General features: G+C 48.0%; 2 protein-coding genes and 3 non-coding genes across 5 annotated transcripts; all 5 read right to left on the bottom strand.

The window, feature by feature from the left end:
- Positions 1-32902: 32902 nt before the first annotated feature.
- TRNAG-UCC (transfer RNA glycine (anticodon UCC)) lies at positions 32903-32974 on the bottom strand. The gene has a single exon. It is a non-coding gene; the product is annotated as a tRNA-Gly (tRNA).
- A 21360-nt stretch (positions 32975-54334) lies between these two features.
- LOC143973703 (TOG array regulator of axonemal microtubules protein 2-like) lies at positions 54335-78110 on the bottom strand. The gene is made up of 9 exons (XM_077474553.1): positions 78048-78110; positions 76588-76697; positions 66450-66608; positions 65595-65712; positions 65142-65248; positions 62774-62984; positions 59999-60215; positions 57353-57439; positions 54335-54621 (listed from the first exon to the last, which is right to left on the bottom strand). The coding sequence occupies exons 1-9, from the start codon at positions 78108-78110 to the stop codon at positions 54335-54337; spliced, it is 1359 nt and encodes a 452-aa protein (XP_077330679.1).
- On the bottom strand, positions 73090-73161 carry TRNAG-UCC (transfer RNA glycine (anticodon UCC)). Its single transcript has one exon. It is a non-coding gene; the product is annotated as a tRNA-Gly (tRNA).
- A 17020-nt stretch (positions 78111-95130) lies between the features above and the next one.
- Positions 95131-120525, bottom strand: LOC143973704 (TOG array regulator of axonemal microtubules protein 2-like). Its single transcript, XM_077474555.1, has 9 exons — positions 120463-120525; positions 119003-119112; positions 108951-109109; positions 108093-108210; positions 107640-107746; positions 105370-105580; positions 102595-102811; positions 99948-100034; positions 95131-95384 (listed from the first exon to the last, which is right to left on the bottom strand). The coding sequence occupies exons 1-9, from the start codon at positions 120523-120525 to the stop codon at positions 95131-95133; spliced, it is 1326 nt and encodes a 441-aa protein (XP_077330681.1).
- TRNAG-UCC (transfer RNA glycine (anticodon UCC)) lies at positions 115505-115576 on the bottom strand. Its single transcript has one exon. It is a non-coding gene; the product is annotated as a tRNA-Gly (tRNA).
- Positions 120526-121896: the final 1371 nt, after the last annotated feature.

The raw sequence follows: 121896 nt of genomic DNA on the forward strand, positions 1-121896 counted from the left end.
TGGGGGGGTGGCAGAGAGCACGGGGGGGGTGGCAGAGAGCACAGGGAGTGGCAAAGAGCATGGGGGGTGGCAAAGAGCACGTGGGGGGGCAAAGAGCATGGGGGGTGGCGGAGAGTAGGGGGGTGGCGGAGAGCACAGGGAGGGCGGCAGAGAGCAGGGGGAGGTGGAAAGCACTGGGGGTGGCAGAGAGCATGAGGAGGCAAAGAGCATGGGTGGTGTGGGGAGCCCGGGGGGGCAGCAGAAATAACCAGGATAGGAGGAGCGGTGGGGGGCGGCTGCATATAGAACAATCATTCTCTCCATCTTCCTCCTGCAGTCTCCTGCTTCTCCTCTCCCTCTCGCAGGCATTCCGATACTGCAGGAGGAAGATGGAGAGAATGATTGTTCTATATGCAGCCACCCCCCACCGCTCCTCCTATCCTGGTTACAGGGGGGTGAGCGCAGAGCACGGGCGGAACTCACATTTACTGTTATCTGGCTTCAAGTTTTCAGGACTCAGCGGCAGGCGTCTGCTCTGGCTCCTCCCCCTTTGCAGTCACGCCCCCTGGTACGGATGGCTGACCTATGCGAGCAGCCGCGGAGAGGCCGAAGGCTTCTCATCTAGCTCCACCCCCCCTTTGTGTACGTCCCCCGCCACCGATGGGCTGAGCCGAGCTACCACGGAGAGACTGCATGAGGGGCGCGGGCTCAAAGAGCCTTGTGCCCTCCATGGACTTGCAGCCCGGCGGCCCCGGCCCACCGGGCAATTGTCCGGTGTGCCCTATGGCCAATCCGGGCCTGGCTGGCTGCCATTTTCAAATATCATTGGGATCAGCTAAAAATAAACTGCCACTGACAGACCCCATTCAGGGGGGTTTGTAACTGAAATCACATGACTGATAACAAAGATCACCCCACCCCCCCATTGTGTGGGAGCTTTGTGACCTGTGACTGTATATAATATATACATAATCAATCTATTACATCTATGTATGAAATATTAGATAGAACATTTTTTAATAAATATACATATGTATATATATATAATATCTATCATGTTATGGAGACTTATCAATCTCTGTAATATCAATGAGCTCCAATAAAAATGATCAATAATCATAAGTCTGGAGGGATTTTATTTCCCATCAGTTATTTTTTTTAATTATTTTGATATATTTTTGTAAATGGATGAATAAATGAGAAGCAGGGAATTGTGGGAAATATATATATATATATATATATATATATATATATATATATATATTTTATATATATATATATATATATATATATATATATATATATATATATATATAATTTTTATAAATATCAATCATGTTATGGAAACTCTGATCAATCTGATATTTAACATATAAAATCCTCTCTGTAATATCAATGAGCTCCAAAAACCATGATCAATAATGAAAGATCTGGAAGGATTTTTTTTCTTATCAAATTTATAAAAAAATATATATATATTATTTTGATATATTTTTGTAAATGTATGAATACATGAGAATCAGGGAATTGTGGGAAATATATATATATATATATATATATATATATATATTTTAATATATATATAATTTTTATAAATATCAATCATGTTATGGAGACTCTGATCAATCTGATATTTAACATATAAAATCCTCTCTGTAATATCAACAAGCTCCAATAACGATGATCAATAATGAGATCTGGAGGGATTTTTTTTCTTATCAAATTTATTAAAAAAAAAAAAAAAAAATATTTTGATATATTTTTGTAAATGGATGAATAAATGAGAAGCAGGGATATATATATATATATATATATATATATATATATATATATATATATATAAATATAACTTTTATAAATATCAATCATGTTATGGTGACTCTGATCAATCTGATATTTAACATATAAAATCCTGTCTGTAATATCAATGAGCTCCAATACTCCAATAACGATGATCAATAATGAGATCTGGAGGGATTTTTTTTCTTATCAAATTTATAAAAAAAAAAAATTATTTTGATATATTTTTGTAAATGGATGAATAAATGAGAAGCAGGGATATATATATATATATATATATATATATATATATATATATTTTTTTTATTATTTATATATATATATATATATATATATATATTTTTTTTTTTTATTTTATATATATATATATATATATATATATATAATATATAATTTTTATAAATATCAATCATGTTATGGAAACTCTGATCAATCTGATATTTAACATATAAAATCCTCTCTGTAATATCAATGAGCTCCAATAACGATGATCAATAATGAGATCTGGAGGGATTTTTTTTCTTATCAAATTTATTTAAAAAAAAAAAAATATTTTGATATATTTTGTAAATGGATGAATACATTGAATACATGAGAAGCGGGGGATTGTGGGAAATTTGTGATGTGGGGTCATTCTGGGTATGTTGGGTGGAAATCTGTCCCGGGTCTCAGGAGAGGAGAAAAGGTGAACTTACCTTCAGGATTGCTCCGGTACAAATGATGCCCAGCCCTCTGCTGCAGCCCTTTTATATGACCGTCAGCCGTTAGCCGTTAGTTGTATTCACCCTAATAGGCGGGACATGTTTACCAAGACAAGTGGTTTATATCTTGTGACATCACTTTGGGAGGTAAAACAAGGTCGGTATATTATGGTAAATACGGTAAAACTGTTAGCGGGGGGCTGTTATTATGCTAATAAGGTCAGTCTAAACTGTTAGCTCTCAGGATTTATTATAAAAAAAACTGTAATCTGCAGCAGCCAATGAGAGCTCTGCAGACACAGGGGGTGGGCGGGGACTGTTGCTATGGTCACCATCTGTGTACTGGGACTTTATTGATCATCTATTAGCTGTCATTAGGTGGAGGAGGGGAGAGGACGGCTGCTGATTATAACTCCTCCCAGTTATGGCGCCTACATCCAATCCGGATGGACTCTCCATAATGAGATGTGCAGAACTCCAGTCCGTGGGGGCCAAGCTCCGCCCACTCCCATAGGATTCCTCTAGGTGGAGGACGGCAGCCATGGAGGTATGATGGGATCATTCTGCCCCCTCCAACACCTTGTCCATAGGCGGCCCTCGAGGGCCGGAGCTGTAGAGGGCTTTTAATGCAGAAATCTCGCCGGCTCCGCCCAGAATAGAAATTCCAGTTCTAGATCAGAGATTTCTAGATTCAGTTTTAGAGAAAAGTGTTTACAGAATGCAGCCATAGGAAATCCCAGTTTTTCACCACAGCTTACATTTGGTTTCCATGGTTACAGTGACCGCTCCAGCCTTATTATGGGCTAAGTCATGGGCGTCCGCAGAACTTTTTCCAAGGGGGGGCATCATTTAATGGCCGCTCATGCTCCGCCCCTTTTCAACAATCTCATGAAAATCTTTCCACTGGTAATACATTTGTGTTATATAAGAGATAATTCATCTTCACTTTGTATTGGGAGTGACTCTGGCGGCCGTGTTCCAGGCCCATATAGCCTAGAGAATCTACATCTCTTTACATTGCAATACATCTGTTGTGGTCATATATTCATCTCATACTGTCACTCTATTGGCTGTTTTCATCAAGGGGGAGGGGGCTGTGAGACTATATCCTTCCCTTTTACTCGGCTGCCAATGGCGCCAGTTTTAAAAATATATACGGTATTCAGAATCGCCGTTTTTGGCGATCTGAATACTTTGAAGTGTAAAGGAGGGGTCCCTCCATAAAGAGTACCTGTCACCACCTATTACTGTCACAAGGGATGTTTTTTGTATTAGATCCGCAGTCTCTGGTCATCTCCTGTATTAGATCCGCAGTCTCTGGTCATCTCCTGTATTAGATCCGCAGTCTCTGGTCATCTCCTGTATTAGATCTGCAGTCTCTGGTCATCTCCTGTATTAGATCCGCAGTCTCTGGTCATCTCCTGTATTAGATCTGCAGTCTCTGATCATCTCCTGTATTAGATCCGCAGTCTCTGGTCATCTCCTGTATTAGATCCGCAGTCTCTGGTCATCTCCTGTATTAGATCTGCAGTCTCTGGTCATCTCCTGTATTAGATCCGTAGTCTCTGATCATCTCCTCTATTAGATCCGCAGTCTCTGGTCATCTCCTGTATTAGATCCGCAGTCTCTGGTCATCTCCTATATTAGATCCGCAGTCTCTGATCATCTCCTCTATTAGATCCGCAGTCTCTGGTCATCTCCTGTATTAGATCCGCAGTCTCTGGTCATCTCCTGTATTAGATCAGCAGTCTCTGGTCATCTCCTGTATTAGATCCGCAGTCTCTGGTCATCTCCTGTATTAGATCAGCAGTCTCTGGTCATCTCCTGTATTAGATCCGCAGTCTCTGGTCATCTCTTGCATTAGATCCGCAGTCTCTGGTCATCTCCTATATTAGATCCGCAGTCTCTGATCATCTCCTCTATTAGATCCGCAGTCTCTGGTCATCTCCTCTATTAGATCGGCAGTCTCTGGTCATCTCCTGTATTAGATCGGCAGTCTCTGGTCATCTCCTGTATTAGATCGGCAGTCTCTGGTCATCTCCTGTATTAGATCTGCAGTCTCTGGTCATCTCCTGTATTAGATCCGCAGTCTCTGGTCATCTCCTGTATTAGATCCGCAGTCTCTGGTCATCTCCTGTATTAGATCCGCAGTCTCTGGTCATCTCCTGTATTAGATCGGCAGTCTCTGGTCATCTCCTGTATTAGATCAGCAGTCTCTGGTCATCTCCTGTATTAGATCCGCAGTCTCTGGTCATCTCCTGTATTAGATCAGCAGTCTCTGGTCATCTCCTGTATTAGATCCGCAGTCTCTGGTCATCTCTTGCATTAGATCCGCAGTCTCTGGTCATCTCCTATATTAGATCCGCAGTCTCTGATCATCTCCTCTATTAGATCCGCAGTCTCTGGTCATCTCCTCTATTAGATCGGCAGTCTCTGGTCATCTCCTGTATTAGATCGGCAGTCTCTGGTCATCTCCTGTATTAGATCGGCAGTCTCTGGTCATCTCCTGTATTAGATCGGCAGTCTCTGGTCATCTCCTGTATTAGATCTGCAGTCTCTGGTCATCTCCTGTATTAGATCCGCAGTCTCTGGTCATCTCCTGTATTAGATCCGCAGTCTCTGATCATCTCCTGTATTCGATTTTCAGTCTCTGGTCATCTCTTGTATTAGATCCGCAGTCTCTGGTCATCTCCTGTATTAGATCCGCAGTCTCTGGTCATCTCCTGTATTAGATCCGCAGTCTCTGGTCATCTCCTGTATTAGATCCGCAGTCTCTGGTCATCTCCTGAATTAGATCCGCAGTCTCTGGTCATCTCCTGTATTAGATCCGCAGTCTCTGATCATTTCCTGTATTAGATCCGCAGTCTCTGGTCATCTCCTGTATTAGATCCGCAGTCTCTGGTCATCTCCTGAATTAGATCCGCAGTCTCTGGTCATCTCCTGTATTAGATCCGCAGTCTCTGGTCATCTCCTGTATTAGATCCGCAGTCTCTGGTCATCTCCTGTATTAGATCTGCAGTGTCTGGTCATCTCCTGTATTAGATTTTCACTCTCTGGTCATCTCTTGTATTAGATCCGCAGTCTCTGGTCATCTCCTGTATTAGATCCGCAGTCTCTGGTCATCTCCTGTATTAGATCCGCAGTCTCTGGTCATCTCCTGTATTAGATCCGCAGTGTCTGGTCATCTCCTGTATTAGATCCGCAGTCTCTGGTCATCTCCTGTATTAGATCCGCAGTCTCTGGTCATCTCCTGTATTAGATCCGCAGTCTCTGGTCATCTCCTGTATTAGATCTGTAGTCTCTGGTCATCTCCTGTATTAGATCCGCGGTCTCTGGTCATCTCCTGTATTAGATCCGCAGTCTCTGGTCATCTCCTGTCTTACGTTTCTCAGTGAGCAGTAATGATGTGCAGTAACCTCTAGCAATGAATGTGGAAGCAGAAATTATGTGTTGTAACCTCTAGCAACCAGTCAGTGATCGGTATTAATATGCTGTATCCTCTGGCAACCAATTGCAATTGCTGCCTGATCTGCTGCAGTAAACTGATTTGGGTCTTGCTGCTATTTGTTATATGTCTAATAGCAGTTGGGGGCCCCAAGAAAATGTTTGCCCAGGGCCCAATCAACATTAAAGACGGCCCTGGGTAGGTTTGTTGTTCTGCATGCTACCATCGCAAATGTGGACTATGTCCTGGTGGGTATATACCTGCCTCCCCCTGCGGATACTGACCTTTTGTTTGTCATTATGAACTTAGTTATAAGGTATGGCGTAGAGAATGTTCTGTTGATAGGGGATTATAACATGGCCCCGTGCTCAGAGCTGGATAGGCTCCACCGGTCCTCCCGTGAGGCGCCGGGTCTGACACGTTGGGCCGATACTTTTGGGTTGATGGATGTCTGGTGCCACTTTCACCCCTCGGGCAGAGAGTTTACTTGCCATTCCTCCACGTTTTACACCTTCTCCTGTATAGACCTGGGGGATGTTTCGCAGGGTATGCTGCAGCGAGTGGCGAACGTGCGGATTCTGCCTAGGGGGGTGTCTAATCACGCTCCCCTCCTCCTTGGGGTGTCCCTTGGGCTCCCCTTGTGGAGGGGACTGTGGAGGCTGTCGGGGTATTGGATAGCGGACATTGGGGTTCAGGAGGATATGCCGGAGGCCCTGTGTCACTACTGGTTGGATAATGCGGACTCTACCAAACCCCTGGTGGTCTGGGATGCGTTCAAGGGCTGGCTGAGGGGTGAATACATTTCCCGAATTGTCAGGTGTCGCAAACGGTCTGTGCAGTTGCTGGAGGAATTAGAGGGGTCGTTGAGAGAAAAGGAGAGTAGACACGTGGCGGACCCCACCCCCCCTAGCTATCAGGAATGGCAGATGGCACTTAGGGCGGTCGAGCTGCACAGGGTAGACATGACTAAGAATTCTATGCTGGGCACTGCTCAGAAAATCTTTGAGTATAGGGATAAAAATGGGAGGCTGCTCTCGTGGTTAGCCCGGGGACATTCTACCAGCGCCCATATTGGCAGGGTCAGAGACAAGGGGGGGACCCCTATCCCGGACCTGGAAGAGATCCTGTCTAGGTTTGTGTGCTATTATAGCGCCTTATATTCCACTAGGGTAGACTACAATGACTCGGCGCTGCTGGCCTTCCTGGATGGGGTGGAACTTCTTACCCTGTCCCGGGGGGCAGTGGACCACCTGGAGCGGGACATATCGTTGGAGGAGGTTCAGGTGGCAATGGCCCAAATGCATGCAAGGAAGTCCCCGGGGGGCGGATGGTATTACCGTGGAATTTTATTCCATTTATCAGGAGATGGTCGCCCCTAAGCTAGTATCTTTGCCCAGTCTCTGGAGAGGGGGTTGCTCCCCTATTCCATGTCAGAGGCGATTATTGTGTTGGTGCCCAAGCCAGGTAAGGATCTCGAGGACTGTGCGTCCTACCGTCCAATAACCTTGATTAATGTCAACGCCAAATTGCTGGCAAAGGTGTTGGCGAATCGGCTGGCGCAGGTCCTGGAGGAGCTTGTCCATGTTGACCAGACGGGGTTTATGCCTGGTAAGGGCACCGACATTAATGTACGGCATCTGTTTCTTAATTTGTCTATCCCCCATGATAATGCTGGGACCAGGGTCATTGCCTCACTGGATGCCGAAAAGGCATTTGACTTAGTGGAATGGGGATACCTATGGCGGTATTGCACAGATATGGGTATGGTTCCCATTACCTGAGTTGGCTGCAGCTGCTTTATAGGCGACCCAGAGCTCGGTTGCGGATTAATGGTAGGCTATCGGAGGGGTTTCAGTTGGAGAGGGGTCCCCGTCAGGGCTGCCCCCTTTCTCCCTCGTTATTTGCGCTGGCGCTGGAGCCTCTGGCGGTAGCCCTGTGAGCGTCCTCGAGGGTGGAGGGGTTGAGAATTGGCTCCCTTGAGGAGAAGGTGTCGCTCTACGCCGATGATGCCCTGCTCTACTTGAAGGACGCGGACTCCTAATTACGAGCGGCTCTGGAAATTTTTAACGAGTTTGGTCGTTTTTCTGGGGTCAGAATAAACTGGACCAAATGTGTCCTGTTTCCTCTGGACCCGGGGTCGAGAGCGGCTACAGTGGATACCCAACTCCAGTGGGTCAATGAATTTAAGTATCTCGGAGTGGTGGTGGGCAGTGACCGGTCGACCAATTACGACCTTAACTTGAAGCCTGCCCTCCTTCAGGTGAAGGCTAGATGTGCCTCCTGGGGGAAGCTTCCCCTGAATTTGTTGGGTCGCATCAACCTGTTGAAAATGGTGTTCCTCCCCAAATTCATCTATCTATTCAGGAACTCCCCCGTTTTGATCCCGGGTGTATTTTTTGCTGATCTAGATAGTTGTGTTGGGTCATTTATTTGGGTGGGCTTCACCCCTAGACTTGCACGATCCACTCTGTGTCTACCCGTGCGTTGTGGAGGGCTGGCCCTACCCAACTTTAGGGTCTATTACTGGGCAGCGATCCTCGTGTCGGTCCGTTGGTGGTTTGCCCGTTCTAGGACAAACGCTGCGGTCTGCATTGAGGCAGCTGGAGTGGGTTCTTTGGACAACCTTGGCGATTTAGTGTACAGAGGGCCTGGCGCACGCCCTGGGCTTCCACTGCCGACTAGGACGACACTTAGGGTGTGGGGGTTGGCTAGGAGACGGTTTATTAGGCCAGGGGTCTGGTCTCCCCGGCAGCCGCTGTGGGAGAACCCTGTGTTCCCGTATTTTCGGACTGTACCTGACCCGATAGTGTGGGTGCGCTACGGGGTGAAGACGGTAGGAGACATTATCATAGATGGAAGATTGGGGTCGTATGGGGAACTCGCCACCAAATTTAAATTGCCCGGGTGGATGTACTTCCGCTACCACCAACTGTGACATGCAGCCAGGGCGCAGCTGCCAGAAGTCACGTGCCCCTCTATGGACCCCATGGAGGAGCTATTGACCCAGGACCAGCTCTCCAAGCCTCTCTCGTCCTTATACATCTCGCTAATTTGTGTGGACTCTCCTAAGATGGAGAAATTGTGGGAGGCCTGGAAGAGGGATATTCCTACCCTGGCGAGAGAGGATTGGAATGACTGCTTTGAGGATAGCCTAGGCCTGGTGATTTCATCTAGGGATAAAGTAATTCAGACCAAGTTTCTACATAGAGTTTATTATACCCCACAGCGGCTGCACAGACTGTACCAGCAAAGAGACCCTGCCTGTACCAGGTGCAAAACGGATATGGGAACGTTCTTCCATATGTTCTGGAGCTGCCCGGCTGTGGCCGGCTTCTGGACTGACGTGTTTGACATCATTCATGAGCGTCTTGGCTTGTCCTTCCCCCGGTCCCCGGAGCTGGCTCTTCTTGGCATTCAGGAGGAGGACCAGCCGTCTCACTACTTCAGACTCCTGGTAGCGTTTTTGCTTTATTATGCCAAGAAGGCCATTCTCCTTCGCTGGACTTCTGCTTCCCCCCCGTCGGTGGCTTTGTGGGATGACATCATTAATAAGGCCCTACAGTTATACATAATGACATATATAAGCAGGAAGTGTCCTAAGAAATTTGATATGTTTGCCCTGGAAGGGAGGAGATAGAGAGGGTATATAGAAATCAGAACTGCTACTGCTACTGCTGGGTCCATAGGGGATGGTCTCCCTCCCTTCCCCCCTTCCTTCCCCCTTCTCTTTCCCTTGTCATGCTCCTACTCTTGTTCCCCTTCTCCCTTTGCCTTCCCCTTTCCTACCTGCCCCCCCCCTTCCTTCTCCCCCCCATTCCCCCCTTGCAGGGTCTGATGGGGGTACCGTGGCTACCTTGTTACATTGACTGTTCTGCGGTATCTGGGTGTCCACTGGCCTCACCTGGTTAATGTCGGAGAAGTTTGTACAAAACATCTTGTTTTCCACGTGGAATATACTGTATTCCTATTCCTTTTCTTGCTGTATGTTTTAACGCTGTTTTTTCTGGATTGTAACCTGTGTGTCAAGTATCAATAAAGCGAACTTTATTCACCGTGAAAAAAATATATATATAAGGAGGAAACCCTTTATATCAGTGTCCCTTACATTATCGTATTCACTCCCCCCTTACATGCAGCCTCACTGTGCCCAACAATGCAGCCTCACTGTGCCCAACAATGCAGCCTCACTGTGCCCAACAATGCAGCCTCACTGTGCCCACCAATGCAGCCTCACTGTGCCCACCAATGCAGCCTCACTGTGCCCAACAATGCAGCCTCACTGTGCCCAAAAATGCAGCATCACTGTGTCCATCAAATGCAGCTTTACTGTGCCGTGAATGCAGTCTCACTGTGCCCATCATTGCAGCCCCTCCTGTGCCCCATGTCCCAGTCTGAAGTCCCTGTCTATGGGAAGGTGTGTTGATGCTCGGTACGGTACCTTGCATGCCAGCAGGATATCCATGATGGCCAGCAGCAGGCAGGGTCTGTTCTCGTCGTAGGGTTGGAGAGCACATGGGTGGGGGCAAAATGCAGGGGGACTGGAGAGTACAGGGGTGGGGAGTGGAGAGTGCTGGGGGGAGCCAAAAAGAACAGGGGTGGAGAGCACGGAGGGTAGAGAGCACTAGGGGGGTGGAGAGCACCAGGGGGGGGGCAGAAAGAACAGGGGTGGGGAGAATAGGGGGCTGGAGAGCACTGCGGTGGAGGCTGGAGAGTGATGGGGAGAGCTGAAGAGCACTGGTGGCGGGGAAGAACAGGAGGGAGAGCGGAGAGCACGGGGGGAGAAAGAAAAGGGGGGAGAAAGAAAAGGGGGGAGAAAGAAAAGGGGGGAGAAAGAAAAGGGGGGAGAAAGAACAGGGGGAGTGGAGGGCAACGGGGGGGCAGGGGGGAGAGCATTGGGGGGAGTGGAGAGCACTGGGGGGAGAGCACGGGGGGGAGAACGGGGGCAGAGCACGGAGGAGAGAGGACTGGGGGGAACACGGGGGAGAGCACTGGGGTGGAGCACTGGGATGGTGGCTAGAGAAGGATGGGGAGAGCTGGAGAGCAGGGGGGCAGCAATAACAGGGGAGGAGAGAACTGTCGGGGGGGAGGAGAGTGTGGTGGTGGAGGAGAGCAGGAGGGGGCAGGAGAGTGTGGTGGTGGAGAAGAGCACTGGGGGGGGAGAAGGAGAGTGTGGTGGTGGAGAAGAGCACTGGGGCGGGGGGGGGGCAGGGAGCACAAGGTGAACTGGAGACAGTAAAATAAGTTGGATAGGAGAATCAGCAGGGGGGGCCCTGCAGCCCCCCCCACCCCTTCGATCCTCCTATCCAGGCACTGTGGCACACAGGGCGGGCTGTACCTGCAGCATCTCCTCCTATGGATCACAGCACTGGCTGGCTCTGTGTTTGGCGGCCGCTCTGTAACATGGCCCCGCCCCCTCAGACCGGCTCATGTGATAGGTGGAACGTTGATTCTCTCTACTATCACACGAGCTGGTCTTGGGGGGGGGCATGTTACAGCGCGGCCGCCGAACACAGAGCCAGCCAGCGCTGTGATCCATAGGAGAGGGCGGAGGATGCAGCTGCCACCGGACTCAGTGAAAAAAAGGCAGCATGGCGGTGGCTACGGCAGACGCTGCTGCAACACCTTGGGGATTCCGGGGGGGGGCACTTGACCCCCCTTGCCCCCTGCTGCGGACGCCCATGGGCTAAGCTCACCGATTACATTAAAGTGGCCCCTGAAGTGTCACATTGAGGGCGCCATTTGTAGAAATATTCTTTATTACAAATGTCAGATCTGTCGGCCTTTCCTGTCCCCCTGAAGCCTGGCTGGATAACTCCCAAAGGGTGAGTACATGGATTGAAAGCTGGCTACAAGGGCGAGTTCAGAGGGTGGTGATAAATGGGGTGTACTAGGAATGGTCGGGGGTGGGTAGTGGGGTCCCCCAGGGTTCTGTGCTGGGACCAATCCTATTTAATTTGTACATAAATGACCTGGAGGATGGGTATGGGGGAAACAGTTCAATCTCTCTATTTGCGGACAATACTAAGCTAAGCAGGGCAATAACTTCTCTGCAGGAAGTGGAAACCTTGCAAGAAGATCTGAACAAATGAATGGGGGGAGGGGCAACTACATGGCAAATGAGGTTCAATGTAGAAAAATATAAAATAATGCATTTGGGCGGCAAAAATCTGAATGCAATCTATAGACTGGGGGGAGGGGAACCTCTGGGGGGATCTAGGATAGAGAAGGACCTGGGGGTCCTAGTAGACGATATGCTCAGCAATGCCAAGCTGCTGCTAACAAAGCAAACAGAATATTGGCATTAAAAAGGGATCAACTCCAGAGATAAAACGATAATTCTCCCCTCTACAAGACTCTTCCGGCTCCGCCAATCCCTACTGCTGCTCAGACCTTGAAAAGCCTCAATCCAGCCAAGAGCTGAGCAGTTCTGGATTCAAGCCATGGAACCCGTCATTGAGGTCATGGGGTGAATGGAGCCCCACGATTATCCAATGAAAATTCTTACTTTGATCTGAGGACACATCTCCAGCTGACTACCCCGACAAAGACCATTACATCAAGCCTCTGTAATAAAGGGTCCAGGCCCTCTGGTAAGAGGCTATGCTGCTTGTGGGGGAGGTATCTGCACGAGGTGGGGCTCTTCTGGATTCATCTGCAATTTCACGGATTTGTGTCTTTTGAGTTTTTTCACAATTGTACTTTTTCTAACACTTTATGAGCAAAATGTATGTTTAGCGCAACACTTGTTTTTTGTATATGCGATGTAATGTGATTATATCTCACTTTAGTACCTCACTGTAATGGTTTTATTTCATATGTATGATTTTTTTTTTCTTGCACACTGCTTTGTATTACTTCTGTATGAATTATACGTCTTTATACTGATTTGCTAATGGTAAAAAAAAAAAATATATATATCTTAATTTACTTACCATATTCTTCATTTTACAAGTAAGCAATTAATAGCCAACGCACACACAATAGTGGTGTCACAGAGCATTTATAAAGAACAACCAGAAGCTGTTTGCCTTCAGACTCTCTCTCTCTAATTGAAACTCCCTAAACCTCTATGAAGAGAGCGGGCAGGGAGGGAAGGAGAAGGGGGGAGATCAGTCATTCCTCTGACTCATCTGATTAACTCAACCTTTTTATAATTAGTTCAAATTGTTTGGAATTATAAAAAAAAAAAAAAAAAAAAGACAAGAACAACATATAAAAATACAATTTAATGCTAATTCCAATAATACAGTATATACATACATGAGCTCCATCAGGGTTTAATGGGGGTATTCCAGCATATTGTTCAGATATTGACTATAAATTAATATACAGAAAGCTCAGGAATAGGATTGTCTTCATTTCAGAACTTCACATGTTGTATTAATAACTACAGTATATAGTAAAATATAATATCCATATCAATATATACAGTATATATACCTACCATCAGGATGGGCTGCTATGTGGACAGACTCTACAATGGTGTCAGATCATTGAATAATATCTTAAATTGGCTCCTCCTCTTCTCGCTCCCTCCGGCTGCACTCCAGGGGGATTGGTTCTTGCACATGCCCCCCTTCCATTGGCAGTACGCCCCCCCCCTCTGTGCCCCTTACCCCTGCAGTGCTGCTGGCTCCTCCTCTTCTTGCTCCCTCCGGCTGCACTCCAGGGGGATTGGTTCTTGCACATGCCCCCCTTCCATTGGCAGTATGCCCCCCGTTTGTGCCCCTTACCCCCGCAGCGCTGCTGGCTCCTCCTTTTCTCGCTCCCTCCGGCTGCACTCCAGGGGGATTGGTTCTAGCACATGCACCCCTTCCATCTGCAGTCCGGCCCCCCCTTTTGTGCCCCTTACCGCTGCAGTGCTGCCAGCTTCTCCTCTTCTCCCTCTCTCTGGCTGCACTCCAGGGGGATTGGTTCTTGCACATGCACCCCTTCTATCTGCAGTTCGGCCCCCCCTTTGTGCCCCTTACCCCCGCAGCGCTGCTGCCTTCTCCTCTTCTCGCTCCCTCCAGTTGCACTCCAGAGGGATTGGTTCTTGCACATGAGCCCCTTCCATCTGCTGTCCGGCACCCCCTGTGTGCCGCTTTCCCCCGCAGTGCCTCCGGCTTCTCCTCCTCTCCCTCCCTCTGGCTGCACTCCATTCATCACTAAATTATAGTAAACTGTTTACTATGCTTCAGTTTGTGAATGAGCAGGAAGCCTCAGAGTGCTTCCTCTTCATTCACCTGTGCAGCTGAGGCTCCAGAGAAAGAGGCTGATAAATCACTGTCCTCAGTCGCTTCCGGCCGCGGGGAGGGGGCCCTGTCAGGTAGGCTGTATGGGGCCCCCGTGATTTCTAACAGCAGTCCTGTCACTAGGATAGTGAAACCGAACGGGATCTGGGAAAGGTAGGGGTTTTAGGGTGGGGGAGTCATAAAGTGGAGATACACTTAGAGTTAGGGTTAAAGTTCATATGTCAAAGGTTAGTTGGGGTTAGGGTTAGGACTTAGGGTTGGGGGGTTAGGGTTTCCCCTAGAAGAACAAGGTTAGGAGTCAGGGATTGGAATAGGGACCTCCCCCAAAGGTCAGCAGGTGTCCCCCAGAGGTCAAAGGTCAAGAGTTCTGGCTGACCCACCCCCACCAAAGTGTTCCGCCTACCCCAACTAAGTCGGGGCAAGCGTTTTGCTACCATTCAGTTATATATCGGAGATGCATCACATCCCATATTAATAAATTCCCAATCTATAGAAAGAATCAGTTCTTCTTCTTCTTCTATTATAATAGTTTTTAATCTTAAATACAGAATTTACACTAAATACAGAGAATGCAGGCTCCGCCCCCATGACATCACCGTGCTCCGCCTCCTCTGCTGTAAGTGCCGGGCCCGGCACCGTGGATCGGGGGTCGGTATTTATTTATTGGTCCCCAGAATGTCGGCCAGCATTTTGGTGGTGTGTTGGGACTGTCCAGAGGCGTACTCCTCCAGGCTCCGCCCCATCACTCGGTGTAAGTTATTGGTAAGTTTGGTGATGACGTCCTTGAAGTTGCCGTTTCGGCCGGGCAGCACTCCGTTTCCGGTTATATTACTCAGGAAGAACCACAAAACGGGCAAAACGTGACGCTCCACGGCCTGCGGCTTCCGGGGGTAGACAGAGGATACCAGACCTGGGGGGGGGCAATGGAGAAATGTTGAGGGGTTCATTATAGAAATAATAATAATAATGCGGTGAGAACCCGCCACATAATACAGTATTTACCTTCAGGGGCTTCTTGCAAATGCCATCAGACGTGGCCTAAAATTTTTGTTAGAGCAACAGCACTATGTGCCTCACCTTGTAGACCATGAAAGTACCAGTGTTAGTCTTCAAATCAGTCCCATCCCACGCTGAACCCCCTGAATTCTAGATGAAGAATTCTGCCCAGGAAGAGATTAAGCTCCACCCAGTGGCATAACCAACAGCCAGAGTGGCCCAAGTGGCACCTGGGGTAAAAGGGGGCCCGGTAATTTGTAGTTATGCCCCTAGTCACTCTCCTGCTGATGCTAAGCAGTGCCCTCAGAGCCCTGGACCAGGAGTAGAAGGGGCCTCATAATTCATAGTTACACACCGCAGGCCCCACCCCTGCTGATGTTAAGCAGTGTCTCAAAGATCCCTGAAGTAGAAGGGGCCTTCATAATTTCTAGTTAAACCCCTGCTGATGCTGAGCAGTCCTACCAGAGCCCGGGATTAGGCGAGGCCCCATACTTCATAGTTATATACCCTTGGCTCCACCCCCGCTGATGTTAAGCAGTGCCCCTAGATCCTTGGAGTAGGAGAGAGTCCCATTATTTGTAATTACATCCCCTGGCCCCACCCCTGCTGATGCTAAGCAGTGTCCCCCAGAGCCATGGAGAAGAAGGAGGCTCCCTAATTTGTGGTTATACCCCTGCTGATGCTAAGCAGTGCCCCCAAAGCCCTGGAGTAGAAGGAGGCTCCATAATTTGTGGTTACACCCCTGCTGATGCTAAGCAGTCCCCCCCAGAGCCATGGAGTAGAAGGAGGCTCCATAATTTGTGGTTACACCCCTGCTGATGCTAAGCAGTGCCTCCCAGAGCTATGGAGTAGAAGGGGGCTCCATTGTATTGTATGATGGTGTTGTGTGTTTGTATTGTATGATGGTGTTGTGTGTTTGTATTGTATGATGGTGTTGTGTGTTTGTATTGTATGATGGTGTTGTATGTTTGTTAGGCATTAAAATGAAAACATGCGATCCATAAATGACTGTGTGAGAATTCTTTGGAATACTGCGCGGTGCTGGAGAAGATCTGGATAGAGTGGAGAAAAGTTGGAACCTCTGGCAGGTTTTTATTGTTGGCTGTGTCTCCATTGCAGAGGTTTCTCTTCACTTCCTGTCCTGATTAGAGGCGTCACAGGAAGTGAGGAGAAATCAATAGACATGTGCAGAATGAAAAAAATTGTTTTGTTTTGTTTTGTTAAATAATTGAATCTAGTTAAATTTGATAAATTTGCTTCACTCATTTTTGGAATTTGTTTAGTTTATTCACTTTTCGATTTAAATTTTCCGAATTCTGTTGAATTGAATTCAGTTTGATCGAATTTGGAAAATTTGAATCGGCATTCGAATTTATTCTATTCTAAATTTGAAAGACTGTATTATCTTTCTTTCTATTTTATTCTATTATATTCTTTTCTATTCAAAATTCAAATTTCGGAAGGTGATTATAGTCTATCTATTTTTTTTTTTATTCTATTATTCTGATGCTATTCTATTGCTTTTTCTATTCTATTCTTTTCTAATCTGTTCTATTCTTTTTTTTCTCTATTTTATTCTTTCTTTTTTTCAAATAAAAATTTTAATTCATTTTCTATTTGAATTTCGGCTGAATTTTGTTTCATTATTTTGGATCAGTTTAAATTTGTTTCTCTTGTAATTTGGAAATTCGGGTTCATGAAATAATGAAAAACGTTTCCGATTCGGAACGCAGCGATCTTCACGTCTCTGGAAGTCGCCCTGACAGAGACGGACAACCAAAACTCTGACAAAGGTTCTTACTTTTCCCTTTCTTGCTATAAAATGATGGAACATGGAACTCTAAAGCCACGGCATCTCCCATGTCTCCATCCTCATTGGTTCCCCTTTAAGCCTTCCAGTCAATCTACTTCCTGCGTTGAGGTGAGTTACCTGACAATCGTTCGGTCACGTCACTCATGGCGCGGCCGCTGAGGAAGCGGATGCGGCTGGCGAATGGTTGCAGAAGCCACAGATTGTCTGTAATGTAAAAATGATGGTCAATAAAGATTTCCTGTTTGTAGGGAAAGCTGAGAGTTCACGCTTTTCTCTCCATTCTTTGCCGCTAATCTGCAGTCATGTGACCGACATTCCAAAAAATGCGTCTCTCCCCGCCCCCGACTACATCACGCTGTCTGACAGCAGAAGAAGAGTTCAAGTCAAACGCAACCTTCTCCATTCTAACGCAGAGCTGCACAAATGCATGCGTCCCAATGCAGGCCGCAGTGGTCAGCAAGGAAAGGCTTTGTTGGACTTGCTTTGCCTGCAATCCAAATTCCCCTCAATTGGACCCACTGCATGCAAAGAAATGCAACGCAAAATCCAAACGCAGCCTCTGAACTGTCATCTAAATGCAGCCCCCCGCCCTGAGCAGGAACATCGATTTAGAATTAGAGTTACTAGGCTGTAGTCAGCCAGAGCTAGATTGATAGTTCGTCGTTCTTGGAACTCTCTGGTATTCGTTTGCTTCTGCCTGCTGCTGGGTAGTGCCCCCGAGAATGGTGTGGGGGGCTGCACTAATCATGGAGGGTGGGAGGATGTAGATGGCTGACTGGACCTCTTAGGCCCGCTGCCTGGGTAGAGTGACCATTTGTTTGGATAGAGGCCAAGGATTGGGACTTGGTGAGGTAAGTGAGGGGTAAAAGCACCATGGAAGAACTCAACTTCAATCCGGGTATCTGAGAAACTGGACAGACGCTTTGCCCCTGACTGCAGTGTGGTGGTCTCTCCCCTAGGAGGCGGTCACTGAACTATTTAGTATCTAATTTCACAGAATGTTGGGTTGACTTAAAGGTTCTCAATCTGTGAAGGCTGTAAGTACTTTTTGCCACTCTCCTGGTGACAGTTAAGTCCATGGGTGTCCTATGCCCCAGCCCTCTCCTTCGGGAGTGTTGGGTGAAATCTAATAAACTCCTTATTTGGTCTAAAAACTGACCATCTGTTCACACCGCTTCACTCCTACTGAGGACTAGATCTTGGCGTGAATGCTAACCTGCCCCGCACCTGAGGTTCCTAATATAACTTTGGGGGTCATGGGGTAGCAACATACACTACTCCATTAAGGACTAGTCCTGGGGGTGAAAAGCTGGTCTGATGTTCTTCACTTATCTTTGGAGGTCATGGAATTGCTACATACACTACTCCATTGAGAACTAGGTCTGGGGGTGAAATACTGGCCTGACCTGCATTTGAGGTTCCTCATATGTCTTTGGGGTCATGGGGTGGCAACACACACACTACTCCATTGAGGACTAGACCTGGGGGTAAAAAGCTGGTCTGATGTTCTTCACTTATCTTTGGAGGTCATGGAATTGCTACATACACTACTTCATTGAGGACTAGGCCTGGGGGTGAAATACTGGCCTGACCTGCATTTGAGGTTCCTCGTATGTCTTTGGGGGTTATGGTGCTGCAACATACACTACTCCACTGAAGACTAAACCTAGGAGGTGAAATGCTAGCCTGAGGTTCCTTATATGTCTTTGGGGGTCATGGCGTTGCAACATATAATACTATATTGAGAACTAAATGTAGAGGTGAAATGCCAAGTCCATGGGTGTCCTATGCCCCAGCCCTCTCCTTCGGGAGTATTGGGTGAAACCTAATGAACTCTTTATTTGGTCTAAAAACTGACCGTCTGTTCACACCGCTTCACTCCTGCTGAGGACTAGACCTTGGCGTGAATGCTAACCTGCCCCGCACCTGAGGTTCGTAATATACCTTTGGGGGTCATGGGGTAGCAACATACACTACTCCATTAAGGACTAGTCCTGGGGGTGAAATGCTGGTCTGAGGTTCTTCATATGTCTTTGGAGTTCATGGGGTAGCAACATACACTACTCCATTGAGTACTAGACCTAGGGTTGAAATGCTGGCCTGACCTGCATTTGAGGTTCCTCATATGTATTTGGGGGTTATGGGGTGGCAACACACACACTACTCCATTGAGGACTAGACCTGGGGGTAAAAAGCTGGTCTGAGGTTCTTCACATATCTTTGGAGGTCATGGAATTGCTACATACACTACTCCATTGAAAACTAGATCTGGGGTTGAAATGCTGGCCTGACCAGCATTTGAGGTTCCTCATAAGTATTTGGGGGTCATGGGGTGGCAACACACACACACTACTCCATTGAGGACTAGACCTGGGGGTAAAAAGCTGGTCTGAGGTTCTTCACATATCTTTGGGGGTCATGGAATTGCTACATACACTACTCCATTGAGGACTAGGTCTGGGGGTGAAATACTGGCCTGCCCCGCATTTGAGGTTCATCGTATGTCCTTGGGGGTTATGGTGCTGCAACATACACTACTCCACTGAAGACTAAACCTAGGAGGTGAAATGCTAGCCTGAGGGTCCTTATATGTCTTTGGGGGTCATGGCGTTGCAACATATATTACTCCATTGAGAACTAAATGCAGAGGTGAAATGTTGGCCTGAGGTTCCTCATATGCCCTTGGAGGTCATGAGGTTGCTACATACTCTACTCCATTGAAGTCAATGAGAATTTATTCATCCCAAAAAATGTGAGAGGAGTGTTTGCAAGAAAAGGAAAAAAACCCCAATAAAGGTTACCGGCTATAACGCCAGGAATGATGAATATAGGATGGAGGTGGAAGGTCCTCCTAATGTGGAAGGAAGAGTACCGGATACAGTCAGCAATGATTTACCTATATTTTTCATGAGTGTGTCCAGGACGGTCACTGCGGCCGTGTAGATACCGGTGTGTTTGGAGTTCAGGTTGTCTGTGACGACAGTCACCATAGGGACTAACACATGGTGCAGACTGTCCTTCAGAATCGGGATCATGACCACCGCAGACTCCAGAGCGTACTGATTGACCTTCTTGTTGGCGTCCTGCATCCTCGGGTTAAAGGCATCAAATATCTGTGAATATAATAAAAATAAGATGTAATAAAATTCTGGTTGTTGACGAGGATCCTGTATAATATGAATCGGTTTCATGAAGTTATGAGAATTTGGAACAAAGTTCATTTACTAAACATTTCCACAGCCACCTATAATCTCCCAGCGATCAGCTTGTGACGTTCCACCTACACACCTTCTATAGGAGTCTTCCATTATAGCGTCCCCATTACCCTTGGAAATTCACCTTCCCCATACTAGGGGTCTATTTGTCAAGGTTGTCTCTTAAAATTCCCAAGACTTTCACGTAAGATTCACTCGTCTCTAATGGAATCCTATGTGGAAAATATTTGAACCTTGGGTGAAAGTTGTGAGAATCTTGGGTGAAAACATTAACCCTTTCAGCCTCCACACCCATATACCGCTTTTGGGTCAGAGCGGTTTTTAGCAGCTTCGTATAAATGGTAAAGGTACCTGTGTTGGTCTTCAAATCGGTCCCTGAAGAATCCCTTGGATCCTAGACCAGGACTTCTGCCCAAGAAGAGAATAAGCCCCACCCCCTGCTGAGGATAAGTACTTGCCCCAGAGGCTCTACTGCCCACTAAAGTGCTGGCATTTGACAAGGGGCAGGATTTGGCCTTCATGAGGGAAGGGCTTATGCCTCGTACACACGGTTGGATTTTCCGATGGGAAATGTTGGATGTGAGCTTGTTGGCTGAAAGTCGGACCGTGTGTACGCTCCATCGGACATTTGTTGTCTGACTTTTTCTGCCAACAAATGTTGGCTAGCAGGTTCTCAAATTTTCCACCAACAAAACTTTGTTGTGGGAATTTCCGATCGTGTGTGCACAAGTCTGACGCACAAAAGTTCACGCACGCCCGGAATCAAGTATGAGCCGGAAGCGCCAGGTCTTGTAAAACTAGCGTTCGTAATGGAGAGATCACATGACTATAGAACTTCTTTTTTTTATCAGCTCGTCGTACGTCTTGTACGCCACTACGTTCGGAATTGTTGGCCAACATTTGTGTGCCGTGTGCAGGGGCAGACTGACCATTCGGGGCACTCAGGCTCTGCCCGAGGGCCCCATGCCACTAAGGGGCCCCATCAGAGTTGCCAGCCTCAATAAAACCAGCGACAGTATGTAAAAATCTGTGTTTTTTTTTTAAAAATCCCAAAATTATAGCTGCCCCGCCTCTCCAGTACCTTTTCAGTGTGTGTGTGTATACTGTGTGTGTATATTGTGTGTCTGTGTGTATATACTGTATGTGTGTGTATACTGTGTGGCCCCATAATCTTCTCCTATTGCCCGGGGCCCCATAATCTTCTCCTATTGCCCGGGGGCCCCATAATCTTCTCCTATTGCCCGGGGGCCCCATGAGTTGTCAGTCCGCCCCTGGCCATGTGTATACAAGACAAGTTGGAGCCAAAAACCTTCGAACAAAAATCCACAGTTTTGTTGTCGGGAAGTCCGAACGTGTGGACGTTGCATTCCAGTATAACTCCAGCCAAATCTATTCTTTTTTATTTGGATAGATTAGGGAAAGGTTGGATTCCTCTGCCAAGTTTTCATTGCTGAGATTCTTAAATGGAGCGGTTCGGAGAAGATACGAAATGTCTTGAAGATTACAGAAGAAGAGCCGGATTGGAATGTGATTGGCCACTAGAGACAGGGACGTAACTATAGGGGGTGCAGCAGTTGCGACCGCAACTGGGCCATGTGATGCAGGGGGCCCATCCAGCCCCCTCTACATATGGCCAGCAGCAGCATAGGCAGCTAGGGGTACCAGTGCACCATGCACACGGGTGGCTGGAGGTGGAGGGTGACTAGCAGAGCTCCATGCTCGACTATCGCACTGGCTGCTCTTTAGTTGTGAATTCCCCGCATGACCTGTGTCCTCGGCCGGCTCCTCAGAGTACCCCTCTCCTGCTCCATGCATTGCCGCTCAGTCCGATGTCTGTTCTCCCCAGGCCAACATGGATGAGTGCGCGGCCTACAGCTTGGTCATGGTGAGTGAAAGGACCCCATCCCCCACACACCATTACTTACCCCCTCCATCTCCCCCTGGGGACAGAGGCCCCTTCTCACGTGGGGACATGTACCCCCATCTCCCCTGGGGACAGGGACCCCTTCTCACCTGTGGGCAGTAACTTCATCTGCCCTGGAGAAAAGGACCTCATCTCTTCTGGGGATGGGGACCCCATCCTGCCTAGGGACAGTCCCCCAATGGGGCACCTAAAAATAGAAAAATAAATAATAAAAAAAACTACTGATACTAGTGGTGGAACTACAGGGCTCACAAAGGTCATACCTGTGACCACACCCTGGAGTTCCACCGCCGGACTCGGAGGGAAGGGCCCTGACTGGGGTTCAGGGGGGCCCTTCATGGTTTCTTGCATCGGGGCCCTGAAGGTTCTAGTTATGCCACTGACTAGAGACCTCATTGGTGGTCATGCTACAACAGATTCTTCAGCAAAGTGAATATGAATGAGTAATTACACAACTATAGTCACAGGAAACAATGTTTCTTTTTTATAAAATAAAGGCTTATTGAGTAGGTAGGTTACAGAGCAGGGTGCTCCACAATAGCAGAGGTTACGGAGGTAAGTGTATACAGGATAACAAATGATCTACAATGTATAACAAGATGCCAATAATGTTTCTCCTGCAGAACTGAACTGATCAGAAGCCTCTTATCTCATTGATCGTTATTTCTAAATCGTTCTTTTTTTCTGCTTCTCCACTTACTGGAGTGATGTTGGAGGTGACAAACCTCACGTTGTTCTTGCAGCGCTCCAGGAGAAGCGTCACTCCCTCCATTTTGCTTTGATATTCCTTAGCGGAGAGAAGTTTGCTGAGCTCCTTCAGTTGCTCCGTCACTTCCGCTGCCCGGACCAGCGGCCTTCCAGGGACCGGGGATTCCTGCGCTTCTGCTTCCACATCTGCAGGTCTGGTAATGCTACAGAAAAAAAAAATATGTTTTATTTATTCCAAACTGATCCTCAGGATCCAGAGAGAGGACAAGTTCTCATATGTCATAGCTGTCCATAGCTGTCCATGGCTGTCCATGGCGTTCCCTCCGGGGACAATGCAGGCTGCACACCAAGGCCCCCATTGTAAAGATGGAGCAACTTTGTAGTGTCCAAGGGAATCTCCTCCCTGCTATAATTATATATATATATATATATATATATATACACAGTGCCTTGCGAAAGTATTCGGCCCCCTTGAACTTTTCAACCTTTTGCCACATTTCAGGCTTCAAACATAAAGATATAAAATGTTTATTTTTTGTGAAGAATCACCAACAAGTGGGACACAATTGTGAAGTGGAACGAAATCTATTGGATTTTTGAAACTTTTTTAACTAATAAAAAAATGAAAAGTGGGGCGTGCAAAACGATTCGGCCCCCTTGTGTTAATACTTTGTAGAGCCGCCTTTTGCTGCGATTACAGCTGCAAGTCGCTTGGGGTGTCTCTATCAGTTTTGCACATCGAGAGACTGAAATTCTTGCCCATTCTTCCTTGCAAAACAGCTGGAGCTCAGTGAGGTTGGATGGAGAACGTTTGTGAACAGCAGTTTTCAGCTCTTTCCACAGATTCTCCATTGGATTCAGGTCTGGACTTTGGACTTGGCCATTCTAACACCTGGATACGTTTATTTGTGAACCATTCCTTTGTAGATTTTGCTGTATGTTTGGGATCATTGTCTTGTTGGAAGATAAATCTCTGTCCCAGTTTCAGGTCTTTTGCAGACTCCAACAGGTTTTCATCCAGAATGGTCCTGTATTTGGCTGCATCCATCTTCCCCTCAATTTTAACCATCTTCCCTGTCCCTGCTGAAGAAAAGCAGGCCCAAACCATGATGCTGCCACCACCATGTGTGACAGTGGGGATGGTGTGTTGAGGGTGATGAGCTGTGTTGCTTTTACGCCAAACATATCGTTTTGCATTGTGGGCAAAAAGTTGGATTTTGGTTTCATGTGACCAGAGCACCTTCTTCCACATGTTTGGTGTGTCTCCCAGGTGGCTTGTGGCAAACTTTAGACGAGACTTTTTATGGAAATCTTTGAGAAATGGCTTTCTTCTTGCCACTCTTCCATAAAGGGCAGATTTGTGCAGTGTACGACTGATTGTTGTCCTATGGACAGACTCTCCCACCTCAGCTGTAGTTCTCTGCAGTTCATCCAGAGTGATCATGGGCCTCTTGGCTGCATCTCTGATCAGTCTTCTCCTTGTCTGAGCTGAAAGTTTAGAGGGACAGCCAGGTCTTGGTAGATTTGCAGTGGTCTGATACTCCTTCCATTTCAAAATGATCGCTTGCACAGTGCTCCTTGGGATGTTTAAAGCTTGGGAAATCTTTTTGTATCCAAATCCGGCTTTAAACTTCTCCACAACAGTATTACGGACCTGCCTGGTGTGTTCCTTGGTCTTCATGATGCTCTCTGCGCTTTCAACAGAACCCTGAGACTATCACAGAGCAGGTGCATTTATACAGAGACTTGATTACACACAGGTGGATTCTATTTATCACCATCAGTCATTTAGGACAACATTGGATCATTCAGAGATCCTCGCTGAACTTCTGGAGTGAGTTTGCTGCACTGAAAGTAAAGGGGCCGAATAATTTTGCACGCACCACTTTTCAGTTTTTTATTTGCTAAAAAAGTTTAAAATATCCAATAGATTTCGTTCCACTTCACAATTGTGTCCCACTTGTTGGTGATTCTTCACAAAAAATTTAAATTTTATATCTTTATGTTTGAAGCCTGAAATGTGGCAAAAGGTTGAAAAGTTCAAGGGGGGTGAATACTTTCGCAAGGCACTGTATATATATGTATATACACACAGACACACGCACACTTTACCTTTCCTCTGGTTGCTGGACATCCTGGGTCATCACGGCGGCGCTATTCTTCTGAGGAGGACGCTGGCTTCTAGCGGACGGGATCTCGGAGACGCTGTCACTCAGCTCCTGGAATAATCATCATATCATGTATTATAAAGTTTGTGTAAAACAAGGATGTCCAAACTGCGGCCCGTGGGCCGGATGTGGGCACTATCCCTCCCAATGATACCAGAGATGGGAAACAAATTCTCTCACTGACACCAATGATTATTTTACTCCCGCTGACCACCAAGCCTATGCCATTGATTACTCCCTCCGATGCCAGGGCATTTTCTATACCCATTGGCCACAGTCCGGCCCCCTTCACATTTGAAGGGCAGTAAGCTGGCACTTTGTTTTTAGAACATTTGGAGACCCCTGGTGTAAAACCTGAAATATGAGGCATATGAGGCACATCACACAGCTCACATACTTTCTGCTTCACAGTGGCGATGAGGTCACGGAGCTCATGTGACAGGATCAAACGTTCCATCTGCACCTCAAACTTGGGATGAGCCATGACCAGGCTGAACATCCGACGTCCGTAAAACCTGCAATACGGGTGATCATTATTACAATGTGTGGAATACACTCAGGACTGTAGGTGGGGGAGTTGGTCACTTAAATCCTCCCTCCGCCCCCCCCCCCCCCTTCAGTCTTGCACAGTTGTAGCGGCTCTTCTCATGGACTGGAATGTCTTACTCTGATGTCACTGCACACTGTGAGCTTCTCACAATGGGCATTAGAAGCTGCAGAAAGTCAGATAAACCCTGCCTCATTTCCTAAGAGGAGGACATCCAGTGTCCCTGGCCCCGCACCCTTTGAATTTTCTTTGGATTCGGGGGGGCGGTCTGCAGGGGGAGGAGGGGAGGTACATGGGGGAATCAGATGTGGTCAGCACAGGGAGGGGGGTCAGTACGGTGGGATGGTGGGAGGACAATTACAGAACGATGCACTGTGTCTGTGTCTCTCCCTCCAGCAGCTAAAAGCTGGCAGGAGGGAGAGGAGAGAAAACAGCTTTCCGCTACTGAAGGGAGAGACACAGACACAGTGCATCATTCTGTACTTGTCCTTCTAGCCCTCCGTGCCAATTCTCTGGGCCCTCCTGTGTTCCTGGGCCCCCTACAGGAGGCCTGGTGGTACCCCTTATCGGCGGCCCTGATGGCATGTGTGAGTTGCCCTGGGCAGAGGAAAAGGGGCCCCTCCAAGGAAGGGAGCTATAAAATAATCCCATAATAAGTCAAAGTCCATCAAATGGCATGGGTGGGAGGGTGACATCTGTATGAAAGTACCTGGTGTCCTGCTGTCCATCCTGAACCAGTCTGACGAGGGTGCGGAGGAAGGTGTCTGTACTTTCTCTGGTTCCACACAGAAGTTTCTGGGCCCCCAGGAGCTCCATCACCCTGAGCAGATGTTTGGCCGTACATTTCCTCACTGCGCTGTTTCGGTGACTGTGGAGGAGAACGGCACAAATTACAACCTCAGGAGACCACAATGGGCATCAACGTCTCCTTATACCTCTATGGTGCCCCAAGAGATGGCAACATTTAATGGGCACAGCTTTGCCAGTGTGCCCGGGCTCCTCATGTAAATGGCTCTTTTGGAACGCCAATCCCCCCCCCAGGCTCTCAGCATCCTTATACTGCAATGCTAGAGTTACACCTCCAAGTGGACCTATTTTGTTCACATTAAAAGATACCGACAGGGACAACATGTGCAAAAAAAAGGCTTGTTTTACCACTTATTGGCTTCTCAAGAAACAAGCTGCCAGAAAGGTAAGTATATGTAGGCAAGGCCACTTAGAAATCATGGGGCCCCATATATCCTTCCTGATGAGGCCCCCCAACCTCGCCTACAAAGGGGTGTAGCAGAACAGCAGCACTGACTTTATCCACCTACGCCCCAGAAATGAAAAAAAAAAAAGTCCCTCTTCTGCTTCCACCTCCTGGGCCCCTCTATTGATGGTAATTGAAGCCCTGGTAAGGGAGCAGAAGCGGGGATGTGATCTAGTAAAATCTATTTGTTCACTTAGGAACAATAAATGTGTCGATCAATATTCCTTCTTTGTTCTCCTTTCAGCAGCCTCTTATCATACGGATCAGCTTGTAATGCCGCATTTTCAGGGTCCAGTGTTTTGCGGGAGCTTGCGCTGGTCAGCGCCTCATAGAGCAGCTGGGGGGGTTAGCGGGTGAGCCAGGCTCCTCCCACCTGCCCCCGCCCCCCTCGCCATCTCCCGGGTGTGCCGCAGTGTGGATTTCTATCAGCAAAAAAATAAAAGAGAAAAATTCTATATATTGAAATGCAGTTTGTTTAATGGAAGTGATGTAGAATCTCTCAGTAGTCGTGTAATAAAATAATTATCTCTCGTGTCACCGTTTCTAGATGTGTGTTTTATTTTCATGTGCGGGGACACCGTGTCCTGTAAGTGGCCAGAAACAGATCCTCGTCCGATCGACACCAACAGGCTCTGATTCTGGACACTCCATAATTCCGAAAAATTAGGGGTGCTGAAACCGAAAATGCAGGATGCACTTAGTGGAAAACCGAAAACCTTTATTTTTATATACAATTGTATTATATTTGACTTATTAAATTGAGGATATTAATTAATATGAGATTATTGTTGCCCATTATTGGCACCTTTTTACTGCAAGAAAAGCTCTGGAAAAATGCAGTCTGCAGTCTCTGACCGTCTCTTGTATCGTGTCCTCTCTGACCGTCTCTTGTATCGTGTCCTCTCTGACCGTCTCTTGCATCGTGTCCTCAGTCTATTGACCGTCTCTTGCATCGTGTCCTCAGTCTATTGACCGTCTCTTGCATCGTGTCCTCAGTCTATTGGCCGTCTCTTGCATCGTGTCCTCAGTCTATTGACCGTCTCTTGCATCGTGTCCTCAGTCTCTGACCGTCTCATGCATCGTGTCCTCAGTCTCTGACCGTCTCTTGCATCGTGTCCTCAGTCTATTGGCCGTCTCTTGCATCGTGTCCTCAGTCTATTGACCGTCTCTTGCATTGTGTCCTCAGTCTATTGACCGTCTCTTGCATCGTGTCCTCAGTCTATTGATCGTCTCTTGCATCGTGTCCTCTCTGACCGTCTCTTGCATCGTGTCCTCAGTCTCTGTCTCTTGCATCGTGTCCTCAGTCTCTGACCATCTCTTGCATCGTGTCCTCAGTCTCTGTCTCTTGCATCGTGTCCTCAGTCTCTGACCGTCTCTTGCATCGTGTCCTCAGTCTCTGACCGTCTCATGCATCGTGTCCTCAGTCTCTGACCGTCTCTTGCATCGTGTCCTCAGTCTATTGACCGTCTCTTGCATCATGTCCTCAGTCTATTGACCGTCTCTTGCATTGTGTCCTCAGTCTATTGACCATCTCTTGCATCGTGTCCTCAGTCTATTGATCGTCTCTTGCATCGTGTCCTCTCTGACCGTCTCTTGCATCGTGTCCTCAGTCTCTGTCTCTTGCATCGTGTCCTCAGTCTCTGACCGTCTCTTGCATCGTGTCCTCAGTCTCTGTCTCTTGCATCGTGTCCTCAGTCTCTGTCTCTTGCATCGTGTCCTCAGTCTCTGACCGTCTCTTGCATCGTGTCCTCAGTCTCTGTCTCTTGCATCGTGTCCTCAGTCTCTGACCGCCTCTTGCATCGTGTCCTCAGTCTCTGACCGTCTCATGCATCGTGTCCTCAGTCTCTGACCGTCTCTTGCATCGTGTCCTCAGTCTATTGACCTTCTCTTGCATCGTGTCTGCAGCCTTACTTAAATATCAGCGCCCATCAGAGGCAGCCTACCAGTGTCTGGGTCGTTTAGAGTGGCGATTTCCTGCTGTGTCATGGAGCTGGATTTGAATTTCTCGGGCCGGGAGGCCGCAGTAACGAAGTCCCACCTCCTGTGATGGACGTCACACTGTTTACATTTCCCGCCACTGGATGTGTGTGCCGTCTATTGACACTTTGGGCCCAATCTGGAGTTTTTCACTTAGGGGTGTACTGACTTTTGTTGCCAGCGGTTTAGACATTAATGGCTGTGTGTTGAGTTATTTTGAGGGGACAGGAAATTTACACTGTTATACAAGCTGTACACTCACTACTTTACATTGTAGACAAGTGTCATTTCTTCAGTGTTGTCACATGAAAAGAGAGAAGAAATGTCACTGAGGGGTGTACTTACTTTTGTCACATACTGCATATACTGTACACTCACCGGCCACTTTATTATTTCCTCCTTGCTAGTAGCAGGTCGGACCCCCTTTATTAGATTCCCTATTGGTAGCAATTTTCACCCGTGACCTCAATGTTGGGGGTTATAAGTCCACAGATGGATGTCTGTATTGCTAGGACCCCCCACTCAGGTCACCAACCAATACCCCCCCCACAGAAATCCGGAGCACGGAACCCCACACATCATGGGGGGACTGACACCAATTATTCCCATCACCATGACGATGATAAACAATCACTGATCAAATTCTATGATGAAATATTGGAAATCAATCTACCTTGTTATTTACTTAACCACTTGCTTACTGGGCACTTAAACCCCTCCTCCTGCCCAGACCAATTTTCAGCGCTGATGCACTTTGAATGACAATTACGCGGTCATACAACACTGTACCCAAATGAAATTTTTATCATTTTTTTCCCACAAATAGATATTTCTTTTGGTGGTATTTAATTACAGCTGGCAGATTTATTTTTTGCTAAACAAACAAAAAAAGATGCAAAAAAAATAAAAAAATCATGTTTAATAGTTTGTTATAAAATTTTGCAAACAGGTAATTTTTCTCATTCATTGAAGTGCGCTGATGAGGCGGCACTAGTGGGCACTGATAGGCATAGTTAAGGCGGCACCGATGGGCACAGATAAGGCGGCACCGATGGGCACAGATAAGATGGCACGGATGGGTGGCACTAAGGGGCACTGATAGGTACCACTGATAGATGAGACTGATGGGCACTGATAGGTGGCACTGATGGGCAGCCCTGCTGAGCACTGATGGGCACTGGTAGATGACACTGATGGGCACGGATATGTGGCCCTGGGGTGCAGCACCTTTGTTGAGGCAGGTTGTGGGCACTGCTGGGTGGCACTGTGGGCACTGCTGGGTGGCACTGTGGGCACTGCAGGGTGGCACTGACGGGGGGCACTTATTTTTTTATTATGTTCAGTGATGAGGGGGCAGGTGGGCACTGGCAGGGCAGGCCGTGATCGGGACTAATGTCCCGATCACGGCCGCCGGTGATCGGCTCTTTTTTTTTCTCCTCGCGCTGACAGCGCGAGGAGGAATAATAGCCGATTAACGTCTCCGTTATATCACATGATGAGCTGTCATTGGCTGACAGCTGATCACGTGATAAGGGGTCGGGATCGACCCCTTGCTCGGATCAGTGATCAGGCGAGTCTCATAGACTCGCCGATCACAGAGCGTGCCGCGTGCGCCCCTCGTGCACGGGACGACGTCAATAGACGTAGACCCGGCAAAGGAGATCCGCGCTGTAGCCGTCATTCGGCTATAGCACGGGTCTCAAGTGGTTAAAAATACCCCCCCCCCGGTGATAATTACATTACTGAGGGGTGTACTTACTTTTTTCAGCTACTGTACACCCACCGGATTGGACCCCCCATGACAGTAATTATAACCCCCAATATTGGGGTCACTGACAGCAATTACAACCCCCAACATTGAGGTTACTGGTAGAAATTATAACCCCCAACATTGGGGTCACTGGCAGCAATTACAACCCTCAACATTGGGGTCACAAAGTAATTATAACCACCAATTTTGGGGTCACTGGTAGCAATTATAACCCCCAACATTCGGGTCACTGGCACCAATAATTACCAATAACATTGGGGTCACTGGTAGCAGTTATAACCCCCAACATTGGGGTCACTGGCAGCAATTATAACCCCCAAAATTGGGTTCACTGGCAGCAATTACAACCCCCAACATTGGGGTCACTGTCAGCAATAATAACCCCCAACATTGGGGTCACTGTCAGCAATAATAACCCCCAACATTGGGGTCACTGACAGCAATTGTAACCTCCAACATTGGGGTCACTGGCAGCAATTTTAACCCCCAACATTGGGGTCACTAGTGGCAATTATAACCCCCAACATTGGGATCACTGGCAGCAATTATAACCCCCAACCTTGGGGTCTCTGGAAGAAATTATAATCCCCAACAGTGGGGTCAGTGGTTGCAATTTTATCTCACAACATTGAGGCCACTGGCAGCAATTATAACCCCCAACATTTGGGTCCCTGGTAGTAATTATAACCCCCAACATTGGGGTCCCTGGTAGTAATTATAACCCCCAACATTCGGGTCACTGGCACCAATAATTACCAACAACATTGGGGTCACTGGCAGCAATTATAACCCCCAACATTTGGGTCCCTGGTAGTAATTATAACCCCCAACATTGGGGTCCCTGGTAGTAATTATAACCCCCAACATTCGGGTCACTGGCACCAATAATTACCAACAACATTGTGGTCACTGGCAGCAATTAAAACTCCAACATTGGGGGCACTGGTAACAATTATAACCCCCAACATTGGGGTCACTCTCAGCAATTATAACTCCAAAATTGGGGTCACTGGAACCAAAGGGTCTGGTATGGATATTTAGGGGGACCCCCACGTCAATTTTTTTTTTAAATTTGACACGGGGTTCCACTTAATATCCATGTCAGACCTGAAGGGCCTGGTAATTGAATTTAGGGGAACCCCCACGCTTTTTTTTTTTTTATCAATGAATGAATGAATTGTCGGCTAATACAGAGAACACTCATTGAATGTTCTCTGTATTACGGGAGCCGACAATATAGCCGCAAGTGATTTTAAAAGACTTTTTTTCCTGCACAAATGACACTTTGTGCAGGGACAGTTCTAAGCACGGGAAACATGCGCCCCTTCACAGGCATACTATAGACACCCCCCAGGCACGAAATTTAAAGGAATATTACACTTTTATTGTTTCACTTTAATCATTATTAAAATCACTGCTCCTGAAAAAACAGCCGTTTTTAAAACTTTTTTTTGCATTGATCCATGTCCCCTGGGGCAGGACCCGGGTCCCCAAACACTTTTTAGGACAGTAACTTGCATATAAGCTTTTAAAATTAGCACTTTAGATTGTGAACGTTGGAGTCCCATAGACTTTAATAGGGTTCTAAAGTTCACACGAAGTTTAGGTCTGTTCACAGGTTCTGGTGCGAACCGAACAGGGGGGTGTTCGGCTCATCCCTATTCACAAGCTCCCCCCTGTGTAGTTCTGGGCGGATCCCTCACTTTTCTCATGACCATCCTCACCCCATGAAGGTGAAATCTTCCATGGAGCTCCAGATTGAGGGCGATTGATGGTTATTTTGTATTTCTTCCATTCGTGAATAATCTCTCCAACAGTTGTCTTCTTCTCCTCACCAAGCTTCTTGCTGATGGTCTTGTAGCCCATTCCAGCCTTGTGCAGGTCTCCAATCTTCTCCCCGACATCCTCTGACAGATCTTTGGTCTTCCCCATGATGGTGAGGATTGGAGGGAAGGGATTCTGTGGACAGGCGTCTTCTATACACATAACGAGTTGTCGTTAGGAGAACCTTCTTACATTGACAGGACTAATCTGTGTACCACATGAGCACCTACTGGAGCCAGTCTGTGGGGGGAGGGTTATTGTTGGTTGGTAGGTGTTTTTTCCCCCACTGTATATAGTACATAGCCGGCCTTTCTTTAGCAAAGTTGTGAAGAAGAGCCTAGAAAATACCTGAAAGGTAGCCGAGTGCTCCACCTACTGGCTGACACTGAGAATACAGAACAATCACACCTACCTGCAAGAAATCTATTCTAAGGTGTGTAATAAAATCCATACAAACCCACGACATTCACTTCATTCCTTTACATTTTATCCCATCGCTAATCTGCACTCCACATATAATTCCAGTCTCTGGGGAGAATCTTGGCGATTATGTTGGCCGGGAATCGAACCCGGGTCGTCTGCTTGGAAAGCAGCTGTGCTCACCACTGCACCACCAACACAAAAAGTTGCATGTTTTTGTTGTGTGGGGGGAAACCGGAGTACCCGGGGAAAACCCACGCAAGCACAGGGAGAACATGCAAACTCCATGCAGATGGTGTCCTGGTCAGGTCTTGAACCGAGGACCCCAGTGCTGCAAGACTCACCTCTAAGCCTCTGTGCTGCCCCATCTTAATGTGGAACTTCACCTAAAAAGGGAAGTTCCCCTCCTCCTCCTCCTCCCTCGCTCCTCCTCCGCATCTTCAACCTGAACCCTGAAGGGGCGGGGACAGGACACCTCACCTGGGAATGGAAGGCTTGCTCCTAATAGATGGTGGAGACAGTCCACTGACAATACTGCTTTATATTTGTTGTGTCTTCCCCTTCACACAGCACAACTTCAACAACATTCGAAAAATTTCTACTCACCTGTAAAGGGGGAACTCCATGCAAACAAAATTACCTCCAAAATCTATACCAGACCCCCATCCGTGCACCCAGCCTGGCAGGCCAGGAAAGAGGGGGTGAGCATGCACCTCCCCCAACAGGGGCAGGCTGGGCCGGGGGGCAGGGGCAGCGGACTTATCTAACACCCTCCCCCCCACCAGCGAACTTATCTACCACCCTACCCCCCAGTGGACTTATCTAACACCCTCCCCCCCACCAGCGAACTTATCTAACACCCTCCCCCCACCAGCGGACTTATCTACCACCCTACCCCCCAGTGGACTTATCTAACACCCTCCCCCCCACCAGCGGACTTATCTAACTCCCTCCCCCCCACCAGCCTACTTATCTAACACCCCCCCACCAGCGAACTTATCTAACTCCCTCCCCCCCTCCAGCGGGCTTATCTAACACCCTCCCCCCACCAGCGGACTTATCTAACACCCTCCCCCCACCAGCCTACTTATCTAACACCCTCCCCCCCACCAGCGGACTGATCTAACACCCTCCACCCCACCAGCGGACTTATCTAACACCCTCCCCCCCACCAGCGGACTTATCTAACACCCTCCCCCCACCAGCGGACTGATCTAACACCCTCCCCCCCACCAGCGGACTTATCTAACACCCTCCCCCCACCAGCGGACTTATCTAACACCCTCCCCCCACCAGCCTACTTATCTAACACCCTCCCCCCCACCAGCGGACTTATCTAACACCCTCCCCCCACCAGCGGACTTATCTAACACCCTCCCCCCCACCAGCGGACTTATCTAACACCCTCCCCCCACCAGCGGACTTATCTAACACCCTCCCCCCCACCAGCCTACTTATCTAACACCCTCCCCCCCACCAGCGGACTTATCTAACACCCTCCCCCCTACCAGTGGACTTTCCCAACCAATCACCCCCTCCGGCATGCACGGCCAGCAGCACAGACACACAGCCACCTCCTAGACCCCCCGGTCAGTGGTGCGGACTGATCTGGGAGGACACCCGCCCGCTGCATGCCTGCCACTTACCCCATCTTAGTGGTGGGTCAGGCAGCAGGTGAATTGCAGCACGATACATATAGGGGGTGGAGAGGAGAGAGGGGGCGGCGCCCTGGTGCCCCTAATGGGCCTGCATTGCATTTTAGTTCTTCTGCTTTGAATGGAGCCCTCAGTGAGCTGATTTGGTGGTTCAATGGACCACTTGACTGGACTAGCTCTGTGGAAAGAGAAAAAGAAGAGATATTACAGAATGTTACACACGACTATGGCCTTCCATCTACATTAAAGACGTCCCTCAGTTTTCTAGTACTGATCAGTTTATGCCAATTCCCCAAATGTCCATTTATATAAGGTGGTCTTCTCCACAGAAGCAGCTGGCCAGATACTTGGCGGAGGTTTTGGTGTTGGGTAGAGGAACCCTCTCTATATGTTTAGCTAGTGCCATGAGCCAAGTCATCTTAGGTACTGGAGGAGAACAAATGCCATAGAGGAGAACATTACTTTACTGGGATCCCTGAGGGAAGTTAGAGGAACACTTAATGGGATGTCCCAACTGGGCTGACCAACCACTGCCAAGCAAGCCGGAAAACCTTTCCTAATCACTATTCTTCCCCCTGGACAAAGCACCCCCCTCCCCCACCTTCCTCATAACACTAGGAAAGGAACATTCATCAAAGATCTGCAACTTTGGAAAATTCCATATGAACTGAGATTTGGTCCCCTCTAAAATGTCCTCCAGATACCAAAAGGTTTTGTTCTCCCTCCTCTAATCCACAACTGCCCCCGTGTATGGGAGATCGTACTTCATAGACAGGGGACTTTATCCTAGATAACTATGTAACTACAGGAAAGGATACTTACTATTATGGTCCGGCCATATTCCCGATAATCGGGATGGATCTCAGAAAGTTTATGAATAGTCCAGCATTGTGAGTCTGTTGTGTGGTTGTGTCAGGCCGGGATGAAGTTGGGTATGCATCCTCAGTGACCATAGCTTCTTCTTCACTCCTGTAAGAGAAATTGGAAGGTAAATCATTTGTTATTTTTTACTAAAGTTATGAGATGTTGTAAAATGTCATTAGAAGGACTGGGAGAGATCATTTGTCAGCCTGGACTGATGTGCCGGGCCAAGAAGGAAGCAAGCATGGCCGCTGCCTTGGTGGTGTATTGGAGTCTTGCCTCCCCCTTTCCTCTGCCACCTTCTGGCCAGAAAATAAGGAACCCTCCATGGACATGGCTGAATATTGCCCATGCGGGGGTCTAGTCTGTGTTTCCAGGGAAAGAGATAGCTCCTCATACGGCTAGAAGGAACATGACAATGTAGCCATTTTATCCTTAAATGAGGCTTCTTGGCCGTATACAACTTAACTAAAAAACATGTACAATGAATCCCCAGGACATAATAACAGTGTACTCGGCACTCCTAACTCCACACCCAAATATACACCTAGGGGAATACATTAGTATCTGGATCTTCAGCATAATCTGCAATGCCATTAATGGCTGGATGGAAGGACATTATATGGTCCTACTGCATAGGTGGCAGACCTGGCTCTCTTGTTATTTCTTCATAAAGTGAGCTGCTGGTAGTTACATATTTCACCACTAATCATCATTATCTAACCGAGAGGCTCTTCTCACTTTTCCCCACCAGACGTTTTCTCTTCCAGTGACTGGAATTCGTATCATGGGCTCATGGGACTTGTCATCTCCAGTCATTAGTGATTGGCCTCGTCCAATAATCCAGAACATCAAATGATCATCTGGATCCCAAATCAGTTTAGAGAAATCGGGAAACCAACTGAATGATAATTGCAGTTTGGTTACCATGGACACCAACACTTTACATAATTCATTTACCATTAGGGGAATCTTAGATGAGCTTTGTGCAAAGAATACAATATAACCTTTCCATTAAGAGTAGCAAAAATCCCTCCCATGACCCTGTTTTTCCAATTTTACTATCACTACAGATTATCCTCCAGATCTAAAGATCAGTGCACCATCATTGGTGATGTCACATTGTACAAAGGAAATTCCAATGAAGAAACTTACGTGTTGATTGGAGATCTGCTGCTTGTATGGAATTCCCCATCATCGAGGTGTATCATTATGTCGATGGGTTCTGATGGTGGGACAGCGGGGATCTCACTCTCAATCCAAAACTAAAGAGAAAAAAAAGTCATATTCATTATCATAGAAGCTCCAGGATGACATAAAACAGATCTATCATATAACATCCTTCAGTTCAAAGCAGGTGAAGCAATAGATGATTTCTGATTGGTTGGTAGAAGTTTCTGCATTTCTCCCATTGCTTGACTGATTAAGCTGAAGAGGAAATAGTTTGATCCAGGGAATTGCGACAACTGCCTGTGTGAGGTCACCGAGGAATCCGTCTGTCTTTATGAGACAAAACTGCCCCCCGATCCCTGACCGCAGTTTTTTTTTTGCCTTGCTCTGGAACAAACTGTTACTGTTTTTGGTCCACTTGCCAACCAGCCGCCGTCATTATACTGCGGCAGGTCGGCACAATCCCGCGAGCCGTCGTCACTGTACGTCGGCTCCTTTAAACGGGATAGCAGGCATGCGCGTGCCCGCTGCATTGCAGGGGGGTGCCAATGCTCAAGACCGGCAGACGCGATGACCGCACGCGATCATGGGCACGAGAGGCAGAACAGGGATGTGTGTCTGTAAAGGGAAGATATTTGCCAGCACACCAGGGAACGACATAAATAGCATCCAAACGGGTAAAACACACAAATCCCTGTTCTGTGAGGAGAGGAGAGGAGAGGCAGATCGTGAGTCCTAATAGCTAGGAACCACGATCTGTCATCTACTATAGTCTGTCCCCTCCCCCCACAGTTAGAACACACACTAGGGAACACAGTTAACCCCTTGATTGCCCCCTAGTGTTAACCCCTTCCCTGCCAGTGACATTTACATAGTAATCAGTGCGTTTTTATAGCACTGATCGCTGTATAATTGTCAATGGTTTCAAAAATGTGTCAAAAGTGTCCGATGTGTCGTAATGTCGCAGTCCCGATAAAAATGGCAGATCGCCGCCATAACCGGTAAAAAAAAAAGAGCAATAATAAAAATGCTATAAATCTATCCCCTATTTTGCAGACGTGATAACTTTCCTATATTTCACTCGGATATATTGTCTTTAGGTACGGAGCCTCCCTGCCGCTCATTCCTCCACTATCCAACAATGAAGGAAGGATCACCTTCTATATAGTCCATTCATTGCCTTCCTGTATGGTTATATCTGGTCTAGATCTAATCTATCTGATCATTGGAGGAGCTCTGCCTACTGATCACTTCTATGGATTTCCATATGAGGGACATGAGAAGGTCCCCCAACAATCTCTGTTGCCTATATCTGGGCGTGTCTATAACATACGGATATTTTATACCCAACCAGCATAATATCCTCCTACTGATGTGTAATCCTCCATGAAGGCAATGTCCCCCCTTCACTTTATATATTCTATATGCAAGAACATGTACTTACCTGTCTGTCTCTGCCTTCATCAGGGCCGACTTCCCATTGATCCCCGTATCTTTGATTGTCCATCGCGGCTTTTCTTGCCCGCACTTTCTCTAGGAGTTCTCTTTTCCTTCCTGTTGTCAGCTGCTTTCCTTCTTTCTCCCAGTATGCCTTCAGTGCATGGGCTTTCTGGAAAAGTCTTCTCTCCTCTTTCTTCAGCTGCAGGTCTGTCTGCTCCTCCACCTTACCCTCCTCCATCTGGGCTTTTCTTGCCCGAACTTTCTGCAGAAGCTCTCGTTTTCTTTCTGTTGTCAGCTGCTTTCCTTCCTTCTCCCAGTATGCCTTCAGTGTATAGGCTTTCTGGAAAAGTCTTCTCTCCTCTTTCTTCAGCTGCAGGTCTGTCTGCTCCTCCACCTTACTCTCCTCCATCTGGGCTTTTCTTGCCCGAACTTTCTGCAGAAGCTCTCGTTTTCTTTCTGTTGTCAGCTGCTTTCCTTCTTTCTCCCAGTATGCCTTCAGTGTATAGGCTTTCTGGAAAAGTCTTCTCTCCTCTTTCTTCAGCTGCAGGTCTGTCTGCTCCTCCACCTTACTCTCCTCTATCTGGGCTTTTCTTGCCCGAACTTTCTGCAGAAGCTCTCCTTTTCTTTCTGCTGTAAGCATCTTTCTTTCCTTCTCCCAGTATGCCTTCAGTGTATAGGCTTTCTGGAAAAGTCTTCTCTCCTCTGCTTTCTTCAGCTCCCCGCCTGTCTGCTCCTCCACCTTACCCTCCTCATATTTCTTCTCCTCCATCTCGGCTTCTCCTCTGGAGAGTGCCTTCAGAGCGCGGAATTTCTTCCATTCATCCTCCGCCATTCTCTTAATTTCCGCCACCATGTCTTTAGCTCTGTTTAGAAACTCTCTCCTCTCGTTCACTTGTCTTTCGGTCATCCTTATAAAATCCCAATCCTCCTCCACTCTTCTCCATTCGTCTAATTCCGACATCATATTTTTAGTTTTGTAATACATCACTCAATCACTTTGAACCTATAAAAAGAAAAAAGAAAGGGTAAGTAGACGTTCAGATTGTAAAGCAAAACTTCACTCCAAAACATTTTCTTTTAGATTTGTATGGAGTTGGGGGCGGGGCTCAAACTTTTCTGAGGTTTTCCTTGTTTTCTGTGACCTGCCTGGGAAAGTTTCCCGCACTTCCTGTCCTCTCAGAAGGAAAAGAAGTGAGGGAAAGTCTACCAACCACATCACAGATGCCAGTAATTATCACCAACTGAGGTTCCATCCCCCCCCGAAATTATTATAAAGAGTTGCAGATTATTTCAATGAGGAACATTTTGAAGGTGCTAAATAACAGTGAGACTAATAGGGGGCGGGGCTACAATTTAAGCGCGGATGTGGGGTGCACATATTAGGGATGGGGCGCACACACCCCAATGACATTGATCGTTCTGGGGCCGCCATTCACAGATAACTCTAAACTGATGGAATGTAAAGGCTCTCAGAGTGCCCCCTATGGAGAATTGTGGGTGATGTCGTTGTCAAGGGAAACTGCCGGGTGAGAGTTCAGCTGGAAATGGGCTTATGTAACGGGGCGGACGTATAACCGGAAATAATGGGATCCTCTAAGTCAGTGCAGACGGGTACAAATCGGATGTACACATCCCCCGGGCAACTGAATCAGAGAGGCTTCATTCACAAAGCTCTAACACAAGGCTGAGGACCTTCATATTACACAGCTGGCTGCAGGCCCAGACTGGGACAAAAAATAGGCCCAGGCATTTTGGATTGAGCAGCCCATGACATGTTAACCGACCCCTTCCCCACTCTTCACCCTGACAGATCCCCTGTGAGAGGGGAACCCAGCAGAGGTGTGTGTGTGTGGGGGGGGGGGGTGAGGTGAGGTGAGACCAGGAAAGAGCATGGGGGGATGGAGAACACAGGGAAGAACCTTGAGAACATGGGGTGGGACGAGAGCATAGGGAGGAAGAGAAGAACACAAGAGGCAGCAGAGAGCATGGGGGGAGGTGGAGAGCACAGGGAGGGTGGTGGGGAGCATGGGGGGAGGTGGAGAGCACAGGGAGGGTGGTGGAGAGCATGGGGGGAGGTGGAGAGCACAGGGAGGGTGGTGGGGAGCATGGGGGGAGGTGGAGAGCACAGGGAGGGTGGTGGAGAGCATGGGGGAGGTGGAGAGCACAGGGAGGGTGGTGGAGAGCATGGGGGGAGGTGGAGAGCACAGGGAGGGTGGTGGGGAGCATGGGGGGGAGGTGGAGAGCACAGGGAGGGTGGTGGAGAGCATGGGGGAGGTGGAGAGCACAGGGGGGCTGGTGGAGAGCACAGGGAGGGCGGCGGAGAGCATGGGGGAAGTGGAGAGCACAGGGAGGGCGGCGGGGAGCATGGTGGATTTGAAGAACGTATGGGGGTAGCGAGCACAGGGAGGGCGTGGGAGAGCACAAAGGGAAGGTGGAGAGCATGGGGGGATGTGAAGAGCACCTGGGGAAGGTGGAGAGCACAGGGGAAAGCAAACAGCATGAGGGGGAAGCGGAGAGCATGGGGGGATATGAACAGCACAGGGGGGTGAGCGCAGAGCATGGAGGGTGGCGGAGAGCATGGGGGGGTGGCAGAGAGCATGCGGGGGTGGTGGAGAGCATGCTGGGGTGGCAGAGAGCACAGGGAGGGCAGCAGAGAGCATGGGGGGTTGTGGAGAGCATGGGGGGTGGCGGAGAGCATGGAGGGCAGCAGAGAGCACAGGGAGGGCGGCAGAGAGCACAGGGAGGGCGGCAGAGAGCACGGGGAGGGCGGCAGAGAGCACAGGGGGGGAGGAGAGAAGAAGGGGGTTGGCAGAGAGCACGGGAAGTGGCAAAGAGCACGGGGAGTGGCAAAGAGCACGGGGAGTGGAAAAGAGCATGGGGGGTGGAAAAGAGCATGGGGTGGGTGGCGGAGAGCATGGGGTGGGTGGCGGAAAGCACGGGGTGGGTGGCGGAGAGCACGGGGGTTGGCAAAGAGCACGTGGGGGGGCAAAGAGCATGGGGGGTGGCAGAGAGCAGGGGGGTGGCAGAGAGCAGGGGGGTGGCGGAGAGCACAGGGAGGGCGGCAGAGGGCAGGGGGGAGGTGGAAAGCACTGGGGGTGGCAGAGAGCATGAGGAGGCAAAGAGCATGGGTGGTGTGGGGAGCCGGGAGGGGCAGCAGAAATAACCAGGATAGGAGGAGCGGTGGGGGCGGCTGCATATAGAACAATCATTCTCTCCATCTTCCTCCTGCAGTCTCCTGCTTCTCCTCTCCCTCTCACAGGCATTCCAATACTGCAGGAGGAAGATGGAGAGAATGATTGTTCTATATGCAGCTGCCCCCCCACCGCTCCTCCTATCCTGGTTACAGGGGGGTGAGCGCAGAGAATGGGCGGAACTCACGTTTACTGTTATCTGGCTTCAAGTTTTCAGGACTCAACGACAGGCGTCTGCTCTGGCTCCTCCCCCTTTGCAGTCACGCCCCCTGGTACGGATGGCTGACCTATACAAGCAGCCGCGGAGAGGCTGAAGGCTTCTCATCTAGCTCCACCCCCCCTTTGTGTACGTCCCCCGCCACCGATGGGCTGAGCCGAGCTACCGCGGAGAGACTGCATGAGGGGCGCGGGCTCAAAGAGCCTTGTGCCCTCCATGGACTTGCAGCCCGGCGGCCCCGGCCCACCGGGCAATTGTCCGGTGTGCCCTATGGCCAATCCGGGCCTGGCTGGCTGCCATTTTCAAATATCATTGGGATCAGCTAAAAATAAACTGCCACTGACAGACCCCATTCAGGGGGGTTTGTAACTGAAATCACATGACTGATAACAAAGATCACCCCACCCCCCATTGTGTGGGAGCTTTGTGACCTGTGACTGTATATAATATATACATAATCAATCTATTACATCCATCTATGAAATATTAGATAGAACATTTTTTAATAAATATACATATGTATATATATAATATCTATCATGTTATGGAGACTTATCAATCTCTGTAATATCAATGAGCTCCAATAAAAATGATCAATAATCATAAGTCTGGAGGGATTTTATTTCCCATCAGTTATTTTTTTTAATTATTTTGATATATTTTTGTAAATGGATGAATAAATGAGAAGCAGGGAATTGTCGGAAATATATATATATATATATATATATTTTTTTTTTTTTATATATATATATATATATATATTTTTTTTTTATATATATATATATATATATATATATATATATAATTTTTATAAATATCAATCATGTTATGGAAACTCTGATCAATCTGATATTTAACATATAAAATCCTCTCTGTAATATCAATGAGCTCCAAAAACCATGATCAATAATGAGAGATCTGGAAGGATTTTTTTTCTTATCAAATTTATAAAAAAATATATATATATTATTTTGATATATTTTTGTAAATGTATGAATACATGAGAATCAGGGAATTGTGGGAAATATATATATATATATATATATATATATATATATATATATATATATATATATATATTAATATATATCAATCATGTTATGGAGACTCTGATCAATCTGATATTTAACATATAAAATCCTCTCTGTAATATCAACAAGCTCCAATAACGATGATCAATAATGAGATCTGGAGGGATTTTTTTTCTTATCAAATTTATAAAAAAAAAAAAAAAATATTTTGATATATTTTTGTAAATGGATGAATAAATGAGAAGCAGGGATATATATATATATATATATATATATATATATATATATATATATATATATATATAACTTTTATAAATATCAATCATGTTATGGTGACTCTGATCAATCTGATATTTAACATATAAAATCCTGTCTGTAATATCAATGAGCTCCAATACTCCAATAACGATGATCAATAATGAGATCTGGAGGGATTTTTTTTCTTATCAAATTTATAAAAAAAAAAAAAATTATTTTGATATATTTTTGTAAATGGATGAATAAATGAGAAGCAGGGATATATATATATATATTTTTTTTTTTATTATTTATATATATATATATATATATATATATATTTTTTTTTTTTTTTTATTATATATATATATATATATATATATATATAATATATAATTTTTATAAATATCAATCATGTTATGGAAACTCTGATCAATCTGATATTTAACATATAAAATCCTCTCTGTAATATCAATGAGCTCCAATAACGATGATCAATAATGAGATCGGGAGGGATTTTTTTTCTTATCAAATTTATAAAAAAAAAAAAAAATATTTTGATATATTTTGTAAATGGATGAATACATTGAATACATGAGAAGCGGGGGATTGTGGGAAATGTGTGATGTGGGGTCATTCTGGGTATGTTGGGTGGAAATCTGTCCCGGGTCTCAGGAGAGGAGAAAAGGTGAACTTACCTTCAGGATTGCTCCGGTACAAATGATGCCCAGCCCTCTGCTGCAGCCCTTTTATATGACCGTCAGCCGTTAGCCGTTAGTTGTATTCACCCTAATAGGCGGGACATGTTTACCAAGACAAGTGGTTTATATCTTGTGACATCACTTTGGGAGGTAAAACAAGGTCGGTATATTATGGTAAATACGGTAAAACTGTTAGCGGGGGGCTGTTATTATGCTAATAAGGTCAGTCTAAACTGTTAGCTCTCAGGATTTATTATAAAAAAAACTGTAATCTGCAGCAGCCAATGAGAGCTCTGCAGACACAGGGGGTGGGCGGGGACTGTTGCTATGGTCACCATCTGTGTACTGGGACTTTATTGATCATCTATTAGCTGTCATTAGGTGGAGGAGGGGAGAGGACGGCTGCGGATTATAACTCCTCCCAGTTATGGCGCCTACATCCAATCCGGATAGACTCTCCATAATGAGATGTGCAGAACTCCAGTCCGTGGGGGCCAGGCTCCGCCCACTCCCATAGGATTCCTCTAGGTGGAGGACGGCAGCCATGGAGGTACGGTGAGATCATTCTGCCCCCTCCAACACCTTGTCCATAGGCGGCCCTCGAGGGCCAGGCTCCGCCCACTCCCATAGGATTCCTCTAGGTGGAGGACGGCAGGCATGGAGGTACGGTGGGATCATTCTGTCCCCTCCAACACCTTGTCCATAGGCGGCCCTCGAGGGCCGGAGCTGTAGAGGGCTTTTAATGTAGAAATCTCGCCGGCTCCGCCCAGAATAGAAATTCCAGTTCTAGATCAGAGATTTCTAGATTCAGTTTTAGTGAAAAGTGTTTACAGAATGCAGCCATAGGAAATCCCAGTTTTTCACCACAGCTTACATTTGGTTTCCATGGTTACAGTGATCGCTCCAGCCTTATTATGGGCTAAGTCATGGGCGTCCGCACAACTTTTTCCAAGGGGGGGCATCATTTTAAGGCCGCTCATGCTCCGCCCCTTTTCAACAATCTCATGAAAATCTTTCCACTGGTAATACATTTGTGTTATATAAGAGATAATTCATCTTCACTTTGTATTGGGAGTGACTCTGGCGGCCGTGTTCCAGGCCCATATAGCCTAGAGAATCTACATCTCTTTACATTGCAATACATCTGTTGTGGTCATATATTCATCTCATACTGTCACTCTATTGGCTGTTTTCATCAAGGGGGAGGGGGCTGTGAGACTATATCCTTCCCTTTTACTCGGCTGCCAATGGCGCCGGTTTTAAAAATATATACGGTATTCAGAATCGCCGTTTTTGGCGATCTGAATACTTTGAAGTGTAAAGGAGGGGTCCCTCCATAAAGAGTACCTGTCACCACCTATTACTGTCACAAGGGATGTTTTTTGTATTAGATCCGCAGTCTCTGGTCATCTCCTGTATTAGATCCGCAGTCTCTGGTCATCTCCTGTATTAGATCTGCAGTCTCTGGTCATCTCCTGTATTAGATCTGCAGTCTCTGGTCATCTCCTGTATTAGATCCGCAGTCTCTGGTCATCTCCTGTATTAGATCTGCAGTCTCTGGTCATCTCCTGTATTAGATCCGCAGTCTCTGGTCATCTCCTGTATTAGATCCGCAGTCTCTGGTCATCTCCTGTATTAGATCCGCAGTCTCTGGTCATCTCCTGTATTAGATCCGCAGTCTCTGGTCATCTCCTGTATTAGATCCGCAGTCTCTGGTCATCTCCTGTATTAGATCCGCAGTCTCTGGTCATCTCCTGTATTAGATCCGCAGTCTCTGGTCATCTCCTGTATTAGATCCGCAGTCTCTGATCATCTCCTGTATTAGATCCGCAGTCTCTGGTCATCTCCTGTATTAGATCCGCAGTCTCTGGTCATCTCCTGTATTAGATCTGCAGTCTCTGGTCATCTCCTGTATTAGATCCGCAGTCTCTGGTCATCTCCTGTATTAGATCCGCAGTCTCTGGTCATCTCCTGTATTAGATCCGCAGTCTCTGGTCATCTCCTGTATTAGATCCGCAGTCTCTGGTCATCTCCTGTATTAGATCAGCAGTCTCTGGTCATCTCCTGTATTAGATCCGCAGTCTCTGGTCATCTCCTGTATTAGATCAGCAGTCTCTGGTCATCTCCTGTATTAGATCCGCAGTCTCTGGTCATCTCTTGCATTAGATCCGCAGTCTCTGGTCATCTCCTATATTGGATCCGCAGTCTCTGATCATCTCCTCTATTAGATCCACAGTCTCTGGTCATCTCCTGTATTAGATCCGCAGTCTCTGGTCATCTCCTGTATTAGATCGGCAGTCTCTGGTCATCTCCTGTATTAGATCCGCAGTCTCTGGTCATCTCCTGTATTAGATCCGCAGTCTCTGGTCATCTCCTGTATTAGATCGGCAGTCTCTGGTCATCTCCTGTATTAGATCGGCAGTCTCTGGTCATCTCCTGTATTAGATCGGCAGTCTCTGGTCATCTCCTGTATTAGATTGGCAGGCTCTGGTCATCTCCTGTATTAGATCGGCAGTCTCTGGTCATCTCCTGTATTAGATCCGCGGTCTCTGGTCATCTCCTGTATTAGATCCGCAGTCTCTGGTCATCTCCTGTCTTACGTTTCTCAGTGAGCAGTAATGATGTGCAGTAACCTCTAGCAATGAATGTGGAAGCAGAAATTATGTGTTGTAACCTCTAGCAACCAGTCAGTGATCGGTATTAATATGCTGTATCCTCTGGCAACCAATTGCAATTGCTGCCTGATCTGCTGCAGTAAACTGATTTGGGTCTTGCTGCTATTTGTTATATGTCTAATAGCAGTTGGGGGCCCCAAGAAAATGTTTGCCCAGGGCCCAATCAACATTAAAGACGGCCCTGGGTAGGTTTGTTGTTCTGCATGCTACCATCGCAAAGGTGCACTATGTCCTGGTGGGTATATACCTGCCTCCCCCTGCGGATACTGACCTTTTGTTTGTCATTATGAACTTAGTTATAAGGTATGGCGTAGAGAATGTTCTGTTGATAGGGGATTATAACATGGCCCCGTGCTCAGAGCTGGATAGGCTCCACCGGTCCTCCCGTGAGGCGCCGGGTCTGACACGTTGGGCCGATACTTTTGGGTTGATGGATGTCTGGCGCCACTTTCACCCCTCGGGCAGAGAGTTTACTTGCCATTCCTCCACGTTTCGCACCTTCTCCCGTATAGACCTGGGGTATGTTTCGCAGGCTATTGTCAGGGAGTGATTAGACCAGACTGTGTGGACTGCACAGAGGAAACCCAAACGCATGTGAATGCAATAACAAACGTGTTTATTATAAATAAAAAGGAAAATGAAAACAAACAGTGCACTACCAACCATAACAAGTAATATATATATATAATAAATGGGACTACCAGTGACGTCAACGAAAGCCAGGCCGAGGTCAAACACCGGGAAAACAGTAGAAGTGTAAGGACGGATGGATGGGCTGCAGAGCAGGGATCAAGGTAGCAGGATACAAGAGGGACGGGTCCAGGATGGGCTAAGAATCAGGAAGGGACAAGTCAGGAAAATACAAAGTACAGGTTCAGGTCCAAAGGTTCAGGTCCAAAGGTTCAGGTCCAAAGGTTCAGGTCCAAAGGTTCAGGTCCAAAGGTTCAGGTCCAAAGGTTCAGGTCCAAAGGTTCAGGTCCAAAGGTTCAGGTCCAAAGGTTCAGGTCCAAAGGTTCAGGTCCAAAGGTTCAGGTCCAAAGGTTCAGGTTACATGAAGAGAGTGTGATACTGAGACAAGCATGTTAGGGCTTGCTGGGTCTTTATAAGACTACTGATTTCCCTCACGTAACAGCTGATCGCTGCAGGTGCTGTCTGTTCCACACTGCCGGAGTACACCCGTTGGTGAGCGCTGGTACTACAGTCCAGGGATCCAATAGTGCCACCAGGAGGTATGTCCTCTTATTACAGGCCCTGGGTGTTAGAAGACACCCGCTGGTGGACACTGGTACTGCAACCCAAGAGATCAACAGCGCCACCAACGGGTGGACCATTTCATGACAGCTATGCTGCAGCGAGTGGCGAACGTGCGGATTCTGCCTAGGGGGGTGTCTAATCATGCTCCCCTCCTCCTTGGGGTGTCCCTTGGGCTCCCCTTGTGGAGGGGACTGTGGAGGCTGTCGGGGTATTGGATAGCGGACATTGGGGTTCAGGAGGATATGCCGGAGGCCCTGTGTCACTACTGGTTGGATAATGCGGACTCTACCGAACCCCTGGTGGTCTGGGATGCATTCAAGGGCTGGCTGAGGGGTGAATACATTTCCCGAATTCTCAGGTGTCGCAAACGGTCTGTGCAGTTGCTGGAGGAATTAGAGGGGTCGTTGAGAGAAAAGGAGAGTAGACACGTGGCGGACCCCACCCCCCCCTAGCTATCAGGAATGGCACTTAGGGCGGTCGAGCTGCACAGGATAGACTTCACTAAGAAGTCTATGCTGGGCACTGCTCAGAAAATCTTTGAGTATGGGGATAAAAATGGAAGGCTGCTCTCGTGGTTAGCCCGGGGACATTCTACCAGTGCCCATATTGGCAGGGTCAGAGACGAGGGGGGGACCGCTATCCCGGACCTGGAAGAGATCCTGTCTAGGTTTGTGCACTATTATAGCACCTTATATTTCACTAGGGTAGACTACAATGACTCGGCTCTGCTGGCCTTCCTGGACGGGGTGGAACTTCCTAACCTGTCCCGGGGGGCAGTGGACCACCTGGAGTGGAACATATCATTGGAGGAGGTTCAGGTGGCAATGGCCCAAATGCAGGCAGGGAAGTCCCCGGGGGGCGGATGGTATTCCCGTGGAATTTTATTCCACTTATCAGGAGACGGTCGTCCCTAAGCTAGTATCTTTGTTTGCCCAGTCTCTGGAGAGGGGGTTGCTCCCCTATTCCATGTCAGAGGCGATTATTGTGTTGGTGCCCAAGCCAGGTAAGGATCCCGAGGACTGTGCGTCCTACCGTCCAATAACCTTGATTAATGTCGATGCCAAATTGCTGGCAAAGGTGTTGGCGAATCGGCTGGCGCAGGTCCTGGAGGAGCTTGTCCATGTTGACCAGACGGGGTTTATGCCTGGTAAGGGCACCGACATTAATGTACGGCATCTGTTTCTTAATTTGTCTATCCCCCATGATAATGCTGGGACCAGGGTCATTGCCTCACTGGATGCCGAAAAGGCATTTGACTCAGTGGAATGGGGATACCTATGGCGGTATTGCACAGATATGGGTATGGTTCCCATTACCTGAGTTGGCTGCAGCTGCTTTATAGGCGACCCAGAGCTCGGTTGCGGATTAATGGTAGGCTATCGGAGGGGTTTCAGTTGGAGAGGGGTCCCCGTCAGGGCTGCCCCCTTTCTCCCTCGTTATTTGCGCTGGCGCTGGAGCCTCTGGCGGTAGCCCTGTGAGCGTCCTCAAGGGTGGAGGGGTTGAGAATTGGCTCCCTTGAGGAGAAGGTGTCGCTCTACGCCGATGATGCCCTGCTCTACTTGAAGGACGCGGACTCCTCATTACGAGCGGCTCTGGAAATTTTTAACGAGTTTGGTAGTTTTTCTGGGGTCAGAATAAACTGGACCAAATCTGTCCTGTTTCCTCTGGACCTGGGGTCGAGAGCGGCTGCAGCGGATACCCAACTCCAGTGGGTCAATGAATTTAAGTATCTCGGAGTGGTGGTGGGCAGTGACCCGTCGACCTATTACGACCTTAACTTGAAGCCTGCCCTCCTTCAGCTGAAGGCTAGATGTGCCTCCTGGGGGAAGCTTCCCCTGAATTTGTTGGGTCGCATCAACCTGTTGAAAATGATGTTCCTCCCCAAATTCATCTATCTATTCAGGAACTCCCCCGTTTTGATCCCGGGTGTATTTTTTGCTAATCTAGATAGTTGTGTTGGGTCATTTATTTAGGGGGGCTCCACCCCTAGACTTGCACGATCCACTCTGTGTCTACCCGTGCGTGGTGGAGGGCTGGCCCTACCCAACTTTAGGGTCTATTACTGGGCAGCGATCCTCGTGTCGGTCCGTTGGTGGTTTGCCCGTTCTAGGACAAACGCTGCGGTCTGCATTGAGGCAGCTGGAGTGGGTTCTTTGGACAACCTTGGCGATTTAGTGTACAGAGGGCCTGGCGCACACCCTGGGCTTCCACTGCCGACTAGGACGACACTTAGGGTGTGGGGGTTGGCTAGGAGACGGTTTATTAGGCCAGGGGTCTGGTCTCCCCGGTAGCCCCTGTGGGAGAACCCTGTGTTCCCGTATTTTCGGACTGTACCTGACCCGATGGTGTGGGTGCGCTACAGGGTGAAGACGGTAGGAGACATTATCATAGATGGAAGATTGGGGTCGTATGGGGAACTCGCCACCAAATTTAAATTGCCCGGGTGGATGTACTTCCGCTACCACCAACTGCGACATGCAGCCAGGGCGCATCTGCCAGAAGTCACGTGCCTCTCTATGGACCCCATGGAGGAGCTATTGACCCAGGACCAGCACTCCAAGCCTCTCTCGTCCTTATACATCTCGCTAATTTGTGTGGAGACTCTCCTAAGATGGAGAAATTGTGGGAGGCCTGGAAGAGGGATATTCCTACCCTGGCGAGAGAGGATTGGAATGACTGCTTTGAGGATAGCCTAGGCCTGGTGATTTCATCTAGGGATAAAGTAATTCAGACCAAGTTTCTACATAGAGTTTATTATACCCCACAGCGGCTGCACAGACTGTACCAGCAAAGAGACCCTGCCTGTACCAGGTGCAAAACGGATATGGGAACGTTCTTTCATATGTTCTGGAGCTGCCCGGCTGTGGCCGGCTTCTGGACTGACGTGTTTGACACCATTGATGAGCGTCTTGGCTTGTCCTTACCCCGGTCCCCGGAGCTGGCTCTTCTTGGCATTCAGGAGGAGGACCAGCATAGCGTTTTTGCTTTATTATGCCAAGAAGGCCATTCTCCTTCGCTGGACTTCTGCTTCCCCCCGTCGGTGGCTTTATGACATCGGATGACATCATTAATAAGGCCCTACAGTTATACATAATGACATATATAAGCAGGAAGTGTCCTAAGAAATTTGATATGGTTGCCCTGGAAGGGAGGAGATAGAGAGGGTATATAGAAATCAGAACTGCTACTGCTGGGTCCGTAGGGGATGGTCTCCCTCCCTTCCCCCCTTCCTTCCCCCTTCTCCCTTTTCTTCCCCTTGTCATGCTCCTACTCTTGTTCCCCTTCTCCCTTTGCCTTCCCCTTTCCTACCCGCCCCCCCTCCCTTCTCCACCCCTTTCCCCCCTTGCAGGGTCTGATGGGGGGTACAGTGGCTACCTTTTTACATTGACTGTTCTGCGGTATCTGGGTGTCCACTGGCCTCACCTGGTTAATGTCAGAGAAGTTTGTACAAAAAATCTTGTATTGCACGTGGAATATACTATATTCCTATTCCTTTTCTTGCTGTATGTTTTAACTCTGTTTTTTCTGGATTGTAACCTGTGTGTCAAGTATCAATAAAGCGAACTTTATTCACCGTGAAAAAAAAAATATATATATAAGGAGGAAACCCTTTATATCAGTGTCCCTTACATTATCGTATTCACTCCCCCCTTACATGCAGCCTCACTGTGCCCATCAATGCAGTCTCACTGTGCCCATCAATGCAGCCCCACTGTGCCCATCAATGCAGCCTCACTGTGCCCAACAATGCAGCCTCACTGTGCCCAACAATGCAGCCTCACTGTGCCCAACAATGCCGCCTCACTGTGCCCAACAATGCCGCCTCACTGTGTCCATCAAATGCAGCTTTACTGTGCCGTGAATACAGTCTCAACTGTGCCCATCATTGCAGACCCTCCTGTGCCCCATGTCCCAGTCTGCAGTCCCTGTCTGTGGGAAGGGGTGTTGTTGATGCTCGGTACGGTACCTTGCATGCCATCAGGATATCCATGATGGACAGCAGCAGGCAGGGTCTGTTCTCGTTTTGGATGGGGACGGTGCTCCTTCCAGAGGATCTGTTTGCTGTGAGATGGAGTGGTCCCTGGCCACCTGCACCTTTAGCCGTCCTCATTTTCCGGCCCCAGTCAGCCTGCGCTCTGGTTCTGGGGAAGTGGAGAGCACTGGGTGGGAGTCGGAGAGAAGGGGGGGCAGAGAGTACTGGCAGGGTTGGAGAACACATGGGTGGGGGCAAAGAGCGAGGGGGAGTGGAGATCACAGGGGTGGGGAGCAGAGAGCGCTGGGGGGGCCAATAAGAACAGGGGTAGAGAGCACGGTAGGCTGAGAGCACTGGGGGGGGGGCTAAGAGTGTGGGGCGGTGAAGAGCACTGGGGGGGTAGAAAAACCGAGGTGGAGAGCATGGGGGCTGGAGAGTACTGGGGGGGTAGAAAGAGCAGGGGGGAGTGGAGAGCACCAGTGGGGGCCAGAAAAAACAGGGGTGGAAAGCACGGGGGACTGGAGAGCACTATGGGGGGTGGAGAGCACTGGTAGGGTTGGAGAGCACATGGGTGGGGGCAAAATGCAGGGGGAGTGGAGAGTACAGGGGTGGGGAGTGGAGAGTGCTGGGGGGAGCCAAAAAGAACAGGGGTGGAGAGCACGGAGGGTAGAGAGCACTGGGGGGGTGGAGAGCACCAGGGGGGGCAGAAAGAACAGGGGTGGGGAGAATGGGGGGCTGGAGAGCACTGGGGTGGGGGCTGGAGAGTGATGGGGAGAGCTGAAGAGCACTGGTGGCGGGCAAGAACAGGAGGGAGAGCACGGGGGGAGCACTGGGGGAGTGGAGAGCACTGGGGGGGAGTGGAGAGCACGGGGGGGAGAAAGAAAAGGGGGAGAAAAAACAGGGGGGAGTGGAGGGCACTGGTGGGGGCAGGGGGAGAGCATTGGGGGAGAGCACTGGGGGGGGGAGAACAGGGGGAGAGCACGGGGGGGGGAAGAACAGGGGGAGAGCACGGGGGGGAAAAACAGGGGGGAGAGCACTGGGGAGGAGAATGGGGGAAGAGCACGGAGGAGATAGGACTGGGGGGGAACATGGGGGGAGAGCACTGGGATGGTGGCTAGAGAAGGATGGGGAGAGCTGGAGAGCAGGGCGGGCAGCAAGAACAGGGGAGGAGAGAACTGTGGGGGGGGCAGGAGAGTGTGGTGGTGGAGAAGAGCACTGGGGGGGGGGGCAGGGAGCACAAGGTGAACTGGAGACAGTAAAATAAGTTGGATAGGAGAATCGCCCCCCCCCCACCCCTTCGATCCTCCTATCCAGGCACTGTGGCACACAAGGCGGGCTGTACCTGCAGTATCTCCTCCTATGGATCACAGCACTGGCTGGCTCTGTGTTCGGCGGCCGCTCTGTAACATGGCCCCGCCCCCTCAGACCGGCTCATGTGATAGGTGGAACGTTGATTCTCTCTACTATCACACGAGCTGGTCTTGGGGGGGGCCATGTTACAGCGCGGCCGCCGAACACAGAGCCAGCCAGCCAGCGCTGTGATCCATAGGAGAGGGCGGAGGATGCAGCCGCCAGTGGACTCAGTGAAAAAAAGGCAGCATGGCGGCGGCGGCGGCAGACGCTGCTGGCTGCTGCAACACCTTGGGGATTCCAGGGGGGGGCACTTGACTCCCCTTGCCCCCTGCTGCGGACGCCCATGGGCTAAGCTTACCGATTACATTAAAGTGGCCCCTGAAGTGTCACATAGAGGGCGCCATTTGTAGAAATATTCTTTATTACAAATGTCAGATCTGTCAGCCTTTCCTGTCCCCCTGAAGCCTGGCTGGATAACTCCCATAGGGTGAGTACATGGATTGAAAGCTGGCTACAAGGGTGAGTTCAGAGGGTGGTGATAAATGGGGTGTACTAGGAATGGTCGGGGGTGGGTAGTGGGGTCCCCCAGGGTTCTGTGCTGGGACCAATCCTATTTAATTTGTATATAAATGACCTGGAGGATGGGTATGGGGGAAACAGTTCAATCTCTCTATTTGCGGACAATACTAAGCTAAGCAGGGCAATAACTTCTCCGCAGGAAGTGGAAACCTTGCAAGAAGATCTGAACAAATGAATGGGGGGAGGGGCAACTACATGGCAAATGAGGTTCAATGTAGAAAAATATAAAATAATGCATTTGGGCGGCAAAAATCTGAATGCAATCTATAGACTGGGGGAGGGGAACCACTGGGGGGATGTAGGATGGAGGAGGACCTGGGGGTCCTAGTAGATGATGGGCTCAGCAATGCCAAGCTGCTGCTAACAAAGCAAACAGAATATTGGCATTAAAAAGGGATCAACTCCAGAGATAAAACGATAATTCTCCCCTCTACAAGACTCTTCCGGCTCCGCCAATCCCTACTGCTGCTCAGACCTTGAAAAGCCTCAATCCAGCCAAGAGCTGAGCAGTTCTGGATTCAAGCCATGGAACCCGTCATTGAGGTCATGGGGTGAATGGAGCCCCACGATTGTCCAATGAAAATTCTTACTTTGATCTGAGGACACATCTCCAGCTGACTACCCCGGCAAAGACCATTACATCAAGCCTCTGTAATAAAGGGTCCAGGCCCTCTGGTAAGAGGCTATGCTGCTTGTGGGGGAGGTATCTGCACGAGGTGGGGCTCTTCTGGATTCATCTGCAATTTCACGGATTTGTGTCTTTTGAGTTTTTTCACAATTGGACTTTTTCTAACACTTTATGAGCAAAATGTATGTTTAGCGCAAGACTTGTTTTTTGTATATGCGATGTAATGTGATTATATCTCACTTTAGTATCTCACAGTAATGATTTTATTTCATATGTATGATTTTTTTTTTTTTTTTTTTGCACACTGCTTTGTATTACTTCTGTATGAATTATACGTCTTTATACTGATTTGCTAATGGTAAAAAAAAAAAATATATATCTTAATTTACTTACCATATTCTTCATTTTACAAGTAAGCAATTAATAGCCAACGCACACACAATAGTGGTGTCACAGAGCATTTATAAAGAACAACCAGAAGCTGTTTGCCTTCAGACTCTCTCTCTCTAATTGAAACTCCCTAAACCTCTATGAAGAGAGCGGGCAGGGAGGGAAGGAGAAGGGGGGAGATCAGTCATTCCTCTGACTCATCTGATTAACTCAGCCTTTTTATAATTAGTTCAAATTGTTTGGAATTATGTCGGCCAGCATTTTGGTGGCGTGTTGGGACTGTCCAGAGGCGTACTCCTCCAGGCTCCTCCAGGCTCCGCCCCATCACTCGGTGTAAGTTATTGGTAAGTTTGGTGATGACGTCCTTGAAGTTACCGTTTCGGCCGGGCAGCACTCCGTTCCCGGTTATATTACTCAGGAAGAACCACAAAACGGGCAAAACGTGGCGCTCCACGGCCTGCGGTTTCCGGGGGTAGACAGAGGATACAAGACCTGGGGGGGCAATGGAGAAATGTTGAGGGGTTCATTATAGAAATAATAATAATTAGACATGTGCAGACTAGAATATTTCGTTTCGTTTTTTCGTTTTCGTCTGTAAATTTTATTTATTTAGTTACTCCCGAAATTCGTTTTTATTTATTTCGTTTTTCGTGCAAAAATTGCATTCGTCCGAAAATCCACATGAATTACGGTCGAATCTGTCTTGGAAGGCTTATGGTATCTGTCGAATGGATAAAGAAGATTCGATGGAGCTGCTAAACTATATAGCCTATAGGCGGAGCATTCGATTGCCGAAATGTACGATTGCAGTGTCGTATAGTTGCGACGATCCCGTCGAATATTATTATAAACGTGCAACGATCCCGTCGAATATTATTATAAACGTGCAACGATCCCGTCGAATATTATCATTATTTTTTTTTAATTTACTTCCCCCACCCAATTCCAGTATCGCTTCTCTCTGTCGATTCTGTTCTCTCTATGTCGAATATTTACTCTCTGTCGAAGCTTTTCTATATAATAGGACTAATAGAGGTAAACGAAACTTAGGCACATTCGACCACAGGTTCAATAGACATATGGAGTCACGTCGAATCTCCTATTCTATATCGAACGGCCACTTCGAATCTCCTATTCTATATCGAACTGTTGTAACAACGAAAACGAAAAAAAGCATTTATTTATGTCGGATCTTTCGTTTTTCGGAATCTGCACTTTCGTTATCGTTTGTCAAAACGAAAACGAAAATACCTGAAATTCGGACGAAAATGCATTCGGACGAAAACGAATGCACATGTCTAATAATAATAATGCGGTGAGAACCCGCCACATAATACAGTTTTTACCTTCAGGGGCTTCTTGCAAATGCCATCAGACGTGGCCTAAAATTTTTGTTAGAGCAACAGCACTATGTGCCTCACCTTGTAGACCATGAAAGTACCAGTGTTAGTCTTCAAATCAGTCCCATCCCCCGCTGAACCCCCTGAATTCTAGATGAAGAATTCTGCCCAGGAAGAGATTAAGCTCCACCCAGTGGCATAACCAACAGCCAGAGTGGCCCATGTGGCACCTGGGGTAAAAGGGGGCCCCGTAATTTGTAGTTATGCCCCTAGTCACTCTCCTGCTGATGCTAAGCAGTGCCCTCAGAGCCCTGGACCAGGAGTAGAAGGGGCCTCATAATTCATAGTTACACCGCAGGCCCCACCCCTGCTGATGTTAAGCTGTGTCTCAAAGATCCCTGAAGTAGAAGGGGCCTTCATAATTTCTAGTTAAACCCCTGCTGATGCTGAGCAGTCCTACCAGAGCCCGGGATTAGGCGAGGCGCCATACTTCATAGTTATATACCCTTGGCTCCACCCCCGCTGATGTTAAGCAGTGCCCCTAGATCCTTGGAGTAGGAGAGAGTCCCATTATTTGTAATTACATCCCCTGGCCCCACCCCTGCTGATGCTAAGCAGTCCCCCCCAGAGCCATGGAGTAGAAGGAGGCTCCATAATTTGTGGTTACACCCCTGCTGATGCTAAGCAGTGCCCCCAAAGCTCTGGAGTAGAAGGAGGCTCCATAATTTGTGGTTACACCCCTGCTGATGCTAAGCAGTCCCCCCCAGAGCCATGGAGTAGAAGGGGGCTCCATTGTATTGTATGATGGTGTTGTGTGTTTGTATTGTATTATGGTGTTGTGTGTTTGTATTGTATGATGGTGTTGTGTGTTTGTATTGTATGATGGTGTTGTATGTTTGTATTGTATGATGGTGTTGTATGTTTGTTAGGCATTAAAATGAAAACATGCGATCCATAAATGACTGTGTGAGAATTCTTTGGAATACTGCGCGGTACTGGAGAAGATCTGGATAGAGTGGAGAAAAGTCGGAACCTCTGGCAGGTTTTTATTGTTGGCTGTGTCTCCATTGCAGAGGTTTCCCTTCACTTCCTGTCCTGATTAGAGGCGTCACAGGAAGTGAGGAGAAATCAAAAGACATGTGCAGAATGAAAAAAATTGTTTTGTTTTGTTAAATAATTGAATCTAGTTAAATTTGATAAATTTGCTTCACTCATTTTTGGAATTTGTTTAGTTTATTCACTTTTCGATTTAAATTTTCCGAATTCTGTTGAATTGAATTCAATTTGATCGAATTTGGAAAATTTGAATCGGCATTCGAATTTATTCTATTCTAAATTTGAAAGACTGTATTATCTTTCTTTCTATTTTATTCTATTATATTCTTTTCTATTCAAAATTCAAATTTCGGAAGGTGATTATAGCCTATCTATTTTTTTTTTTTATTCTATTATTCTGATGCTATTCTATTGTTTTTTCTATTCTATTCTTTTCTAATCTGTTCTATTCTTTTTTTTTTTCTCTATTTTATTCTTTCTTGTTTTCAAATAAAAATTTTAATTAATTTTCTATTTGAATTTCGGCTGAATTTTGTTTCATTATTTCGGATCAGTTTAAATTTGTTTCTATTGTAATTTGGAAATTCGGGTTCATCAAATAATGAAAAACGTGTCCGATTCGGAACGCAGCGATCTTCACGTCTCTGGAAGTCGCCCTGACAGAGACGGACAACCAAAACTCTGACAAAGGTTCTTACTTTTCCCTTTCTTGCTATAAAATGAAGGAACATGGAACTCTAAAGCCACGGCATCTCCCATGTCTCCATCCTCATTGGTTCCCCTTTAAGCCTTCCAGTCAATCTACTTCCTGCGTTGAGGTGAGTTACCTGACAATCGTTCGGTCACGTCACTCATGGCGCGGCCGCTGAGGAAGCGGATGCGGCTGGCGAATGGTTGCAGAAGCCACAGATTGTCTGTAATGTAAAAATGATGGTCAATAAAGATTTCCTGTTTGTAGGGAAAGCTGAGAGTTCACGCTTTTCTCAGTCATGTGACCGACATTCCAAAAAATGCGTCTCTCCCCGCCCCCGACTACATCACGCTGTCTGACAGCAGAAGAAGAGTTCAAGTCAAACGCAACCTTCTCCATTCTAACGCAGCGCTGCACAAATGCATGCGTCCCAATGCAGGCCGCAGTGGTCGGCAAGGAAAGGCTTTGTTGGACTTGCTTTGCCTGCAATCCAAATTCCCCTCAATTGGAGCCACTGCATGCGAAGAAATGCAACGCAAAATCCAAACGCAGCCTCTGAACTGTCATCTAAATGCAGCCCCCCCCCGCCCTGAGCAGGAACATCGATTTAGAATTAGAGTTACTAGGCTGTAGTCAGCCAGAGCTAGATTGATAGTTCGTCGTTCTTGGAACTCTCTGGTATTCGTTTGCTTCTGCCTGCTGCTGGGTAGTGCCCCTGAGAATGGTGTGGGGGGCGGCACTAATCATGGAGTGTGGGGGGCTGCACTAATCATGGAGGGTGGGAGGATGTAGATGGCTGGACCTCTTAGGCCCGCTGCCTGGGTAGAGTGACCATTTGTTTGGATAGAGGCCAAGGATTGGGACTTGGTGAGGTAAGTGAGGGGTAAAAGCACCATGGAAGAACTCAACTTCAATCCGGGTATCTGAGAAACTGGACAGACGCTTTGCCCCTGACTGCAGTGTGGTGGTCTCTCCCCTAGGAGGCGGTCACTGAACTATTTAGTATCTAATTTCACAGAATGTTGGGTTGACTTAAAGGTTCTCAATCTGTGAAGGCTGTAAGTACTTTTTGCCACTCTCCTGGTGACAGTTAAGTCCATGGGTGTCCTATGCCCCAGCCCTCTCCTTCGGCAGTATTGGGTGAAATCCAATAAACTCCTTATTTGGTCTAAAAACTGACCATCTGTTCACACCGCTTCACTCCTACTGAGGACTAGATCTTGGCGTGAATGCTAACCTGCCCCGCACCTGAGGTTCCTAATATAACTTTGGGGGTCATGAGGTAGCAACATACACTACTCCATTAAGGACTAGTCCTGGGGGTGAAAAGCTGGTCTGATGTTCTTCACTTATCTTTGGAGGTCATGGAATTGCTGCATACACTACTCCATTGAGAACTAGATCTGTGGGTGAAATACTGGCCTGACCTGCATTTGAGGTTCCTCATATGTCTTTGGGGTCATGGGGTGGCAACACACACACTACTCCTTTGAGGACTAGTCGTGGGGGTAAAAAGCTGGTCTGATGTTCTTCACTTATCTTTGGAGGTCATGGAATTGCTACATACACTACTTCATTGAGGACTAGGCCTGGGGGTGAAATACTGGCCTGACCTGCATTTGAGGTTCCTCATATGTCTTTGGGGGTTATGGTGCTGCAACATACACTACTCCACTGAAGACTAAACCTAGGAGGTGAAATGCTAGCCTGAGGTTCCTTATATGTCTTTGGGGGTCATGGGGTTGCAACATATAATACTATATTGAGAACTAAATGTAGAGGTGAAATGCCAAGTCCATGGGTGTCCTATGCCCCAGCCCTCTCCTTCGGGAGTATTGGGTGAAACGTAATGAACTCTTTATTTGGTCTAAAAACTGACCGTCTGTTCACACTGCTTCACTCCTGCTGAGGACTAGACCTTGGCGTGAATGCTAACCTGCCCCGCACCTGAGGTTCCTAATATACCTTTGGGGGTCATGGGGTAGCAACATACACTACTCCATTAAGGACTAGTCCTGGGGGTGAAAAGCTGGTCTGATGTTCTTCACTTATCTTTGGAGGTCATGGAATTGCTACATACACTACTCCATTGAGAACTAGTCATGGGGGTGAAATGCTGGTCTGAGGTTCTTCATATGTCTTTGGAGTTCATGGGGTAGCAACATACACTACTCCATTGAGTACTAGACCTAGGGTTGAAATGCTGGCCTGACCAGCATTTGAGGTTCCTCATATGTATTTGGGGGTCATGGGGTGGCAACACACACACACTACTCCATTGAGGACTAGACCTGGGGGTAAAAAGCTGGTCTGAGGTTCTTCACATATCTTTGGGGGTCATGGAATTGCTACATACACTACTTCATTGAGGACTAGGCCTGGGGGTGAAATACTGGCCTGCCCCGCATTTGAGGTTCCTCGTATGTCCTTGGGGGTTATGGTGCTGCAACATACACTACTCCACTGAAGACTAAACCTAGGAGGTGAAATGCTAGCCTGAGGTTCCTCATATGTCTTTGGGGGTCATGGCGTTACAACATATACTACTCCATTGAGAACTAAATGCAGAGGTGAAATGTTGGCCTGAGGTTCCTCATATGCCCTTGGAGGTCAATGAGAATTTATTCATCCCAAAAAATGTGAGAAGAGTGTTTGCAAGAAAAGGAAAAAACCCCAATAAAGGTTACCGGCTATAACGCCAGGAATGATGAATATAGGATGGAGGAGGACGGTCCTCCTAATGTGGAAGGAAGAGTACCGGATACAGTCAGCAATGATTTACCTATATTTTTCATGAGTGTGTCCAGGACGGTCACTGCGGCCGTGTAGATACCGGTGTGTTTGGAGTTCAGGTTGTCCGTGACGACAGTCACCATAGGGACTAACACATGGTGCAGACTGTCCTTCAGAATCGGGATCATGACCACCGCAGACTCCAGAGCGTACTGATTGACCTTCTTGTTGGCGTCCTGCATCCTCGGGTTAAAGGCATCAAATATCTGTGAATATAATAAAAATAAGATGTAATAAAATGACGGTTGTTGGCGAGGATCCTGTATAATATGAATTGGTTTCATGAAGTTATGTGAATTTGGAACAAAGTTCATTTACTAAACATTTCCACAGCCACCTATAATCTCCCAGCGATCAGCTTGTGACGTTCCTCCTACACACCTTCTATAGGAGTCTTCCATTATAGCGTCCCCATTACCCTTGGAAATTCACCTTCCCCATACTAGGGGTCTATTTGTCAAGGTTGTCTCTTAAAATTCCCAAGACTTTCACATAAGATTCACTCGTTTCTAATGGAATCCTATGTGGAAAATATTTGAACCTTGGGTGAAAGTTGTGAGAATCTTGGGTGAAAACATTAACCCTTTCAGCCTCCACACCCATATACCTCTTTTGGGTCAGAGCGGTTTTTAGCAGCTTCGTATAAATGGTAAAGGTACCTGTGTTGGTCTTCAAATCGGTCCCTGAAGAATCCCTTGGATCCTAGACCAGGACTTCTGCCCAAGAAGAGAATAAGCCCCACCCCCTGCTGAGGATAAGTACTTGCCCCAGAGGCTCTACTGCCCACTAAAGTGCTGGCATTTGACAAGGGGCAGGATTTGGCCTTCATGAGGGAAGGGCTTATGCCTCGTACACACGGTTGGATTTTCCGATGGGAAATGTTGGATGTGAGCTTGTTGGCTGAAAGTCGGACCGTGTGTACGCTCCATCGGACATTTGTTGTCGGACTTTTTCTGCCAACAAATGTTGGCTAGCAGGTTCTCAAATTTTCCACCAACAAAACTTTGTTGTGGGAATTTCCGATCGTGTGCGCACAAGTCTGACGCACAAAAGTTCACGCACGCCCGGAATCAAGTATGAGCCGGAAGCGCCAGGTCTTGTAAAACTAGCGTTGGTAATGGAGAGATCACATGACTATAGAACTTCTTTTTTATCAGCTCGTCGTACGTCTTGTACGCCACTACGTTCGGAGTTGTTGGCCAACATTTGTGTGCCGTGTGCAGGGGCGGACTGACCATTCGGGCACTCGGGCTCTGCCCGAGGGCCCCATGCCACTAAGGGGCCCCATCAGGGTTGCCAGCCTCAATAAAACCAGGGACAGTATGTAAAAATCTGTGTTTTTTTTAAAAAAAATCCCAAGATTATAGCTGCCCCGCCTCTCCAATACCTTTTCAGGGTGTGTGTGTGTATTCTGTGTGTGTATATTGTGTGTCTGTGTGTATACTGTATGTGTGTGTATACTGTGTGGCCCCATAATCTATTGCCCGGAGGCCCCATAATCTTCTCCTATTGCCTGGGGGCCCCATGAGTTGTCAGTCCACCCCTGGCCGTGTGTATACAAGACAAGTTGGAGCCAACAGCCTTCCAACAATAATCCGCGGTTTTGTTGTGGGGAAGTGCGATGGTGTGGACGTTGCATTCGAGTATAACTCCAGCCAAATCTATTCTTTTTTATTTGGATAGATTAGGGAAAGGTTGGATTCCTCTGCCAAGTTTTCATTGCTGAGATTCTTAAATGGAGCGGCTTGGAGAAGATACGAAATGTCTTGAAGATTACAGAAGAAGAGCCAGATTGGAATGTGATTGGCCACTAGAGACAGGGACGTAACTATAGGGGGTGCAGCAGTTGCGACCGCAACTGGGCCATGTGATGCAGGGGGCCCATGCAACCCCCTCTACATATGGCCGGCAGCAGCATAGGCAGCTAGGGGTACCAGTGCACCATGCACACGGGTGGCTGGAGGTGGAGGGTGACTAGCAGAGCTCCATGCTTGACTATCGCACTGGCTGCTCTTTAGTTGTGAATTCCCCACATGACCTGTGTCCTCGGCCGGCTCCTCAGAGTACCCCTCTCCTGCTCCATGCATTGCCTCTCAGTCCGATGTCTGTTCTCCCCAGGCCAACATGGATGAGTGCGCAGCCTACAGCTTGGTCATGGTGAGTGAGAGGACCCCATCCCCCACACACCATTACTTACCCCCTCCATCTCCCCCAGGGGACAGAGGCCCCTTCTCACGTGGGGACAGGGACCCCCATCTCCCCTGGGGACAGGGACCCCTTCTCACCTGTGGGCAGTAACTTCATCTGCCCTGGAGAAAAGGACCTCATCTCTTCTGGGGTGGGGACCCAATCCTGCCTAGGGACAGTCCCCCAATAGGGCACCTAAAAGGGGGGCCCTTCATGGTTTCTTGCATCGGGGCCCTGAAGGTTCTAGTTACGCCACTGACTACAGACCTCATTGGTGGTCATGCTACAACAGATTCTTCAGCAAAGTGAATAGGAATGAGTAATTACACAACTATAGTCACAGGAAACAATTTTTCTTTTTTATAAAATAAAGGCTTATTGAGTAGGTAGGTTACAGAGCAGGGTGCTACACAATAGCAGAGGTTACGGAGGTAAGTGTATACAGGATAACAAATGATCTACAATGTATAACAAGATGCCAATAATGTTTCTCCTGCAGAACTAAACTGATCAGAAGCCTCTTATCTCATTGATCGTTATTTCTAAATCGTTCTTTTTTTTCTGCTTCTCCACTTACTGGAGTGATGTTGGAGGTGACAAACCTCACGTTGTTCTTGCAGCGCTCCAGGAGAAGCGTCACTCCCTCCATTTTGCTTTGATATTCCTTAGCGGAGAGAAGTTTGCTGAGCTCCTTCAGTTGCTCCGTCACTTCCGCTGCCCGGACCGGCGGCCTTCCAGGGACCGGGGATTCCTGCGCTTCTGCTTCCACATCTGCAGGTCTGGTAATGCTACAGAAAAAAAAAATATGTTTTATTTATTCCAAACTGATCCTCAGGATCCAGAGAGAGGACAAGTTCTCATACGTCATAGCTGTCCATAGCTGTCTATGGCTGTCCATAGCTGTCCATGGCTGCCCATGGCTGTCCATAGCTGTCCATGGCTGTCCATGGCTGTCCATAGCTGTCCATGGCTGTCCATAGCTGTCCATGGCTGCCCATGGCTGTCCATGGCTGTCCATAGCTGTCCATGGCTGTCCATGGCTGTCCATAGCTGTCCATGGCTGTCCATAGCTGTCCATGGCTGCCCATGGCTGTCCATGGCTGTCCATGGCTGTCCATGGCTGTCCATAGCTGTCCATGGCTGTCCATGGCTGTCCATGGCTGTCCATGGCGTTCCCTCCGGGGACAATGCAGGCTGCACACCAAGGACCCCATTATAAAGATGGAGCAACTTTGCAGTGTCCAAGGGAATCTCCTCCCTGCTATACAGTGCCTTGCGAAAGTATTCGGCCCCCTTGAACTTTTCAACCTTTTGCCACATTTCAGGCTTCAAAACATAAAGATATAAAATTTTAATTTTTTGTGAAGAATCACCAACAAGTGGGACACAATTGTGAAGTGGAACGAAATCTTTTGGATTTTTGAAACTTTTTTAACTAATAAAAAAATGAAAAGTGGGGCGTGCAAAATGATTGGGCCCCCTTGCGTTAATACTTTGTAGAGCCGCCTTTTGCTGCGATTACAGCTGCAAGTCGCTTGGGGGATGTCTCTATCAGTTTTGCACATCGAGAGACTGAAATTCTTGCCCATTCTTCCTTGCAAAACAGCTGGAGCTCAGTGAGGTTGGATGGAGAGCGTTTGTGAACAGCAGTTTTCAGCTCTTTCCACAGATTCTCGATTGGATTCAGGTCTGGACTTTGACTTGGCCATTCTAACACCTGGATACGTTTATTTGTGAACCATTCCTTTGTAGATTTTGCTGTATGTTTGGGATCATTGTCTTGTTGGAAGATAAGTCTCCGTCCCAGTTTCAGGTCTTTTGCAGACTCCAACAGGTTTTCATCCAGAATGGTCCTGTATTTGGCTGCATCCATCTTCCCCTCAATTGTAACCATCTTCCCTGTCCCTGCTGAAGAAAAGCAGGCCCAAACCATGATGCTGCCACCACCATGTGTGACAGTGGGGATGGTGTGTTGAGGGTGATGAGCTGTGTTGCTTTTACGCCAAACATATCGTTTTGCATTGTGGGCAAAAAGTTGGATTTTGGTTTCATGTGACCAGAGCACCTTCTTCCACATGTTTGGTGTGTCTCCCAGGTGGCTTGTGGCAAACTTTAGACAAGACTTTTTATGGATATCTTTTGGAAATGTCTTTCTTCTTGCCACTCTTCCATAAAGGGCAGATTTGTGCAGTGTACGACTGATTGTTGTCCTATGGACAGACTCTCCCACCTCAGCTGTAGTCCTCTGCAGTTCATCCAGAGTGATCATGGGCCTTTTGGCTGCATCTCTGATCAGTCTTCTCCTTGTCTGAGCTGAAAGTTTAGAGGGACGGCCAGGTCTTGGTAGATTTGCAGTGGTCTGATACTCCTTCCATTTCAAAATGATCGCTTGCACAGTGCTCCTTGGGATGTTTAAAGCTTGGGAAATCTTTTTGTATCCAAATCCAGCTTTAAACTTCTCCACAACAGTATTACGGACCTGCCTGGTGTGTTCCTTGGTCTTCATGATGCTCTCTGCGCTTTCAACAGAACCCTGAGACTATCACAGAGCAGGTGCATTTATACAGAGACTTGATTACACACAGGTGGATTCTATTTATCACCATCAGTCATTTAGGACAACATTGGATCATTCAGAGATCCTCGCTGAACTTCTGGAGTGAGTTTGCTGCACTGAAAGTAAAGGGGCCGAATAATTTTGCACGCACCACTTTTCAGTTTTTTATTTGCTAAAAAAGTTTAAAATATCCAATAGATTTCATTCCACTTCACAATTGTGTCCCACTTGTTGGTGATTCTTCACAAAAAATTAAAATGTTATATCTTTATGTTTGAAGCCTGAAATGTGGCAAAAGGTTGAAAAGTTCAAGGGGGCCGAATACTTTCGCAAGGCACTGTATATATATATATATATATATATACACACAGACACACACACACTTTACCTTTCCTCTGGTTGCTGGACATCCTGGGCCATCACGGCGGCGCTATTCTTCTGAGGAGGACGCTGGCTTCTAGCGGACGGGATCTCGGAGACGCTGTCACTCAGCTCCTGGAATAATCATCATATCATGTATTATAAAGTTTGTGTAAAACAAGGATCTCCAAACTGCGGCCCGTGGGCCGGATGTGGGCACTATCCCTCCCAATGATACCAGAGATGGGAAACAAATTCTCTCACTGACACCAATGATTATTTTACTCCCGCTGACCACCAAGCCTGTGCCATTGATTACTCCCTCCGATGCCGGGGCATTTTCTATACCCATTGGCCACAGTCCGGCCCCCTTCACATTTGAAGGGCAGTAAGCTGGCACTTTGTTTTTAGAACATTTGGAGACCCCTGGTGTAAAACCTGAAATATGAGGCATATGAGGCACATCACACAGCTCACATACTTTCTGCTTCACAGTGGCGATGAGGTCGCGGAGCTCATGTGACAGGATCAAACGTTCCATCTGCACCTCAAACTTGGGATGAGCCATGACCAGGCTGAACATCCGACGTCCGTAAAACCTGCAATACGGGTGATCATTATTACAATGTGTGGAATACACTCAGGACTGTAGGTGGGGGAGGTGGTCACTTAAATCCTCCCTCCGCCCCCCCCCCTTCAGTCTTGCACAGTTGTAGCGGCTCTTCTCATGGACTGGAATGTCTTACTCTGATGTCACTGCACACTGTCAGCTTCTCACAATGGGCATTAGAAGCTGCAGAAAGTCAGATAAACCCTGCCTCATTTCCTAAGAAGAGGACATCCAGTGTCCCTGGCCCCGCACCCTTTGAATTTTCTTTGGATTCGGGGGGGCGGTCTGCAGGGGGAGGAGGGGAGGTACATGGGGGAATCAGATGTGGTCAGCACAGGGAGGGGGGTCAGTATGGTGGGATGGTGGGAGGACAATTACAGAACGATGCACTGTGTCTGTGTCTCTCCCTCCAGCAGCTAAAAGCTGGCAGGAGGGAGAGGAGAGAAAACAGCTTTCTGCTGCTGGAGGGAGAGACACAGACACAGTGCATCGTTCTGTACTTGTCCTTCTAGCCCTCCGTGCCAATTCTCTGGGCCCTCCTGTGTTCCTGGGCCCCCTACAGGAGGCCTGGTGGTACCCCTTATCGGCGGCCCTGATGGCATGTGTGAGTTGCCCTGGGCAGAGGAAAAGGGGCCCCTCCAAGGAAGGGAGCTATAAAATAATCCCATAATAAGTCAAAGTCCATCAAATGGCATGGCTGGGAGGGTGACCTCTGTATGAAAGTACCTGGTGTCCTGCTGTCCATCCTGAACCAGTCTGACGAGGGTGCGGAGGAAGGTGTCTGTACTTTCTCTGGTTCCACACAGAAGTTTCTGGGCCCCCAGGAGCTCCATCACCCTGAGCAGATGTTTGGCCGTACATTTCCTCACTGCGCTGTTTCGGTGACTGTGGAGGAGAACGGCACAAATTACAACCTCAGGAGACCACAATGGGCATAAACGTCTCCTTATACCTCTATGGAGCCCCAAGAGATGGCAACATTTAATGGGCACAGCTTTGCCAGTGTGCCCGGGCTCCTCATGTAAATGGCTCTTTTGGAACGCCAATCCCCCCCCAGGCTCTCAGCATCCTTATACTGCAATGCTAGAGTTACACCTCCAAGTGGACCTATTTTGTTCACATTAAAAGATACCGACAGGGACAACATGTGCAAAAAAAAGGCTTGTTTTACCACTTATTGGCTTCTCAAGAAACAAGCTGCCAGAAAGGTAAGTATATGTAGGCAAGGCCACTTAGAAATCATGGGGCCCCATATATCCTTCCTGATGAGGCCCCCCAACCTCGCCTACAAAGGGGTGTAGCAGAACAGCAGCACTGACTTTATCCACCTACGCCCCAGAAATGAAAAAAAAAAAAGTCCCTCTTCTGCTTCCACCTCCTGGGCCCCTCTATTGATGGTAATTGAAGCCCTGGTAAGGGAGCAGAAGCGGGGATGTGATCTAGTAAAATCTATTTGTTCACTTAGGAACAATAAATGTGTCGATCGATATTCCTTCTTTGTTCTCCTTTCAGCAGCCTCTTATCATACGGATCAGCTTGTAATGCCGCATTTTCAGGGTCCAGTGTTTTGCGGGAGCGTGCGCTGGTCAGCGCCTCATAGAGCAGCTGGGGGGGTTAGCGGGTGAGCCAGGCTCCTCCCACCTGCCCCCGCCCCCCTCGCCATCTCCCGGGTGTGCCGCAGTGTGGATTTCTATCAGCAAAAAAATAAAAAAATAAAAGAGAAAAATTCTATATATTGAAATGCAGTTTGTTTAATGGAAGTGATGTAGAATCTCTCAGTAGTCGTGTAATAAAATAATTATCTCTCGTGTCACCGTTTCTAGATGTGTGTTTTATTTTCATGTGCGGGGACACCGTGTCCTGTAAGTGGCCAGAAACAGATCCTCGTCCGATCGACACCGACGGGCTCTGATTATGGACACTCCATAATTCAGAAAAATTAGGGGTGCTGAAACCGAAAATGCAGGATGCACTTAGTGGAAAACCGAAAACCTTTATTTTTATATACAATTGTATTATATTTGACTTATTAAATTGAGGATATTAATTAATATGAGGTTATTGTTGCCCATTATTGGCACCTTTTTACTGCAAGAAAAGCTCAGGAAAAATGCAGTCTGCAGTCTCTGACCGTCTCTTGTATCGTGTCCTCTCTGACCGTCTCTTGTATCGTGTCCTCTCTGACCGTCTCTTGTATCGTGTCCTCAGTCTATTGACCGTCTCTTGCATCGTGTCCTCAGTCTATTGACCGTCTCTTGTATCGTGTCCTCTCTGACCGTCTCTTGTATCGTGTCCTCTCTGACCGTCTCTTGCATCGTGTTCTCAGTCTATTGACCGTCTCTTGCATCGTGTCCTCAGTCTATTGACCGTCTCTTGTATCGTGTCCTCTCTGACCGTCTCTTGCATCGTGTCCTCAGTCTATTGACCGTCTCTTACATCGTGTCCTCAGTCTATTGACCGTCTCTTGCATCGTGTCCTCAGTCTATTGACCGTCTCTTGCATTGTGTCCTCAGTCTATTGACCGTCTCTTGCATCGTGTCCTCAGTCTATTGACCATCTCTTGCATCGTGTCCTCAGTCTATTGATCGTCTCTTGCATCGTGTCCTCTCTGACCGTCTCTTGCATCGTGTCCTCAGTCTCTGTCTCTTGCATCGTGTCCTCAGTCTCTGACCGTCTCTTGCATCGTGTCCTCAGTCTCTGTCTCTTGCATCGTGTCCTCAGTCTCTGACCGTCTCTTGCATTGTGTCCTCAGTCTCTGTCTCTTGCATCGTGTCCTCAGTCTCTGTCTCTTGCATCGTGTCCTCAGTCTCTGACCGTCTCTTGCATCGTGTCCTCAGTCTCTGTCTCTTGCATCGTGTCCTCAGTCTCTGACCGTCTCTTGCATCGTGTCCTCAGTCTCTGACCGTCTCTTGCATTGTGTCCTCAGTCTCTGTCTCTTGCATCGTGTCCTCAGTCTCTGTCTCTTGCATCGTGTCCTCAGTCTCTGACCGTCTCTTGCATCGTGTCCTCAGTCTCTGTCTCTTGCATCGTGTCCTCAGTCTCTGTCTCTTGCATCGTGTCCTCAGTCTCTGACCGTCTCTTGCATCGTGTCCTCAGTCTCTGACCGTCTCTTGCATCGTGTCCTCAGTCTCTGACCGTCTCTTGCATCGTGTCCTCAGTCTCTGTCTCTTGCATCGTGTCCTCAGTCTCTGACCGTCTCTTGCATCGTGTCCTCAGTCTCTGTCTCTTGCATCGTGTCCTCAGTCTCTGACCGTCTCTTGCATCGTGTCCTCAGTCTATTGACTTTCTCTTGCATCGTGTCTGCAGCCTTACTTAAATATCAGCGCCCATCAAAGGCAGCCTACCAGTGTCTGGGTCGTTTAGAGCGGCGATTTCCCGCTGTGTCATGGAGCTGGATTTGAATTTCTCGGGCCGGGAGGCCGCAGTAACGAAGTCCCACCTCCTGTGATGGACGTCACACTGTTTACATTTCCCGCCACTGGATGTGTGTGCCGTCTATTGACACTTTGGGCCCAATCTGGAGATTTTCACTTAGGGGTGTACTGACTTTTGTTGCCAGCAGTTTAGACATGAATGGCTGTGTGTTGAGTTATTTTGAGGGGACAGGAAATTTACACTGTTATACAAGCTGTACACTCACTACTTTACATTGTAGACAAGTGTCATTTCTTCAGTGTTGTCACATGAAAAGAGAGAAGAAATGTCACTGAGGGGGTGTACTTACTTTTGTCACATACTGCATATACTGTACACTCACCGGCCACTTTATTATTTCCTCCTTGCTAGTAGCAGGTCGGACCCCCTTTATTAGATTCCCTATTGGTAGCAATTTTCACCCGTGACCTCAATGTTGGGGGTTATAAGTCCACAGATGGATGTCTGTATTGCTAGGACCCCCCACTCAGGTCACCAACCAATACCCCCCCCCCCACAGAAATCCGGAGCACGGAACCCCACACATCATGGGGGGACTGACACCAATTATTCCCATCACCATGACGATGATAAACAATCACTGATCAAATTCTATGATGAAATATTGGAAATCAATCTACCTTGTTATTTACTTAACCACTTGCTTACTGGGCACTTAAACCCCCCTCCTGCCCAGACCAATTTTCAGCGCTGATGCACTTTGAATGACAATTACGCGGTCATACAACACTGTACCCAAATGAAATTTTTATCATTTTTTTCCCACAAATAGATATTTCTTTTGGTGGTATTTAATTACAGCTGGGAGATTTATTTTTTGCTAAACAAACAAAAAAAGATGCAAAAAAAAAAAAAAAATCATGTTTAATAGTTTGTTATAAAATTTTGCAAACAGGTAATTTTTCTCATTCATTGAAGTGCGCTGAAGAGGCATAGTTAAGGCGGCACCGATGGGCACAGATAAGGCGGCACCGATGGGCACAGATAAGGCGGCACCGATGGGCACAGATAAGATGGCACGGATGGGTGGCACTAAGGGGCACTGATAGGTACCACTGATAGATGAGACTGATGGGCACTGATAGGTGGCACTGATGGGCAGCCCTGCTGAGCACTGATGGGCACTGGTAGATGACACTGATGGGCACGGATATGTGGCCCTGGGGTGCAGCACCTTTGTTGAGGCAGGTTGTGGGCACTGCTGGGTGGCACTGTGGGCACTGCTGGGTGGCACTGTGGGCACTGCAGGGTGGCACTGAGGGGGGCACTTATTTTTTTATTATGTTCAGTGATGAGGGGGCAGGTGGGCACTGGCAGGGCAGGCCGTGATCGGGACTAATGTCCCGATCACGGCCGCCGGTGATCGGCTCTTTTTTTTTCTCCTCGCGCTGTCAGCGCGAGGAGGAATAATAGCCGATTACCGTCTCCGTTATATCACATGATCAGCTGTCATTGGCTGACAGCTGATCACGTGATAAGGGGTCGGGATCGACCCCTTGCTCGGATCAGTGATCAGGCGAGTCTCATAGACTCGCCGATCATAGAGCGTGCCGCGCGCGCCCCTCGTGCACGGGACGACGTCAATAGACGTAGACCCGGCAATGGAGATCCGCGCTGTAGCCGTCATTCGGCTATAGCACGGGTCTTAAGTGGTTAAAAATACCCCCCCCCCCCAACATTGAGGTTACTGGTAGAAATTATAACCCCCAACATTGAGGTTACTGGTAGAAATTATAACCCCCAACATTGGGGTCACTGGCAGCAATTACAACCCTCAACATTGGGGTCACAAAGTAATTCTAACCACCAATTTTGGGGTCACTGGTAGCAATTATAACCCCCAACATTCGGGTCACTGGCACCAATAATTACCAACAACATTGGGGTCACTGGTAGCAATTATAACCCCCAACATTGGGGTCACTGGCAGCAATTATAACCCCCAAAATTGGGTTCACTGGCAGCAATTACAACCCCCAACATTGGGGTCACTGTCAGCAATAATAACCCCCAACATTGGGGTCACTGTCAGCAATAATAACCCCCAACATTGGGGTCACTGACAGCAATTGTAACCTCCAACATTGGGGTCGCTGACAGATATTATAACACCCCACATTGGGGTCACTGGCAGCAATTTTAACCCCCAACATTGGGGTCACTAGTGGCAATTATAACCCCCAACATTGGGATCACTGGCAGCAATTATAACCCCCAACATTGGGGTCTCTGGAAGAAATTATAATCCCCAACAGTGGGGTCAGTGGTAGCAATTTTATCTCACAACATTGAGGCCACTGGCAGCAATTATAACCCCCAACATTTGGGTCCCTGGTAGTAATTATAACCCCCAACATTGGGGTCCCTGGTAGTAATTATAACCCCCAACATTCGGGTCACTGGCACCAATAATTACCAACAACATTGGGGTCACTGGCAGCAATTATAACCCCCAACATTGGGGTCACTGGCAGCAATTAAAACTCCAACATTGGGGGCACTGGTAACAATTATAACCCCCAACATTGGGGTCACTCTCAGCAATTATAACTCCAAAATTGGGGTCACTGGAACCAAAGGGTCTGGTATGGATATTTAGGGGGACCCCCACGTCAATTTTTTTTTTTAATTTGACACGGGGTTCCCCTTAATATCCATGTCAGACCTGAAGGGCCTGGTAATTGAATTTAGGGGAACCCCTGCGCTTTTTTTTTTTTTATCAATGAATGAATGAATTGTCGGCTAATACAGAGAACACTCATTGAATGTTCTCTGTATTACGGGAGCCGACAATATAGCCGCAAGTGATTTTAAAAGACTTTTTTTCCTGCACAAATGACACTTTGTGCAGGGACAGTTCTAAGCACGGGAAACATGCGCCCCTTCACAGGCATACTATAGACACCCCCCAGGCACGAAATTTAAAGGAATATTACACTTTTATTGTTTCACTTTAATCATTATTAAAATCACTGCTCCTGAAAAAACAGCCGTTTTTAAAACTTTTTTTTGCATTGATCCATGTCCCCTGGGGCAGGACCCGGGTCCCCAAACACTTTTTATGACAGTAATTTGCATATAAGCTTTTAAAATTAGCACTTTAGATTGTGAACGTTCGAGTCCCATAGACTTTAATAGGGTTCTAAAGTTCACACGAAGTTTAGGTCTGTTCACAGGTTCTGGTGCGAACCGAACAGGGGGGTGTTCGGCTCATCCCTATTCACAAGCTCCCCCCTGTGTAGTTCTGGGCGGATCCCTCACTTTTTCTCATGACCATCCTCACCCCATGAAGGTGAAATCTTCCATGGAGCTCCAGATTGAGGGCGATTGATGGTTATTTTGTATTTCTTCCATTCGTGAATAATCGATCCAACAGTTGTCTTCTTCATCTCACCAAGCTTCTTGCTGATGGTCTTGTAGCCCATTCCAGCCTTGTGCAGGTCCCCAATCTTCTCCCCGACGTCCTCTGACAGCTCTTTGGTCTTCCCCATGATGGTGAGGATTGGAGGGAAGGGATTCTGTGGACAGGCGTCTTCTATACACATAACGAGTTGTCGTTAGGAGAACCTTCTTACATTGACAGGACTAATCTGTGTACCACATGAGCACCTAGTGGAGCCAGTCTGTGGGGGGAGGGTTATTGTTGGTTGGTAGGTGTTTTTTCCCCCACTGTATATAGTACATAGCCGGCCTTTCTTCAGCAAAGTTGTGAAGAAGAGCCTAGAAAATACCTGAAAGGTAGCCGAGTGCTCCACCTACTGGCTGACACTGAGAATACACAACAATCACACCTACCTGCAAGAAATCTATTCTAAGGTGTGTAATAAAATCCATACAAACCCACGACATTCACTTCATTCCTTTACATTTTATCCCATCGCTAATCTGCACTCCACATATAATTCCAGTCTCTGGGGAGAATCTTGGCCATTATGTTGGCCGGGAATCGAACCCGGGTCGTCTGCTTGGAAAGCAGCTGTGCTCACCACTGCACCACCAACACAAAAAGTTGCATGTTTTTGTTGTGTGGGGGGAAACCGGAGTACCCGGGGAAAACCCACGCAAGCACAGGGAGAACATGCAAACTCCATGCAGATGGTGTCCTGGTCAGGTCTTGAACCGAGGACCCCAGTGCTGCAAGGCTCACCGCTAAGCCTCTGTGCTGCCCCATCTTAATGTGGAACTTCACCTAAAAAGGGAAGTTCCCCTCCTCCTCCTCCCTCACTCCTCCTCCGCATCTTCAACCTGAACCCTGAAGGGGCGGGGACAGGACACCTCACCTGGGAATGGAAGGCTTGCTCCTAATAGATGGTGGAGACAGTCCACTGACAATACTGCTTTATATTTGTTGTGTCTTCCCCTTCACACAGCACAACTTCAACAACATTCGAAAAATTTCTACTCACCTGTAAAGGGGGAACTCCATGCAAACAAAATGACCTCCAAAATCTATACCAGACCCCCATCCGTGCACCCAGCCTGGCAGGCCAGGAAAGAGGGGGTGAGCATGCACCTCCCCCAACAGGGGCGGGCTGGGCCAGCGGACTTATCTAACACCCTCCCCCCCACCAGCGAACTTATCTAACACCCTCCCCCCACCAGCGGACTTATCTAACTCCCTCCCCCCCACCAGCCTACTTATCTAACACCCTACTCCCCAGTGGACTTATCTAACACCCTCCCCCCCACCAGCGGACTTATCTAACACCCTCCCCCCCACCAGCCTACTTATGTAACACCCCCCCACCAGCGAACTTATCTAACTCCCTCCCCCCCTCCAGCGGGCTTATCTAACACCCTCCCCCCCACCAGCGGACTTATCTAACACCCTCCCCCCCACCAGCGGACTTATCTAACTCCCTCCCCCCCACCAGCCTACTTATCTAACACCCCCCCCACCAGCGAAGTTATCTAACTCCCTCCCCCCCTCCAGCGGGCTTATCTAACACCCTCCCCCCCACCAGCGGACTTATCTAACACCCTCCCCCCCACCAGCGGACTTATCTAACACCATCCCCCCACCAGCCTACTTATCTAACACCCTCCCCCCCACCAGCGGACTTATCTAACACCCTCCCCCCCACCAGCGGACTGATCTAACACCCTCCTCCCCACCAGCGGACTTATCTAACACCTTCCCCCCCACCAGCGGACTTATCTAACACCCTCCCCCCCACCAGCGGACTGATCTAACACCCTCCCCCCCACCAGCGGACTTATCTAACACCCTCCCCCCCACCAGCAGACTTATCTAACACCCTCCCCCCCACCAGTGCACTTTCCCAACCAATCACCCCCTCCGGCATGCACGGCCAGCAGCACAGACACACAGCCACCTCCTAGACCCCCCGGTCAGTGGTGCGGACTGATCTGGGAGGACACCCGCCTGCTGCATGCCTGCCACTTACCCCATCTTAGTGGTGGGTCAGGCAGCAGGTGAATTGCAGCACGATACATATAGGGGGTGGAGAGGAGAGAGGGGGCGGGGCCCTGGTGCCCCTAATGGGCCTGCATTGCATTTTGGTTCTTCTGCTTTGAATGGAGCCCTCAGTGAGCTGATTTGGTGGTTCAATGGGCCACTTGACTGGACTAGCTCTGTGGAAAGAGAAAAAGAAGAGATATTACAGAATGTTACACACGACTATGGCCTTCCATCTACATTAAAGACGTCCCTCAGTTTTCTAGTACTGATCAGTTTATGCCAATTCCCCAAATGTCCATTTATATAAGGTGGTCTTCTCCACAGAAGCAGCTGGCCAGATACTTGGCGGAGGTTTTGGTGTTGGGTAGAGGAACCCTCTCTATATGTTTAGCTAGTGCCATGAGCCAAGTCATCTTAGGTACTGGAGGAGAACAAATGCCATAGAGGAGAACATTACTTTACTGGGATCCCTGAGGGAAGTTAGAGGAACACTTAATGGGATGTCCCAACTGGGCTGACCAACCACTGCCAAGCAAGCCGGAAAACCTTTCCTAATCCCTATACTTCCCCCTGGACAAAGCACCCCCCTCCCCCACCTTCCTCATAACACTAGGAAAGGAACATTCATCAAAGATCTGCAACTTTGGAAAATTCCATATGAACTGAGATTTGGTCCCCTCTAAAATGTCCTCCAGATACCAAAGGGTTTTGTTCTCCCTCCTCTAATCCACAACTGCCCCCGTGTATGGGAGATCGTACTTCATAGACAGGGGACTTTATCCTAGATAACTATGTAACTACAGGAAAGGATACTTACTATTATGGTCCGGCCATATTCCCGATAATCGGGATGGATCTCAGAAAGTTTATGAATAGTCCAGCATTGTGAGTCTGTTGTGTGGTTGTGTCAGGCCGGGATGAAGTTGGGTATGCATCCTCAGTGACCATAGCTTCTTCACTCCTGTAAGAGAAATTGGAAGGTAAATCATTTGCTACTAAAGTTATGAGATGTTGTAAAATGTCATTAGAAGGACTGGGAGAGATCATTTGTGAGCTTGGACTGATGTGCCGGGCCAAGAAGGAAGCAAGCATGGCCGCTGCCTTGGTGCTGTATTGGAGTCTTGCCTCCCCCTTTCCTCTGCCACCTTCTGGCCAGAAAATAAGGAACCCTCCATGGACATGGCTGAATATTGCCCATGCGGGGGTCTAGTCTGTGTTTCCAGGGAAAAAGAGATAGCTCCTCATACGGCTAGAAGGAACATGACAATGTAGCCATTTTATCCTTAAACTAGGCTTCTTGGCCGTATACAACTTAACTAAAAAACATGTACAATGAATCCCCAGGACATAATAACACTGTTTGTACTCGGCACTCCTAACCCCACACCCAAATATACACCTAGGGGAATACATTAGTATCTGGATCTTCAGCATAATCTGCAATGCCATTAATGGCTGGATGGAAGGACATTATATGGTCCTACTGCATAGGTGGCAGACCTGGCTCTCTTGTTATTTCTTCATAAAGTGAGCTGCTGGTAGTTACATATTTCACCACTAATCATCATCATCTAACCAAGAGGCTCTTCTCACTTTTCCCCACCAGACGTTTTCTCTTCCAGTGACTGGAATTCGTATCATGGGCTCATGGGACTTGTCATCTCCAGTCATTAGTGATTGGCCTCGTCCAATAATCCAGAACATCAAATGATCATCTGGATCCCAAATCAGTTTCGAGAAATCGGGAAACCAACTGAATGATAATTGCAGTTTGGTTACCATGGACACCAACACTTTACATAATTCATTTACCATTAGGGGAATCTTAGATGAGCTTTGTGCAAAGAATACAATATAACCTTTCCATTAAGAGTAGCAAAAATCCCTCCCATGACCCTGTTTTTCCAATTTTACTATCACTACAGATTATCCTCCAGATCTAAAGATCAGTGCCCCATCATTGGTGATGTCACATTGTACAAAGGAAATTCCAATGAAGAAACTTACGTGTTGATTGGAGATCTGCTGCTTGTATGGAATTCCCCATCATCGAGGTGTATCATTATGTCGATGGGTTCTGATGGTGGGACAGCGGGGATCTCACTCTCAATCCAAAACTAAAGAGAAAAAAAAGTCATATTCGTTATCATAGAAGCTCCAGGATGACATAAAACAGATCTATCATATAACATCCTTCAGTTCAAAGCAGGTGAAGCAATAGATGATTTCTGATTGGTTGGTAGAAGTTTCTGCATTTCTCCCATTGCTTGACTGATTAAGCTGAAGAGGAAATAGTTTGATCCAGGGAATTGCGACAACTGCCTGTGTGAGGTCACCGAGGAATCCGTCTGTCTTTATGAGACAAAACTGCCCCCCGATCCCTGACCGCAGTTTTTTTTTTGCCTTCCTCTGGAACAAACTGTTACTGTTTTTGGTCCACTTGCCAACCAGCCGCCGTCATTATACTGCGGCAGGTCGGCACGATCCCGCGAGCCGTCGTCACTGTACGTCGGCTCCTTTAAACGGGATAGCAGGCATGCGCGTGCCCGCTGCATTGCAGGGGGGTGCCAATGCTCAAAACCGGCAGACGCGATGACAGCATGCGATCATGGGCACGAGAGGCAGAACAGGGATGTGTGTCTGTAAAGGGAAGATATTTGCCAGCACACCAGGGAACGACATAAATAGCATCCAAACGGGTAAAACACACAAATCCCTGTTCTGTGAGGAGAGGAGAGGAGAGGCAGATCGTGAGTCCTAATAGCTAGGAACCACGATCTGTCATCTACTATAGTCTGTCCCCTCCCCCCACAGTTAGAACACACACTAGGGAACACAGTTAACCCCTTGATTGCCCCCTAGTGTTAACCCCTTCCCTGCCAGTGACATTTACATAGTAATCAGTGCGTTTTTATAGCACTGATCGCTGTATAATTGTCAATGGTTTCAAAAATGTGTCAAAAGTGTCCGATGTGTCGTAATGTCGCAGTCCCGATAAAAATGGCAGATCGCCGCCATAACCGGTAAAAAAAAAAAGAGCAATAATAAAAATGCTATAAATCTATCCCCTATTTTACAGACGTGATAACTTTCCTATATTTCACTCGGATATATTGTCTTTAGGTACGGAGCCTCCCTGCCGCTCATTCCTCCACTATCCAACAATGAAGGAAGGATCACCTTCTATATAGTCCATTCATTGCCTTCCTGTATGGTTATATCTGCTCTAGATCTAATCTATCTGATCATTGGAGGAGCTCTGCCTACTGATCACTTCTATGGATTTCCATATGAGGGACATGAGAAGGTCCCCCAACAATCTCTGTTGCCTATATCTGGGCGTGTCTATAACATACGGATATTTTATACCCAACCAGCATAATATCCTCCTACTGATGTGTAATCCTCCATGAAGGCAATGTCCCCCCTTCACTTTATATATTCTATATGCAAGAACATGTACTTACCTGTCTGTCTCTGCCTTCATCAGGGCCGACTTCCCATTGATCCCCGTATCTTTGATTGTCCATCGCGGCTTTTCTTGCCCGCACTTTCTCTAGGAGTTCTCTTTTCCTTCCTGTTGTCAGCTGCTTTCCTTCTTTCTCCCAGTATGCCTTCAGTGCATGGGCTTTCTGGAAAAGTCTTCTCTCCTCTTTCTTCAGCTGCAGGTCTGTCTGCTCCTCCACCTTACCCTCCTCCATCTGGGCTTTTCTTGCCCGAACTTTCTGCAGAAGCTCTCGTTTTCTTTCTGTTGTCAGCTGCTTTCCTTCCTTCTCCCAGTATGCCTTCAGTGTATAGGCTTTCTGGAAAAGTCTTCTCTCCTCTTTCTTCAGCTGCAGGCCTGTCTGCTCCTCCACCTTACTCTCCTCCATCTGGGCTTTTCTTGCCCGAACTTTCTGCAGAAGCTCTCGTTTTCTTTCTGTTGTCAGCTGCTTTCCTTCTTTCTCCCAGTATGCCTTCAGTGTATAGGCTTTCTGGAAAAGTCTTCTCTCCTCTTTCTTCAGCTGCAGGTCTGTCTGCTCCTCCACCTTACTCTCCTCCATCTGGGCTTTTCTTGCCCGAACTTTCTGCAGAAGCTCTCGTTTTCTTTCTGTTGTCAGCTGCTTTCCTTCTTTCTCCCAGTATGCCTTCAGTGTATAGGCTTTCTGGAAAAGTCTTCTCTCCTCTTTCTTCAGCTGCAGGTCTGTCTGCTCCTCCACCTTACTCTCCTCTATCTGGGCTTTTCTTGCCCGAACTTTCTGCAGAAGCTCTCTTTTTCTTTCTGCTGTAAGCATCTTTCTTTCCTTCTCCCAGTATGCCTTCAGTGTATAGGCTTTCTGGAAAAGTCTTCTCTCCTCTGCTTTCTTCAGCTCCCCGCCTGTCTGCTCCTCCACCTTACCCTCCTCATATTTCTTCTCCTCCATCTCGGCTTCTCCTCTGGAGAGTGCCTTCAGAGCGCGGAATTTCTTCCATTCATCCTCCGCCATTCTCTTAATTTCCGCCACCATGTCTTTAGCTCTGTTTAGAAACTCTCTCCTCTCGTTCACTTGTCTTTCGGTCACCCTTATAAAATCCCAATCCTCCTCCACTCTTCTCCATTCGTCTAATTCCGACATCATATTTTTAGTTTTGTAATACATCACTCAATCACTTTGAACCTATAAAAAGAAAAAAGAAAGGGTAAGTAGACGTTCAGATTGTAAAGCAAAACTTCACTCCAAAACATTTTCTTTTAGATTTGTATGGAGTTGGGGGCGGGGCTCAAACTTTTCTGAGGTTTTCCTTGTTTTCTGTGACCTGCCTGGGAAAGTTTCCCGCACTTCCTGTCCTCTCAGAAGGAAAAGAAGTGAGGGAAAGTCTACCAACCACATCACAGATGCCAGTAATTATCACCAACTGAGGTTCCATCCCCCCCCCCCCCCGAAATTCTTATAAAGAGTTGCAGATTATTTCAATGAGGAACATTTTGAAGGTGCTAAATAACAGTGAGACTAATAGGGGGCGGGGCTACAATTTAAGCGCGGGTGTGGGGTGCACATATTAGGGATGGGGCGCACACACCCCAATGACATTGATCGTTCTGGGGCCGCCATTCACAGATAACTCTAAACCGATGGAATGTAAAGGCTCTCAGAGTGCCCCCTATGGAGAATTGTGGGTGATGTCGTTGTCAAGGGAAACTGCCGGGTGAGAGTTCAGCTGGAAATGGGCTTATGTAACGGGGCGGACGTATAACCGGAAATAATGGGATCTTCTAAGTCAGTGCAGACGGGTACAAATCGGATGTACACATCCCCCGGGCAATTGAATCAGAGAGGCTTCATTCACAAAGCTCTAACACAAGGCTGAGGACCTTCATATTACACAGCTGGCTGCAGGCCCAGACTGGGACAAAAAATAGGCCCAGGCATTTTGGATTGAGCAGCCCATGACATGTTAACCGACCCCTTCCCCACTCTTCACCCTGACAGATCCCCTGTGAGAGGGGAACCCAGCAGAGGTGTGTGTGTGTGTGGGGGGGGGGGGCGAGGTGAGGTGAGACCAGGAAAGAGCATGGGGGGATGGAGAACACAGGGAAGAACCTTGAGAACATGGGGTGGGACGAGAGCATAGGGAGGAAGAGAAGAACACAAGAGGCAGCAGAGAGCATGGGGGGAGGTGGAGAGCACAGGGAGGGTGGTGGGGAGCATGGGGGGAGGTGGAGAGCACAGGGAGGGTGGTGGAGAGCATGGGGGGAGGTGGAGAGCACAGGGAGGGTGGTGGGGAGCATGGGGGGAGGTGGAGAGCACAGGGAGGGTGGTGGAGAGCATGGGGGGAGGTGGAGAGCACAGGGAGGGTGGTGGGGAGCATGGGGGGAGGTGGAGAGCACAGGGAGGGTGGTGGAGAGCATGGGGGAGGTGGAGAGCACAGGGAGGGTGGTGGAGAGCATGGGGGGAGGTGGAGAGCACAGGGAGGGTGGTGGGGAGCATGGGGGGGAGGTGGAGAGCACAGGGAGGGTGGGGGAGAGCATGGGGGAGGTGGAGAGCACAGGGGGGCTGGTGGAGAGCACAGGGAGGGCGGCGGAGAGCATGGGGGAAGTGGAGAGCACAGGGATGGCGGCGGGGAGCATGGTGGATTTGAAGAACGTATGGGGGTAGCGAGCACAGGGAGGGCGTGGGAGAGCACAAAGGGAAGGTGGAGAGCATGGGGGGATGTGAAGAGCACCTGGGGAAGGTGGAGAGCACAGGGGAAAGCAAACAGCATGAGGGGGAAGCGGAGAGCATGGGGGGATATGAACAGCACAGGGGGGTGAGCGCAGAGCATGGAGGGTGGCGGAGAGCATGGGGGGGTGGCAGAGAGCATGCGGGGGTGGTGGAGAGCATGCTGGGATGGCAGAGAGCACAGGGAGGGCGGCAGAGAGCATGGGGGGTTGTGGAGAGCATGGGGGTGGCGGAGAGCATGGAGGGCAGCAGAGAGCACAGGGAGGGCGGCAGAGAGCACGGGGAGGGCGGCAGAGAGCACAGGGGGGGGGGGGGGGCGGAGAGAAGAAGGGGGTTGGCAGAGAGCACGGGAAGTGGCAAAGAGCACGGGGAGTGGCAAAGAGCACGGGGAGTGGAAAAGAGCATGGGGGGTGGAAAAGAGCATGGGGTGGGTGGCGGAGAGCATGGGGTGGGTGGCGGAAAGCACGGGGTGGGTGGCGGAGAGCACGGGGGTTGGCAAAGAGCACGTGGGGGGGCAAAGAGCATGGGGGGTGGCAGAGAGCAGGGGGGTGGCGGAGAGCACAGGGAGGGCGGCAGAGAGCAGGGGGGAGGTGGAAAGCACTGGGGGTGGCAGAGAGCATGAGGAGGCAAAGAGCATGGGTGGTGTGGGGAGCCGGGAGGGGCAGCAGAAATAACCAGGATAGGAGGAGCGGTGGGGGCGGCTGCATATAGAACAATCATTCTCTCCATCTTCCTCCTGCAGTCTCCTGCTTCTCCTCTCCCTCTCACAGGCATTCCAATACTGCAGGAGGAAGATGGAGAGAATGATTGTTCTATATGCAGCCGCCCCCCACCGCTCCTCCTATCCTGGTTACAGGGGGGTGAGCGCAGAGCACGGGCGGAACTCACGTTTACTGTTATCTGGCTTCAAGTTTGCAGTCACGCCCCCTGGTACGGATGGCTGACCTATACAAGCAGCCGCGGAGAGGCCGAAGGCTTCTCATCTAGCTCCACCCCCCCTTTGTGTACGTCCCCCGCCACCGATGGGCTGAGCCGAGCTACCGCGGAGAGACTGCATGAGGGGCGCGGGCTCAAAGAGCCTTGTGCCCTCCATGGACTTGCAGCCCAGCGGCCCCGGCCCACCGGGCAATTGTCCGGTATGCCCTATGGCCAATCCGGGCCTGGCTGGCTGCCATTTTCAAATATCATTGGGATCAGCTAAAAATAAACTGCCACTGACAGACCCCATTCAGGGGGGTTTGTAACTGAAATCACATGACTGATAACAAAGATCACCCCACCCCCCCATTGTGTGGGAGCTTTGTGACCTGTGACTGTATATAATATATACATAATCAATCTATTACATCTATGTATGAAATATTAGATAGAACATTTTTTAATAAATATACATATGTATATATATAATATCTATCATGTTATGGAGACTTATCAATCTCTGTAATATCAATGAGCTCCAATAAAAATGATCAATAATCATAAGTCTGGAGGGATTTTATTTCCCATCAGTTATTTTTTTTTAATTATTTTGATATATTTTTGTAAATGGATGAATAAATGAGAAGCAGGGAATTGTGGGAAATATATATATATATATATATATATATATATATATATATATTTTTTTTTTAATATATATATATATATATATATATATATATAATTTTTATAAATATCAATCATGTTATGGAGACTCTGATCAATCTGATATTTAACATATAAAATCCTCTCTGTAATATCAATGAGCTCCAATAACGATGATCAATAATGAGATCTGGAGGGATTTTTTTTCTTATCAAATTTATAAAAAAAAAAAAAAAAAATTTTTGATATATTTTGTAAATGGATGAATACATTGAATACATGAGAAGCGGGGGATTGTGGGAAATGTGTGATGTGGGGTCATTCTGGGTATGTTGGGTGGAAATCTGTCCCGGGTCTCAGGAGAGGAGAAAAGGTGAACTTACCTTCAGGATTGCTCAGGAACAAATGATGCCCAGCCCTCTGCTGCAGCCCTTTTATATGACCGTCAGCCGTTAGCCGTTAGTTGTATTCACCCTAATAGGCGGGACATGTTTACCAAGACAAGTGGTTTATATCTTGTGACATCACTTTGGGAGGTAAAACAAGGTCGGTATATTATGGTAAATACGGTAAAACTGTTAGCGGGGGGCTGTTATTATGCTAATAAGGTCAGTCTAAACTGTTAGCTCTCAGGATTTATTATAAAAAAAACTGTAATCTGCAGCAGCCAATGAGAGCTCTGCAGACACAGGGGGTGGGCGGGGACTGTTGCTATGGTCACCATCTGTGTACTGGGACTTTATTGATCATCTATTAGCTGTCATTAGGTGGAGGAGGGGAGAGGACGGCTGCGGATTATAACTCCTCCCAGTTATGGCGCCTACATCCAATCCGGATGGACTCTCCATAATGAGATGTGCAGAACTCCAGTCCGTGGGGGCCAAGCTCCGCCCACTCCCATAGGATTCCTCTAGGTGGAGGACGGCAGCCATGGAGGTACGGTGAGATCATTCTGCCCCCTCCAACACCTTGTCCACAGGCGGCCCTCGAGGGCCAGGCTCCGCCCACTCCCATAGGATTCCTCTAGGTGGAGGACGGCAGGCATGGAGGTACGGTGGGATCATTCTGTCCCCTCCAACACCTTGTCCATAGGCGGCCCTCGAGGGCCGGAGCTGTAGAGGGCTTTTAATGCAGAAATCTCGCCGGCTCCGCCCAGAATAGAAATTCCAGTTCTAGATCAGAGATTTCTAGATTCAGTTTTAGTGAAAAGTGTTTACAGAATGCAGCCATAGGAAATCCCAGTTTTTCACCACAGCTTACATTTGGTTTCCATGGTTACAGTGACCGCTCCAGCCTTATTATGGGCTAAGTCATGGGCGTCCGCAGAACTTTTTCCAAGGGGGGGGCATCATTTTAAGGCCGCTCATGCTCCGCCCCTTTTCAGCAATCTCATGAAAATCTTTCCACTGGTAATACATTTGTGTTATATAAGAGATAATTCATCTTCACTTTGTATTGGGAGTGACTCTGGCGGCCGTGTTCCAGGCCCATATAGCCTAGAGAATCTACATCTCTTTACATTGCAATACATCTGTTGTGGTCATATATTCATCTCATACTGTCACTCTATTGGCTGTTTTCATCAAGGGGGAGGGGGCTGTGAGACTATATCCTTCCCTTTTACTCGGCTGCCAATGGCGCCGGTTTTAAAAATATATACGGTATTCAGAATCGCCGTTTTTGGCGATCTGAATACTTTGAAGTGTAAAGGAGGGGTCCCTCCATAAAGAGTACCTGTCACCACCTATTACTGTCACAAGGGATGTTTTTTGTATTAGATCCGCAGTCTCTGGTCATCTCCTGTATTAGATCTGCAGTCTCTGGTCATCTCCTGTATTAGATCCGCAGTCTCTGGTCATCTCCTGTATTAGATCTGCAGTCTCTGGTCATCTCCTGTATTAGATCCGCAGTCTCTGGTCATCTCCTGTATTAGATCCGCAGTCTCTGGTCATCTCCTGTATTAGATCCGCAGTCTCTGGTCATCTCCTGTATTAGATCCGCAGTCTCTGGTCATCTCTTGTATTAGATCCGCAGTCTCTGGTCATCTCCTGTAATAGATCCGCAGTCTCTGGTCATCTCCTGTATTAGATCTGCAGTCTCTGGTCATCTCCTGTATTAGATCTGCAGTCTCTGGTCATCTCCTGTATTAGATCCGCAGTCTCTGGTCATCTCCTGTATTAGATCTGCAGTCTCTGGTCATCTCCTGTATTAGATCCGCAGTCTCTGGTCATCTCCTGTATTAGATCCGCAGTCTCTGGTCATCTCCTGTATTAGATCCGCAGTCTCTGGTCATCTCCTGTATTAGATCCGCAGTCTCTGATCATCTCCTGTATTAGATCCGCAGTCTCTGATCATCTCCTGTATTAGATCCGCAGTCTCTGGTCATCTCTTGCATTAGATCCGCAGTCTCTGGTCATCTCCTATATTAGATCCGCAGTCTCTGATCATCTCCTCTATTAGATCCGCAGTCTCTGGTCATCTCCTCTATTAGATCCGCAGTCTCTGGTCATCTCCTGTATTAGATCCGCAGTCTCTGGTCATCTCCTGTATTAGATCCGCAGTCTCTGGTCATCTCCTGTATTAGATTCACAGTCTCTGGTCATCTCCTGTATTAGATCCGCAGTCTCTGGTCATCTCCTGTATTAGATCCGCAGTCTCTGGTCATCTCCTGTATTAGATCGGCAGTCTCTGGTCATCTCCTGTATTAGATCGGCAGTCTCTGGTCATCTCCTGTATTAGATTCACAGTCTCTGGTCATCTCCTGTATTAGATCCGCAGTCTCTGGTCATCTCCTGTATTAGATCCGCAGTCTCTGGTCATCTCCTGAATTAGATCCGCAGTCTCTGGTCATCTCCTGTATTAGATCCGCAGTCTCTGGTCATCTCCTGTATTAGATCCGCAGTCTCTGATCATCTCCTGTATTAGATCGGCAGTCTCTGGTCATCTCCTGTATTAGATCCGCAGTCTCTGATCATCTCCTGTATTAGATCCGCAGTCTCTGGTCATCTCCTGTATTAGATCCGCAGTCTCTGGTCATCTCTTGTATTAGATCCGCAGTCTCTGGTCATCTCCTGTATTAGATCCGCAGTCTCTGATCATCTCCTGTATTAGATCCGCAGTCTCTGATCATCTCCTGTATTAGATCCGCAGTCTCTGGTCATCTCTTGCATTAGATCCGCAGTCTCTGGTCATCTCCTATATTAGATCCGCAGTCTCTGATCATCTCCTCTATTAGATCCGCAGTCTCTGGTCATCTCTTGCATTAGATCCGCAGTCTCTGGTCATCTCCTGTATTAGATCCGCAGTCTCTGGTCATCTCCTGTATTAGATCCGCAGTCTCTGGTCATCTCCTGTATTAGATCCGCAGTCTCTGGTCATCTCCTCTATTAGATCCGCAGTCTCTGGTCATCTCCTGTATTAGATCCGCAGTCTCTGGTCATCTCCTGTATTAGATCCGCAGTCTCTGGTCATCTCCTGTATTAGATTCGCAGTCTCTGGTCATCTCCTGTATTAGATCCGCAGTCTCTGGTCATCTCCTGTATTAGATCCGCAGTCTCTGGTCATCTCCTGTATTAGATCCGCAGTCTCTGATCATCTCCTGTATTAGATCCGCAGTCTCTGGTCATCTCCTGTATTAGATCCGCAGTCTCTGGTCATCTCCTGTATTAGATCCGCAGTCTCTGGTCATCTCCTGTATTAGATCTGCAGTGTCTGGTCATCTCCTGTATTAGATTTTCACTCTCTGGTCATCTCTTGTATTAGATCCGCAGTCTCTGGTCATCTCCTGTATTAGATCCGCAGTCTCTGGTCATCTCCTGTATTAGATCCGCAGTCTCTGGTCATCTCCTGTATTAGATCCGCAGTCTCTGGTCATCTCCTGTATTAGATCCGCAGTCTCTGGTCATCTCCTGTATTAGATCCGCAGTCTCTGGTCATCTCCTGTATTAGATCCGCAGTCTCTGGTCATCTCCTGTATTAGATCCGCAGTGTCTGGTCATCTCCTGTATTAGATCCGCAGTCTCTGGTCATCTCCTGTATTAGATCCGCAGTCTCTGGTCATCTCCTGTATTAGATCCGCAGTCTCTGGTCATCTCCTGTATTAGATCTGTAGTCTCTGGTCATCTCCTGTATTAGATCCGCAGTCTCTGGTCATCTCTTGTATTAGATCCGCAGTCTCTGGTCATCTCCTGTATTAGATCCGCAGTCTCTGGTCATCTCCTGTATTAGATCCGCAGTCTCTGGTCATCTCCTGTCTTACGTTTCTCAGTGAGCAGTAATGATGTGCAGTAACCTCTAGCAATGAATGTGGAAGCAGAAATTATGTGTTGTAACCTCTAGCAACCAGTCAGTGATCGGTATTAATATGCTGTATCCTCTGGCAACCAATTGCAATTGCTGCCTGATCTGCTGCAGTAAACTGATTTGGGTCTTGCTGCTATTTGTTATATGTCTAATAGCAGTTGGGGGCCCCAAGAAAATGTTTGCCCAGGGCCCAATCAACATTAAAGACGGCCCTGGGTAGGTTTGTTGTTCTGCATGCTACCATCGCAAATGTGGACTATGTCCTGGTGGGTATATACCTGCCTCCCCCTGCGGATACTGACCTTTTGTTTGTCATTATGAACTTAGTTATAAGGTATGGCGTAGAGAATGTTCTGTTGATAGGGGATTATAACATGGCCCCGTGCTCAGAGCTGGATAGGCTCCACCGGTCCTCCCGTGAGGCGCCGGGTCTGACACGTTGGGCTGATACTTTTGGGTTGATGGATGTCTGGCGCCACTTTCACCCCTCGGGCAGAGAGTTTACTTGCCATTCCTCCACGTTTCGCACCTTCTCCCGTATAGACCTGGGGTATGTTTCGCAGGCTATTCTGCAGCGAGTGGCGAACGTGCGGATTCTGCCTAGGGGGGTGTCTAATCACGCTCCCCTCCTCCTTGGGGTGTCCCTTGGGCTCCCCTTGTGGAGGGGACTGTGGAGGCTGTCGGGGTATTGGATAGCGGATATTGGGGTTCAGGAGGATATGCCGGAGGCCCTGTGTCACTACTGGTTGGATAATGCGGACTCTACCGAACCCCTGGTGGTCTGGGATGCGTTCAAGGGCTGGCTGAGGGGTGAATACATTTCCCGAATTGTCAGGTGTCGCAAACGGTCTGTGCAGTTGCTGGAGGAATTAGAGGGGTTGTTGAGAGAAAAGGAGAGTAGACACGTGGCGGACCCCACCCCCCCCCCCCCCCCCTAGCTATCAGGAATGGCAGATGGCACTTAGGGCGGTCGATCTGCACAGGATAGACATGACTAAGAATTCTATGCTGGGCACTGCTCAGAAAATCTTTGAGTATAGGGATAAAAATGGGAGGCTGCTCTCGTGGTTAGCCCGGGGACATTCTACCAGCGCCCATATTGGCAGGGTCAGAGACGAGGGGGGACCCCTATCCCGGACCTGGAAGAGATCCTGTCTAGGTTTGTGTGCTATTATAGCGCCTTATATTCCACTAGGGTAGACTACAATGACTCGGCGCTGCTGGCCTTCCTGGACGGGGTGGAACTTCCTACCCTGTCCCGGGGGGCAGTGGACCACCTGGAGCGGGACATATCATTGGAGGAGGTTCAGGTGGCAATGGCCCAAATGCAGGCAGGGAAGTCCCCGAGGGGCGGATGGTATTACCGTGGAATTTTATTCCATTTATCAGGAGATGGTCGCCCCTAAGCTAGTATCTTTGCCCAGTCTCTGGAGAGGGGGTTGCTCCCCTATTCCATGTCAGAGGCGATTATTGTGTTGGTGCCCAAGCCAGGTAAGGATCCCGAGGACTGTGCGTCCTACCGTCCAATAACCTTGATTAATGTCAACGCCAAATTGCTGGCAAAGGTGTTGGCGAATCGGCTGGCGCAGGTCCTGGAGGAGCTTGTCCATGTTGACCAGACGGGGTTTATGCCTGGTAAGGGCACCGACATTAATGTACGGCATCTGTTTCTTAATTTGTCTATCCCCATGATAATGCTGGGACCAGGGTCATTGCCTCACTGGATGCCGAAAAGGCATTTGACTCAGTGGAATGGGGATACCTATGGCGGTATTGCACACATATGGGTTTGGTTCCCATTACCTGAGTTGGCTGCAGCTGCTTTATAGGCGACCCAGAGCTCGGTTGCGGATTAATGGTAGGCTATCGGAGGGGTTTCAGTTGGAGAGGGGTCCCCGTCAGGGCTGCCCCCTTTCTCCCTCGTTATTTGCGCTGGCGCTGGAGCCTCTGGCGGTAGCCCTGTGAGCGTCCTCGAGGGTGGAGGGGTTGAGAATTGGCTCCCTTGAGGAGAAGGTGTCGCTCTACGCCGATGATGCCCTGCTCTACTTGAAGGACGCGGACTCCTCATTACGAGCGGCTCTGGAAATTTTTAACGAGTTTGGTCGTTTTTCTGGGGTCAGAATAAACTGGACCAAATCTGTCCTGTTTCCTCTGGACCTGGGGTCGAGAGCGGCTGCAGCGGATACCCAACTCCAGTGGGTCAATGAATTTAAGTATCTCGGAGTGGTGGTGGGCAGTGACCCGTCGACCTATTACGACCTTAACTTGAAGCCTGCCCTCCTTCAGCTGAAGGCTAGATGTGCCTCCTGGGGGAAGCTTCCCCTGAATTTGTTGGGTCGCATCAACCTGTTGAAAATGGTGTTCCTCCCCAAATTCATCTATCTATTCAGGAACTCCCCCGTTTTGATCCCGGGTGTATTTTTTGCTGATCTAGATAGTTGTGTTGGGTCATTTATTTGGGGGGGCTCCACCCTAGACTTGCACGATCCACTCTGTGTCTACCCGTGAGTGGTGGAGGGCTGGCCCTACCCAACTTTAGGGTCTATTACTGGGCAGCGATCCTCGTGTCGGTCCGTTGGTGGTTTGCCCGTTCTAGGACAAACGCCGCGGTCTGCATTGAGGCAGCTGGAGTGGGTTCTTTGGACAACCTTGGCAATTTAGTGTACAGAGGACCTGGCGCACACCCTGGGCTTCCACTGCCGACTAGGACGACACTTAGGGTGTAGGGGGTTGGCTAGGAGACGGTTTATTAGGCCAGGGGTCTGGTCTCCCCGGCAGCCCCTGTGGGAGAACCCTGTGTTCCCGCATTTTCGGACTGTACCTGACCCGATAGTGTGGGTGCGCTACGGGGTGAAGACGGTAGGAGACATTATCATAGATGGAAGATTGGGGTCGTATGGGGAACTCGCCACCAAATTTAAATTGCCCGGGTGGATGTACTTCCGCTACCACCAACTGCAACATGCAGCCAGGGCGCATCTGCCAGAAGTCACGTGCCTCTCTATGGACCCCATGGAGGAGCTATTGACCCAGGACCAGCACTCCAAGCCTCTCTCGTCCTTATACATCTCGCTAATTTGTGTGGACTCTCCTAAGATGGAGAAATTGTGGGAGGCCTGGAAGAGGGATATTCCTACCCTGGCGAGAGAGGATTGGAATGACTGCTTTGAGGATAGCCTAGGCCTGGTGATTTTATCTAGGGATAAAGTAATTCAGACCAAGTTTCTACATAGATTTTATTATACCCCACAGCGGCTGCACAGACTGTACCAGCAAAGAGACCCTGCCTGTACCAGGTGCAAAACAGATATGGGAACGTTCTTCCATATGTTCTGGAGCTGCCCGGCTGTGGCCGGCTTCTGGACTGACGTGTTTGACACCATTCATGAGCGTCTTGGCTTGTCCTTACCCCGGTCCCCAGAGCTGGCTCTTCTTGGCATTCAGGAGGAGGACCAGCGGTCTCGCTACTCCAGACTCCTGGTAGCGTTTTTGCTTTATTATGCCAAGAAGGCCATTCTCCTTCGCTGGACTTCTGCTTCCCCCCCGTCGGTGGCTTTGTGGGATGACATCATTAATAAGGCCCTACCGTTATACATAATGACATATATAAGCAGGAAGTGTCCTAAGAAATTTGATATGGTTGCCCTGGACGGGAGGAGATAGAGAGGGTATATAGAAATCAGAACTGCTACTGCTGGGTCCGTAGGGGATGGTCTCCCTCCCTTCCCCCCTTCCTTCCCCCTTCTCCCTTTTCTTTCCCTTGTCATGCTCCTACTCTTGTTCCCCTTCTCCCTTTGCCTTCCCCTTTCCTACCTGCCCCCCCTCCCTTCTCCCCCCCTTCCCCCCTTGCAGGGTCTGATGGGGGGTACAGTGGCTACCTTGTTACATTGACTGTTCTGCGGTATCTGGGTGTCCACTGGCCTCACCTGGTTAATGTCAGAGAAGTTTGTACAAAAAATCTTGTATTGCACGTGGAATATACTATATTCCTATTCCTTTTCCTGCTGTATGTTTTAACTCTGTTTTTTCTGGATTGTAACCTGTGTGTCAAGTATCAATAAAGCGAACTTTATTCACCGTGAAAAAAAAAAAATATATAAGGAGGAAACCCTTTATATCAGTGTCCCTTACATTATCGTATTCACTCCACCCTTACATGCAGCCTCACTGTGCCCATCAATGCAGTCTCACTGTGCCCATCAATGCAGCCTCACTGTGCCCATCAATGCAGCCTCACTGTGCCCATCAATGCAGCCTCACTGTGCCCAACAATGCCGCCTCACTGTGCCCAACAATGCCGCCTCACTGTGCCCAACAATGCCGCCTCACTGTGCCCATCAAATGCAGCTTTACTGTGCCGTGAATGCAGTCTCAACTGTGCCCATCATTGCAGACCCTCCTGTGCCCCATGTCCCAGTCTGCAGTCCCTGTCTGTGGGAAGGGGTGTTGTTGATGCTCGGTACGGTACCTTGCATGCCATCAGGATATCCATGATGGACAGCAGCAGGCAGGGTCTGTTCTCGTTTTGGATGGGGACGGTGCTCCTTCCAGAGGATCTGTTTGCTGTGAGATAGAGTGGTCCCTGGCCACCTGCACCTTCAGCCGTCCTCATTTTCCGGCCCCAGTCAGCCTGCGCTCTGGTTCTGGGGAAGTGGAGAGCACTGGGTGGGAGTCGGAGAGAAGGGGGGGCAGAGAGTACTGGCAGGGTTGGAGAACACATGGGTGGGGGCAAAGAGCGAGGGGGAGTGGAGATCACAGGGGTGGGGAGCAGAGAGCGCTGGGGGGGAACTTGAGAGCACTGGGGGGGCCAATAAGAACAGGGGTAGAGAGCACGGTAGGCTGAGAGCACTGGGGGGGCTAAGAGTGTGGGGCGGTGAAGAGCACTGGGGGGGGTAGAAAAACCGAGGTGGAGAGCATGGGGGCTGGAGAGTACTGGGGGGGTAGAAAGAGCAGGGGGGAGTGGAGAGCACCAGTGGGGGCCAGAAAAAACAGGGGTGGAAAGCACGGGGGACTGGAGAGCACTATGGGGGGTGGAGAGCACTGGTAGGGTTGGAGAGCACATGGGTGGGGGCAAAATGCAGGGGGAGTGGAGAGTACAGGGGTGGGGAGTGGAGAGTGCTGGGGGGAGCCAAAAAGAACAGGGGTGGAGAGCACGGAGGGTAGAGAGCACTGGGGGGGTGGAGAGCACCAGGGGGGGCAGAAAGAACAGGGGTGGGGAGAATGGGGGGCTGGAGAGCACTGGGGTGGGGGCTGGAGAGTGATGGGGAGAGCTGAAGAGCACTGGTGGCGGGGAAGAACAGGAGGGAGAGCACGGGGGGAGCACTGGGGGAGTGGAGAGCACTGGGGGGGGAGTGGAGAGCACGGGGGGAGAAAGAAAAGGGGGAGAAAGAACAGGGGGGAGTGGAGGGCACTGGTGGGGGTAGGGGGAGAGCATTGGGGGGGAGAGCACTGGAGGGAGTGGAGAGCACTGGGGGGGAGAACAGGGGGAGAGCACGGGGGGGGGAAGAACAGGGGGAGAGCACGGGGGGGAAAAACAGGGGGGAGAGCACTGGGGAGGAGAACGGGGGAAGAGCACGGAGGAGATAGGACTGGGGGGGAACATGGGGGGAGAGCACTGGGATGGTGGCTAGAGAAGGATGGGGAGAGCTGGAGAGCAGGGCGGGCAGCAAGAACAGGGGAGGAGAGAACTGTGGGGGGGGCAGGAGAGTGTGGTGGTGGAGAAGAGCACTGGGGGGGGGGGCAGGGAGCACAAGGTGAACTGGAGACAGTAAAATAAGTTGGATAGGAGAATCGCCCCCCCCCCCACCCCTTCGATCCTCCTATCCAGGCACTGTGGCACACAAGGCGGGCTGTACCTGCAGTATCTCCTCCTATGGATCACAGCACTGGCTGGCTCTGTGTTCGGCGGCCGCTCTGTAACATGGCCCCGCCCCCTCAGACCGGCTCATGTGATAGGTGGAACGTTGATTCTCTCTACTATCACACGAGCTGGTCTTGGGGGGGGGGCCATGTTACAGCGCGGCCGCCGAACACAGAGCCAGCCAGCCAGCGCTGTGATCCATAGGAGAGGGCGGAGGATGCAGCTGCCAGTGGACTCAGTGAAAAAAAGGCAGCATGGCGGCGGCGGCGGCAGACGCTGCTGGCTGCTGCAACACCTTGGGGATTCCAGGGGGGGGGCACTTGACTCCCCTTGCCCCCTGCTGCGGACGCCCATGGGCTAAGCTCACCGATTACATTAAAGTGGCCCCTGAAGTGTCACATAGAGGGCGCCATTTGTAGAAATATTCTTTATTACAAATGTCAGATCTGTCGGCCTTTCCTGTCCCCCTGAAGCCTGGCTGGATAACTCCCATAGGAGTGAGTACATGGATTGAAAACTGGCTACAAGGGCGAGTTCAGAGGGTGGTGATAAATGGGGTGTACTCGGAATGGTCAGGGGTGGGTAGTGGGATCCCCCAGGGTTCTGTGCTGGGACCAATCCTATTTAATTTGTATATAAATGACCTGGAGGATGGGTATGGGGGAAACAGTTCAATCTCTCTATTTGCGGACAATACTAAGCTAAGCAGGGCAATAACTTCTCCGCAGGAAGTGGAAACCTTCCAAGAAGATCTGAACAAATGAATGGGGGGAGGGGCAACTACATGGCAAATGAGGTTCAATGTAGAAAAATATAAAATAATGCATTTGGGCGGCAAAAATCTGAATGCAATCTATAGACTGGGGGGAGAACCTCTGGGGGGTCTAGGATGGAGGAGGACCTGGGGGGAGGGGAACCTCTGGGGGGATGTAGGATGGAGAAGGACCTGGGGGTCCTAGTAGATGATGGGCTCAGCAATGCCAAGTTGCTGCTAACAAAGCAAACAGAATATTGACATTAAAAAGGGATCAACTCCAGAGATAAAACGATAATTCTCCCCTCTACAAGACTCTTCCGGCTCCGCCAATCCCTACTGCTGCTCAGACCTTGAAAAGCCTCAATCCAGCCAAGAGCTGAGCAGTTCTGGATTCAAGCCATGGAACCCGTCATTGAGGTCATGGGGTGAATGGAGCCCCACGATTGTCCAATGAAAATTCTTACTTTGATCTGAGGACACATCTCCAGCTGACTACCCCGGCAAAGACCATTACATCAAGCCTCTGTAATAAAGGGTCCAGGCCCTCTGGTAAGAGGCTATGCTGCTTGTGGGGGAGGTATCTGCACGAGGTGGGGCTCTTCTGGATTCATCTGCAATTTCACAGATTTGTTTTTTTTTTGTTTTTTCACAATTGGACTTTTTCTAACACTTTATGAGCAAAATGTATGTTTAGCGCAACACTTGTTTTTTGTATATGCGATGTAATGTGATTATATCTCACTTTAGTATCTCACTGTAATGGTTTTATTTCATATGTATGATTTTTTTTTTTTTTTTTTTGCACACTGCTTTGTATTACTTCTGTATGAATTATACGTCTTTATACTGATTTGCTAATGGTAAAAAAAAAAATATATATATATCTTAATTTACTTACCATATTCTTCATTTTACAAGTAAGCAATTAATAGCCAACGCACACACAATAGTGGTGTCACAGAGCATTTATAAAGAACAACCAGAAGCTGTTTGCCTTCAGACTCTCTCTCTCTAATTGAAACTCCCTAAACCTCTATGAAGAGAGCGGGCAGGGAGGGAAGGAGAAGGGGGGAGAACAGTCATTCCTCTGACTCATCTCATTAACTCAACCTTTTTATAATTAGTTCAAATTGTTTGGAATTATAAAAAATAAAAAAAAGACAAGAACAACATATAAAAATACAATTTAATGCTAATTCCAATAATACAGTATATACATACATGAGCTCCATCAGGGTTTAATGGGGGTATTCCAGCATATTGTTCAGATATTGACTATAAATTAATATACAGAAAGCTCAGGAATAGGATTGTCTTCATTTCAGAACTTCACATGTTGTATTAATAACTACAGTATATAGTAAAATATAATATCCATATCAATATATATATATATATATATATATATATATATATATATATATATATATATATATATATATATTATATACCTACCATCAGGATGGGCTGCTATGTGGACAGACTCTACTATGGTGTCAGATCATTGAATAATATCTTAAATTGGCTCCTCCTCTTCTCGCTCCCTCCGGCTGCACTCCAGGGGGATTGGTTCTGTGCTGTATGGGGCCCCGTGATTTCTAACAGCAGTACCGTCACTAGGATAGTGAACTTTTGCATGACAGGTCCTCTTTAACAGGCTACCATTCAGTTATATATATCGGAGATGCATCACATCCCGTATTAATAAATTCCCAATCTATAGAAAGAATCAGTTCTTCTTCTTCTTCTATTATAATAGTTTTTAATCTTAAATACAGAATTTACACTAAATACAGAGAACGCAGGTTCCGCCCCCATTACATCACCGTGCTCCGCCTCCTCCGGCACCGTGGATCGGGGGTCGGTATTTATTTATTGGTCCCCAGAATGTCGGCCAGCATTTTGGTGGCGTGTTGGGACTGTCCAGAGGCGTACTCCTCCAGGCTCCGCCCCATCACTCGGTGTAAGTTATTGGTAAGTTTGGTGATGACTTCCTTGAAGTTACCGTTTCGGCCGGGCAGCACTCCGTTCCCGGTTATATTGCTCAGGAAGAACCACAAAACGGGCAAAACGTGGCGCTCCACGGCCTGCGGTTTCCGGGGGTAGACAGAGGATACAAGACCTGGGGGGGCAATGGAGAAATGTTGAGGGGTTCATTATAGAAATAATAATAATAATGCGGTGAGAACCCGCCACATAATACAGTATTCGCCTTCAGGGGCGTCTTGTAAATGCCATCAGACGTGGCCTAAAATTTTTGTTAGAGCAACAGCACTATGTGCCTCACCTTGTAGGCTATGAAAGTACCAGTGTTAGTCTTCAAATCAGTCCCAGCCCCCGCTGAACCCCCTGAATTCTAGATGAAGAATTCTGCCCAGGAAGAGATTAAGCTCCACCCAGTGGCATAACCAACAGCCAGAGTGGCCCATGTGGCACCTGGGGTAAAAGGGGGCCCCGTAATTTGTAGTTATGCCCCTAGTCGCCCTTCTGCCGATGCTAAGCAGTGCCCTCAGAGCCCTGGACCAGGAGTAGAAGGGGCCTCATAATTCATAGTTACACACCGCAGGCCCCACCCCTGCTGATGTTAAGCAGTGTCTCAAAGATCCCTGAAGTAGAAGGGGCCTTCATAATTTCTAGTTAAACCCCTGCTGATGCTGAGCAGTCCTACCAGAGCCCGGGATTAGGCGAGGCCCCATACTTCATAGTTATATACCCTTGGCTCCACCCCTGCTGATGTTAAGCAGTGCCCCTAGATCCTTGGAGTAGGAGAGAGTCCCATTATTTGTAATTACATCCCCTGGCCCCACCCCTGCTGATGCTAAGCAGTGCCCCCCCGAGCCATGGAGAAGAAGGTGGCTCCCTAATTTGTGGTTATACCCCTGCTGATGCTAAGCAGTGCCCCCCAGAGCCATGGAGTAGAAGGGGGCTCCCTAATTTGTGGTTACACCCCTGCTGATGCTAAGCAGTGCCCCCCAGAGCCATGGAGTAGAAGGAGGCTCCATAATTTGTGGTTACACCCCTGCTGATGCTAAGCAGTGCCCCCAAAGCCCTGGAGTAGAAGGAGGCTCCATAATTTGTGGTTACACCCCTGCTGATGCTAAGCAGTGCCCCCCAGAGCCATGGAGTAGAAGGGGGCTCCCTAATTTGTGGTTACACCCCTGCTGATGCTAAGCAGTGCCTCCCAGAGCCGTGAAGTAGAAGGGGGCTCCATAATTTGTGGTTACACCCCTGCTGATGCTAAGCAGTGCCCCCCAGAGCCATGGAGTAGAAGGGGGCTCCCTAATTTGTGGTTACACCCTTGCTGATGCTAAGAAGTGCCCCCGAAGCCGTGGAGTAGGAGGCTCCATAATTTGTGGTTACACCCCTGCTGATGCTAAGCAGTGCCCCTCAGATCCCTTTAGAAAAAGAAGCCCCAGAATTCATAGTTGCACCCCTGGCTCCACCAGTGCCCTCAGATCTTTGGATTATTTGTAATTACACCTCTGGCCCCATCCTTACTGATGTTAGGCAGTGCCCCCAGAGCCCTGGACTAGAAGGGGGCTCTATAATTTGTAGTTACACCCCTGCTGATGGTAAGCAGTGTCCCCTGAGCCCGGCATAGAAGGGGCCCCATTATTCCTTGGTTCACCCCTGCTGATGCTAGGCAGTGCCCCACAGAGCCCTGGAGTAGAAGGAGCCCCATAATTCATAGTTACACCCCTGGCCCCACCCCTGCTGATGTTAACTGTTGCCCCCCAGAGCCTCTACTGCCCATTGAAGTGCTGGTATATGACAGTTTAGTGATGGGCGGGGTTTAGCACTGCAGGGGGTGGGGCTTAAAGTGTATGTCTAACCAAAACTTAGAGAAGGAAATCCTGATCAGCTTTTTTCTGTGGCGTGTGCCCGCTGGGGAGATTCACGGCCTATTTGGAAGCCGTTGCTCTACCACCCTCTGAAAAGGGATCCACCATGGATTTTACTCTGAGTCTTCTTGGTGAGCTAAGACTGGCTGTGGATCTTGTTGAGTCAGCAAATTGCAACACTGTACACACAGACTGGGTCATAGGAGGTTTGTCTTCTACACAAAGCGACATTTGAGGCAGAACAGCCGAGGAGCCGTGTGCCGACCGACACAAAGACTTACAGGAACCAGATGGTTGTGTTCTTCCCCTATAAACATGTTGGGGAGGTCAGGCTCCCCATAAATAAAGTATACTATGTGCGTTTGTATCGTGTGATTGTGTCATATGATTGTATTGTTTGTTTGTATCATGTATTTGTATTTTGTGTTTGTATCATATGATTGTATTGTATGTTTGTATTGTATGATGGTGTTGTTTGTTTGTATTGTATGATGGTGTTGTGTGTTTGTATTGTATGATGGTGTTGTATGTTTGTATTGTATGATGGTGTTGAGTGTTTGTATTGTATGATGGTGTTGTATGTTTGTATTGTATGATGGTGTTGTGTGTTTGTATTGTATGATGGTGTTGTGTGTTTGTATTGTATGATGGTGTTGTGTGTTTGTATTGTATGATGGTGTTGTGTGTTTGTATTGTATGGTGGTGTTGTGTGTTTGTATTGTATGATGGTGTTGTGTGTTTGTATTGTATGATGGTGTTGTGTGTTTGTATTGTATGATGGTGTTGTGTGTTTGTATTGTATGGTGGTGTTGTGTGTTTGTATTGTATGATGGTGTTGAGTGTTTGTATTGTATGATGGTGTTGTATGTTTGTATTGTATGATGGTGTTGTGTGTTTGTATTGTATGATGGTGTTGTGTGTTTGTATTGTATGATGGTGTTGTGTGTTTGTATTGTATGATGGTGTTGTGTGTTTGTATTGTATGATGGTGTTGTGTGTTTGTATTGTATGATGGTGTTGTGTGTTTGTATTGTATGATGGTGTTGTGTGTTTGTATTGTATGATGGTGTTGTGTGTTTGTATTGTATGATGGTGTTGTGTGTTTGTATTGTATGATGGTGTTGTATGTTTGTATTGTATGATGGTGTTGTGTGTTTGTATTGTATGGTGGTGTTGTGTGTTTGTATTGTATGGTGGTGTTGTGTGTTTGTATTGTATGATGGTGTTGTGTGTTTGTATTGTATGATGGTGTTGTATGTTTGTATTGTATGATGGTGTTGTATGTTTGTATTGTATGATGGTGTTGTATGTTTGTATTGTATGATGGTGTTGTATGTTTGTATTGTATGATGGTGTTGTATGTTTGTATTGTATGATGGTGTTGTGTGTTTGTATTGTATGATGGTGTTGTATGTTTGTATTGTACGATGGTGTTGTGTGTTTGTATTGTACGATGGTGTTGTGTGTTTGTATTGTATGATGGTGTTGTATGTTTGTATTGTATGATGGTGTTGTGTGTTTGTATTGTATGATGGTGTTGTATGTTTGTATTGTATGATGGTGTTGTATGTTTGTATTGTATGATGGTGTTGTGTGTTTGTATTGTATGATGGTGTTGTGTGTTTGTATTGTATGATGGTGTTGTGTGTTTGTATTGTATGATGGTGTTGTGTGTTTGTATTGTATGATGGTGTTGTGTGTTTGTATTGTATGATGGTGTTGTGTGTTTGTATTGTATGATGGTGTTGTATGTTTGTATTGTATGATGGTGTTGTGTGTTTGTATTGTATTATGGTGTTGTGTGTTTGTATTGTATGATGGTGTTGTATGTTTGTATTGTATGATGGTGTTGTGTGTTTGTATTGTATAATGGTGTTGTGTGTTTGTTTTGCATTAAAATGAAAACTTGCGATCCATAAATGACTAAGTGTGATAATTCTTTGGAATACTGCGCGGTACTGGAGAAGATCTGGATAGAGTGGAGAAAAGTCGGAACCTCTGGCAGGTTTTTATTGTTGGCTGTGTCTCCATTGCAGAAGTTTCCCTTCACTTCCTGTCCTGATTAGAGGCGTCACAGGAAGTGAGGAGAAATCACTAGACATGTGCAGAATGAAAAAAATTGTTTTGTTAAATAATTGAATCTAGTTAAATTTGCTAAAATTCGCTTCACTCATTTTCGGAATTTGTTTAGTTTATTGACTTTTCGATTTAAATTTTCCGAATTCTGTTGAATTGAATTCAATTTGGTTGAATTTGGAAAATTTGAATCGGCATTCGAATTTATTCTATTCTAAATTTGAAAGACTGTATTATCTTTCTTTCTATTTTATTCTATTATATTCTTTTCTATTCAAAATTCAAATTTCGGAAGGTGATTATAGTCTATTTGTTTTTTTTTTATTATTCTATTATTCTGATGCTATTCTATTGTTTTTTCTATTCTATTCTTTTCTAATCTGTTCTATTCTTTTTTTTTTTCTCTATTTTATTCTTTCTTGTTTTCAAATAAAAATTTTTATTAATTTTCTATTTGAATTTCGGCTGAATTTTGTTTCATTATTTCGGATCAGTTTAAATTTGTTTCTCTTGTAATTTGGAAATTCGGGTTCATCAAATAATGAAAAACGTGTCCGATTCGGAACGCAGCGATCTTCACGTCTCTGGAAGTCGCCCTGACAGAGACGGACAACCAAAACTCTGACAAAGGTTCTTACTTTTCCCTTTCTTGCTATAAAATGAAGGAACATGGAACTCTAAAGCCACGGCATCTCCCATGTCTCCATCCTCATTGGTTCCCCTTTAATCTTTCCAGTCAATCTACTTCCTGCGTTGAGGCGAGTTACCTGACAATCGTTCGGTCACGTCACTCATGGCGCGGCCGCTGAGGAAGCGGATGCGGCTGGCGAATGGTTGCAGAAGCCACAGATTGTCTGTAATGTAAAAATGATGGTCAATAAAGATTTCCTGTTTGTAGGGAAAGCTGAGAGTTCACGCTTTTCTCTCCTTTCTTTGCCGCTAATCTGCAGTCATGTGACCGACATTCCAAAAATTGCGTCTCTCCCCGCCCCCGACTACATCACGCTGTCTGACAGCAGAAGAAGAGTTCAAGTCTAACGCAACCTTCTCCATTCTAACGCACAAATGCATGCGTCCCAATGCAGGCCGCAGTGGTCGGCAAGGAAAGGCTTTGTTGGACTTGCTTTGCCTGCAATCCAAATTCCCCTCAATTGGAGCCACTGCATGCGAAGAAATGCAACGCAAAATCCAAACGCAGCCTCTGAACTGTCATCTAAATGCAGCCCCCCCCCCCCCCCCCGCCCTGAGCAGGAACATCGATTTAGAATTAGAGTTACTAGGCTGTAGTCAGCCAGAGCTAGATTGATAGTTCGTCGTTCTTGGAACTCTCTGGTATTCGTTTGCTTCTGCCTGCTGCTGGGTAGTGCCCCAGAGAATGGTGTGGGGGGCGGCACTAATCATGGAGTGTGGGAGGATGTAGATGGCTGACTGGACCTCTTAGGCCCGCTGCCTGGGTAGAGTGACCATTTGTTTGGATAGAGGCCAAGGATTGGGACTTGGTGAGGTAAGTGAGGGGTGAAAGCACCATGGAAGAACTCAACTTCAATCCGGGTATCTGAGAAACTGGACAGACGCTTTGCCCCTGACTGCAGTGTGGTGGTCTCTCCCCTAGGAGGCGGTCACTGAACTATTTAGTATCTAATTTCACAGAATGTTGGGTTGGCTTAAAGGTTCTCAATCTGTGAAGGCTGTAAGTACTTTTTGCCACTCTCCTGGTGACAGCCAAGTCCATGGGTGTCCTATGCCCCAGCCCTCTCCTTCGGCAGTATTGGGTGAAATCCAATAAACTCCTTATTTGGTCTAAAAACTGACCATCTGTTCACACCGCTTCACTCCTACTGAGGACTAGACCTTGGCGTGAATGCTAACCTGCCCCGCACCTGAGGTTCCTAATATAACTTTGGGGGTCATGAGGTAGCAACATACACTACTCCATTAAGGACTAGTCCTGGGGGTGAAAAGCTGGTCTGATGTTCTTCACTTATCTTTGGAGGTCATGGAATTGCTGCATACACTACTCCATTGAGAACTAGATCTGTGGGTGAAATACTGGCCTGACCTGCATTTGAGGTTCCTCATATGTCTTTGGGGTCATGGGGTGGCAACACACACACTACTCCATTGAGGACTAGTCGTGGGGGTAAAAAGCTGGTCTGATGTTCTTCACTTATCTTTGGAGGTCATGGAATTGCTACATACACTACTTCATTGAGGACTAGGCCTGGGGGTGAAATACTGGCCTGACCTGCATTTGAGGTTCCTCATATGTCTTTGGGGGTTATGGTGCTGCAACATACACTACTCCACTGAAGACTAAACCTAGGAGGTGAAATGCTAGCCTGAGGTTCCTTATATGTCTTTGGGGGTCATGGGGTTGCAACATATAATACTATATTGAGAACTAAATGTAGAGGTGAAATGCCAAGTCCATGGGTGTCCTATGCCCCAGCCCTCTCCTTCGGGAGTATTGGGTGAAACGTAATGAACTCTTTATTTGGTCTAAAAACTGACCGTCTGTTCACACTGCTTCACTCCTGCTGAGGACTAGACCTTGGCGTGAATGCTAACCTGCCCCGCACCTGAGGTTCCTAATATACCTTTGGGGGTCATGGGGTAGCAACATACACTACTCCATTAAGGACTAGTCCTGGGGGTGAAAAGCTGGTCTGATGTTCTTCACTTATCTTTGGAGGTCATGGAATTGCTACATACACTACTCCATTGAGAACTAGTCATGGGGGTGAAATGCTGGTCTGAGGTTCTTCATATGTCTTTGGAGTTCATGGGGTAGCAACATACACTACTCCATTGAGTACTAGACCTAGGGTTGAAATGCTGGCCTGACCAGCATTTGAGGTTCCTCATATGTATTTGGGGGTCATGGGGTGGCAACACACACACACTACTCCATTGAGGACTAGACCTGGGGGTAAAAAGCTGGTCTGAGGTTCTTCACATATCTTTGGGGGTCATGGAATTGCTACATACACTACTTCATTGAGGACTAGGCCTGGGGGTGAAATACTGGCCTGCCCCGCATTTGAGGTTCCTCATATGTCTTTGGGGGTTATGGTGCTGCAACATACACTACTCCACTGAAGACTAAACCTAGGAGGTGAAATGCTAGCCTGAGGTTCCTCATATGTCTTTGGGGGTCATGGCGTTACAACATATACTACTCCATTGAGAACTAAATGCAGAGGTGAAATGTTGGCCTGAGGTTCCTCATATGCCCTTGGAGGTCAATGAGAATTTATTCATCCCAAAAAATGTGAGAAGAGTGTTTGCAAGAAAAGGAAAAAACCCCAATAAAGGTTACCGGCTATAACGCCAGGAATGATGAATATAGGATGGAGGTGGAAGGTCCTCCTAATGTGGAAGGAAGAGTACCGGATACAGTCAGCAATGATTTACCTATATTTTTCATGAGTGTGTCCAGGACGGTCACTGCGGCCGTGTAGATACCGGTGTGTTTGGAGTTCAGGTTGTCCGTGACGACAGTCACCATAGGGACTAACACATGGTGCAGACTGTCCTTCAGAATCGGGATCATGACCACCGCAGACTCCAGAGCGTACTGATTGACCTTCTTGTTGGCGTCCTGCATCCTCGGGTTAAAGGCATCAAATATCTGTGAATATAATAAAAATAAGATGTAATAAAATGACGGTTGTTGGCGAGGATCCTGTATAATATGAATTGGTTTCATGAAGTTATGTGAATTTGGAACAAAGTTCATTTACTAAACATTTCCACAGCCACCTATAATCTCCCAGCGATCAGCTTGTGACGTTCCTCCTACACACCTTCTATAGGAGTCTTCCATTATAGCGTCCCCATTACCCTTGGAAATTCACCTTCCCCATACTAGGGGTCTATTTGTCAAGGTTGTCTCTTAAAATTCCCAAGACTTTCACATAAGATTCACTCGTTTCTAATGGAATCCTATGTGGAAAATATTTGAACCTTGGGTGAAAGTTGTGAGAATCTTGGGTGAAAACATTAACCCTTTCAGCCTCCACACCCATATACCTCTTTTGGGTCAGAGCGGTTTTTAGCAGCTTCGTATAAATGGTAAAGGTACCTGTGTTGGTCTTCAAATCGGTCCCTGAAGAATCCCTTGGATCCTAGACCAGGACTTCTGCCCAAGAAGAGAATAAGCCCCACCCCCTGCTGAGGATAAGTACTTGCCCCAGAGGCTCTACTGCCCACTAAAGTGCTGGCATTTGACAAGGGGCAGGATTTGGCCTTCATGAGGGAAGGGCTTATGCCTCGTACACACGGTTGGATTTTCCGATGGGAAATGTTGGATGTGAGCTTGTTGGCTGAAAGTCGGACCATGTGTACGCTCCATCGGACATTTGTTGTCGGACTTTTTCTGCCAACAAATGTTGGCTAGCAGGTTCTCAAATTTTCCACCAACAAAACTTTGTTGTGGGAATTTCCGATCGTGTGCGCACAAGTCTGACGCACAAAAGTTCACGCACGCCCGGAATCAAGTATGAGCCGGAAGCGCCAGGTCTTGTAAAACTAGCGTCCGTAATGGAGAGATCACATGACTATAGAACTTCTTTTTTATCAGCTCGTCGTACGTCTTGTACGCCACTACGTTCGGAGTTGTTGGCCAACATTTGTGTGCCGTGTGCAGGGGCGGACTGACCATTCGGGCACTCGGGCTCTGCCCGAGGGCCCCATGCCACTAAGGGGCCCCATCAGGGTTGCCAGCCTCAATAAAACCAGGGACAGTATGTAAAAATCTGTGTTTTTTTTTAAAAAAATCCCAAGATTATAGCTGCCCCGCCTCTCCAATACCTTTTCAGGGTGTGTGTGTGTATTCTGTGTGTGTATATTGTGTGTCTGTGTGTATACTGTATGTGTGTGTATACTGTGTGGCCCCATAATCTATTGCCCGGAGGCCCCATAATCTTCTCCTATTGCCTGGGGGCCCCATGAGTTGTCAGTCCACCCCTGGCCGTGTGTATACAAGACAAGTTGGAGCCAACAGCCTTCCAACAATAATCCGCGGTTTTGTTGTGGGGAAGTGCGATGGTGTGGACGTTGCATTCGAGTATAACTCCAGCCAAATCTATTCTTTTTTATTTGGATAGATTAGGGAAAGGTTGGATTCCTCTGCCAAGTTTTCATTGCTGAGATTCTTAAATGGAGCGGCTTGGAGAAGATACGAAATGTCTTGAAGATTACAGAAGAAGAGCCGGATTGGAATGTGATTGGCCACTAGAGACAGGGACGTAACTATAGGGGGTGCAGCAGTTGCGACCGCAACTGGGCCATGTGATGCAGGGGGCCCATGCAACCCCCTCTACATATGGCCGGCAGCAGCATAGGCAGCTAGGGGTACCAGTGCACCATGCACACGGGTGGCTGGAGGTGGAGGGTGACTAGCAGAGCTCCATGCTTGACTATCGCACTGGCTGCTCTTTAGTTGTGAATTCCCCACATGACCTGTGTCCTCGGCCGGCTCCTCAGAGTACCCCTCTCCTGCTCCATGCATTGCCTCTCAGTCCGATGTCTGTTCTCCCCAGGCCAACATGGATGAGTGCGCAGCCTACAGCTTGGTCATGGTGAGTGAGAGGACCCCATCCCCCACACACCATTACTTACCCCCTCCATCTCCCCCAGGGGACAGAGGCCCCTTCTCACGTGGGGACAGGGACCCCCATCTCCCCTGGGGACAGGGACCCCTTCTCACCTGTGGGCAGTAACTTCATCTGCCCTGGAGAAAAGGACCTCATCTCTTCTGGGGTGGGGACCCAATCCTGCCTAGGGACAGTCCCCCAATAGGGCACCTAAAGGGGGGGCCCTTCATGGTTTCTTGCATCGGGGCCCTGAAGGTTCTAGTTACGCCACTGACTACAGACCTCATTGGTGGTCATGCTACAACAGATTCTTCAGCAAAGTGAATAGGAATGAGTAATTACACAACTATAGTCACAGGAAACAATTTTTCTTTTTTATAAAATAAAGGCTTATTGAGTAGGTAGGTTACAGAGCAGGGTGCTCCACAATAGCAGAGGTTATGGAGGTAAGTGTATACAGGATAACAAATGATCTACAATGTATAACAAGATGCCAATAATGTTTCTCCTGCAGAACTAAACTGATCAGAAGCCTCTTATCTCATTGATCGTTATTTCTAAATCGTTCTTTTTTTTCTGCTTCTCCACTTACTGGAGTGATGTTGGAGGTGACAAACCTCACGTTGTTCTTGCAGCGCTCCAGGAGAAGCGTCACTCCCTCCATTTTGCTTTGATATTCCTTAGCGGAGAGAAGTTTGCTGAGCTCCTTCAGTTGCTCCGTCACTTCCGCTGCCCGGACCGGCGGCCTTCCAGGGACCGGGGATTCCTGCGCTTCTGCTTCCACATCTGCAGGTCTGGTAATGCTACAGAAAAAAAAAATATGTTTTATTTATTCCAAACTGATCCTCAGGATCCAGAGAGAGGACAAGTTCTCATACGTCATAGCTGTCCATAGCTGTCTATGGCTGTCCATAGCTGTCCATGGCTGCCCATGGCTGTCCATAGCTGTCCATGGCTGTCCATGGCTGTCCATAGCTGTCCATGGCTGTCCATGGCTGTCCATGGCTGTCCATAGCTGTCCATGGCTGTCCATGGCTGTCCATGGCTGTCCATAGCTGTCCATGGCTGTCCATGGCTGTCCATGGCGTTCCCTCCGGGGACAATGCAGGCTGCACACCAAGGACCCCATTATAAAGATGGAGCAACTTTGCAGTGTCCAAGGGAATCTCCTCCCTGCTATACAGTGCCTTGCGAAAGTATTCGGCCCCCTTGAACTTTTCAACCTTTTGCCACATTTCAGGCTTCAAAACATAAAGATATAAAATTTTAATTTTTTGTGAAGAATCACCAACAAGTGGGACACAATTGTGAAGTGGAACGAAATCTTTTGGATTTTTGAAACTTTTTTAACTAATAAAAAAATGAAAAGTGGGGCGTGCAAAATGATTGGGCCCCCTTGCGTTAATACTTTGTAGAGCCGCCTTTTGCTGCGATTACAGCTGCAAGTCGCTTGGGGGATGTCTCTATCAGTTTTGCACATCGAGAGACTGAAATTCTTGCCCATTCTTCCTTGCAAAACAGCTGGAGCTCAGTGAGGTTGGATGGAGAGCGTTTGTGAACAGCAGTTTTCAGCTCTTTCCACAGATTCTCGATTGGATTCAGGTCTGGACTTTGACTTGGCCATTCTAACACCTGGATACGTTTATTTGTGAACCATTCCTTTGTAGATTTTGCTGTATGTTTGGGATCATTGTCTTGTTGGAAGATAAGTCTCCGTCCCAGTTTCAGGTCTTTTGCAGACTCCAACAGGTTTTCATCCAGAATGGTCCTGTATTTGGCTGCATCCATCTTCCCCTCAATTGTAACCATCTTCCCTGTCCCTGCTGAAGAAAAGCAGGCCCAAACCATGATGCTGCCACCACCATGTGTGACAGTGGGGATGGTGTGTTGAGGGTGATGAGCTGTGTTGCTTTTACGCCAAACATATCGTTTTGCATTGTGGGCAAAAAGTTGGATTTTGGTTTCATGTGACCAGAGCACCTTCTTCCACATGTTTGGTGTGTCTCCCAGGTGGCTTGTGGCAAACTTTAGACAAGACTTTTTATGGATATCTTTTGGAAATGTCTTTCTTCTTGCCACTCTTCCATAAAGGGCAGATTTGTGCAGTGTACGACTGATTGTTGTCCTATGGACAGACTCTCCCACCTCAGCTGTAGTCCTCTGCAGTTCATCCAGAGTGATCATGGGCCTTTTGGCTGCATCTCTGATCAGTCTTCTCCTTGTCTGAGCTGAAAGTTTAGAGGGACGGCCAGGTCTTGGTAGATTTGCAGTGGTCTGATACTCCTTCCATTTCAAAATGATCGCTTGCACAGTGCTCCTTGGGATGTTTAAAGCTTGGGAAATCTTTTTGTATCCAAATCCAGCTTTAAACTTCTCCACAACAGTATTACGGACCTGCCTGGTGTGTTCCTTGGTCTTCATGATGCTCTCTGCGCTTTCAACAGAACCCTGAGACTATCACAGAGCAGGGGCATTTATACAGAGACTTGATTACACACAGGTGGATTCTATTTATCACCATCAGTCATTTAGGACAACATTAGATCATTCAGAGATCCTCGCTGAACTTCTGGAGTGAGTTTGCTGCACTGAAAGTAAAGGGGCCGAATAATTTTGCACGCACCACTTTTCAGTTTTTTATTTGCTAAAAAAGTTTAAAATATCCAATAGATTTCATTCCACTTCACAATTGTGTCCCACTTGTTGGTGATTCTTCACAAAAAATTAAAATGTTATATCTTTATGTTTGAAGCCTGAAATGTGGCAAAAGGTTGAAAAGTTCAAGGGGGCCGAATACTTTCGCAAGGCACTGTATATATATATATATATATATATATACACACAGACACACACACACTTTACCTTTCCTCTGGTTGCTGGACATCCTGGGCCATCACGGCGGCGCTATTCTTCTGAGGAGGACGCTGGCTTCTAGCGGACGGGATCTCGGAGACGCTGTCACTCAGCTCCTGGAATAATCATCATATCATGTATTATAAAGTTTGTGTAAAACAAGGATCTCCAAACTGCGGCCCGTGGGCCGGATGTGGGCACTATCCCTCCCAATGATACCAGAGATGGGAAACAAATTCTCTCACTGACACCAATGATTATTTTACTCCCGCTGACCACCAAGCCTGTGCCATTGATTACTCCCTCCGATGCCGGGGCATTTTCTATACCCATTGGCCACAGTCCGGCCCCCTTCACATTTGAAGGGCAGTAAGCTGGCACTTTGTTTTTAGAACATTTGGAGACCCCTGGTGTAAAACCTGAAATATGAGGCATATGAGGCACATCACACAGCTCACATACTTTCTGCTTCACAGTGGCGATGAGGTCGCGGAGCTCATGTGACAGGATCAAACGTTCCATCTGCACCTCAAACTTGGGATGAGCCATGACCAGGCTGAACATCCGACGTCCGTAAAACCTGCAATACGGGTGATCATTATTACAATGTGTGGAATACACTCAGGACTGTAGGTGGGGGAGGTGGTCACTTAAATCCTCCCTCCGCCCCCCCCCCCCCTTCAGTCTTGCACAGTTGTAGCGGCTCTTCTCATGGACTGGAATGTCTTACTCTGATGTCACTGCACACTGTCAGCTTCTCACAATGGGCATTAGAAGCTGCAGAAAGTCAGATAAACCCTGCCTCATTTCCTAAGAGGAGGACATCCAGTGTCCCTGGCCCCGCACCCTTTGAATTTTCTTTGGATTCGGGGGGGCGGTCTGCAGGGGGAGGAGGGGAGGTACATGGGGGAATCAGATGTGGTCAGCACAGGGAGGGGGGTCAGTATGGTGGGATGGTGGGAGGACAATTACAGAACGATGCACTGTGTCTGTGTCTCTCCCTCCAGCAGCTAAAAGCTGGCAGGAGGGAGAGGAGAGAAAACAGCTTTCTGCTGCTGGAGGGAGAGACACAGACACAGTGCATCGTTCTGTACTTGTCCTTCTAGCCCTCCGTGCCAATTCTCTGGGCCCTCCTGTGTTCCTGGGCCCCCTACAGGAGGCCTGGTGGTACCCCTTATCGGCGGCCCTGATGGCATGTGTGAGTTGCCCTGGGCAGAGGAAAAGGGGCCCCTCCAAGGAAGGGAGCTATAAAATAATCCCATAATAAGTCAAAGTCCATCAAATGGCATGGCTGGGAGGGTGACCTCTGTATGAAAGTACCTGGTGTCCTGCTGTCCATCCTGAACCAGTCTGACGAGGGTGCGGAGGAAGGTGTCTGTACTTTCTCTGGTTCCACACAGAAGTTTCTGGGCCCCCAGGAGCTCCATCACCCTGAGCAGATGTTTGGCCGTACATTTCCTCACTGCGCTGTTTCGGTGACTGTGGAGGAGAACGGCACAAATTACAACCTCAGGAGACCACAATGGGCATCAACGTCTCCTTATACCTCTATGGTGCCCCAAGAGATGGCAACATTTAATGGGCACAGCTTTGCCAGTGTGCCCGGGCTCCTCATGTAAATGGCTCTTTTGGAACGCCAATCCCCCCCCAGGCTCTCAGCATCCTTATACTGCAATGCTAGAGTTACACCTCCAAGTGGACCTATTTTGTTCACATTAAAAGATACCGACAGGGACAACATGTGCAAAAAAAAGGCTTGTTTTACCACTTATTGGCTTCTCAAGAAACAAGCTGCCAGAAAGGTAAGTATATGTAGGCAAGGCCACTTAGAAATCATGGGGCCCCATATATCCTTCCTGATGAGGCCCCCCAACCTCGCCTACAAAGGGGTGTAGCAGAACAGCAGCACTGACTTTATCCACCTACGCCCCAGAAATGAAAAAAAAAAAAGTCCCTCTTCTGCTTCCACCTCCTGGGCCCCTCTATTGATGGTAATTGAAGCCCTGGTAAGGGAGCAGAAGCGGGGATGTGATCTAGTAAAATCTATTTGTTCACTTAGGAACAATAAATGTGTCGATCGATATTCCTTCTTTGTTCTCCTTTCAGCAGCCTCTTATCATACGGATCAGCTTGTAATGCCGCATTTTCAGGGTCCAGTGTTTTGCGGGAGCGTGCGCTGGTCAGCGCCTCATAGAGCAGCTGGGGGGGTTAGCGGGTGAGCCAGGCTCCTCCCACCTGCCCCCGCCCCCCTCGCCATCTCCCGGGTGTGCCGCAGTGTGGATTTCTATCAGCAAAAAAATAAAAAAATAAAAGAGAAAAATTCTATATATTGAAATGCAGTTTGTTTAATGGAAGTGATGTAGAATCTCTCAGTAGTCGTGTAATAAAATAATTATCTCTCGTGTCACCGTTTCTAGATGTGTGTTTTATTTTCATGTGCGGGGACACCGTGTCCTGTAAGTGGCCAGAAACAGATCCTCGTCCGATCGACACCGACGGGCTCTGATTATGGACACTCCATAATTCAGAAAAATTAGGGGTGCTGAAACCGAAAATGCAGGATGCACTTAGTGGAAAACCGAAAACCTTTATTTTTATATACAATTGTATTATATTTGACTTATTAAATTGAGGATATTAATTAATATGAGGTTATTGTTGCCCATTATTGGCACCTTTTTACTGCAAGAAAAGCTCAGGAAAAATGCAGTCTGCAGTCTCTGACCGTCTCTTGTATCGTGTCCTCTCTGACCGTCTCTTGTATCGTGTCCTCTCTGACCGTCTCTTGTATCGTGTCCTCAGTCTATTGACCGTCTCTTGCATCGTGTCCTCAGTCTATTGACCGTCTCTTGTATCGTGTCCTCTCTGACCGTCTCTTGTATCGTGTCCTCTCTGACCGTCTCTTGCATCGTGTTCTCAGTCTATTGACCGTCTCTTGCATCGTGTCCTCAGTCTATTGACCGTCTCTTGCATCGTGTCCTCAGTCTATTGACCGTCTCGTACATCGTGTCCTCAGTCTATTGACCGTCTCTTGCATCGTGTCCTCAGTCTATTGACCGTCTCTTGCATTGTGTCCTCAGTCTATTGACCGTCTCTTGCATCGTGTCCTCAGTCTATTGACCATCTCTTGCATCGTGTCCTCAGTCTATTGATCGTCTCTTGCATCGTGTCCTCTCTGACCGTCTCTTGCATCGTGTCCTCAGTCTCTGTCTCTTGCATCGTGTCCTCAGTCTCTGACCGTCTCTTGCATCGTGTCCTCAGTCTCTGTCTCTTGCATCGTGTCCTCAGTCTCTGACCGTCTCTTGCATTGTGTCCTCAGTCTCTGTCTCTTGCATCGTGTCCTCAGTCTCTGTCTCTTGCATCGTGTCCTCAGTCTCTGACCGTCTCTTGCATCGTGTCCTCAGTCTCTGTCTCTTGCATCGTGTCCTCAGTCTCTGACCGTCTCTTGCATCGTGTCCTCAGTCTCTGACCATCTCTTGCATTGTGTCCTCAGTCTCTGTCTCTTGCATCGTGTCCTCAGTCTCTGTCTCTTGCATCGTGTCCTCAGTCTCTGACCGTCTCTTGCATCGTGTCCTCAGTCTCTGTCTCTTGCATCGTGTCCTCAGTCTCTGTCTCTTGCATCGTGTCCTCAGTCTCTGACCGTCTCTTGCATCGTGTCCTCAGTCTCTGTCTCTTGCATCGTGTCCTCAGTCTCTGACCGTCTCTTGCATCGTGTCCTCAGTCTATTGACTTTCTCTTGCATCGTGTCTGCAGCCTTACTTAAATATCAGCGCCCATCAGAGGCAGCTTACCAGTGTCTGGGTCGTTTAGAGCGGCGATTTCCCGCTGTGTCATGGAGCTGGATTTGAATTTCTCGGGCCGGGAGGCCGCAGTAACGAAGTCCCACCTCCTGTGATGGACGTCACACTGTTTACATTTCCCGCCACTGGATGTGTGTGCCGTCTATTGACACTTTGGGCCCAATCTGGAGATTTTCACTTAGGGGTGTACTGACTTTTGTTGCCAGCAGTTTAGACATGAATGGCTGTGTGTTGAGTTATTTTGAGGGGACAGGAAATTTACACTGTTATACAAGCTGTACACTCACTACTTTACATTGTAGACAAGTGTCATTTCTTCAGTGTTGTCACATGAAAAGAGAGAAGAAATGTCACTGAGGGGGTGTACTTACTTTTGTCACATACTGCATATACTGTACACTCACCGGCCACTTTATTATTTCCTCCTTGCTAGTAGCAGGTCGGACCCCCTTTATTAGATTCCCTATTGGTAGCAATTTTCACCCGTGACCTCAATGTTGGGGGTTATAAGTCCACAGATGGATGTCTGTATTGCTAGGACCCCCCACTCAGGTCACCAACCAATACCCCCCCCCCACAGAAATCCGGAGCACGGAACCCCACACATCATGGGGGGACTGACACCAATTATTCCCATCACCATGACGATGATAAACAATCACTGATCAAATTCTATGATGAAATATTGGAAATCAATCTACCTTGTTATTTACTTAACCACTTGCTTACTGGGCACTTAAACCCCCCTCCTGCCCAGACCAATTTTCAGCGCTGATGCACTTTGAATGACAATTACGCGGTCATACAACACTGTACCCAAATGAAATTTTTATCATTTTTTTCCCACAAATAGATATTTCTTTTGGTGGTATTTAATTACAGCTGGGAGTTTTATTTTTTGCTAAACAAACAAAAAAAGATGCAAAAAAAAAAAAAAAATCATGTTTAATAGTTTGTTATAAAATTTTGCAAACAGGTAATTTTTCTCATTCATTGAAGTGCGCTGAAGAGGCGGCACTAGTGGGCACTGATAGGCATAGTTAAGGCGGCACCGATGGGCACAGATAAGGCGGCACCGATGGGCACAGATAAGGCGGCACCGATGGGCACAGATAAGGCGGCACCGATGGGCACAGATAAGATGGCACGGATGGGTGGCACTAAGGGGCACTGATAGGTACCACTGATAGATGAGACTGATGGGCACTGATAGGTGGCACTGATGGGCAGCCCTGCTGAGCACTGATGGGCACTGGTAGATGACACTGATGGGCACGGATATGTGGCCCTGGGGTGCAGCACCTTTGTTGAGGCAGGTTGTGGGCACTGCTGGGTGGCACTGTGGGCACTGCTGGGTGGCACTGTGGGCACTGCAGGGTGGCACTGAGGGGGGCACTTATTTTTTTATTATGTTCAGTGATGAGGGGGCAGGTGGGCACTGGCAGGGCAGGCCGTGATCGGGACTAATGTCCCGATCACGGCCGCCGGTGATCGGCTCTTTTTTTTTCTCCTCGCGCTGTCAGCGCGAGGAGGAATAATAGCCGATTACCGTCTCCGTTATATCACATGATCAGCTGTCATTGGCTGACAGCTGATCACGTGATAAGGGGTCGGGATCGACCCCTTGCTCGGATCAGTGATCAGGCGAGTCTCATAGACTCGCCGATCATAGAGCGTGCCGCGCGCGCCCCTCGTGCACGGGACGACGTCAATAGACGTAGACCCGGCAATGGAGATCCGCGCTGTAGCCGTCATTCGGCTATAGCACGGGTCTTAAGTGGTTAAAAATACCCCCCCCCCCCCAACATTGAGGTTACTGGTAGAAATTATAACCCCCAACATTGAGGTTACAACCCCCAACATTGAGGTTACTGGTAGAAATTATAACCCCCAACATTGGGGTCACTGGCAGCAATTACAACCCTCAACATTGGGGTCACAAAGTAATTCTAACCACCAATTTTGGGGTCACTGGTAGCAATTATAACCCCCAACATTCGGGTCACTGGCACCAATAATTACCAACAACATTGGGGTCACTGGTAGCAATTATAACCCCCAACATTGGGGTCACTGGCAGCAATTATAACCCCCAAAATTGGGTTCACTGGCAGCAATTACAACCCCCAACATTGGGGTCACTGTCAGCAATAATAACCCCCAACATTGGGGTCACTGTCAGCAATAATAACCCCCAACATTGGGGTCACTGACAGCAATTGTAACCTCCAACATTGGGGTCGCTGACAGATATTATAACACCCCACATTGGGGTCACTGGCAGCAATTTTAACCCCCAACATTGGGGTCACTAGTGGCAATTATAACCCCCAACATTGGGATCACTGGCAGCAATTATAACCCCCAACATTGGGGTCTCTGGAAGAAATTATAATCCCCAACAGTGGGGTCAGTGGTAGCAATTTTATCTCACAACATTGAGGCCACTGGCAGCAATTATAACCCCCAACATTTGGGTCCCTGGTAGTAATTATAACCCCCAACATTGGGGTCCCTGGTAGTAATTATAACCCCCAACATTCGGGTCACTGGCACCAATAATTACCAACAACATTGGGGTCACTGGCAGCAATTATAACCCCCAACATTGGGGTCACTGGCAGCAATTAAAACTCCAACATTGGGGGCACTGGTAACAATTATAACCCCCAACATTGGGGTCACTCTCAGCAATTATAACTCCAAAATTGGGGTCACTGGAACCAAAGGGTCTGGTATGGATATTTAGGGGGACCCCCACGTCAATTTTTTTTTTTAATTTGACACGGGGTTCATCCATGTCAGACCTGAAGGGCCTGGTAATTGAATTTAGGGGAACCCCTGCGCTTTTTTTTTTTTTATCAATGAATGAATGAATTGTCGGCTAATACAGAGAACACTCATTGAATGTTCTCTGTATTACGGGGAGCCGACAATATAGCCGCAAGTGATTTTAAAAGACTTTTTTTCCTGCACAAATGACACTTTGTGCAGGGACAGTTCTAAGCACGGGAAACATGCGCCCCTTCACAGGCATACTATAGACACCCCCCAGGCACGAAATTTAAAGGAATATTACACTTTTATTGTTTCACTTTAATCATTATTAAAATCACTGCTCCTGAAAAAACAGCCGTTTTTAAAACTTTTTTTTGCATTGATCCATGTCCCCTGGGGCAGGACCCGGGTCCCCAAACACTTTTTATGACAGTAATTTGCATATAAGCTTTTAAAATTAGCACTTTAGATTGTGAACGTTGGAGTCCCATAGACTTTAATAGGGTTCTAAAGTTCACACGAAGTTTAGGTCTGTTCGCAGGTTCTGGTGCGAACCGAACAGGGGGGTGTTCAGCTCATCCCTATTCACAAGCTCCCCCCTGTGTAGTTCTGGGCGGATCCCTCACTTTTTCTCATGACCATCCTCACCCCATGAAGGTGAAATCTTCCATGGAGCTCCAGATTGAGGGCGATTGATGGTTATTTTGTATTTCTTCCATTCGTGAATAATCGATCCAACAGTTGTCTTCTTCATCTCACCAAGCTTCTTGCTGATGGTCTTGTAGCCCATTCCAGCCTTGTGCAGGTCCCCAATCTTCTCCCCGACGTCCTCTGACAGCTCTTTGGTCTTCCCCATGATGGTGAGGATTGGAGGGAAGGGATTCTGTGGACAGGCGTCTTCTATACACATAACGAGTTGTCGTTAGGAGAACCTTCTTACATTGACAGGACTAATCTGTGTACCACATGAGCACCTAGTGGAGCCAGTCTGTGGGGGGAGGGTTATTGTTGGTTGGTAGGTGTTTTTTCCCCCACTGTATATAGTACATAGCCGGCCTTTCTTCAGCAAAGTTGTGAAGAAGAGCCTAGAAAATACCTGAAAGGTAGCCGAGTGCTCCACCTACTGGCTGACACTGAGAATACACAACAATCACACCTACCTGCAAGAAATCTATTCTAAGGTGTGTAATAAAATCCATACAAACCCACGACATTCACTTCATTCCTTTACATTTTATCCCATCGCTAATCTGCACTCCACATATAATTCCAGTCTCTGGGGAGAATCTTGGCCATTATGTTGGCCGGGAATCGAACCCGGGTCGTCTGCTTGGAAAGCAGCTGTGCTCACCACTGCACCACCAACACAAAAAGTTGCATGTTTTTGTTGTGTGGGGGGAAACCGGAGTACCCGGGGAAAACCCACGCAAGCACAGGGAGAACATGCAAACTCCATGCAGATGGTGTCCTGGTCAGGTCTTGAACCGAGGACCCCAGTGCTGCAAGGCTCACCGCTAAGCCTCTGTGCTGCCCCATCTTAATGTGGAACTTCACCTAAAAAGGGAAGTTCCCCTCCTCCTCCTCCCTCGCTCCTCCTCCGCATCTTCAACCTGAACCCTGAAGGGGCGGGGACAGGACACCTCACCTGGGAATGGAAGGCTTGCTCCTAATAGATGGTGGAGACAGTCCACTGACAATACTGCTTTATATTTGTTGTGTCTTCCCCTTCACACAGCACAACTTCAACAACATTCGAAAAATTTCTACTCACCTGTAAAGGGGGAACTCCATGCAAACAAAATGACCTCCAAAATCTATACCAGACCCCCATCCGTGCACCCAGCCTGGCAGGCCAGGAAAGAGGGGGTGAGCATGCACCTCCCCCAACAGGGGCGGGCTGGGCCAGCGGACTTATCTAACACCCTCCCCCCCACCAGCGAACTTATCTAACACCCTCCCCCCACCAGCGGACTTATCTAACTCCCTCCCCCCCACCAGCCTACTTATCTAACACCCTACTCCCCAGTGGACTTATCTAACACCCTCCCCCCCACCAGCGGACTTATCTAACACCCTCCCCCCCACCAGCCTACTTATGTAACACCCCCCCACCAGCGAACTTATCTAACTCCCTCCCCCCCTCCAGCGGGCTTATCTAACACCCTCCCCCCCACCAGCGGACTTATCTAACACCCTCCCCCCCACCAGCGGACTTATCTAACTCCCTCCCCCCCACCAGCCTACTTATCTAACACCCCCCCCACCAGCGAAGTTATCTAACTCCCTCCCCCCCTCCAGCGGGCTTATCTAACACCCTCCCCCCCACCAGCGGACTTATCTAACACCCTCCCCCCCACCAGCGGACTTATCTAACACCATCCCCCCACCAGCCTACTTATCTAACACCCTCCCCCCCACCAGCGGACTTATCTAACACCCTCCCCCCCACCAGCGGACTGATCTAACACCCTCCTCCCCACCAGCGGACTTATCTAACACCTTCCCCCCCACCAGCGGACTTATCTAACACCCTCCCCCCCACCAGCGGACTGATCTAACACCCTCCCCCCCACCAGCGGACTTATCTAACACCCTCCCCCCCACCAGCAGACTTATCTAACACCCTCCCCCCCACCAGTGCACTTTCCCAACCAATCACCCCCTCCGGCATGCACGGCCAGCAGCACAGACACACAGCCACCTCCTAGACCCCCCGGTCAGTGGTGCGGACTGATCTGGGAGGACACCCGCCTGCTGCATGCCTGCCACTTACCCCATCTTAGTGGTGGGTCAGGCAGCAGGTGAATTGCAGCACGATACATATAGGGGGTGGAGAGGAGAGAGGGGGCGGGGCCCTGGTGCCCCTAATGGGCCTGCATTGCATTTTGGTTCTTCTGCTTTGAATGGAGCCCTCAGTGAGCTGATTCGGTGGTTCAATGGGCCACTTGACTGGACTAGCTCTGTGGAAAGAGAAAAAGAAGAGATATTACAGAATGTTACACACGACTATGGCCTTCCATCTACATTAAAGACGTCCCTCAGTTTTCTAGTACTGATCAGTTTATGCCAATTCCCCAAATGTCCATTTATATAAGGTGGTCTTCTCCACAGAAGCAGCTGGCCAGATACTTGGCGGAGGTTTTGGTGTTGGGTAGAGGAACCCTCTCTATATGTTTAGCTAGTGCCATGAGCCAAGTCATCTTAGGTACTGGAGGAGAACAAATGCCATAGAGGAGAACATTACTTTACTGGGATCCCTGAGGGAAGTTAGAGGAACACTTAATGGGATGTCCCAACTGGGCTGACCAACCACTGCCAAGCAAGCCGGAAAACCTTTCCTAATCCCTATACTTCCCCCTGGACAAAGCACCCCCCTCCCCCACCTTCCTCATAACACTAGGAAAGGAACATTCATCAAAGATCTGCAACTTTGGAAAATTCCATATGAACTGAGATTTGGTCCCCTCTAAAATGTCCTCCAGATACCAAAGGGTTTTGTTCTCCCTCCTCTAATCCACAACTGCCCCCGTGTATGGGAGATCGTACTTCATAGACAGGGGACTTTATCCTAGATAACTATGTAACTACAGGAAAGGATACTTACTATTATGGTCCGGCCATATTCCCGATAATCGGGATGGATCTCAGAAAGTTTATGAATAGTCCAGCATTGTGAGTCTGTTGTGTGGTTGTGTCAGGCCGGGATGAAGTTGGGTATGCATCCTCAGTGACCATAGCTTCTTCACTCCTGTAAGAGAAATTGGAAGGTAAATCATTTGCTACTAAAGTTATGAGATGTTGTAAAATGTCATTAGAAGGACTGGGAGAGATCATTTGTGAGCTTGGACTGATGTGCCGGGCCAAGAAGGAAGCAAGCATGGCCGCTGCCTTGGTGCTGTATTGGAGTCTTGCCTCCCCCTTTCCTCTGCCACCTTCTGGCCAGAAAATAAGGAACCCTCCATGGACATGGCTGAATATTGCCCATGCGGGGGTCTAGTCTGTGTTTCCAGGGAAAAAGAGATAGCTCCTCATACGGCTAGAAGGAACATGACAATGTAGCCATTTTATCCTTAAACTAGGCTTCTTGGCCGTATACAACTTAACTAAAAAACATGTACAATGAATCCCCAGGACATAATAACACTGTTTGTACTCGGCACTCCTAACCCCACACCCAAATATACACCTAGGGGAATACATTAGTATCTGGATCTTCAGCATAATCTGCAATGCCATTAATGGCTGGATGGAAGGACATTATATGGTCCTACTGCATAGGTGGCAGACCTGGCTCTCTTGTTATTTCTTCATAAAGTGAGCTGCTGGTAGTTACATATTTCACCACTAATCATCATCATCTAACCAAGAGGCTCTTCTCACTTTTCCCCACCAGACGTTTTCTCTTCCAGTGACTGGAATTCGTATCATGGGCTCATGGGACTTGTCATCTCCAGTCATTAGTGATTGGCCTCGTCCAATAATCCAGAACATCAAATGATCATCTGGATCCCAAATCAGTTTCGAGAAATCGGGAAACCAACTGAATGATAATTGCAGTTTGGTTACCATGGACACCAACACTTTACATAATTCATTTACCATTAGGGGAATCTTAGATGAGCTTTGTGCAAAGAATACAATATAACCTTTCCATTAAGAGTAGCAAAAATCCCTCCCATGACCCTGTTTTTCCAATTTTACTATCACTACAGATTATCCTCCAGATCTAAAGATCAGTGCCCCATCATTGGTGATGTCACATTGTACAAAGGAAATTCCAATGAAGAAACTTACGTGTTGATTGGAGATCTGCTGCTTGTATGGAATTCCCCATCATCGAGGTGTATCATTATGTCGATGGGTTCTGATGGTGGGACAGCGGGGATCTCACTCTCAATCCAAAACTAAAGAGAAAAAAAAGTCATATTCGTTATCATAGAAGCTCCAGGATGACATAAAACAGATCTATCATATAACATCCTTCAGTTCAAAGCAGGTGAAGCAATAGATGATTTCTGATTGGTTGGTAGAAGTTTCTGCATTTCTCCCATTGCTTGACTGATTAAGCTGAAGAGGAAATAGTTTGATCCAGGGAATTGCGACAACTGCCTGTGTGAGGTCACCGAGGAATCCGTCTGTCTTTATGAGACAAAACTGCCCCCCGATCCCTGACCGCAGTTTTTTTTTTGCCTTCCTCTGGAACAAACTGTTACTGTTTTTGGTCCACTTGCCAACCAGCCGCCGTCATTATACTGCGGCAGGTCGGCACGATCCCGCGAGCCGTCGTCACTGTACGTCGGCTCCTTTAAACGGGATAGCAGGCATGCGCGTGCCCGCTGCATTGCAGGGGGGTGCCAATGCTCAAAACCGGCAGACGCGATGACAGCATGCGATCATGGGCACGAGAGGCAGAACAGGGATGTGTGTGTGTAAAGGGAAGATATTTGCCAGCACACCAGGGAACGACATAAATAGCATCCAAACGGGTAAAACACACAAATCCCTGTTCTGTGAGGAGAGGAGAGGAGAGGCAGATCGTGAGTCCTAATAGCTAGGAACCACGATCTGTCATCTACTATAGTCTGTCCCCTCCCCCCACAGTTAGAACACACACTAGGGAACACAGTTAACCCCTTGATTGCCCCCTAGTGTTAACCCCTTCCCTGCCAGTGACATTTACATAGTAATCAGTGCGTTTTTATAGCACTGATCGCTGTATAATTGTCAATGGTTTCAAAAATGTGTCAAAAGTGTCCGATGTGTCGTAATGTCGCAGTCCCGATAAAAATGGCAGATCGCCGCCATAACCGGTAAAAAAAAAAAGAGCAATAATAAAAATGCTATAAATCTATCCCCTATTTTACAGACGTGATAACTTTCCTATATTTCACTCGGATATATTGTCTTTAGGTACGGAGCCTCCCTGCCGCTCATTCCTCCACTATCCAACAATGAAGGAAGGATCACCTTCTATATAGTCCATTCATTGCCTTCCTGTATGGTTATATCTGCTCTAGATCTAATCTATCTGATCATTGGAGGAGCTCTGCCTACTGATCACTTCTATGGATTTCCATATGAGGGACATGAGAAGGTCCCCCAACAATCTCTGTTGCCTATATCTGGGCGTGTCTATAACATACGGATATTTTATACCCAACCAGCATAATATCCTCCTACTGATGTGTAATCCTCCATGAAGGCAATGTCCCCCCTTCACTTTATATATTCTATATGCAAGAACATGTACTTACCTGTCTGTCTCTGCCTTCATCAGGGCCGACTTCCCATTGATCCCCGTATCTTTGATTGTCCATCGCGGCTTTTCTTGCCCGCACTTTCTCTAGGAGTTCTCTTTTCCTTCCTGTTGTCAGCTGCTTTCCTTCTTTCTCCCAGTATGCCTTCAGTGCATGGGCTTTCTGGAAAAGTCTTCTCTCCTCTTTCTTCAGCTGCAGGTCTGTCTGCTCCTCCACCTTACCCTCCTCCATCTGGGCTTTTCTTGCCCGAACTTTCTGCAGAAGCTCTCGTTTTCTTTCTGTTGTCAGCTGCTTTCCTTCCTTCTCCCAGTATGCCTTCAGTGTATAGGCTTTCTGGAAAAGTCTTCTCTCCTCTTTCTTCAGCTGCAGGCCTGTCTGCTCCTCCACCTTACTCTCCTCCATCTGGGCTTTTCTTGCCCGAACTTTCTGCAGAAGCTCTCGTTTTCTTTCTGTTGTCAGCTGCTTTCCTTCTTTCTCCCAGTATGCCTTCAGTGTATAGGCTTTCTGGAAAAGTCTTCTCTCCTCTTTCTTCAGCTGCAGGTCTGTCTGCTCCTCCACCTTACTCTCCTCCATCTGGGCTTTTCTTGCCCGAACTTTCTGCAGAAGCTCTCGTTTTCTTTCTGTTGTCAGCTGCTTTCCTTCTTTCTCCCAGTATGCCTTCAGTGTATAGGCTTTCTGGAAAAGTCTTCTCTCCTCTTTCTTCAGCTGCAGGTCTGTCTGCTCCTCCACCTTACTCTCCTCTATCTGGGCTTTTCTTGCCCGAACTTTCTGCAGAAGCTCTCTTTTTCTTTCTGCTGTAAGCATCTTTCTTTCCTTCTCCCAGTATGCCTTCAGTGTATAGGCTTTCTGGAAAAGTCTTCTCTCCTCTGCTTTCTTCAGCTCCCCGCCTGTCTGCTCCTCCACCTTACCCTCCTCATATTTCTTCTCCTCCATCTCGGCTTCTCCTCTGGAGAGTGCCTTCAGAGCGCGGAATTTCTTCCATTCATCCTCCGCCATTCTCTTAATTTCCGCCACCATGTCTTTAGCTCTGTTTAGAAACTCTCTCCTCTCGTTCACTTGTCTTTCGGTCACCCTTATAAAATCCCAATCCTCCTCCACTCTTCTCCATTCGTCTAATTCCGACATCATATTTTTAGTTTTGTAATACATCACTCAATCACTTTGAACCTATAAAAAGAAAAAAGAAAGGGTAAGTAGACGTTCAGATTGTAAAGCAAAACTTCACTCCAAAACATTTTCTTTTAGATTTGTATGGAGTTGGGGGCGGGGCTCAAACTTTTCTGAGGTTTTCCTTGTTTTCTGTGACCTGCCTGGGAAAGTTTCCCGCACTTCCTGTCCTCTCAGAAGGAAAAGAAGTGAGGGAAAGTCTACCAACCACATCACAGATGCCAGTAATTATCACCAACTGAGGTTCCATCCCCCCCCCCCCGA

The sequence above is a fragment of the Lithobates pipiens genome, unplaced genomic scaffold (genome assembly GCF_037356315.1).
Source record: "Lithobates pipiens isolate NorthernLeopardFrog02 unplaced genomic scaffold, aLitPip1_a1.2 Scaffold_93, whole genome shotgun sequence".
Taxonomy (NCBI): domain Eukaryota; kingdom Metazoa; phylum Chordata; class Amphibia; order Anura; family Ranidae; genus Lithobates; species Lithobates pipiens.

Bases quoted from the DNA above. Each gene is read 5' to 3' on its own strand.
- LOC143973704 (XM_077474555.1), bottom strand. From the start codon at position 120,525: ATGGACAATCAAAGATACGGGGATCAATGGGAAGTCGGCCCTGATGAA. The intron at 119,113-120,462 runs GTAAGTACATGT...TTTTCTCTTTAG, and splicing joins ATGAAGGCAGAGACAGACAG to TTTTGGATTGAGAGTGAGAT. The intron at 102,812-105,369 runs GTAAGTGGAGAA...TTATATTCACAG, and splicing joins TCACCTCCAACATCACTCCA to ATATTTGATGCCTTTAACCC.
- LOC143973703 (XM_077474553.1), bottom strand. From the start codon at position 78,110: ATGGACAATCAAAGATACGGGGATCAATGGGAAGTCGGCCCTGATGAA. The intron at 65,713-66,449 runs GTACTTTCATAC...CCCGTATTGCAG, and splicing joins GATGGACAGCAGGACACCAG to GTTTTACGGACGTCGGATGT. The intron at 57,440-59,998 runs GTAAATCATTGC...TTTACATTACAG, and splicing joins CACACTCATGAAAAATATAG to ACAATCTGTGGCTTCTGCAA.